The following is a 144,179-nucleotide window of genomic DNA, read 5'->3' on the forward strand; positions in this document are numbered from 1 at the left end:
ACACAAGTTAAGTTCCCAAATCAGAGATGGAGCTAGAACCCAGCTCAAATCTCCTGACTTGAATGTGTTTCTTATTATAAATTAGCAAGTCCTGCTAATAAGATGAGAAGAAAAGGAAATTTAAAATATAGATTTATATCTTCAAATAGGCTTTAAAGAAATAAATAAAAAGGATCTGGGTTGGTCCTAGTAATTAGGAGCTCCACCCTTCCCTTGTCGCTTACAAAGCAGGAGCTTCCCTGGGCTGGTCTCCAGGTGGACCCACATTCTCTACTCGATCGTCATTTTCATTGAGAAATCAATTGCTCAATACTTATTGAGGTCTCTGTACTATTTCAGCACAAAGATGAAACAGCAATCCTTCTTCAAGATGTCTTCATAAAAGCAGTTACTTATCTGGAACATTTTCCTTTGTGTCTCTCTCTGCTTCTGGGTTCCCTGGACTCAGGGTGGACTGGGGGTAGGTGTGCAGTGCTGAGGGGTGGAGAGGTGTTCGCCTGGCTGCCCTCTAGGGAAGGAGAGAATCCTCGGCCTGTTTGATGGATTGAACCAGAGAGAGATGGAATTTATGAAATTTCTCAGGAGAAGAGTGAAGGAGTTTATTCCTTACATGCAGGCAGAAGTGGGGGGAAGTTATGGGAATTTACAGCGATAAAGAGAGGACTTGCTTGAGAAAGTCACTGCGGGGACTCCAATGTCAACGTCCCTTCACAGCCTTGGGTCTCACTTGCTAAGGATTTGGGGACAGTCCTCAAGGGCTGAGCTCTTGGTTTAAACTCTGCTATTCAGAGCAGTGGGCAGAGGTAATGTCCTTCCAGAAAGCAGAAGGACTGTGGGCCTGGGGGGCTCCCAGGCTGGATTTCTGTTCTTAGGGCTGACTCTTTGTAAACCCACAAGCTAGGCCAAGTTAGTAGCTTCAGCCACTTCTTTCTACATCCTTCTATCCTCAGCGTCTTCAGGGCCACCCAGTGCTCGCCAGTCTCCCCGAGCTCTCGGGCAAGACTGTCTGTGAATGTAAACGAACCCCCACTGTTTCCTCAATGTCTGCACAGACAGCCTTGAGCTTAACCATAGAACGGATTCCGAGGAACCATGGAGCTGGAGGAGAAGTATTCTGCAGGGCAGGAAGCCTGCTGCTCACCTCTGAAGCCACGCTTCGAACACTCATTTAATAAACAATTCTCAGCACCACGCGTGTGGCAGGTTCTGAATGCACCAGGCTCCTAGCTTTCTCAAAGCTAAAGGCAGCCAGCTGCAGCCTCCATTTGCTGATCTGTTGTTGGCCCTGCACTGAGAATCTGATGATGCCCCCGGTCCCACCATGGTGGAATTCCTCTCAATTCTACCACCATCTGCCCCCCAGCAGCCCTGCCCTGCCAGGCAAGAGCTGGCCAGCAGCCCCAAGAGAGAGGACAGGAACACCGGACACAGCTCTCCCACAACTCCGGGCCTGCCGTGTCTGCTGAGAGAGGCTTCCTTCCTTTTTCAGCCTCAGGCTCTGGGAATTCGGGAAGCTGTCTTGAACCCCTGGTTTGGCCAGGATCTCTGTGACAGTTACATGGGCAAAAAGCTTCTGGAGTGGCATGGTCTGTCGTGGGGGCCCGGAGAGGCTGGCTGGCTTCGACAGCCCCCACGCTGGTTCCCTCCAGGCTCTCCTGGGTGAGCCCTGCCACTCCAATTCCTGCATTTCTTGTCTGCAGCTGGTCTGTCCCTCCCTGGGCGGAGGATTTCGCCTGAGGACGTGGGGAGGGCGGGGAGACTTCCTCCTCCCTTTGCTCGGTTGTAGAAAAGGAGGGGTTCCCATCCATGGCAAGGCTGCCACTGGAGCTCTGCCCTCACACAAACACAGCCTCACATCCCACCGCCGGTCCCCAGCTCTGACGTGAGTCCTTTGAACAGGTTGGCAGTAAGCAACATGGCTGAGAAGCTGTCTGAAGAGCAGGTGGCCGAGTTCAAGGAGGCCTTCTCCAGTGTTGACAAGAATGGGGATGGCACCATCAACACCCAGGAGCTGGGCGCCGTGATGCAGGCCTTGGGCCACAGTCTGTCGGAGGCCGAGTTGAATGAGCTCATCACCAGGGTGGACTCTGATGGCGATGGCGTCATCAACTTCCAAGAGTTCCTGGCGGAGATGGTCAAGAGGAGGAAGGCCTGGGGCAGTGAACAGGACCTGCAGGGGGTCTTCCGTGCCTTTGACCTGGACGGTGACGGCCACATCAACGTGGATGAGCTCAAGCAGGCCATAGGCAAGCTAGGGGATGAGGTTTCCGAGGAGGCGCTGGAAGTCATGATCCGCCAGGCTGACTTGGACCAGGACGGGAAGGTGAGCTACGAGGAGTTCGTGCGCATCCTCACCCAGAAGTGACGCCCTGCCCTGGCCCGGCTCCTGCCTGACTCTTGTTCCTGTGCCTTTCTGGGGTCCACCTTTGGTGGTAGGGATGTGAAGGGAACGTCTGGGTGGTGGACGGGAAGTTACCTGATCGGTGGGAAAGCCTTCTCTCTCTTGGGCCCGGGTTCTGTGCTGTTGGGGGCCTCCCTGGGAGCCCCTCTTTGCCGCTGAGACCTGGGCTGGCTCCTGTGGCTTCTCCCCCCAGTGAAATGGGGTGCTCCCTACCTCACAGGGCTGTTGTGAGAAACCCCAAAGTGATGTGGTGGTTGAAATAAAAGAACATGAGCTTGAAGGGTGATGTGCACTGGTTCTTGAATGTTTGCTGGGAAGTGGAAAAAGCATCTGGGATTCTCAGAGCCTCTACCCCTTTACTCAGCCTAGCGGGAGAACCAAGCTGAGTAGGCTGGTCCCCCACCTCCTCCCCCGTGACTCCTGCGGAAGAGGGAAGGTGCAGGAGTGGGGTGGGGTTGGGAAGGGCAGGCAAGATGCATGTTTCTCTCACTCAGGGTCTGCCTGAGCTTCTGGGTCAGGACCAGAAGGCAGAGCTGGACCCTAGGACTGGGACCCCGCCTATGCCACCAACAATAAAGTTTATCACCCTTTGCATATAGGTGACTGTTCTTTAGGCTCAAATTAAAAAGAAAAAGTCTGTGTGTGTGTCCCATATTTGAGGTGCAAGGTCTTGTAGATGTGAAACTATAAAGGTGGGGGCCCTGGAGAGCCAAGCCTACCTCACTCGGATGCAGGCAGCACAGTGGGGAGTGGGAAGACCAGGGGGGCGTGATGGGCAAAGACAGGGAGGACGGCACTTGAGGCAGGGGCCGCTGGCCTGTCAGATTTGAGAGACACTGCTTGGGGTGGAAGGTGCTTCCAGGCTGAGCGAGGGTCACCTGTGAGAAGATTCTTTCCTCTGCTGACCCCGAAGCCAGGCACCCCGCTGCTGCCCAGCCCCTCTGTGAGCTGGGGGCTCTGAGGTTGTCCCCGCAGAGAAAGACGAAGATGGGAGGTGAGGGTCTGCCTATGGCCGCCCTGCCCACCCTGATGTTAAGCAGATCCACCATTTGAACTTGGGTTTGTGGTATTCTGTTTGGTTTTAAAGATTAGACCCATTTGAGGTTGCTTGTCACAACCCTGATTCTCCAAGGCTCCCTTGTCCTGGTTCTCAGAGATGATTTAACCTGAGCTCCTCATCTTGCAGGTGAACAAATAGAGGCCCAGGATGGTCAAGGGACCAGTCAGACTTATAAGTAAGAAACAGACTCATTGGTGCCATCAGGCTGAAATCAGAGGCAGCAGGGAGACAGAATGAGCACCTGGACTCTGGATTCAGAAAACATGCATTATTTTTGCAGCACTGTCTGCAGCCAACTGTGCGACTTTGGGTGGCATTTAACGACGGGCTTCTGCTTCCTCCTTCGTGAAACGAGTTCTTCTTTTTGTTTTGGTTGGAACGAAACTGTAGCTCAACCTCTCAGTGACTTTATCTTGTCCTAGCTTGTGCCACGTCAGTGGTTCTCAGCTCAGGGTGGGGAGAGGCAGATCCAGCTTTCCTGGGCGGTTATTGCAAAATACCAGTGCCCGGCCCTTACCACTCGCCCCCTCATTCCAACACGTGTGGTGGGTGAGTGACAGAGCCCATCCCAGTTTATCCCCAGAGGTGTGGGAGTGGGCTACTGAGATGGGGCTCCTCATTGATCACTTTTTTATTTTTCCCCATTTGACGTTTTCAGTGGGTCACTCCAGTCTCCTGGGCCCCTCACACCCTGCTGCCTTGTTCATCCTAGCCCTGTCCTCAGAGCCTGGCTGCAGTCCCCTCCAGGGTATGGCCTGTGGCCAGACATGGTAAGGGAAGGTCCTGAGCTTCAGGGCTGGGTGGTGGCCACTGGGCTGGGGGGAGACTGTGAGAGAAGAAGGAAGGGATTCCAAGGTCCCCAAGGGTCTTGAGGGAGGGCGGGGGACGTGTGGGGCAGAAAGATGACTCAGGCACAGGATCTAGTGCAGATGAAGACTGGAGATAGGGAAATGGGGCAGAGGCGCTTCCAGACCTGGTGCGGGGACCTGAGGAGGGGTGAGGTGGGAGAAGCACTCCCTACCTCCAGGATGGGGGTGGATCCCTCCAGAAAGTCCCCATCCTCCTAGGGACACGGGTCACAGAAGTCTGAGTTTCTAAATTAGTTTCTAATTGACTGAGTTTCTAAATGCCAAGCTGGTCCAAGATGGAGTTTTCCAGGCTCTGTGCGGAAATGAGAAAAATAAAGACTTTTTTGACTAACCTAATTGTGTTCAGTTTTTTAAACTCCAAGAAGGTGCTCACTCTGTATTTTCTGTGTTAGATGTCCTTTCTTTCCCGAAGCTACTGTGATGGCAGATGATGCTTTTGTGGGTCGCTTTTTTTTTTCCTTTTTTTCATGTTCTTACTGTGAAAAATGGAGAGTCCTACGTGTGCCCCAAGTTAATTTCGACTGTCCCCTGAGGTCCACACATCTGACAACAGCTGCTCGAGCCTGTGGAGCCTAAGAGCAATTTTCTTTTTTTTTCTTTTCTTTTTTTTTTTGCTGAGGAAGCCTGGCCCTGAGCTAACACGCATGCCCATCTTCCTGTACTTTTTATATGTGGGATGCCTACCACAGCATGGCGTGCCAAGTGGTGCCATGTCTGCACCCGGGATCCGAACCAGCGAACCCGGGCCACTGAGAAGTGGAGCGTGTGAACTTAACCGCTGCGCCACCAGGCCGGCCCCAAGAGCAATTTTCTTTAAAAAAACAAAAAACAAAAAAACTTTTTTCTTGACTTCGAAGAAATACGTGGCTCATATGCGGAATTAGGAAGCTCCTTTGGAGAGGAAGGAAGGGATGAGGGAGCACATGGGGCCCTCCACTGATCCCTTAATATTTTGTTTCTTAAGTTGGCTGGTAGCTACATGGACGCTACATATTTCATCCTTCATATTTTTGTGTCTATAATACGTTATATTCAGAACAATGCATGCAATACCTGGAAGATGAGGACTTACAGAGGGTGGGAGATGGAGCCCCTGGCAGCTGGGGAGGTGGGCGATCTGGCTGGTACTAGAGATGGTGCCTTGGAGGCTTATCACTGGGGAACTGTTCCTGCAAAGGGCTTGGTGGGGCCGCAATGCAAGAAAGCAGCAGAAACTTCTTTTCATCTGTGGTGCCAGCAGCACAAAAAGGGAATCTGAGGGTCTGGGAGAGGAAGTGACTCACTCCAGGTCTGGAATGAAAGAAGGACCTGGAACAGAACTTGAGTGTTCAGAGGGCGCCTGCCCAGCAGTGCCTCGTATCACCTTCAGAGCTTCTTTCAAGCAGAGATTCATGGGCGGCCGGCTCCGCCCCAGGAGGAACAGCTCTGGGAGGGGTCTGGTGGAGAGGGTTGGTCAGGACCCACAGTGGGGACTGTCTTCTGGAGGCTGGAAACTCTGAGTTGCAGTGACATTCTCCTTACACCTGATGCTCTGCAGGAGATACACAGAAATGGCTTCAGCATTGACTCCATCATCTTGAAGACCTTTGTGGGTGGAGCCCAGGTGACACTCTCCCGGCAGGGTCCATGAGGCGGCCCTACCCTAATCTAGGACACTGAGGAGACCTGGCGAGCGCACGAGAGGTGGCCAAGTTGCCAAGGCGTCTTAAGGTCACATCAGGCAAGCTCAGTTCTCTGAAAGCCACTTCTCTGAAAATCAATTTGCCAAGACTAGTTCCGCGAATGGTCAATTTGCTGGTATTTCCCAATGTACAAAAAAGTTACTTTTTAAAACACTTTGTAAGATTACAGAGATGCATATTGGATGAGATGTTTTAGGGGTTTTTGAGTATTTCTCTGAAGTTTTCTCTGTCCAGTGTAAGATTTTAGTTTCATGCAGTTCGACCTGCGACTTGGTAAATCATTTTAGTTGCAGTTGCATGACCTCAACACTGCTCCGTAACCCGACAAAGATGAAAGTGCTCTATTTCCTTTTAGTACGTTGGGTCTATGATTTTGGGGAAGGAGCGCTGATTCACTTCAAGATTAAGCGGTTGTACAGGTTTTGGATATCAAGAATTTTATGAGTTATAGGTACGGCAGGTTTCTCTCTTCCAACAGATTTTCAATATAGACTGTTGCTTTAGGACTTCTTTCAATTCACGGATTTATTAAGTGGCTCAATCAAATGAACATTTCGAGTGTGTTTCAAGTATTTGTTAAGTGCTCAGCGTCTGCAACATGAATCACACGCAAAACTGACCCTCAGCGGAGCAGAACTGAACTGATAAATCTACTGGAATGGGTTGAGGGGGAACAGCTCTGATGGAAACAAAACTGATCCACACTACAGCGAAATTTCCCCCAAATCCTTCAAGAAGATATTAAGTAGCACCTTGATTTTAGATGAATTATTCTACTTCTGGTCAAAACAGATGTTTCAAATCCCATACACTAAATAATACATTTTCTTCACTGAATTGCCCCTGGATCTTTTAAATCCTAATTTATATGTATTCCTGACGGGCCTTTTAAGGTCCATGTCAAACATCGCCCACTCCAGGAAGCTTTCCAGAACAGGAACTGGCACGTCATAAATCCTCAATACATACTCCCAGAGCGAACGACTAGATCTCTCCCTCTTTGTTCAATTCTCCTCAAGGTGCAGCTTGCATTATATTTCCTTGTGAACAAGGCCTAGTCTCCTTCCTCAGAATCTGAAATAATAAAATAAAACCCATCAACATTTACACGAGATCATGAACTCCTTGAGCGCAGGGCATGTAGACTCTTGGAGTGTGGTTGATGTCGTACAAACCGTCCCACCATCCACACTAAGATGCCAGCGGGTGACGAGGTGGGCTCCCTCCCCCATGAGGCATCACCTCTACCCAGGTAGAGGTGGCTTCTTTAGTGCCGACAGGATTAAAAGGAATCTTTATAATGTCATACTCAGCAGGAAGAGAGAAGACCTGAGGTGTGACTGAAGAGAGAAGGTGCCTCTCTTTTGTCCTACCTTCTAAGAACCATGGAAACAGTCCATGTGTGATCATAAAATTCCAAAAGTTCTGTATTAGTCAGGGTTCTCCAGAGAAACAGAACCAATAGAATGTACAGGGATATAGAAGAGGAGATTTGTTATAGGAATTGGCTCGCATGATTTATGGAGGCTGAGAAGTCCCGAGATCTGCCGTCTGTGAGCTGGAGACCCAGGAGAGCCTGAGGTGTAGTTCAGTCTGAGTCCAAAGATCTGAGGACCAAGGGCTGATGGGGTGAGCTCTGATCTGAGTCTGAAAGCCCCAGAACCAGGACCCCCAATGTCTGAGGGCAGGAGAAGATGGCTGTCTTATCTCAATGAGAGAGAATTCGCCCTTCCTCTGTCTTTTTGTTCTGTTTGGGCCCAGAATGGATTGGACGATGCCCATTCATATTGGTGAGGACCATCTGCTTTTTTTTTTTTTTTGAGGAAGATTAGCCCTGAGCTAACATCTGCTACCAATCTTCCTCTTTTTGCTGAGGAAGACTGGCCCTGAGCTAACATCCATGCCCATCTTCCTCTACTTTATATGTGGGATGCCTGCCACGGCATGGTTTGACAAGTGGTGCGTAGGTCCATGCCTGGGATCAGAGCCAGAGAACCCTGGGTTGGGGAAGCAGAACTTGTGCGCTTAACTGCTGTGCCACTGGGCCCACCCTGGCCATCTGCTTTACTCAGTCCACCAGTTCACACGTTAATCTCTCCTGGAAAATCCTCCTCACAGATACACCTAGAAATAATGTTTCACCTGCTCTCTGGACATCCCTTAGCCCAGCCAAGTTGACTCATAAGATTAACCATCACAATTTTTTTCCCTCTTGGTGTAGAAATACGGGGATTCCAGGGCATGTAACTCGTAGGACAAAGACTTAGATGTCGGGCCACTTGTACCAGTTTATAAGATTTCAGATCAGTGCTTCTCTCTTCACAGTGCACCCCACTCCTCCCACCCTGAAAAGTCATAGAGAGCAGATTCTCAATAGATACGGAGACTGTATATTCCAGATTCTCAGGAACAATCTAGATCAATTATCCTGTCCTATTTTCTCTGTAAACTAGTCCAGGTTCTGAGTTTCGCGGCCATCAAATATGGCTGCCCTCCCCCTTGTTCACAAGGACTGCCCTCTAGAGGGTGCAGGGGCGGCCTTTCCTAGCACCACACCTGTGAAGTCAGGGCCTGCCCTTACCTCAGCCCACAGATGACCTCACCTGCCCCTCCCTGCCCTTCTCTCTGGCTTCACTATAATCTGGGAAAAGGCCCAGACACCTCATCCTGCAAGCTCTTTCTTGCTTATTTGCAGTTGTTTACCATCTCGGGCGCTCTCATCTCTTTCCCCACTGCAGATGGTCCTTACCCCCCAGGGTGTTGGCATGCGTTTTCCGTTTCCCCTCTGCCTTTCCAGCCTGCACCCACCGTTTGCTACAATCCAGTGATTACTGGTCCTGGTTGCACAACTAAAGCACTAGAAAGCTTTTGAAAAAGGCCAGATATGGGCCTTCCAATATTCTGATCCCCCGAGTTGGTGTGGGAGCCCCCGATGTTCTGATTCCCTAATTGGTCTGGGGTCCCAGGCTTAGCCATCCGGTTTATGCTCCCTGGTACTTGTGCAGCCAAGGTTGAGAAGCCGAGTAAGAAGCACTTCTCCAACCTGTCCCTGGAAACAATGACTCTACCAGATGTCCCCATGTTCAGCCCCTCCTTTGCCCCATGGACAGATGGGCACAGCATGCGGGGAGGAACTGGGGAGAAAGCACTTGGCTTTACAGATCTCCACCGTGGGAGACTGCTGGTTGCACAAGTCAAATCTGAATCACTGTTTGGGAACAGATGGTGCTCTGCTTGGTGACCTGCCAGCCCCAATACCCACTCTGCCACCCAGAGACAGTTAGTGCCAGGAACTTCAACAATCTGGGAGCTCCCTCCTTTCTGCCTGGTTGACCTCTGACCCAGATGGAAGTCAAATCTTGGGGAAGGGGATGTCAGTGCTCTCGAGGAATCATATTTTCCTGCATCCAGAGCCTTGTGATCGTGACAGCATGGGGAGGTGCTAGTGCTTGTGATAGTGACATTAACTCATTCATTCATTCATTGCACAAATATTTTCTTGAGTGACCCACCTTATTATGGGTCTACAAGGACACAGAGGGAGGTGTCACAGCAGCCTCTGCCTTCTATGGGAGATGAGACTTAGGTATAAATGACCAAATGCAAAGACTGTGGGTGGCACGTGCCTCATCAGTGGGTTCCAACATCACAAGCGTGCACAGCAAAGGGCAGGGACTCTGGGGAGGTGGCCCTGGGCTGTGTATTGGGATTGGGGGAAGTTTTCCACAGGTGAGAGGACGTTCTTGGCAGAGGGAACCACGGAAGTGAAAGTATGGATATGGAGACATACACTGCCTTTGGGGGCATCTGCACTGTCTGGGAGATGAGGGAGACGTGGGAGCCCCATTACAGACAGCTTATGGCCTGACTGTCAGGAGGGTGGATTTTTTTCAAATCCTGTCCGAGCCATTTACTAGCTGTGTGACCTTGGGCAAGTCAGTTACAATCTCTGTGACTTGGTCCTCACCTGTAAAGTGGGGGAAAATAATAATATCTCCCTCAATATTATTGTGAGGACTAAGTGAGTCATATGCATGAAGTGCTAAGAGTATTCCCAGGACAGCAGGAGTGTTTTAGGGAAGTTTCACCAATTTTAGTGCTTTATTTTTTTTCCAGAAGATGAAATGGAGACTCGCTGAAAGTTTGAAGTGAGAGGAGGTATATGGTCACACCTGTGCTTTGGGAAGATTGTTTTGACAGTGGAGTGCAGGACGAGCTGGAGCAGGGAGACAGGGCCTGGAGAGGCTAATCTGATGACCTGAGGCTGGGCTGGTAAATGATGGGACAGGCAGGACAGAGCAAGACGAGGGGAAGGCAGCTGCTCGCGGGAACAGCTGTGGGCTGAGTAGGCCCAGGGCTTGGGGATGGGGCTGACTGGCATCCAGCAGTGCCTGTGGGAGGTCTCCAGGAGGGCTCAGGGAGAAGGCTCCTGTGCTCACCAGACCACACCCTTGTCGCCCTGCTGAAGGGGTTGCCCATGTTCTTGTCACGATCGGAGGACCGGCTACCCTTGGACACTTCTGGCCTCTTGCCATGTCAAATGGTGACAACATGTCCAGTTCTCAGAATCCTGGAGCCACAGGGAGCCCGAGGGGCCTCAGCCTCTGGTAGGAACAGGGCAGAGTGTGCTGTCCAGAGGCCCGTGGCCAGGCTCCAGAAATGGAGGGGAGAAAAGCCCAGGGCTGCCCTCTGGCCAGGGCCGTGCTGGCCAAAACGCAGAAGCTCCTGGGGGGAGTGACTCGGGCCTTCCTGCCCTGCCTTCACCCTACAACCCGTTCCGGGGAGACGGTCTGAACCCTGCACCCTACCACAACTCCAGCATCTTCAAGTGGAAGGAAGTCGGGGTTCTGAGCTCCTTCAGGCATGCGCACATGGGAGACAAGGAGGAGGAGACCAGAGCTGTCCCAAGTGTGCAAACAGGAGCCAACACCCACTTCTGAGAGCTGGCCTGTGATGGGAGGGCTGAGGATGCAGCTCAGAGTTCCTTTCTTCTCTCGCCCCTCCCTTCCTCCCTTCTTTCTTCCTTCAACAAATGTGTGTGTAGACCAGATTCTTTCCAGGCACAGAGCTGGGCGCTGGTGATGCAGGAAAGCGCCTCCTTGACAGCGCTCTCCGTGGGGTCATGGACACAGCACAGATGATTGCGTTGGAGGGCGGGTGCCCGCTGGAGAGCTGTCACCACGTGGGCTTTGGGATTGATCCCACCAGAGGGCAGAGGCTGCTGGATGTTTCAGCTGAGTCTGACAGCATCCGGGTATCTTTGAAGACCACCTGGGTAGTGGGTATTGTGGGCTCAGTGGAGAGGTTGGGGTTTGCTGAAGACCAGTCTGCAGGGCACCCCCATTTCAGGCACCCTTTCTACCTGTCTTTTGGATCCTGGTTCCTTCTGCTCAGAAGCAGACCTTTGAGAAGGGCACCCAATAGCCTGGACCCCACACTGGTGGGGAGAGGGCTGGGCGGCTTGAACTACACCTAACCCTCTTTTCTCTTCTCCATGTCATTGAATTCAATCCTGGAATTTCAGTGTGATTACCTTGGGCGGCCCCCAGAGTGGCTGAGCTGCCCCAGGGCCCACCCTTCTGGCGCTGGCCCTGCTTGGGGAATGCCTGTGATTTGGAGAGAGATAGGAGCCAGCGTGGGGCGGGAGGATGGGAGGGTGGTGGGGCCTTAGGGAAAGGGGGGTGAAGGAGGGGGTCTGTGGTGCATTAGGGACTTTGCTTTAGCTGTTCTTGTCATTCGGACCTGGCCATAAACACCAGTCCCACAAAGAGGCTACCTGACCACTGGTCATGCTTTATGGTAGACCCCTGCTACAGCTCTCAGAAGAGCCTCTCTCACTCTCTGATATGTTCCTTATTTGTTTCTCTCCATCCCCCACCCCCTCAGCTGGAACAGGAGCTTCAGGACAGCTGGACCCTGTCTGTCTTGCTCCCCGCTGTTATCCCAGCACTGGATTCTGTGTTGCAGGATGAACAGCATGCAGATGGCCATTGTTTGCATTTCTGGGCACCCCACTTCTAAATGAAGGGGTAGAGACAAACTAGGACCTGTTCAGAGAAGGATGACCAGGAAGACCCCACCGTGTTTGCAACGGTGGGCTGGGGGCAGTGTTCACCCTGGAGCTGGGCAGACCAGAACAGTGGTTGCTAAATATCTGAAGAGCTGTCCCATGGAGAAGAGATGTGGACCTGCTCCACATGGCCCCAGGGCTAAAACTGGGGCTGAGAATGGGAGCTGCAGGTTCTGGACTGTAACTCAGCAGGACAATGTTCCTCCATGGTAGGGCGACCCAAGGACTCTGTGGCTGCCTCCGGACATGGTGGATGGAGGTGTTCAGGTGGACACTAGGAAATCATTTGAGAGGGGCTTGTGGAGGAGATTCATCTATACCATGGGGGCTCAGCTGGATGGACACTGATGTTCTCTCCTTTTCTGATGTTCAATGGTTCTCTAACTTGAGAATCATTTTCAAAGATGAGTCTAAAGATCCTTGTCTTATTGGAAATAACGAGCGTGATGGACTTCACATTTGTGTCCCCTCAAAATTCATTTGTTGAAATCTAACAACATATGAATGTTTCTCTGGGAAACAGACCGTGAGACAGAGCAGGGGAGGCCACGTGAAATGGAGGCAGAGACTAGAGTGATGCTCCTACAAGCCAAGGATTGCTGACTGCCACTGGAGGCTAGAGAGGCATGGACAAGCTTCTCCCTCAGAGCATCCGGCAGGAACCAACCCTGCCAACACCTTCGGTCCAGACTTCTGGCCTCAAGAACTGTGAGAGGATAAATGTCTATTGTTTCAAACCAAGTTTGTGGTGATTTGTTACAGCAGTCATAGGAAAGGAATATGAGTGGGTAAGAATGTCAAACAATGACTTACAAAGGAGTGTCGAGAAAGGGGACGGACGTGCAGGCTCGTGTGGGAGTCTGCAGTGCAGAACATGGCATGGGTTGTCCCCACTGTCCAGGGGTCTGATGGCTCTCACAGCCTTGGTCAGCACAAACTGAGAAAATGAAGGAAGCGTTACACAGCAATTGTGGTTTGTATGGTAAAAACACAGTTTCGGGATTAAAGGGGTCCTTGGTAGGGAAGGTGGGAGAGAAAGCCCCCTCCATGGTGAGGCCAGCACAGAAGTGAGGACAGAGGTTTCCCAGGCTGCAGAGGCAGCTAGAAGCGAGGCCCCAGGCATCTTGGCCAACCCCAGGGTTCCATCCTGAGCCTAGCTCTACCTACTGAAGTAAGACAGGGCAAGGCTTGGGGCAGGGCCTCCTGGTTTCACCTGGTCTCTCAGAAGGCCTAGGAAGGCCCCACAGCAGAAGACGGCTGCTCGAGTCATCACTCGGCATCCTTCAGGCCTCCACGCACGACCTGCTGCCCCCAGGCAGGACCCGTTCACCCCAACAGGGAGGGGGTGGGATGGGTTGGGAGGTGGCCCGGCTCAGGGTGTGCTTGGCGTGAGTGTCCGACTCTGTCACTGGGACTCAGCTGCGCTCTGGGGCTGTGGCAGAGGCAAGGACTGGAGTCATGGTCCTTGAGGATAGCGAAGGCAGGACAGGGTGTGCCACCCACGTCAGGAGAGGAAGCCCTGGGAGGACTGTGTGTGGGGCAGGGGAGGGGCAGGACGGGCTGGGAGCACCAAGGCAGAGGCAGACAGGCCTTTAACATGGCCAGGTTCTCCTCCTCCTTCCCACTGCAGGCGCTCAGGCCAACCTTACTAGTGGCCTTAGAGGGCTTATGAGTTCCAGAAGGAATCAGGCAATAAATTCGGTGAGGCCTTATTCATGCCAACTGTGGAGGAGGAGCGGAGTCGGGGGGGGGGGGGGTGGGGGGGGTGGGGAGGGGAGCGAAGTTGACCTTGGTCCTGACCTTGAGTTAGATCTCCGGCAGAGCCTCTTGGCTGTGGTTTTCTCATTTGCCAAACGGAGGGAGCGATACCTGTTCCTCTGCAGACTTCATCAAGTTGATGTAAGAGTCAAAACCACTGTGGACCTGGTAAGCTATGGTGCCGATGCCACGGTAAGAGGCCTGGTGTTCTGTGTGTGTCTCCTCACAGGCTGCAGTGTCCTTGTAAGTGTGGTCAGAGCCCAGGGGCTTCCAGACCCCGGCCTGAGATGATGGACCTTTTTTTACTTCTACAACGCTGGGTGGAGCCTGAACAGTCCATGGGGGCTGCTCTGCTTCCTTGTCTGGGTTTTCCATGAGGCAGAAGGGGATTTCCTGTCAGGAACCACCGAGGTATCTGTCAGGGCCAGTGGGGAGGGACATTGGAAACAGAGCCTGTTATCTCTCCCGAAACAATGCTGGTCCCTTGTTCTGTGGGCTGGTGGGAGCCAAAAAAAAAAAAGTCTTTTTAAGTGCAGAGGATTGTATTTGTGTGTATGTTATGATCATTATAGGGGGTTATAAAAAGCAGCTGGGAAGGAGGGGGGAGAAAGAAACATCAGTAATTGAACTGGATCCCAGAGATCTTGAATCCATGGTTGGACAAAGTTTGGGGTCTGCTCCACCAATGGCACCCGAGGTGATTTTAGGACGTAGACTGGGAACGTGACAGAGGAGAGGACAGACCTCCCTTTCGGAGGCAAAAGTGTCTCAGTGGGACTTAGGAACACTATTTTGTTTTCCGATTGTTCTTGTTTCCTTCTATTTCTAACAAGGGAAGTTGGTTTTCCACTTATAATTGTGACATAAAGTGGTCATTTAAAATACATTTACCAAACACAGAATGCGTAGATTAAAAAATATCAAGTAGAGGACAGTACAAAAAATGCAAAATTGTGATGGGGCTTTCAAGTGACGGGACCTTTGGAAACCCGGATGTAACCCAAACCTGCCATTATACTGAGGAAGGACCGAGGCCACAGAAGGCATGGGCTTGACCAGAGTCTCCAGAGAATAAAAGGGTGTGATGGGCAACGGGGTGTGAGTCGGGGAACGGGAGAGACAGAGAATAGAAATCGTGAGGGACGAAGGGAGACAACTTACCACCAAACTCTCCCAGGGAGAGGCCGAGGCCCCGGGCCAGGAGGTGGAGTGAGAGGGGCCCTCTCTTCCCTACGGTGGCTCTCCAACCTCGAACCTCAGGAAGGGCCCAGCACCAGTTTCCTCTTGTCCCTTTCTCAAGCCCTGGGGGAGCTCAGGACTCAAGCCTGAGGCCAAAATCTGGCAGCAGCCACAGAGGGAACCTTTTAAAGATACAGCTTCCAGATCTTCTGATTCGTTTCACCAAAGGTTTTCAAAAATTCCTGGAGGCCTCGAAACTTCTGTTCTTGCTCATCAAAAAGCACCAGGTGCCCCTTTTTGTCTGGTGACCTGTGAATTTCCATCTAACCCAGAGGGACGCAGAGAAGCAGGGGACTCTGACGAGGATGGGAACTATCTGGCCTGAAGTAGGGAGAGAAGAGAGAGCGCTTATTGTCCTTTGGGACCAGGAAAGTGGAGGAGGAAGGCCCAGTTCGATGACTTCAGGAGGGATTTGGGGCAGACATTCAGGAAGCGTCCTCAGCATGGACAGATGACAGCAGACAGGCCATCTGGTAAACCTGCGGAGGCTGTGAAGCCAGGGGCTCGGGCTAAGTCAGTCCCTTCCGGACGTGTAGTTCACCGCCCAGGCTGGATGCGTAGCTTCCACTGTAGACAGACGTCCAGATGGAAGTCTAGTGTGGAGGCGCGGAGAGAGAGTGCTCCTCCCAAGTTCTCTGCAGGGCAGCCCCTCTGCACCTTGTCAGAGGCTGGCAGACAACACTGGTTCTGAGGAAGCCCTCTTTCTAGAGACCGGAGCAGGAGAAAGGGACATCTCCAAGGACTGGGTGGTGGGAGTCCTGCCCAGGCCTGGGGGTTGGGTGGGAAGGTGCATAGTTGAGTTTAGGGGTCCCGTGCGGACCACCAGGTAAAACCTGGGGAAGATTACAAGGCTGCCCAGGCTGTGAGGCTGGTGTCACCCAGCCTGGACCTTGAGTTGGCTCCTCCATGAAATGCAAGAGCCACCAGAAGGAAGGGAGCTAAGGACAGGCCCTTGGGGGAGTGACAAGGATCCTCTGTCCCCAAGGTGGGGGTCGAAGAGGGTAGGAAGAAGCTGAGGGTGAGGGAGTCAGTCAGCCTGGAAGCCAGTCTGAGGCATCAAGGTAATTAGTGTGCACGAAAGGGAGTCTTGATTAAAATATTTTCAGGCCCACAGCCTATGCGTTCTCACGCTGTTTTAGCTGAGTTGCTGGGGAACTTTCTTTAAATTAAGCTCATGGAAATTCCCTTAGTTTTGGTTGTACAGCTTGCTACTTCAGCCTCCTTCAAACATTTTTCAGTGAAACACTTTAAAAATAAAATCCCGAGTGGATGTCCGCAGAGAGAAGAGGTTCTTAGATCATGGAAATTTACCTCCTCAGTTCAGATTTACAAGATGAGCTGAGGAAGAGCTGGCCGCCCCAGCATTGCCCTGGAGAATCCTTCAACGCAGTTCAGTAAGTCGATCCCACACCCTCTACCCTGCAGAAGCAGGCTGCCTGTGCCACAGGGCTCTGTCACAGACCTGCTCCTGCCACTCTGAGCGGAGCATCCAGGATCATGACTTCCGATCTGAGGCTAATGTTTAGAGGCCCCATTTGTTATCTCTGTCCGTGGCATCTTGACATGCACAGCACATGTGTCCCCTCACAGTCCCTTTGGCAAGGGGCTCAGCTGCTGAGAGTCACTGTCAGTCTCTTTGAGATCTCTACAAATGCCTGCCATGCTCCCTGAAGTTAATTTCAAGAATACTTAGCCTGTGAGTTTAGGGCAGGCCATTTCAACCCCCACCCGAAAAGTCAGTGAAAAGACCTCTCTGGGTGCCTTCTTGTGATTCGGTAACAGACAGAAACTTAATTACATTTATGAGAGTAAAGCACATAAATGGGAGAAATGAGGCATTTGGGGGCATGCACGGGGTTAAAATTGGGAGCAATTCAGGATGACCTCAGGCTCCCACATTCCTGGCTATTCATGAGTCCTCCAGAGCATAGGCCTCGTGAAGCCCCTCCCCTACAGCGGCCTTCTGTGTGTGACCTCGCTCCTGTGTCCCATGACTATGGGAAGAGGAGGATGTCTCGGCAGATGGAGGCCTCCATTAGGGACCCCGTGCAGAATCGAGAGATCCAGTTCCAGTTGGGTGACTCAGTGTCCTTGGTCTTGGTTACTGTGGGTGGTGACTGTCTCTGGGCCTTCCATGCCAAGGCCAGCAGCAAGCAGTACTCAGGACAGCCCAAGGTGACGCCCTTCAATTACTTCCAGGAAGCCCACTTCTAACTTCAGCAAACACAGGTGGAGACAGGTGGTCTGGAGAGGAAGCCAGAGGAAGGACTCAGTGGGAGGCGGCCTTGCTGTCTTCCCAGAGAGCCAGGACGGCTCTCCTTGCACCCTGAGCCACAAGCTACAGGGCACTGGATGGGTAGCAAGGCTGGGTGGGGCGCCAAGCAGGGCACTGTCTGGTCCTTCCTGGGCTTCCCCTGCCCTAGCTCAGCCCTGCCTTGGGACCCTACATCCTGACCCTTGCGGGGACTCTGGCCTTAGGCTTGGTTCAGTGCTCGATGCTCGTTAGTTCTCCACCAGCGGTGCCACCATAGTCACCCGGCTTCTCCTCACCCTCCCACCCCGTGCACTGGCCAGGTCACCACAATACTGCTAGCCTGAGCTCCCAGAAGCTCAGGATGGGGTCTGCGGGCGAGCACCCTGAGGCTTCCTGCGTGATCAGACCGAGTGGTGAGCGAGTCCTGGCTCTGCCACTGGGCAAACTTGAGCAAACCTCCACATTCTATCAGTCATGAGCATTAAATCAATGAGTCATGCTTCAAGGGCCTGGAAAAGCACTGTCCTCAGGCCTGGGAGATCAGGCTGCTGCTCTGGGCTGCTGGCTTCGGGGGCTGCTGGGGCCTCTCCCACCCACTCTATGCCTGAGGCCAGGGGCTGGCCAGGCCAAGGGGGTCATGCCCGCCAGAGCTCCTGTAGCTCACTTCCAGACCACATTCCTGTGGAGAACCCTGGCATTCCTTCCCAAATGGCCCCACACTTGCTTCCAGGGCCCGTGCTTGCTTCTGACTGGGGCCTGGACCCATGCCATTGGCATACCTAGTCCCATAGGCTCAGGGACAGGCTGTTGTGGGGGTGAAGGGATGGGTAGGGTGTGGGGGGGATGTGGACAGAATGCGGACGTGTGGGCTGGGCACATGGAGGCCCCTCCCAGTGTAAGACAGAGTCGCGGTAGGAAGCAAAGGGCACAGACTTTTCTTTTTCGACCTAGAGGCCTCAGTTTATAGTGTTTTTCCAAATAGTCAGGCTGGGCTGTATGTAGATGGTGGGTACCTAATAAATAGCAGTTCTTATTGGTTGTGTTGTACCAGGATGGTCCTGTGTCTGACCAATCTTGCATTGTTGTTATGCATCCAGGATTAAGGTGATCAGGAATATTCTGTGTGGGAGAGAGAGGTGCGGGGAAGGAGGAAAGAAGGTGGGAGGAGAAGAGAGAAGAGGAGGTGGGGAGCAAGAGGGAGAGAGGAGACAGTGAGAGAGAGCCCTGTTCTTTCGTCTGCCTGGGGCAGCGCAGCCAGGGGCAGAGAGCTGGAGCCAGAGGACTGGGCCCAGGTCTCAACTCTATGGCCACACATCAGCTGTACCACCGCCACCAAGGCACTTCCCCGCTGTCAAATCAAGAGGGATTGAGTAAGACTGAGGCATTCAAGGTCAGCTTAGTTGCTTTGTCCACTGGTGCGTAGGATCCCTGGACAAAGGGCAGCAGGCCTCAGACCACAGCCACGCCTGGCCAATGTTTGTGTGACCTACTCTGCTTTGGGCCCTGGGGGATGAGCCTTGGTTTCTCTTCCTGAAATTGACTTTTTATTTGTTCCTGCTGGTTTGGTCCAAATCCCAGATCCCAGGGCACTGATGACCTCCTGCTGGCCAGGCTCTCCCTTGATTCTCCCCACAATAGCTACAACCCAGGCTGAGCTTTTAGGACTTGCATTAGTTATCTATTGCTGCTTAACAAATGGTATAGAAATCTTGTGGCTTAAAACAATGATAAACACACATTAACTCACAGATCCTCTGGAAGCAGCTTAGCTCGTAGTTCTGGTTCAGCATCTTTCTTGAGGCTGCAGTCAAGAAGACAGTGGGTGGGGCTGCCGCACCTGAGGGCTTGACCTAGGCCTGAAGAGTCTGCTCGCCAGGAGGCTCCCTCCCATGGTGGGCAAGCTGATGCTGGCTGTGGGCAGCAAGCCTCAGTTCCTCCTCCCATGGACCTCTCTATAGGCCAGCTTGAGTGTCCTTATAACATGGCGTCTGGCTTCCTTCAGAACGAGTGACTCAAGGCAGAGCAAGGCAGAAGTGGCGTGGAAGTCACACATTGTTACATCCATCTCGTTCTATTGGTTACGCAGACCAACCCTGACACATTGTGGGAAGGGACTGAAGAAGGTATGAATTCCAGGAGGAGGGGATCATTGGAGGTCATCTGGAGGTCTGGCTGCCACAAGCCCCGTGCAGGTCTGAAAGTCTGTGAGTGTTTGATCAGCTAGTTCCCTGTGGCATTGACTCTTGCTAATGCAGAGCTGAAATAATTTAGACTTTCTAGTTCATTCGGCAAACACGTTTGAGCACATTCTCTGTGTCAGGAGAAGTGGTAGGTACTGGGGACACAAAGGCCAATAAACTTCCAGACTAGTAGAGAAGGTGCCACTCAAACTGGAAAGTGTTTAGTGTCACAGAGGCAGCAATAGACATCTGGGCAGGGCAGGTGGGGACCCAGAAGGGGAGGGGTCTCCAGGGAGTCAGAGAAGGCTACCTAGAACAGGTGAGGCCTGGCTGGGTCTTGAAGGTTGAGTAGGAGGTGACCAGGCAAAGGGAGAGGAGAGGAGAGAGGAATAGCATTCCAGGTGGGGAATCGTGAGGGCAAAAATGCAGAGCTGGGTCCAGCGTGGCTCCTCAGGGCAGACTCAAGGCGCTGGGCATTGCCGGGAAAGGATGTCACTTCTCCCCTGTGCTCTGATTTCAGAACCTCCCGGAAGCAATGGAAAGTTTCGCATCCTTTGAACGTGTGCTGTTAAGCAGGCAGATGCCAATGGCTGCTTGTTTATCTGTTACTGTAACAAAGAATCTCATTGGAAAAGTCTCCGGAGCTTTAGCCCTGCAGGTCCCGGCTGTAAGTTAGAACAGTGGAGAATGACAGAAATATTTTCCATTTGTGGAAAAGATGGTTTCATGCTCCTTCCCCATAGGCAAACATAATCTCATGGTTTCAGGGGCCCCTCCCCAGATGCTCTCAGATACGGTGTGCAGGAGTGTGTATTTATACGCCTGTGTTATTTTCCTTTGTTTTGGAAAAGTGTGCTACCCACTGGGATCAGCCCGCACGTGTAGGTCTGAAAGGCCACACGTGACTCACAGGTCTGCCGGTACCTGGAGAGTTTTCAGCCATGTCTGCCACCCCGTAAAAGGCACTATACCTTTGATGCTGTGGAACAGTGAGATGCTGGCTATTTCTATATGTGTAGTTGTGAGGTTTGCCCTGTGGTTGGCTTCACTGCTTCTGTCTTAGATTACATATTCCTTTGGGGCCCTTCCCTCCTGTCTGGGGCATACAGAGGTGCTGCAAATGAGCATTTGAAACGTGATAGAAAACAGGGGGAGAAAGTGGGGGTTACAGTTCCACCCCAAGCCTTGTTTCCCCATATCCACGGAGTCGACCTGGGGTACTTCCTGCCTTTCCCTCCTCTCCCTCTCCACAGCCCTCATGGTGTGTTCCCTCCCTCCCCCCCTCCCCTCCCAACCCCTTCTCCCTTCGCCCTCCCCTCCCCTCCCCTCCTGTCCTCTCCCTACCCCTCCATTCCTCTCCTCTGCCTTCCCCTCCCCTTCCCTTCCCCCAATCATCACAGATTCCGTGTGGTTTCTTGTACAGTTGGGTGGGGAGCTGGGGGCTGAGCTCACACCTGGAAATCACCCAAGATGAAGAGAACCCACACAGGCTGGGTGGGCAGGGTTGTGTTGGGGGCCGGGGAGGAGTCTGCCAGGGAGAAGACAGGCAAGGGCTATGCTTCATGGTTGGCAAAGGTCAGCGATGTCAGATAACAACCTCTTTTCCAGCCCTGGAGCAGTTTCCAGGAATGGAGGGAGGCCTGACGCCAAGCTCTCAAGACATGTTCCACTGACAGCTGTGGTTTGAACTGCAGAGAACTGGGCCTGCAGGGGAGACAGAAGTCATGGAACCTGAGGGGTGCAGCCTGATCCTTCGTGAGCTCAGCACTCAGCCCTGACAGGGAGGTGGGCCTGAGCCGCGGCCCTGCCACCTTCATGCTGGATCGGGGAGAGGGCCCTGCTTCTGACTCCAGGGAGGCGGCCTGCCTCCCTCGCCCACCAGAAGGCAGAGAAGAGAAGTGAGAGCCCCAAAGACAGTGGGGCTCTGCCTCCAGGTTGGTCCACCCCAGGTTAGCTGAAAGCAGAGTCCAGTCTGAGTCCCACACTCAATGGAGGAAGGACGGAAAGAAGTCAGGGGTCCCTCCCACCCAGACTGGGGGTGTTGCTGCCGACACTGTCGCCCTCGTCCCCTGCTTTGTCTCAGCTTGTGAAGGACAGGCCCACAGTCACGTTCACGCCTTAGAGCCTGACCCCTCAGGAGCTGGAGGTGCGGGCTGCTCTGGATGGGGGCCTGGAGTCAGAGCCTGAGATCCCGGCTTCAGGACGAAGCTTCCTTGAGCACCTGTGCTCTGAGAGCAAGGGTTCGTGGCCCACATCCAGACAGACAGGGCTGGGCCACTTTGCTAAGCATTTATGTGCATGCAGCGTTTGTCTGTAGATTATCTACAGAATTATTCCAGTTTGGTATCTATAGATATGACTTAAAGGATGTGTACTCCTAATATCACATTTTTGTCTGGGTCTGAGTAATTTCTTACTTTTTCAAAATAGATTTTATTTTTTTTAGCAGTTTTAGGTTCACAGCTAAATTGGGTAGAAAGTTTAGAGATTTCCCATCCACCTCCTGCCTCCACATACCCACAGCGTCCCTGACAATGAACACCCCCCACCAGATGGTACATTTGTTACAGCTGATGAACCTGCAGTGACACGTCATCATCAACCGGAGTCTGTAGTTGACATCAGGGTTCACTCTTGGTGTTGTACCGTGTATGGGTTTGGACAAGTGTATAATGACATGTTTCCATCATTATAGTGTCATACGTAGTATTTTCAGTGCCCTAAAAATCCTCTGTGCTCTATTCATCCTTCCCTCTTCCCAAACCACTGATCATTTTACTGTCTGCCTTTTCTAAAATGTTATATAGTTGGATTCATACAGTATGTGACCTTTTCAGATTGGCTTCTTTTTCACCTAGTAATATGTATTTAAGTTTCCTCCATGGCTTTTCATGGCTTGATGGCTCATTTCTTTTTAGCACTGAATAAAATTCCGTTGTCTGGATGTAGTACAGTTTATTTATCCATTCGTTTACTAAAGGACATCTTGGTTGCTTCCAAGTTTTGGCAGTTATGAATAAAACTGCTATAAACATTCTGTGCAGGTTTTTGGGTGGACATAAGTTTTGAGCTCCTTTGAGTAAATACCAAGGAGCATGATTACTGGATTGTATGGTAGGTTTTTTAGTTCGTAGTTTGTTAAGAGTCTGCCAAACTGTCTTCCAGAGTGGCTGAACCATTTTGCATTCCCACCAGCAACGAACGAGAGTTCCTCTTGCTCCACATTCTCACAGTAATTAGTGTTGTCAGTTTTCTGGATTTTGACCATTCTAATATGTGTGTAGTGGTATCTCATTCCTGTTTCAATTTATTATTCCCTAATGACATATGACATGGAGTATCTTTCTATATGCTTATTTGCCATCTGTATATCTTCTTTGGTGAGGTGTCTGTTCAGATCTTTTGCCCATTTTTTAACTGGTTTGTTCATTTTCTTATTGTTGAGTTTTAAGAGTTTTTGTATATTTTGAATAATAGTCCTTTATCAGATGTATCTTTTACAAACATTTTCTCTGACTCTGTAGAGTCTGGGTTGAGGGTCTTCCCATTCTCTCAAGTGGATTTCTTTTTTATACTTTCCTGAATTTTCCAAATTTTCCATGATTTATTTTTCTTTTTTTTTGCAGGGAAAGATTCACCCTGAGCTAACATTTGTTACCAATCTTCCACTTTTTTTTTTCTCCCCAAAACCCCAGTGCATGGTTGTATGTGCTAGTTGTAAGTCCTTCTAGTTCTTCTATATGCGCCATGGCCACAGCATGGCAACTGACAGACAGGTGGTGTGGTTCCACGACCGGGAAGCAAACCCGGGCCACGGAAGTGGTGAGAGCACCAAATGTTAACGAGTAGACCATCAGGGCTGGCTCCAGCATTTTCCAAGATTTTTAGCATCAGAAAAAAATTATTTTTAAAGCTCTAATGTTTCACTTCGACATTTTATCATGGTCTAATTTTTGCTTTGGAAAGATCATCTGGATGCCATATGGAGGGCGGAGTGGTAAGAGGGGACGCTTTTGCTGTTCTTCAGACCAGAGGTTACTGCAGCTAATACTATGATGGAACAATGAAGGTGGTGGGCAGTGGTAGGCTCTGAATATATTGTGGAAGTGACATGGCTTATAGACGAAGTGGTCATGGAGTTTGAGTGAATTAGAGGTATCAAGGATGGACAGATGGTGGTGTCATTTACTGAGATGGGGGAAAGTTAGGGGTGGACAGGATTAGGGATGGACAAGCAGGAGTTCTCTTGGGTCAGGTCAAGTGTGAGATATATCAGGCATCCAAATGGGCATGTCAGATAGGCTGCTGGGTAGTGAGTCTACAGCTCAGGGAAGGGGTGAAAACTGGAGATGTAAATTTGGGATTTGTTGGGCATTGGTGATATTAAGGTCATGAGAATGGATCAGATTTCCCAGGAGCATAAAAGAAGTCTGGGGACTGAGCCCTGTGACTTTCCAACATTTAGAGGTCTGGAAGAGGAGAAGGGGCCAAAAGAGGGAAGATGCTGAGGAGGTAGGAAGAGGACAAGGAGAATAGGCTGGACAGGAGCTGGAGCAGAAGGTGTGTCAAGAAGGAAGGAGGCATATGCTGCTGGGAGATTGAATCTGGTGAATTAACCTCGGCAGGCATAGGCCACTGGAGATGGGAGGCATGGTGGGTTTGGTTAAATTTTCTTAGAGGGAGCTGATGAGTTATGATGCAGAATGAGCTGGGACAACTGGGCAATAGTGCGGTAGTAGTGCAGTAGTGTAAGCTCAAGACGCTCGCGGCCAGGGAGACAGACAGTCTTTTCCACCAGAGGAGCATCCCTGAATGGTGGCAGCTTGCAGGGGGTATGCTAGGGTGACAAGCAAGCTTGGTCAAAGGGCTGGGGCCAGCTGGCCTGCCCCTGGGTGTGGGGCTGATTTTTCAGAGCATTTGGAGCACAGCAAGAATGAAGAGAGTCTTGAGTCTCCTATTTGGGATAAGTCAGGGTGGGGTGGGAGAGGCAAGGAAGTCGCCCCTCCAACAGGAGCAGCTGGTGTCCCGGAGGGAAACCTGGAGGAGGCTCCATACACTAGGGTTGAGGGAGGGCAGGTTGGTTGGGAGTGTAGAGGCTTGTCCGAGCAGGGAGGGGTTGGCGTGGAGACCAGGCAGCAGAATCATTTGGCCAGAATCTCGAGAGACGAAGTTGGGCCTCAGTGTTCAGTGGCTGGTTGTGTCATGGAATTAGGGAGCCACCTCATCACACAGGCTGAGTGTCACTGAGAGTGAATGACACTAGGCAGTAGCCAAATCTGAGGGTCCCCCTGAAAGTCCCAGAGAAGCCAGGAGTTTGAGGAGAAAGAAAGGGCAAGCAACAGGATGTCCAGGTAAGCCTTTGCTTTCTAGTTTAGGAGGGCTAGTGCCCTGGTTTGAGGGCCGGGACCTGCTGGTCATTAACGTCAGTGCAAGCTGGAGAGCTCCTTTCAGCAGTAGATTGCAGAGCCCAGGTCAAATCTCCTCTTATCTAAACCAGGGGAAATGGGGGTCCAAATATTTTCCCGTTCACTCCTGCTGCTTCTGCCAACCCTGTGCCCCTCTCCTCCACTTCACATTGAAAGAGCACCTACCTCCAGCCACTCTGGGAGGGGCAGTGCCAGTCAGCAACACTGCAGGGTACACTGAGGCTGCCTTCTGCCCACTCCCCCAATCAGGGCAGCAGAGATCCAGCTTTAAAACATTCCCCTTCCCCACTTAGACCTCCTGGGACTGGAACTTGTGAATACCCTGAGTGGAGAAATAGGACCAGGAGTCTGACCTGGTTTCTAGTTCCATCTCTGTCACTTGTTAGCTATGTGGCCTTGGGTGAGGGCTTAAACTCTGAGCCTGCATTTGTGTAACAGGGAAGATGGCACCCGTTCTGCCCTTCTCAGAGTCCTTGTAAATGAGATACTTGCTTTGGGAAACATAAGGCATCAGGAGGATGGAAAGGGCTCTGAGTTTTGGTTTCCAATTTGAGAATAGTGTTTAGCTCCTGGAAACAGAATGAAATCATTTCCTGTAGAGCTGTCGAAAGAAGTAAATTGATCAGGGTAGTACGGGCTGCCTATTCAATGGAAACCAGACATGAACTTCCCCATATTCTCCATTCATCATATACTCATTTCCAAGTCTGTCTGCAGAAGTCCAATAACAGGCGGGTGAACTAAGCCCAGCTTTACGGTGGGCTGGTAGCAGAGGGAGTGTCTTCAGTGGAACGAACACAAGCCTGGCATGTAGCTGCCTTTAATCTCAGCTTTGTCACCCACCGGCTGTGTGATCCTGGGGAAGTCACCTGATGCTTTTAGATTTCAGACACCTCAGCTGGTAAAGAGGGGATCAGACTAAAAACTCTGCATGGGTTTCCAGGCCTAACGTGATCAATCTGTCCGTGATTGCCCTGCCCACTAAGGGAGGGAAACAAAAACTCTTCTCCCTGCCCCCAGCAGCCGCTCTGGAGAAATCTGAATTCTACTGGAGATTATCTGAATTCTTGGAATGTGGCTAATTTTGTTTTACTTCCTGGTGTACTCAACAGGACAAACATTACCAGAAATTATAATGCTCTCTCCTTTCTAAAAAGGCAGGACCGTGGTTAACAAAGTGGCCCTTGCTGGAAATTCTCAGGGTCGAGCTGCATAGAGTTGCTTCACTGGGGGAGCTGGAAACACGTTTTTCATCACCTCAGCTCACAGAGCCTCGTATACATGTTTCCCTGTCAGAGAAAAAGGGTGGGTGAAGGAAGCAGACAATGGTAGAGGGAGAGAGAGATAGGGACAAGGAGAGTAGAGGGGGAAAAGGGCTGTATGAACTAAGCCAGAATCCAGATTAGCCTGACACTACTGCTGAGCTGTCATGGAGAGCGCACGGGTGTCGAATGGCAAGAGGTTTGAGTTTCTGTGAGGGCAGACAGCAAAGGCAGCTGTATTTGATGAACATCGGCCTTTATTTTGAAAAGTGAAGGCGGAGGGTTCAGAGGGGGTTAAGAGGTTGAGAAGTTGGAAACTTACCAGATACCTGGAATTCCCTAAGTTCTTTTTCTTTTTAACTTTTGCTCTTTTCAGTGGAAAATTTCAAACATATAAAAAAAGACATGCAAGGAGTATAATGAATTCTATCATTCATCCTCAGCAATTCTCAGTTTAGGACTCGTTTCATTTTTATTCCCAACCATGCTCCTGCCCATAATTTTGAAGGAAATCCCAGACATCATACATTTTTATCCATAAATATTTCAGTATGTGTCTCTAAAGGGACTGTAATCATAGTACCACCGTCAAACATGAAAACATAATAACTACTGGACTTCAAATATTCAGTCAATACTGGATAGTTTGGATTGTCTTATTTAAAAAGTTTCTTTGATTTAGGATCCAAATAAGTCCATATATTGTGGTTGTTTGATATGTCTCATAGATTCCTCCATCTTTCTCTTTTTCTCAATTTTATTTTGTTGAAGAAACTATGCCATTTGTCTTATGGTTTCCTGCAGATCCAATTCAGGCTGATTTTCTTGGTGAGACACCTTAGGTTGTGGGATGCACTTCCATCACGAGGCACGCTGTGTCGGAGGTCTTTATTAACGATTGACATCTAGATGCATCAATTCATGAGGGCCTACAAAATGGTGATACTCTATCGTTCCTTCTTCATTGATTAGCTGGGCTACTGCTATAAAGAAAATCTTCCCTTCTTCAGCTATTTGGTTACCCTGAGGTATAGTTTGTAAAGGAAAGGGTGGAATAAATGCTTGATTCTTTTCCTTTATTTATCAGTTTTCAAAGTAGTAAGTTGGTTTCCTGAGATACTCCAAAGGGGATTAAAAGCTTTTTTTTTTTTTTTTTTTTTTTTTTTTTTTACAGAATCATTACGAAGCTATGGATTTAAATACATTTGTTCATTATCCTAACTGATGCTCCCACTGTCTCAGGCACTTCTAGGTCAACGCTCCACTATGAGACACCTGCGGATCTGCAGTTACTTGACAGTGTCCCTTCACGCTGGGAAAGAACTGGTTTTATCCAAGTCCATATTCCTACATCTCACGGGTAACCCATCTTCTGGGAAAGCAGAGCAGAATATTTCTGGAGAGAAAAGGGCTGAGAACAGGGAAGCAATTTATAGTACTAAGTGACACCAAATTGAAAGTACTTACAAAAAGCATACTCAACATTTATATATTATCTCAAAGAAAATTATACTCAGATCAGTCAAATGTGTCACAAGTGTGAGAATAGTGGTTAAAAGTGTGGAATATGATAGTTTTCAACTATTATTTATAAAAGTCTTTGAGAATCCATAGAAAAAAGTGAATCCTTGCTTTCCAGCATGTTTCCCTAAAAAAATCCTAGTCAGGACAGACTTGAGTGAATATTGATGTGGAGTCCACAGACAGGCTTGGGGAACATCCCTGAACCCCCTAATTTGTGTGGATGTGTATATATGCATACACATTTTTCTGGGGAGCAGGTCCATAGTTTTTACTGGAGTCTCAAAGTACCCATGCTGTAAATAAGATCACATACAACCAGACCTGAGGAACTACCCACATCTGAGACATCTCAGACTTGTGGTTTGTTCTGGAGTTGCTCAAATGTGCAGGCAAAACCCCAAACTCCCCTGGATCTAGGAAGTCCCAGACTCCTGTGGACTGAGGGAGATTTTCTTGGTTATGACATTCCTCTCATGAGATTTAGGTTCAATGGACAAAGGGATAGTATTCTTTCAGAGGTGTTCTCTAACATCAATTAAGAAAAGCCCAAGTTTGCAGTTGAGATATTATCTACTTCGAATCTCTACAACTTCTAAACATAATGAAGACAACAGTACTAGCCAGTTTCAACCCTAGGGACAGGCAGGTTGAATTGAGAAGTATGATGAAGACAAACTGTAAGATATCTACTTTATGTCTTTCTGCATTTCAGTCATCAAGATTGACAGACAGAAGCCTTCACTAGGCATTTGCTGATATTTGTAAAATTAACTTAGTAACATTATAGTTAGCCATATATATTTAAAAATATATATAGACACACATATATAAAAAGTAGTATGCTACATCTGCATATTCAGAAAGCATTAAACATACAGTAGACCTAGCTGGCACAAGAGTAGCTAGGCACCTCCTGGGTCAGTCGAGGAAACGTCAGTCTTACTAGATTCAAGGGTGACTTAGTGACACTGGCATCCCCCTGACGTTGCACTGACTGCTTGAGTTAATTCTGCCTTAGCTTCCCTTACCACTTGTGTGCACACACCCTGAGACTAAGCACTCAGTTTGAAAAGACTTCCTAGGTAGAGGCTATCCCATGCTCAAAATATACAAGCACACTCACTGAAAGAAGTTGAAAAAGAGAAGAAGAGCCAGCCCCTATGGCCTAGTGGTTAAGTTTGGTGCGCTCTGCTTCGGTGGCCGGGGTTTGGTTCCTGGGTGTGGGCTTACACCACTCATCAGGCCATGCTGTGGCGATGGCCCACATACAAATTACAGAAAGACTGGCAACAGACGTTAGCTCAGGGTGAATCCTTCTCAGCAAAAACAAAGGAAAAGAAAGAAAAATCAGACTAACTTCAACTCAGACTGCCTAGTTTAAGGCAAACTGAGAAGATAGTAGATATGTGTCAATACTTACTATATGTCATTTACATAATGGCTATTGGCTAGATCAATGATTACTAAGTGCTGTGTCATAATTACTAGGAGGGAGTGTCTACAAATCTAAATTATCAGCCCTCTACTCCCACCCCCTACTCCCCCCATATTGATTCAGTGACATGGGTGTGTGTGTGGGGGGGAAGAGAGGGGGTGAGGCCCAGTTACCCTTATTTTTTTAAAGCACCTCTGGTGATTCTGATGCCCAAATGGGTTTGAGAACTACTGGGCTAGATCATCAAATTCTCTCAAATACGGACGGTATTTCTGAAGAGTGTTCATTCTATATAATTACTCAGTTTCTGGGTCTTATTTTCTCCCTTGAAGGAACCAAAGGAAGATACAGTTTTTGATAAAAGATCATTCCATTAACAACATTTGAACTACCACTGGTTTCTATAACTTCAGAAGCTGATTAAGGTAACTCTGGAAGGAAGGATATTCTACATAACATCTTCAGAAATGATTAGAAATCTTGTTTTCTGATTTTTCAGACCACAACCATCAGTGTTATCTATACTTTCGACTTTAAATTTCCTAAGTTAGAAAACTGAGATACCTAAATGAAAATCTGAAGTTAATCAGGATGCTTTGCTATTACCTTTACTATCATAACCAGAAAGTGGCCAGATGTTTAGCTGTCTTCAATCCAATTGCTATTTCTGATTATACTGCATTCTAAATGGTTTTAACAAGATTCATAAAACTTGACGTAACTGATTCTTTCTCTTACTCATCAATGAATTTCAAAGGTTTAAGTATTTATGATTTTCTAAAACTTTTGTGAGGCTTGCTGTTACCTCCTTTGCCATACCAACATATTCTGGCAAATGTCCCCAAATATCCACAGGCAAGAAACCTTTAAGGGTGATTATGTGTGTGCTTGTTTTAATTGTATAATTCATTTATACAGAGAAATCACTTGGATTGATCTATTTACAGTCTTTTCCAATTTTCATTTCCACTGGCCAAATATGGTTCACAGAAGAGTCAATGTTTACGGAACTGATCACCACTATAAATCTGCCACGACACAGGGCTTGTTGTCCTCCCTTAGAGACATGATCTCATTCGGACAGGAACATTTTACAGGAAAAGATTCATCAGTCTTTTTCTCTCTTAAGAATAAATCCACCACAATTGATCTAATATGGTCAAATTTTCAATACATTTCATTGTTTCTTTTCAAACCCATTATTCGCAGGTTATTATAAACCAAGGCAAATAAAGCTCACATCCCCCAACCTTCTACAACTTACTACACGCCCTCAGGTTTAGCTCTTGCTATCTCTTTCACGTTCTGGCACAGCCAGACATTTTTACTTTAAGACAAACCTACTTTCTTGTTCCCTCTTTTTTTCTTTTACTTATTACCAGTCAATTGCCTTCCCTTTTGCTTTTCAGACAACACTAAAACTGTCAACAAAATCCTTAAGGTGGTTTTCTTGCAGTAGTCCAGAACATACTGAGTCATTTCATGTGTGTTCACCACCCTGAAATGCTACACGTTAAAAATTGTAATTTTCTTAATTGGCTCAAAAACAGTATGGCTTGGTTTCACTTGGTAAAGTTAATATGATCAAAAAAATTTTATATATATACACACACACACACACACATACACACACATTTTTAATCAAGAAAGAAAAATACTTTAAAGACATGCCAATTTGAAAAGGCATCAAAGTAAAAAAATAAAAGCAAATACTAAAAACTACTTTACAATAAAAAAATTAAATATTGGCCGGTTAAATGAATGAAAAAATGAGGAATGTGCAGTGAAAAAAAAACTAATATAAAGCATTCCAGTTGATAAAATGGAAAACCTATTAAGTTTTATGGTTCGTTTTCCAAGGAAGGTCTGTTTCAATGTAAATTCCGAAATATTACAAACACATATTCCATGTAGATTTTAGGTGCCAATGTTAAAATTTCAAATTCTGCATGCAAAGTTTATCAAATAAAGACTGGTAAAATCCCAGTATCTGCAAAATTTTAAGTTTTGGCAAAAACTGTATCACTACTGGTTGATACTGGAAAGTCATGATGAATTTGAATGAGGAGAAATTTCATAAATATTTCATTTGATTAAAAATACCAGGTTTGCATGTTCTAAATAATCTGAGGAAATACCTAAAAAAAAAGGATTTTAACAATAATCTGTATATATATCTTTAGCTGCCATTAAAAAAAAAATGGAACAACCCAAACCAACTAAAAACATAGCAAATGTTAAGACTACTATTAAGTAACCCTGCAATGCTCCCATGCTCACATAACAAGAAACAACAAACTGTACACATTTATAAATAAACAGTCTCTCCACCAGTTAACACACAGAGCTTCCTTTACACCAGAGTCTCTTTCCGTTTGCCACTCAGCTGGGCTTTGTCCCTTGCTTTACGGAAGCTGGACTGTGTTCGGGGTGCTTTTACACTCTTAATGTCATCTGCTGTGTGTACTGGGGAGCCACATTCTGAAGCATCTCCATCAACTTCGACCTGAGTCACACTAGATGCTGTGGACACCCTTCTCTGGGCTCTGACGTTCCCGGCTGAGGGGTTGTTCTCTGTGTACTCCTCGTGGAGCTCTGGCAGACCCTGAAGCTCGGAGGGACTGGCGGCCTGCTGGAAAGGGGCAATGGCGGTTCGAATACAATTGAACCACTGCTGCTTGTGGAACACATCATTGGCTTGCAGAGTGTGAGACTGGCCTGGAGAGGGGTCTTGGAAGCGAACTCTAAAGATATTTTTAGCTAGAAAAATAAAAATGGAAAAGAAGGAAATCAGACGTAAGAAAAAAGTTTATTCTAGATAAAGTGGTCATAGAATCTTAGGACGGGGGCTGGTATTTACGCAATGTGCATTCTGTTAGGTCGATACATTAAATAAAGGCTACACGTTACTTATTAGACACACCTGCTGGTGTTACAGCAGTGAACCACCTGACAACTTAATGGGCATAACAGGTAGAGGACAACGGAACCCATTTCATTCATCTTTTATGTAGGGACAGAATTCTTAAAGATCAAAACAAAACTCATTTAGGTTCTGAGTTCATGTTTACTTAAACTATTTTAAAGCTCGTAGTTTTACCTTTATCTGAGTTGCTGAAAGCCCCTCGAAAGGACCCTCCCATTCTCACATCTCCATCCTGCAGGTCTTCTAAGACCAGCTCTTGGACTGGGATTGGTTGGCGGTAAACTTGGTAAGAGTGACGCTCATTTCGTGTAACAGGCCGAGTCAAAACCAAGATGTCTTGAAACAGGAAAATGTAAAGTTTCTGGAGAAACAGGAAACAAATCCTTCCTAAATATGAAACTTTGTAATTTTAAGTGATTGAAATCCATTGTTTAAATAGCTTGATTTGACATTAATTTCATCAAATTTATTTACTAAGGTCCCCCTTACAAATGATCCCATAAAGATGTGATTTCAAGGCTGTGCGTGCTATACTTGGAGAGCTTTTCTAATTTCAGACCATATAACACTTTTTTATGGGTGTGTAACATTAGATTAAGCAGTAGCTGAGTAAACGCTAAGCACCACAAAGACCTGACTATCAGTAGTAACATGAACGGAAACACCCGTATTGTATACCACAGTTTCCTAACAAAGCAAGGATTAAAAAATGCAAGCTGGTAAAAATGTTAATGATGCTATTTTGTCCCACACAAATTTAAGCTTTTAAAGAATAATTAGGCCTCATGATAGAAATCAGATTTCAGCTTTTTCCAAAAAAACCCTCAACTTATAAATTGGGCTTCTGAAAAGCACATAATGAAACAAAAACACCATTCCATGATTATACTTAGTTCTAGCCAGTACTTTTGTGATTAAGATTTTAAACATAGGTTTGCTTTCATTCAGTCCGCTGCAGAAATTTGTTCAGTAGTGCTAAAAACTACTTCCATCACTATAAAGTTAACTCTTCAAACTTTCTAAAGGATATGCTGTTTTATTAAACATTATGGAACTAACAATTTATTTAGAAAGGAATCTCTAGCTAAATAAGTTGATTTATGCTTCAAAACTAAGAAAGAAAGTATTACTGATTCTCCACTGAGACATTTAAGTCCTTCTGTAACAACAGCAACCAAATGTTTGCTTTATCAAAGCTGCTAACATAAAAAGAAAACCAGTAACCTTCCTTCATCATGTGATGAATTTATTTTACAAACCTGCTTCATAATTTATGTGGAAAAATTTAAACAGGATGGGAAGGGGAAAGTAAAAGCTCACTTCACATCAGTATCCAAATAAACAAACTTACATGTCCATTTTTATTCTTCAGTTCCCCGTGGCAAAGCAGCACCTTGCTCGCTTCAATTCTAGGATCCTTCTGCTTTTCATCCAGATACTCCAGTTTGTCAATGTAATACTGGCATTCTGATTCGCCTTTCTTCAAGTTGATATCAGAGAGAACTCCTTGTATTATCAGTATCTAAAAATTATCAAAAAATTGATAGAGCATTTTCAGCAGATTAACTTATCCTGTTTCGTACAGGGCTAAAACTTCACATTAAAATGATAGAATTTTAAAGCTTGAAGGGACTCTAGAATCAGTTAATTCAGTTAGTCCCTTCGTTTCACAGAAGAAGAAACAGCCTCAGCCAAATTGAGAGACTTTCCCAAAGTCACACTTCTAGCTAGCGGAAGTGATCAGATTAGAATCGAGCCTTTTGATTAAGATATAAATATAAAATGCGTTACATCTCTGTATTGCTTAGTGCACAGTGCACTAACGTATGGGGAACTTAAAATGACAACAGAACACTTCACTATGCAGATTCAATAGGCATAAGATTTGAGAGTATGACTGTATACCTTCCACGGCAAGCTAATAGATAAACTTGAAAAACGTAAGAATCATTTATTGGACTACTTACAGCTTCCTCCAGAAGCTGAACATCAGGGTGGTCTTTTGGAGTATGTCTAAGAATTTCTTTCAACAGTAAAGGGTATTTGACTAGGCGACTTCGAGGAATATCCAGGAAGCTCCAAAGATCTAGTTTCCGACTGAAGGGAGACTCCAGACACCGCTGGAGGAAGTCTTGGACTCTTGGATCCTGTTTCTTTTGATCGAGAAGAGCTTTGGCTGCCAGCTGGTTACTACAGTAGCCTTTGTAGGCATTCAAGCCTGGCAACTGGAGAGTCATAAGAGAAAACAAAGTACAATAAGGTCCTCTTACAATTGAGTCCATTAGTAAGCCCATGATCTCAAAAATAAAACGTACAGCTATTCTTGAACATTTTAACAAGGTGTGGAAATTTTCCTGCAGGTGATAATGGGAGTAGGAGAGTATTCTGGGCCAACATCAGGATGCCCTTTTCCAATTTCCCCAATTCAGCCAAAGATTCATAACTTCCACTTCCCCCAAGCTCAGTCAGATGCTAGTCTTCTGTATTGCCAGGACCCCCGAGCATTTCTCTATCATGGTCACCACCGACCTTGAGACTGTTTATTTACTAGACTATTCTCTCACTAGATTATAAATGTAGAGACTGTCTTTCATCAGTGAATCCCTGAGTGATCCCTCCTAGAACAGTGCCTCGCATCTGGCAGGCACTCAAATGTTAACTGAAAGAGTGAAACAGACAATTAATGGAATATAATATGAGAAGGCTGTCTAGGGAGGAACATATTTTTATAACAAATAAAACTGTATCATTCATGAAGTATTTTTTAAAACAGCCTGTAACTTCTTATAGCTATGTAAATTTAATGCCCTGGTTATTTGTTTTTAGAATCCAGTTACTGGATCAAATGGATATGATATTCATCACAAATGACAAGTGTGGCATATCTGTAAGAAAGTGTCTGGAGTAAACAACCCGCTACATACCCAGCTCACAAGGATGTGACCAATATGCTCCACTGTTCCACCAGGCTTAGTTGCTTCTCCTATTCTTGCCAACAAATCTGAAGTGTGAAAAAGCAGAAATACTAATAATAGGTTTACTTAAAAAATAATTCAGCACTAAATTAGAAGTTTAGATTTAAAATTACTTGTGTTACTGCTGTTCAGATACTAATGAAAATTATGTAGCATATCTTACCTTCATGCAGAGGTATGTAAGCATCCAAATCACCAAATATATGTGTGAGTTCCTCCTCTGACATAATAGACAACTTTAACATGGGGTCATGGTAGGCCTGTCAGAGAGGGAGAAATGTGTCACACAAAGAGATCAAGCAAATAAAACATGATGACGGATCTTTGAATGCAAGCATGACTAACTACATAAAAGCTATAGTGGGTTCTATTTGTGACACATAAAGGAAATTAAAGCAATGTTAATCCCCAAATAGACTCTCTTACTGATATTCATATTTGAAGAGATGTCTCTAATAAACCTAATCTAAAAAAAGGATTCGCCAATAGATATCTTCTACTTTTCTACTTCTAAAGGTAAGAAAACTATCCTTTAGGATTTGTAAAATATAATTTTTAAAAACTAGAATATATGATAAAAAGTTATTTACTGACCTTTCTTGCAAGCTTGAGATCCTCGATTAAATCCTGTTCACCTCGGGACATTTCATATATTGCCTAAAAGAAATTCAGCAAACATCATTGGCCATTTCTTCCTTTGAGAAAAGAAAATTATATACAACAGATATTTACCATCACTTATGTTCTAAATGGCACTTTTTTAAAGTGACTGAGTCTGTAAATTATAATTCAGAATGGAATCTCAAATAAAAGGTTGCCGTATGTTTTATAATTTTACCCCATTTGAGTTGTTAAATTTGATGATTACCACCTATCACAAAGTGTTGCTCAGCATGCGTTATGAATTAATGCTCAAATACAAAAACGCAAGTTGATTTTGACATAGCCATTAGTTTGCTATTCTTCTGGTAAAACATATGTTTAAAAAAGGGGACTACTTTTTTTTTAATATAAGCTAATAAATACGGTCTTGCTATTGAATGCCAGCATACCTCCTGACGTTTGATTTCTTTGGTAGTTAAAGACTCCTTCATACTGACGTCTAACATCTCTGACCACAGTACACTACTTCTCCTTTTGGCAGGCGTTGGGATTGTTGATCTGCTCGATGACTTCTGGGCAGAAGCTGGGGATCTGTTGTCACCACGAAGGGTAAATGACTTAAAAGAAAAAGCAAAGAGGTGAATAAAAGAGAAAAGATTTGGAGGCTACAGTAATTATTCTCTTTTTTTCCTTAAAAATATTAGAAAGACAAATTAAGAACAAAGTTCTGAGGATTTCTCAATGCATTAAACAATCATTTATCCAAGCTTCAATCTATCATTCTAAAATATTTATTAGGGTTGGCCCAGTGGCATAGTGGTTAAGTTCATGTGCTCTGCTTCAGCGGCCCAGGGTTTGTGGGTTTGGATCCTGGGCACGGCCCTACACACTGCTCATCAAGCCATGCTGTGGCAGTGTCCCACATACAAAATAGAGGAAGACTGGCACAGATGTTAGCTCAGCAACAATCTTCCTCAAGCAAAAAGAGGAAGATTGGCAACAGGATGTTAGCTCAGGGCCAATTTTTCTCACACACACAGAGTATATACATATTTATCAGCCAAAATTACTTTTTGGGAATAAAAACTATCCAAGACCATGCTTTGATATAAGATGGAAACTAACATAATGAGGCTATATAAATATTATTCTGGTAACAGTATTTCTTACCAGCATATTCCAAAAGGGAAAGTTATGTTTAAGTATAATAGCACAAACCTGTTTGTACAACTCAAAGAAAAATACAAATTTTAGGTTTCTATAAAAAACCCCCTGGGGCTGGCCCTGTGGCCGAGTGGTTAAGTTTGCGTGCTCCGCTTTGGTGTCCCAGGGTTTTGCTGGTTTGGTCCTGGGGGCGGACATGGCACTGCTCGTCAGGCCATGCTGAGGCGGCGTCCCACATGCCACATCTAGAAGGACCCACAACTAAAAAAAATATACAACTGTGTACTGGGGTGCTTTGGGGAGAAAAGGGAAAAATAAAATCTTTAGGGGAAAAAAAAACCCCTCACTACATTCCCTCCGACCCCCCTTACCTGTATTGTTTGACCAAAGCGTCTGACTGCTCCATTTCTTACAGGAGAGATTAAATTTGCTAAGGATGTGACCCGAGCTAGAGGTCGAACTCTTTTATTGCTTGGCTCCTATAAAAACAAAAACAGGTTATACTAAATGTGTGTTTAGGTGTAATAATTTCAAACAAGTTTGGACAAAGTTGAGCCCTCTCAAAAACCAATATTTGTACATTATGAAATACAGAAACATGGAACTCTGAAAATGAATGTTGTTCTTCATTGTTAAAACACTAAGAACACTGCTGAGTTGCAGTAATTTATTAAAAAATAAATGGTATAGAAAAGACCAGTTGAATAGCTGAATAGCACTCTGAGAATATAACAAATATTATCATTAAACAGAAGAAAAACTAAAATTAAAACAAAGAAATTAGATTCTAAAATCCTATAGAACTTTTAAGTTTAATATAGAGAGTAACTTTAAAAAAATTATTATTATGAAAAATTTCAAACATACACAAAAGTGGAGAATAGCATAATGGATTCTATGTCCTTATGTCACTCAGCTTCAATAGGTTTTGGTGTAACAATCTGTTTCATCTCTGCCCCAACTGGAATATTTTAAAGCAAATCCCAGACATTATATCATTTCATTCTTAAATACTTTAGTTAGAGAAGTGCTTTTAAAGAACATGTTTGACACTGGAATGGATTAACTTTTAAGGCAGTGAGGTCCCTGTCAGGTGAGGTGTTCAAGCAGAGGCAAGACAATGGTTAAAAGAGCACTCAGGCTCTGGAATCAGACTGACTGGGCCCAAATCCTGGTTCTAGCACTTGCTAGGGAACACCTGGGGTCTCAGTTTCCTCATCTGTAAAATGGGATTAATATTAGAATGTCTCTATAAAGTTGTTAGGAAGATTAAGATATGTTTAAAAGGCTCAGAACAGTGCTTGGAACATATTAAGCTTTAGCTATTACTAACATTCTTTCTTAGGAATATTCCCACTTTACATAAATATTTGTATTTATAAATAATTGGATCCTCTCTCATACATTTAATGTATTAACTTAAAGGAAAAGTATATATAAATTTAGAAGAAATAGTTATTACTCTACACATATTGTTTTTAAAATAACAGTACAGCAAACATATCAATCATTCAAGGATCTCGAAACTTCAAAAATTGCATTATTCAAATTTTATTGCTAGGAAAATGGAGGCATACCATTAGGTGACTCATACAGCTATTGAAATAAAGAAGGCTAGATCACAAACCAGGCCTATCCCTTATAATGTCCATGGAGTATAACTGTTGGTTTGTATTTAGTGCCTTTGATAATTGTAGCATACTTGATAAAATAATTTTGCTAAGAATTCAGAAGGACATATAATTAAAAATTATACTAAAATTACCACTTAAAAATAAAAATTATTTTAAAGTGACAGATGAAACATTTTTTCTAAAAATCCTTTGATATGACTAAAGTTATATAAACAAGGGGTGAGGAAATTGAATAAAAATAATCCCCTTAGAATAATTTAAGAATATAGCGACAGAAAGAGTTAAAATTCTCTGGAAAGAAACTTAAATGATTCAAATAGCCAAAGAAGCAACAAGACGCCTTCGTGCCCTAAAGGTCTACATACATGTCAGAAAGGAGCATGACCCACTAAGCAGACTTCAGATGGCCAAGGAGAATTCAGGCCTTTGAAAGCCTTAAGAGGTGGAGTTGTAGATCAACCCTCCCCTGCCAAAATAATTAACTCCAAAGTCAAACTTTGAATATAAAGCCACTAATGTGAAAACGTTAAGTGAACTGAAAAAGAAACCTTCAAGATATGTAGTTAAATGACACACTGTGTGGTCAAGGACATGTGTGAATGCCTCTACAATATACATCTGTGCAAGACTGAAGTGACACATGCATGGCAGAAGGTCCAGCATAAGGCATTCCTTTCTATTTAGCAAAGACAGCACAAAGAGTCTTCTGTTTGAAGAGAGATATAATTACCTCACAAAGTAAGATATGGTAACGTTAACTAGAAACAAAGCAGTTGTCAGAAAATTCTGTTTCACTTTTTGGAAACAGAGGTTAATTCTGCTTCTTTGTTTAAAGCATAACAAACTTGACTTCCTAGTAAATCACAAAATATTTAATTTCAATTTAAAAGTCTTTGGAAAGGTGCTCTTCCCAGTGAATTTGAAAGGAAAGGTTAGTTTAGCTGGGAGGAAAGGAATTTTTGATTCCTATTTTATTACATAATATCAAATTAATAATAAAAAATTCTTGTCTTTGTAGGATCAGTTACAGTACAACTACTAATTTCCTGGTGACTCAAAATTATGTGTTTAAAATTAAAACTACAGAATTTAGATTTAGATAACAAAATGTAAATATATCTAAAACATCTTTAATGTGGATTTTGTTTATGGAGTCTCTTTAGGGTGGCCGGATATTATGCTAAGCAGTATCTGGTGGTTACATATGTCCCACAGTCTTTTAGAAACCCATCTATAGCCTCACTTCTTCACAAAGAACATGTTAGTCTTAAGAGTTTATCTAATCTAAGATGTCTTGTTAAGAATGCCTCTAGCTCAGTCAGTACAGCACGAGAGTCTTAAAATGTCTTGGTAAGAGAGTATGGTACTAAATCTGGAAATATGGGTGGTGGGGGGAAAGGGAGGGTGGGAGGACAACTTCGTATTTTTCACACATGCTTTTGGGGATTCAATAAAACTTTGCTGCCTTACTAAAAGGATATATGTGAAGAATGTTTGGCAGACAACACAAACTTTTAGCATATATATTCAAAAGTATAAAAAATTTTAATGAATAAAATCACTTAAATGTGATTGAAATGTAAAGGTGTAATATCGAATATGGTTCATCACTAATTTCAGGATACATACACTATTTGAAAAAAATGTCATACAGAAAACCTTTGTGGAAAAGTGATATAGAGTAGGCATTCATGGGTCACGTATAAGCGTGGGACAAAAATTTGTCTCTTAAAATACAGGTTAGGATTTGGTCCACATGAGCTACAACCAAAAGCAGTTTTTCGTTAGAGGTCTAGATGAACCATTTTAGTTATCTTGGTTTGGCTACTAAGAACCTAAAAATGTGCACTGTCAGAAACATAGTCCTAAGACAAAATTTTTCGAGAACTGGTATTACACCCATATCTGTCCCTCCACGCACACAGGACACAGGACACAGGTACAGCGTCTGGAGATGAAGGAAGAGAGGGCTAGGCGTCTACCTATCTTACATAATGGTTTTGTTGCTGTTGTTGCTTATTTCTGTTTTGGAGGGTTATTAAGAGTGTTATGGTGAATACAAGACACTTAAAGAATGGGTACAGATATTCAAATTATACACTCTCTTCAAAAGACAACCTGAAAATCTATGGGAATAAACAAATACCAACAAGTTTTACATGCTTGAGGAACTTTCCACTGTAGGCAACCTTTCACCAGGGCTAAAGTTCACTTAGATGGGAAAAAAACCCCAACACCCTTTAACATAAATTTATGTTGTTTATTTACATTACCTTTTAACCAGACTATCTAGTTTAGCTAGGTAATCACATGTATTATTACAGGGAATCTGCCTTGAGACCAAGTTTTTAATCAATCTCTGTTTTGCTAATCCACTTGCAGTCAAATTTTATGCCTTAAAATATTCTATAAAGAGAAAATTATTAAGATCAATTTAAAGTCTTTCATTGGGATGTACCCTGCACATAAAAGCAACAACATGGAACAACTCTGTTGTAAACTCTGTTTTTTTTGTAAGAAGTTTTTTCCTACTAATGATGTCACGTAAGAGGATATAATTTAGGATGGTCACTTCTATAGTCAACCAAATCAAGACACTTAAAAAAACAAACCAGTACATGTCTAGGTTTATTCGTTTCGGTTACTGGATAAACAATTTTCTCTATCTGGCAAAAACTTTAAGAAGAATAAAAAGAAAAAGTTATTTATAAAAAGGTAGAACTGAGTTATGATCACATAGTATTTCTTCCTTTTCTACTTAGCAACAGAAATAGTCAAATTTAGTTATTTACTTAAGGCTTTGTTGCTACTACTAAAAACCCGACAACATTCCTGGTGTTTTTAATCTTTCGAATAAAGGTATGCCAGAAACACGGCTAACGCTTGATATCAAGCAAAAAAGACTAGTTCTTGATGGTCCAAAAGAGGATCAATTTCAATATTTACACTGACGACCACATATGACTTGCAACTCAAAGGAAGTGCTTATACATTTTGAGAAAACTGAAACATATGAGCAAAACCCAAAACCAAACAAACATAAAATAAAAACCAAAGCCAAACCACACCAAATGAAAGCATACCTCCTAAAGATGGCAGCTATTTTAACTACCAAAAGGTGTATGTATGATACAAAGCTTTACTGAGGTATACAATAAACTGCACATATCTAAAATATATAATTAGATACATTTTGATATATGTATATAGCCACAAAACCATCACCACAATCAAGATAAGTATATAGTTAATTGAATACAGGAACACTATTTCTATCATGTGATAACATAGTATCTATCATAGAGTATATTTTTTGTATTATGCAGTATAAATACAATACCCATATAGTATTAAATTAACTGTCAAAATTAAATAAAATGGCATAAAAATCACTTATTTTGATAAATGTTCATAAAGACTTTTAAAAATCACAATGACTTCTGACAATTAAGGCAAGGAGGATAGAAGTACCTAAATAATGATTCATTGGTTTAAATATTTTTACATGTTTTTCTTTCTGAAGAAACAAACTTGCAAACAATGGACTTAGATGTGGAAAGAAAGATAAAAATGAGCACTAGGTCAGAGAGCACTTTAGCTGCAACGCGTTCACCAGCATTCACTTACAAGGAAGGGATTCTTATTTTCCTCTTATTCTCTAAGGCAATTCCTAAGACTAGGAAATATAAACGCAAGTTACAAAAAAACAACTGTGTGAAGCATCAGAAACACGACCTATTTAACCAAATTGAGAAGCATATACATTTAAAATCTTTTTCTTTTTGTATAAAAGTTTGTGTACACTCAGGCTATGCTATGTAAAAACCTTATCACAGTTCCTAAACTTATACCATAGTTCCTACACACATTTCAAACTTGCATATAAATCAAAGGCATACATTTTAACACTCAGTAAGATCAAAAGTTGAGTTTAAAATTACACTGTTAATAAATTGTTAAAAATCTGAAAAGTTCCATGGAATTAGAAAACATTCCTTTAGCTTAATTTTCTCTTAAAGTCTTACCTCTTGTTCTCTGAAGGACTGATTATTAACATCTAGGACTCGTATAGTCCTTTTAATAGGTAGAAGACCTCCAATCTCATCATGCGCCACCATGCTTTACCAAGAATCCCTCAAAAGTCTTTAGAATTAATCCACATCCGAGTCAGCCCTATAAGGAAGCTCTAAACCAGCACACAAGCTTCTCCTCGGAGCGCTCGGCCACCCTGGGCAGCCATTTGCCCATGCCTCTTCCCTGTGGTGGAGCGGCTTCTACAAGCAGCAGTGAAAAAGCACAGACCTCAAGGCTCTGTGGGAGGGACCAACTGCGGACCCGGCTCTAGTGGGCGGGCACCTAAGGGACACATGACTCCAGTTAACTGACAGCTGGGCACACCTAAGTTCTCAGTTTTCGCTCTGCAAGAGAAAGCTCTTTATCAAGAGGTTTGGAATTTCTCTAGTAAGACAAGAAGGGAAAAGGAAACTGGGTTAAAGTTAGGCTGTTCCTGATTTAAAAGACATTCCCAAAGGGAAACTAATTGCTTATCTAGGGTACCTACGCTAGTACTTAGTCACAGACAGGACACTTTTCCTATAAAGCCCTATTACCTAGAAAGGAACTTAGTATGGACAACGTGACAACTTTAAGTAAAACAGTCGTAATTCAGTGTCAGGTAAGTGTGTATACTAAAGAAAAGCCCAATTATCCAGGGACCTTGCTCTTGTTTCGCATCAGTGCAAGAATACTCACAATTGTAAAATCATCTGAGTCTTTACATACTGGTTCCCGTCATTTTTTCTTAAGACTAACAGAGTGAGGACAGGAGGCACACTTCAGGTCACTCTTCCTAAAGTAACCCTCCCAAAGGGCTATGGGTAAAGTATAATTGGGCTACCTCAGATTTTAAAGTTCAGAATTTCTTAGACTTAAATGTAGATATTTTTTCTACATGTTTTAAAAACTTGCTATCTGTGTAATAGATGTTTTATAACAAATACACAAAAGGTGATTTCTGTTCTGAAAGGTCCTTCTCTGTTCTGAATTAAACAATTTTGATGTAGTCCTAATAGGGTCAAAAGACCTACTTAAAAAGTCTTCCATTTCACAGATGAAGAAATGAGGTTCAGAGAGGTGAAGTCACCTGCCCAAAGTCATGTACTAGTGACAGTCTCTAAATTTCTAGTCTAAATTCCTTTCCTCAATGGAAAAGCACTACTATGTCCTTTCATTTGGTAGGCCTGCTATGAAGCAGATTTTCTTCTTTAACAGAAAGTACTGTATTCTATTTTGAAAGGTAGGATTTTATCTTAACTGTATACTACTATGAATAATATGATGCTGGTAATTTGCAAAAAAAAGTTTCTATTCTTAGGATTTATTAGGATCAGAGAAATCTACTACATGGAAGGCATTATTCTAGATACTATGGGTGATACAAAAAAACAGGTTTCATATCTGCTGCTAAAGTGCTAATAGACCATTGTGTAAAGGTAGGCCACACAAAGAGATAACTAATACAAGGCAGCTTTTGAAAATTCCAAAATAAGTTGTATAGCTAGTAAATGCTACAGGAGTTTAGGAGGAGAAACCTTCTGAGATGGGGCTTGGAAAGACGCTAGGGAAGAGGCTGTAAGATGTTATTTCAGTGGTGCCTTGAAGGCCGTGTTATGTTTTCTGTAGGTCTGAGCAAGGAAAAAGTGTGAGGCTTTACGAAAGGAGCATGAGGGAGTAAAGAGTAAACTTGCAGTGTGTAGTCACAGGCTGTGGGTAAAGACAGAGAGGCAGATGGTTTTATTGAGCAGGTAAGAGAGATAATGAATGTTATGTTGTAAGCTGGTGTTTGAGATGATCTGAAAGATGACTGGAAATTTAATGCAAAAATCACAATCAGGTATCAAGAACTTTGCCTAAAGTAAGGACAGTAGGAAAGGAAAAGGACATATTCGAGAGACAAAATATGCAAGAAGTCAAAGATGCCTACGATTTTAAAGCTAGGATGGGTAACTATTAATGCAAATAAAGAAATAAGGAAGAAAAAGCTTTGAAAGAAACTTCTGAGTTTCACTTCAGATATACTGAGTCTGAAGTGGTAGAAGAAAATGCAAATGAAAATACTGAGCTAGTGCTTGGAAATGTTGAACAAGGATTTAGAAGATGCCAGAGGGTAGATTTAGATTAGGGAGTCAGATACACAGAAATCAGAGTTTAAGTTTTGGGAGTGAATGACATGCCTGAGAGAGAAAAAAGAACAGGGCTCCAAGGATCTAACTTAGGAGAAATGCCAAGGAAAAAGAATTTTGCAAAAGGAACAGTCAGAAGGAAAGAAACAAAGCAAGATGCCAAGGGAAGAAAAGGTGTTAAATAGGCAAAAAGGTTAGGAAGGGTAAGAAAAGATTCGTGGATTTAGCGATTACAAGTTTAATGACCTCAAGTGTGCTAATTCAGTGAAATAAAGACAGAAGAGAAATGACAGAGGCTGAAGAGTGAATAGAGCAGAATAAACAGTGGGTACAGATTATTTATAATGACAATCTATAAAAAAACAGTTTACTAAGATTTGTAGCACAGTGTTACTTCTTGCAGGAAGGACCAACATTACCCTTCTGTAAACACCAGTGTGTTTTGTATTCACACTGATGTTAATAATTCATTTTTCTGCTTTGAGATCTTTTAAAAAATAATGGTTGTTGGTTAGTTACATTTCCTCTATCTACCCTTTATTACTCACTCACATCTGGGCAATGTGTGTAGTGTGGTTGGCCTTAAGAGTGGCTAACTATTTGTGGAAGATAGTTCTACAAAGCGTTAAAGGAGAGGCACCTCAGAGACCATGGAATCTAGTTTCCTAATTTTACAGCTAAGAACACTGATCTGCCTAAGCCCTCAGAGATAATAAGAGGCTAGGCTAGAACTCAGCAGTCTGGTTCAGTTACTTTTGTCAGATAAAAAATGGTGCAAGGTCAACAATTTATGGCCACTAGTTTCATAAGGGAATAAAGGATTTATGCCCAGCGAGAGTTAGGAAAGAAGCTGCTAGGGCATTCTCATGGGTCTCTTATCTGACGTCTTTCTCCAAATTATGTTTTTCCATTTAGTTCTGATAGAGTTGTAAAGTCAGGATAATGAGTGGAGGGGAGATCTCTCATTTCTCTCCTTTAGCTGAGGACCCAAGAGGTAAAGGTAGAAGTCTTTATATGTAAAATCAGAAAGTGTACAGGAGCCAAAGAAGGTCTAAAGGTGATAGTCACAGCACAAAAATCCTAGCTCACCAACCCTAAAAATCTTAGTTTCATTTTGAATGTTCAGGTTTGTGGTCTAAATATAATTTAGACAACTGTAGATAGCATCTAAAAAGGCAACAATGAAGATGGGGTGTTCAATTAGCACTCTGAGTGATGAGCCTGAGAGACTCTTGAGTCTTAGCAACACTCCATAAAATCAGACAGCTGAAAAGGTCCTTTGAGATCAATAACTCATCCTCGCCAGTTTTCTTAGGAGGAAACTGAAGGACAGCAGTGAAAAGAAAAGAGAAATTTGAGTCCTTATTCTGTGCTAGGAGTTTTATGTATGTAATCTATTTAACTAACTTTAAGAAGTATGTACTATTACCTCCATTTTACAGATGGAGGAAACCAGGACTCAGAACGTTTAAGAAACTTGTCCAAAATCGCATGGTTAATCAATGGCTGGACAGGTTTGAATCTGGGCTGCTCAACTCCTATTACAATATACCTTCCAGGTAAGACAAGACATGTCACACCTTTAGCACATGTTCAGTACATCCTCAGTGCTCAAACAGAGCTAGTTGTCATTCTGTGAGTTGGGAGCAGAGCTAGGTTTAAAAGTCTCCTTAGAGCTTTTAAGATGTTTTAAATTTATAAATTAAAAAACTTAACCGAATTATCTAAAAGTAATAATGTAGCTTTGTAAAAGATATCCAATTTTTTGGGTAAATTATTGGTTTCCAAAGACCAAAGGTGTAGTTATAACCTCTGTTCTTTGGCTTGTATGGAGTCTTCAATGCTTTCTTTCCTAAAACATGAATAAAGTAAAGAGAAAGATAACCTTGCTTCCTTTCTCTATAGAAAAAGGACTGTTAGGCTATTTCCCTTTTTTTCTTTTAATGTGAAATTAGAATTCTGGAATTTAGAAATAAATTAGAGCTGGAGAAAAATTACTTTGGTCTAGATACTATTTGTTTTTATTTACTTTTGTCTGGAACAATAACAAGCAATTGGAAATTAGGCTAGGAAAGCCATATAATGGGTAAAGAGAAAACAAAATTTAAGTTCTCTGCTGCCCTCTACATGGGATATTGTGAAATGCAATCGCTAACCTGCTTTGCTTTTTTCAACTTTGTAAGGACGTTATATAGATGACTACATAAACAACATTTTAACCTGTAGAGAAATATGGATGACAGTAAAATTTGTATCTTCAGCCCTTGTGGAGCGCTGTTTTATATATTAAATTAAACATATATTTAAAAATCATACAAGTGTATGAAAAGATTCCACAGTTCCTAAGAAGTATTTTAAGGACTTTTTCTAAAAAAAGAAAACTATGTTCCACTTTAAAACTCTAGAGTTCAAAATTACAAATAACTTCCATGAATCTCACTAAAAGTAGGTTAGTTAAAAACAAAATTTCAAATTTTACTAAAAAAGGAAGCATTGATTGAAACAGTAACAAAATAGAACTTCTGAGAAACCAGAGTTCCAAAGTATCTAGTAATGAGTTAAAAAGACAACAAAAAAACGCAGTTACAGTTGGACTAGATGAGTATGAAAGAAGTTAGTCATAAAGTTACACGTGGATTTGAGTTTTTAAATATCATTTGGATTAAAACTTGAGTGTCTCAGGGCCAGCCCAGTGAGGTAGTGGTTAAGTTCATGTGCTCTGCGTCAGTGGCCCAGGGTTTGGAGGTTCGGATCCCAGATGCAGACCTAGCACCACTCGTCAAGCTGTGCTGTGGCAGTGTCCCACACGAAAAATAGAGGAAGATTGGCATGGATGTTAGCTTAGGACCAATCTTACACACACACACATACAAATTTGAGTGTCTCCAAGCTTTAGTAAATTTGGTTTGGGAAAAGATCAATTCAGATCAATTAAACACTACTAGAAAGACAGTATACAGAATAGCTGACAGGCTAAGAAGTTTGGTATTATCAAAACCATGGTTCTTTTTGCAATGACAATACAAATAGCGAAAAAAACAGGGTATTGGTGCTGTTAGTGGTGACTTTCAATCTCAAGTACACAGGATAACAAATAATTTCCAGTATAATGTAGGATTACTTATGCTTATGTAACAGGAAGTTGATTGGGATTTTTCCCGGCAACTCGGCTAAGGCCAAAACCTGAAGACAAACGATACAGTGCCTTGTGCCCAGCCTATTTTCTCAGCCCACTTTTTACTTCAGTCATTGCTGCAGTAGCCAGCTCCAGGACAGCACCTTGCCTCAGGTGCACCGTGTCTCTCTTGCTTTTCACCCTGGGCTTCTTGGATGCCAGAGTGTGGGATTTACATGTAGGTAGTGAGGGAATAATACCCTACAGGGCAATGGCTGACTAATGGAGCACAGGAGCCGGTGGATAGAAGTTCCCTCTTCAGTCCCTTGAGAAGACAATTCAGCAGTGTATTTTACACAGCTCTTCAGAAGGTCCCAGTGAGATCAAGACTCCGTTGCTCACAGTGACCAGCCTAATTACAGACACTTGCATTACTGCCTCCTTCTATTTTGCTTCCCTATTCCTGTTTCCTGGGACCAAACCTCAAAATAGACTACCTGTCAATAAGCTCATGTTTCAGGCTCTGATTTCTGGAGGGAACCTGGGCTAAGACATTGACACTGAGACTGGCCCTGGAGATTAGATACACAGGATGAGATTCTGGGACTGGGTCACTCATTGGTAAAATGGTGATAAGGACTATAGGTATGTATTGGATAAAGATGGAGCAGTGGCAATGGTGGCAAATGAGCAACATAGGAGGCAATGGTAACTGTAAGGATAGTAGAGTTGGCTGGCTTTTGTTAATTGCCTTAAAAGCCTTGACAAAGCAGCAGGTAACCTTTATAATGTTCTTAGAGTCATTATGACGGGAAGGGACAAGTGGCAGCCCCTGAAATTTCACCTCCTACACTTGAGCCAAAATAAGAAATAGAAGCAAGATTGTACACCAAGAAAAAATACAGAGATAACCATCAAAGTTACAGCAGGGAGAAGTGGAAGTCTCGACCATATCTCCATTCAAATAATCTGTCTGCTTCCTACCATGAGATGGACTGTGATGGGTAACAGTGGACTATTGTAAACTTAACTCAAGTGGTAGCTTTAAATCTCAGCTGTTGTGCAAGATGTAGAATCTTTACTGGAATAGATCGACACATCCTCTAGCATTTGGTATATGGCTACTGATCTGGCTCTTGTGTTCTTTTCAATTCCCATTAGTAAGGGGGATCAAAAGTAGTTAGCTTTTACATGGAAAGGACAGCAGTCTGTATTTCATGTCCTGAGGCTGTTAACTTTTCTGATCTCTTTCACAGAGAATCCACAAGGACCTCGATATCCACAGAATATTATGCTAGTCCAGTATACTAATGACGTTATACTAACAGGACCTGGTGAACGGGAAATGGCAAGATGCTGGACACCCCAGGAAGTCAAATGCGTGCCATGAAAATTCAGGGGCTGCCGTAGTAGAAAAGTTCTAATAGGTCAAACGGTCTGAGGCTTTCTGGGATCTCCCCTCCAAGGTAAAGGACAAGTTGTTGCACCTTGCATCCACTAGCACTAAGGAAGTGGCACGGCACTATGTAGGACTCTTTACCTGTTGAAGGGAGCATATGTTGCACTTGTAAATTCTGCTCTGACTCACTAATGGAATAATCTGAAATGCTCACAGTTTTGAGTGGGATTCAGAGCCAGAGAAATCTCTGCAGCAGTTTCAGGCTGTGGTGCAAGCTGCGCTGCTGCTCAGGCCATGTGACCCAACATACCTGATCCAGCTTGAGGTATCTATGCACAAGGATGCTGCATGATGTCTCTGGTAAGGCCAGGAAGAGAACTGCAATGAAGATTCCTAGGGTTATGAAGCCAGGCTACATCTTTCATGGCAGGAGACTACTTGCTGTTTGAACAGCAGCTCCTGGTGTGCTAATGGCCCTAGTAAAGACTGAGGACCTGCTCACAGGACACCATGTGACTAATGCAAGCAGAGCTGCCCAAAATGAACAAGGTCAGGTCTATGGAGTTATAAGGTTAGGCAGGTATAGTGGCAATCTATTATATGATGGAAATAGTCTATCTGGAATCAGGCCTGAGCAAGACCAAAGGGCATAAGTAAATTACACATGAACAGATGTCCCAGAATGCCACTTACCCAGTATATTACACTGATATTTCCCCTTCAGTTCTTCATTTGGTGATTGAGGTAGACATGGTTCTAGATAACCAATTGACAGAGGAGAAAAACTTGGTCCTAGTTCCTGGGTGGATTAGCTTCATCTGTTGTTATGAGCACTACTATGGACCACTACTGCACTGCAATCATTTAGGGATAATTCTGAAGGACAGTGGTAACGGGAAACACTTCTAATGGGCAGAGCTGTAAGCAGTACACTTGGTTGTTCACTTTGTATGGAGGGAGAAAGGGCCTGAAGTACAGATATATATAGGCTTCTGAGATGTGGTGAATGACTTGGCTGACTGGCCAAGGGGCTGGAAGAAGCAAGATTGGAAATGTTGAGACATCAAATTTTGGAAAAGAGGTATATAGATGAACCTATGGAGTGTGCACAAAGTGGGAGGATCTTTGTCTTGTGTTAATGCTTATCAAGAGTACAAAGCTACTAGTGTCTTAGAGTCACTAACTAAACAGAATGATTTATCCTGTGCCTATCAGCACATCTCTCTCCTGGATCATTCCAGTGCTTATGCAATAGGCCCGGGGAAAGAATAGCTATGATGGTAGGTATGGAGGTTATGTTTGGGTCCACCAGCAGGGCTCTCTCTTACCAAGGCTGATCTAGCCATTGCTACTGATGAATACCCAATCTGCCAGCAGTTAAGAAATGATGCTGAAGCCTGGACACATAGACTTGAGTAGACCCGGTGGCTAGGTGATTACCTCAGACCCCCTGCTTCTACAGTGGGCAGTGATTCATCCTTGCTGGAACAGACATCTCTCCTGGATGTTGAATTTCCTTCTCTATCTTCAGGGCCTCTGGTAGCACCATCATGTGATGGGCTTGTATAGTGCCTGCTTTACTTGCCTGACATCCCCCACAACCTTGCCTCAGTCTTAGGGACCCATTTTATAACAAAGGAGTTACAACAATGGAAAGATAATCACTTGGTCTACTGGTTCTTCCATACACTCCCTTATCCAGAAGCAGATAGCTTGATGGAATGATAGATTTGTTTATTTAAGGTTTAGCTATTGGACCAGCTCAGGGACAAAATTCTGAAGGGTTGGAGCACTGTCCTTCAGAATGCAATACACATGAAACAGCCTATATATGGTGCTATGTTCTCAACAGCTATAACTCTTGGTACCAGGAATCAAGGGGTGGAAGCAGAATTGGTCCTTCTCATCATGATTCCCAGATGTGGTGTTTCCATTGCTATAACCTGGCTCTGTTGCAAAGAGGCAACTGTAGTTATCACAGCTAAACAAAGATAAAGAAACTAAGAGCTCAGATCCCTCAAGGATGAAGGTGGAGCAAGCATCTTAGATCCCACTGAATTGCTGGCCATTGGTGAGGGAAATCTATTATAGAGGTAGAGGAGTGAGATGTTTATCAATTATGGCTTCATGCAGGAGCAGAGATTGTAGCTTGTTTCCTGTATTAAAATGTTTGCAGAGATTGTGGCTGACCACTACCTGAAAGCCTCTGTGCAGACTGGATTTAATGGAGCATAAGAGCACATGTGAATAGTGCAAGGAGTGTACAGTATCAAACATCACTTGTATTCTCCTCCTCACATACCCTCACCTTATCTTTTAATCAGTTGCACTACAAATCACTCATTTTCTGTTCTAGGGCTTCTTTAATGTTTCATGAATGTACAACTTGCAAATACTAGGGAGTATATACGCACCCTATGGGGCAACTCTGAACTCAAAGGGGATGGAAACCGCTCCTCCTTCACCTGTGAGGACATTCTATATGCCTCCTCAGAGGGCCCAACCTGCCAAGTCAACAACACATCCTGGCATTGGTTTTTCCTTCTTCCTTGTTTCATTCTCCTCAGTCCTCTATTTCCTCAAATAAACTACCTGAATGCAAGCCTTGCCTCAGGTTCTACCTTCTGGGGGAAACCTAGGCTAAGACATCCACATGTTTAATTCAAAGGAGTCTTTAGCAAGTGGCACCAGCTGAGAGTAAGAGAAATCTATTATGGGTGGTAGAGGAGTAAGATAAAGTGTTTTAATTATGGCTTCCCTATAGGATTTACTCATAAGAGCCTGATCAGGGAATGAACCATTCATACCTGCTATAGACATCTCCACTTCATCCCTCCAAGCAAAAGAAGAAAAGGCAGAGAAATAAAGTTGGTGTTTGGCGGCCTGTGGTTTTCATGGAAAGAGGGCCCAGGTGGCACTGACCTCACATGAGTTTCTGATTGTACAAGGAATAGAGAAAAGATTGGGGATATGATCTTGCTGGGATAGTTGTACCAGTGTAGGCAAAGAGTATGATGTACTGGAAGGGTACATGGTAGGCTACCTGCTAGAGGTCATTCAAGAGACGTAGCTAAATCTTACAAGAGACTACCAATACCTAGGGGAGTTTCAGAGAAATGGATTCCTCATTAGCAGGGTAAGATGGAGTCATCACTCATTCTCATTGATCCTAGAGAGGACAAGTTAGAACAGAAGTTACAGCCAACAATGAAAAGGATTGTAATCTCATCCAATAAGGTAAAGAGACTCTATTCTAGTTTTATTCCTTTCTTCCCAGCTAACATGCTGGAGGAGCCTGGGTCTCAAGGATGTGGGAAGAAGAGGTATGCAAAGAGTAGAATACATATCTTCCCTACTTCTAGAGTCCCAGGCAGATGTAATCTATGTCCCCACTAGAATGTAAGCTCCATGAGGGCAAAGACTTTCTTTTGTTCTCGGTGTCTGGCACATAGCAGGAACTCAGTGATACAGGATTGAATGAATGAATGAATGAAGACCAAATGTACTAAGGAGTGGAGAAGAAGAGCGATAAATCAAGTTTGACATTAAAATTTTATCGTTAAATACAGAAATCAGAGGTTTAGAATGGTTATATAATTTACACAAAGCTACGCAATGAGTAACACACAACTGACAAATCCAAAAGTTAGAGTTCGTAACCCTGAAGCAATCTTTACTGGCCCTAGCATAAGTTCATTTGATTTATGGCTTATTTTATATTAGTTAACAGAAAAAACAGAAGGAAATGTTAAAAGGAACATAATTAGTATCCCCAGAATGGTAATAGAGGATAATATGTTAATGAAAATAAAGACTACTGTAGTAATACAGAACAAAGACCTACAGATCCTGGGAAAAAAAATTGTCAAAATAAAAATATCAATGGTTAGGCTAAATAGCAGAACAGACACTTATGAGAAATTGGCAAGCTAGAAGATGAAGTTGAGGAATTCTCTCAGAAAACAGCACAGGAGACTAAAGAGATAGAAAGAATAAAAGAGAGTTAATAAACACATCAAATAATTCCAGATGTTCCAACATCTTCCTAATAGGAGTTCTAGAAGCAAAGACTAGAGACTAAGAGGGTAAAAATAATCTAAAAAACAAGAAAATTTCACAAGGCTAAAATAAATACGAATCTTTAGCTTAAGAAGGTCCAAAGAACATGAAACAGGATGAACAAAAAATCTAACAAAAAACCTCAAACTATGAAAAATATTAGATAAATGATCTCACAAAGAGACAAGACAAACAAAATCTACAACATATATAGTAGACCTATTATTTAAAGAACTCTACTTTTTTCCTGTGTTTAAAAAATTGGGGTGAAATATAGAACATAAAAGTTACCATTTTAACAGTGCAGTACAGTAAGGTTCAGAGACATTAAGTACATTCACATTGCTGTGCAACCATCACCACCATCCATCTCTAGAACTTCTGTCATCTTTCCAAACTGAAACTTTGTACCCATCAAACAGTAACTCCCTAGTGCCCCTCTCCACAGCTCCTGGTAACCATTCTTCTACCTTTCGTCTCTATGAATTTGACTATTCTAGGTACCTCATATAAGCAACATCATACATTTATCCTTCTGTGTCCGGCTTATTTCACTTGGCATGTTTGCAAGGTTCATCCACGTTGTAGCATGTATCAGAATTTCTTTCCTTTTTAAGGCTGAATAATATTCCATTGTGCGTATATACCACATCTTGTTTATCATCAGGAAGTTTCTTTCTATTCCTAGGTTTCTTGGGTGGTTTTATTTTTTTAATCATGAAAGGGTGTTGGATTTTGTCTAATGCTTTTTCTGTGTCAATTGAGATGATCATATGGTTTTCCCCCTTATTTCTGTTAATATGGTGTTATTAAATTGACTGATTTCCATTTGTTGAACCATCCTTACATTCCAGGAATAAACCTCACTTAGTCATAGTGTATGATCCTATTAATATGCTGCTGAATCCATTTTGCTAGTATTTTCTTGAGGATTTTTGCATCAATATTCATAAGGGATACTGGTCTATACCTTTCTTTTCTTGTTGTATCTTTGTCTGGCTTTGGTATCAGGGTAATGTTGGCCTCACAGAATGAGTTAGGAAGTGTTCCCTCCTCTTCAACTTTCTGGAAGAATTTGAGAAGAATTTGTGTTAATTCTTCTTTAAATGTTTGGTAGAATTCACCAGTGAAGCCATCTGGTCCAAGGTTTTTCTTTGTTGGGAGGTTTTTGATTACTTATTCAATCCCTTTGCTATAGCTATTCAGATTCTCTCCATGATTCAGTCTTGGTAGATTGTGTGCTTCTAGAAAGTTGTCCATTTTATCTAGGTTATCCAATCTGTTAGTGTATGACAGTTCACAGTATTCTCATAATCCTTTTTACTTCTGTAAATTAGTAGTAATGTCTCCACTTTTATTTCTGATTTTAGTAATTTGAGTCTTCTCTTTTTTTTTTTTAGTCAATTTACCTAAAGGCTTGTCAATTTTGTTGATCTTTTCAAAGAACCACATTTTGGTTTATGTCTACTCTAATCTAATCTCTATGACTGCCTTACTTCTGCTAGTTTTTGAGTTTAGTTTGCTTGTCTTTTTCTAGTTCTTTAAAGTCTGAAATTAGGTTGTTGATTTCAGACCTTTCTTCCTTTTTTAATGTAAGCATTTAAAGTTATAAATTTTCCTCTTAGCACTGCTTTTGCCACATCCTATTAGTTTTGGGTATGTTGCATTTTCATTTTCATTTGTCTCAAGGTATTTTCTAATTTCCCTTGTGATTTCTTCTTTGACCCACTGGTTGTTTAATAGTGTGTTTTTTAATTCCTACATACTTGTGAATTTTCCAGTTTTCCTTCTGTTAGCGATTTCTAGTTTCATTTCAATGTGATCAAAAAAATCTGTATTTGTTGGTATTGTATAATTTCAATCTTTTCAAATTTATTAAGATTTGTTTTGTGGCCTAATGTATGGTCTATCCTGGAGAATGTTCTATGTGCACTTGAGAAAAATGTATACTCTGCTGTTGTTGGGTAGAGCGCTCTATGTTTGTCTGTTAGGTTCAGTTGGTTTATAATGTTCAAGTCCTCTGTTTCCTTATTAATTTTATGTCTGGTTGTCTATCACAACAATTGGCAAAATTTTAAAAGATTAATAAAATCCAAGATTGACAAGAGAGTAGGGATACGTTTATTATCATAAACTGATGGAGAAGTATAAATTTATCAAACTTTTTGTAAGGCAAATTAACAATATTATCAAAACTGAAACTTTCAACCCAGCAATTCCACTTCCAGCTATCTATATTAGAGATATAAAAATGGTCCCTCCTTGTGCACAAGGAGGAGGTAGACTGAAGCATTATTTCTAACACTGAGGAAAAGGGAAAATAGACTAAAGAGCCATTCTTAAAGGACTGGTTGGTTAGATAATGGTACTTTAATATTATGGAATACTATATGGCAACCAAAAACAATGAGGTAGCTCTATATGTATTGATAAGATATAAACAGAAAAAAGCAAGCTATAGCACAAATATAGTATGATCATATATAGGTCATCATTATGCACAGTGTATGAATGTATGTAAATAAACAGAAATGGACCTGGAACATATCAAATAATAACTCGTTACTTCAGAGGATGGAAGCAGTAAAAGGGGACTTAAAAAATTTAATTTTGTACAAAGACAATAATTTGTGTATTACTTTTACAATTAAGCTGACATAAGTATTTAAATGCAATAGCAGTCTAGGAGTGATTAAGCTTAAGGACAAATAGCTCTGGATACTTCAATGGCTTCTCAGAGCACTATCCGGAATAATTCTTTTATATTTAACTTTTATACTTTTGGTAAGAAGAACTATTTTCTTATACCTATCTTTGGTTTCTCTTAACTTTCATCACCTGTACCAGTAGTTGGTTTTATTTCCTGGACGTCTGTCACAGAGAAACAATGTTTTATTATTTTACATCATAAGTTACATCAAAATGTAAGATGAAGGGCAGTAAGCTAGCCTTATAAGTTAAGTCACTAGCTTTAGTACGCCTGCTAGTTTCAAACTATTCAAATCTGTGTCTCAGGAAAATTACCAGTTACCTGTCACAGTTCTAAAGAGGTGGTTTCTCAAAAGTGGTATTTTGAATGTTAAATCAGGAACTGCCAAAGGACTATTATAATTCAAAACAATCACAAATGCGTTTAAAATCATTTTTATTTTATTGAGAATAAAATACACAATTCATTATTACATTTAATCTAAAATTTCAGAGTACATCAATACTCAAAATATAACCTTAAACATACTATTTAGCTTTTAAGAAAATGAGATTCCCCAATCTGAACATTTGGAAAAGGAACCAACCATTTATATATTTAAAAACATTTATTTTGAAGTGTTCTGGTTTGTTTTTTGATCATTGACTATCAGAGTTAAAGAACTTCAGTCATAAAAATATGACTCAGTATTACTCATCCCAGTATTATTTCACATTAATAAAGTAAACAGTCACTTTTGACTCTTCCTATCAGAAGAAAAAGGCAAGCTTATAGTTGCTAAAAGAGCCGAGAAACACCTTTGGAAAACAAATATTGTGTTCTTTTTAAAATGAATAATTTTATACATAATATAGTAGTAAGGCAACCAGATAAAAGATAGTGCTGAAATTTTATTTAGAGACAAATTTGATAATTACAGCTTCAAGACTAAATAGCCAATGATCCATTACATGACAATTCAATGAACATCAATAGTAAATTCTTAATATAAGATATCCAAAGTCAAAATACATAACACAATGTTCATGTTACAGGCTTACCTAAGTCCAAGGTCTTATTTCATTCATTTGACCTATATTACTTCACCTGTTCACTCACCAAATATTTACTGAGTACCTATTATGTGGCCATGTAGCTAGGGGATTGAAATAGAGGTAAAAAAAGGAGAACAGTTCCTAGCAACAGTCATCAAATGATCATACAAACCGATTATATTTAATTATATACTAACTGTTGTACTTAGATGAAGGTCCATGCAAAAAACGGGTGGGGGAGTTGGCAAAGTGTCTGTTTTCAGGGTGTGTTTTTTTGTGGGGGAGGGATACCTTTAAGAATGCCACATTCTAACCCAGTGTTTTTCAACTCTGACTTTACATAATAATCACTTGGACATCTTAAAACCAGGTCCCAGTGTTAACCATCCTAATTCCCCACTCCATCTCCCCACATTCATATAGTCTGGGATAGGGCCCAGCAGCACATTTCCTCTCCCAAAAGCTCCCCAGGTGACCTACAGCCAGGGTTGAATGACCTGTTTTAACCAGTCATTATTTTCAAGGTATAAATACGGCTTAATGTTAATGTGATTATCAGAGCTTCACTGCTGACTTTTTTCCTTCTCATGAAACCCTAATTTGCTACTTCTCCATGCAATTCTCCTTACCTAGAGGGCATATAGGAGGCCTAATCAGCCCAGGTTGGTGGGGGTGGGATACAGGAAGCGGGGTGAGATCCTGGGAAGGGTTCCTGGAGATAATGCCTGAGTGGAGGACAAGGAGGCATTAGCCAGGTAAACAAAAGGGACAAGGATGTACAAGGCAAAGAGAACAGGAAGTATGATAAGAGAGAAATTTGAGAGACGGAGTAGTGGAGCTCATTACAAAGGGGTTTATATGTTAACTGAAAGATATTTTGAATTTTATTCTTTAAAGCAATTAGTAGCTATTGAGAGAACTTAAGCAAGGAAGTGAAAAGACCAAATTATGAAGAAAGATCAATATGGCATCAAAAAGAGGCTACGGGCGGGGAGGCCAGTTACAGGGCTATATCTCTAGAAGCAAGTGGTTAAAAGGATCTGAAAATCAGGACTGTCATCTGGCTTAAGGATTCAGATTAGGGAGTCATCAGTTATAGACAGTTGAATCCATTGAGTGAATAGTTCTCCAAAGAAAGACAATAAGTAAGAAGAAAAGATTGATGCAGATGGAACCTTAAGAATGCTCTTTTCATTTCCACAGCCATTATTCATTATTCTAACTCAAGGCCACTAGACTGTATACTAGGCCCTCACTAACCAATACTTTCTACATAGATGGAAGGACTATACTTCACAAATGCAGTTCACAAATGCAGAATGTTATTTCTGATGATTTTCATAGGAGATCAATAAATTCTAGAGTCTGTCATTTATAGCCTTCAACTAAGAGGCCAATTAACACCCTACACTACTTCATTTCTTAGTTCTTCCTCATATATTTCTTTAACTCTTTCCAAATAGTTTTCTTATCATTCCTTACACATAACTGATTGTAATTCTTGGTATTCATAGATGTCCCTTCTCTATCTGGGTTGGTTTTCCCCAGTTCATGTTCACTTTCATAAAAACTCAACTCCAAATGAAGACCTCCAAAAAATCTTCTATTACTCTCATTTCTCATTTTAATACCAATTGGTACTTTTGCATAGTCTATTGTAATCTATGCAGGTATGATTTTGTCAGAGGTTCTTGTTTCCTGTTTGTATATAGTCTTGTCTCTAAAGTCTAGTATAGTACCTGGAACATTGTGGGTACTCCATAAATGTTTGTGGAATTTAAATTAAAAAAAAAAAAGAATAAAAGGAAGAATTTAGACCAGACGCTAGTGAAGTTTTGAGTATACAAAGATGATACTCAATAAATAATTATTTCAAATTCATTCTTTTCTTATCATAGTTGTAGGATTCTTTAGCTTTGGAAGAAATGGAGACTATATATATATAATGTTATATATATCGTAGCATTATGCTCTTTGTAGTTGTACGTGTTTAATGTAACGAAAATTTTATAAGGACTTACTTTTTTTTTTTTAAAGATTTTATTTTTTTTCCTTTTTCTCCCCAAAGCCCCCCGGTACATAGTTGTGTATTCTTCGTTGTGGGTTCTTCTAGTTGTGGCATGTGGGACGCTGCCTCAGCGTGGACTTATGAGCAGTGCCATGTCCGCACCCAGGATTCGAACTAACGAAACACTGGGCTGCCTGCAGCGGAGCGCGCGAACTTAACCACTCGGCCATGGGGCCAGCCCCGTATAAGGACTTACTTTTTAATATAATTCCTCAATTTCAAGAACTTAACAATAGTATATGCAAATGTATGACTACTGCCCCAAGCTTACTAAATTCTAAAAGACAATAGAAGCCTATCTTTGGATAGTTCATAATATAGTATCCACCTTAAAGGTTATAGTAATTCAAATAATTCCAGTAAATCCAATGTCAATAAAATGCGATAAAATGACTTTAGGTTTAGAAGAAAGCTGAATTTGCCTTTTACCACATTGGGAATAAAATAACATGAGGCAGAATTCTGGGAATAAGGCGGTGACAGTGGCATAGTTTCACACCTTTTCCAAATCTTTCCATAAAAACATACAGAACAAGAACAGCAAAATTAAAAACCCAAAGTCAATATGTACATTACTATGTAACAAGGTACACAACCCCATGAATCCAAAAATACAAGTTAATATGGATAAACTACCAACAACTGTAAGACCTACTATATGGTATTGGAAGAGAAAGCAGAGAAAAACAACAAAGCACCTGCCAGATTTGCAAAGAGAAGAATCCCAAAACTATCAACAGCTATTCACTGCTGTTGTGAGGCAGGCCATTTTGATAATAGTAATTGAAACTAGGAAGAGTTTTATATACTTAAAGGTGACAGTAAGGGGTTTGTGGCTGGAACACCTGAGCCGTAGGAACTTTCAAAGCTGACACCAGGACAAAGCCCTATACTATGGAGAAAGTTCTGGGAACAGATTTCAAATAGAGTAGAATAGAAGTGACAGATACACAGGAAAGAGAAAGTTTAGATAAAAGCTGAGGAGGTAAACAGATCCTGCAGAACTCAGAAAGTATATCTATATCATTTCTTAAAGGCAACAGAAGAGGGAGCTTTAGAATCATGAAGGTAAAAAAGCTCTCCTGATTCATTTCTCCCTTCTAAAACTACTGTCATATAATAATGACCAATAGAAAAGAACCACAGTCAAATCCCATACAAAGTTTTCATAAGAAAAAAAGGTGTAAGGTAAAAAAATAACATCTCTACAAAAATAAAAGCATGGTAGAAAAACATGCTCACAAAACACTATAATATCCCCAAATTAGCTATGAAAGAACATAAATCAGAATTAGAAACATGATAAAATTAAGGAAAGAATCAGAAATAAAGAAAATATCCAAAACTTGAAATCATACAAAAAGGATGGCTGAATTCCCTTTCAATGGATATCTCCTTTTCTAGGGTCACATACCTTTTGTATGATTCACTATTTGTTACTGATTAGGTCTTTTTTACAACTCCATGAGGGTAGATGTTATCTGTGCAGAAAACTGAAAGCAATGCAAATACATTTCATAGGCAGAGATGTAGATGAGGATATTAATTTGTTTTGCATCTAATTTAGCAATCTTATTCCACATTCTTTCAGTGATTAGACTACTTCAGTGTTTCCTATAGTTCTTTTAACAACTTTACCATTCTGTTGGTCTACTCATCACGTTAATTAAATCTTTGACAGGTCTTCACTCTTTAAAGAAAAAAAAAGCAGACAGAGCAACCAGCATAGCCAAACAGAAAATACAGTCTACAGCAAAACGAAGAGACAACATTTCCTCCAAAACCTTTTGTTTGTCAGATAGTGACAAACCAGACAGCTATGAGACCCACATGGTGTCAGTAATTGTTCATGACGAAGCAGAGGGAAGGCAACTGGGCTTCTCTGATGGCCCTGAGAATAAGGGCACCGCCCCCCCAGTGGCATACCTAACTTGAGAAGGACTGCGAGGATTAAATTCTTAGGATGAGGGCAAGAACACTGCTAAGCAATAAGGTTTGTTGGTGCTAAAGCCGTCTGGGCCAGATAAACTCTCTAAACTAACACTGCTCTGAGAAAAACTGTCAGGAGTAGGATCCAAATTGAGCAGAATAGGGCAATAGAAGTAAAGATAAGAAAAAGTCTAGCTAGAAAGGGATCAGAAAAGAAAGATCTCAGAAAGCATGAGGCCGTATTTTTTTTTTTTGCAGTAACATTGGTTTATAAAATTATATAACTTTCAGGTGTACATCATAATTCTATTTCGAATTCTGTGTAGATTACATCACATTCACCACCCAAGACTAATTACTACCCAAGAGGCCATTATTTTTTAAAATGACTTTGTGAAAGCAACAGAAGAGGAAGCGCTAGAGTCATGAAGCTGCAGACAGGCTGTCTTAGCCCACTCCTCTCACCTGAGACAGGAAAACCTATAGCACTTACAAAAGGAGCAACAAAAAGAATGGTGAATCCCATTTACAACTGTTATAAGAAAACAGAAAATGTGTAGAATAATGTCTCCATAGCATAATATTAATTAAGAAAATTATAGAAGCTATGTAAGAACATAAAATTCAGAAATTAGGTGAGTGGAGAAAGGAAGATTTGAAATGAGGTGACAGAACCACAGAAAGAATTAAAAATAAAAGAAAAATTATTTCAAAATGAAAAAAAATGACTAATGCATTAAGAGGAAAAGAAGACAAAAAGGAAGATGAGTTTAAAAATAAAAAAGACAGATAAAAAAATGATCTGAGAGAAAGTGATAAATATTAAAGATAAACAGAGAAGATCCAACCTAAGTATCAACGGCAAGGAGGGGAGACAAAACAACAGAATAGCCAAAACACCAACAACTATTGTTCAAGAAAAAATGTTCCTAAAATAAAAGATGACTCAAAACTATGTATTTATTATAATTTTTCAACAGTGGCGCTTTTATGCCAGAACACAATGGAGTAAAATATTTAATATAGTCAAGGAAAGAAAATGGAAGCCATGGATTTCGTATCCATCCAAACTAATCTTCAAGTATAAAGGTTGCAATTAAACTGATATGAACATTCAATAACTCAGAGAATATTGTTCCCATGAACACTTCCTCTGAATTTACACAACTCTAGAGAAGGGGTCAGCAAACTTTTTCTGTAAAAGGTCAAATAGTAAATATTTTAGTCTTTGCAGGTCATATGGTCTCTGTCATAACTACTCAACTTCTGCCACACTGTAGTATTTATAAAAGCAGCCATAAACACTATGGGAGGGTCAGATATGGCTTGTGGGCCACAGTTTGATCCCTGTGCTAGAGAATGAAAAAAAAATTGCTGGGAAAAAAAATATTAAATCTTAAAAATTGAAAATATAAACAAGTGAGTTGGCATAATTACTCATAGAAAAGAACTAGTTCAACAATTTAAAAACATAGTAATTTGCACGTCCTTACTATAACCCTTATGTAAAAACAAAACAAAAATCCTAAAAAATAAATCATAAAATGTTTTTGGTAATAGTATCATTTGTAGTAATTTGTAGTAATGTAGACTGTTGTCTTTGAACCTTGGGTAAATCAAGTGAGTAATGATGTCAATGTCCTCGAGAACCCAGATTTTTGGTGTGGTTGAAAGAGATCCAGATAGTAAGATTGAAGAGATTAAGTAAAAAAATCCTTTAGGCTTGAATTCGAAATAATTTATTGTATCTTTAAAAAAACTATATATATTTCCTAGCTCTGTCCATTAAAAAGGCCTAGAAACAGTGATCAATCCAGTAGCCATAATGCCCAGATTTTAGCCTCTACCATTTCCTAAGGAAACCAGGGCTTTTGAGAAATGACTGATTCCATGTGGGGAGCAGGAAAAAAAAAGTGCAAGTGGGCCTGGAATAAGTTGTCATCCTGGAAGAAAAGGTGGCTATTAAGCCTGCAGATATGAGGTGAGAGTCATGTCAAAAGGACACAGAAAATCAACAAGTTGTATACCTTAAACTTACTCTATCTTATATGTCAATTATATCTTTGTAAAGCTAGGGGGAAAAAAAGACATAAGAGCCATCCTGAAATAGCATCCACTAGCCAGAGATAGGATAATTTGAGCACAGTAAGAGTAATAACTGAAATGGATCAAAACACAACAAATGTGTTCATATCCATGAGTTTATCATAATGTTAAAAAACGAAAAATATCATTAGTTACTTTTAGAAAATTTTAATGAAGAAAACTTATTATTCTTGAAAACTGATAAAGGAAAGGAATCAAGCACTTGACCTGCCTTCATTATAAATCAGTACCTCGGAGTAACCAAATGGTTGACGACGGGAATTTTCTCTTTATAGAAGAAGTATTCCAGTTAATAAACAGAGGACTGATAAAGGTACAATATCACCATTATGCAACTTCCAATGAATAAATGGATGTAGGCAATGATAATTAATTTTGAGAAATCATAAAAAGACATTATATACCTCCTGCAGGAAGTACATAGCCCCAAACAACCTCTAGATCTAGCTACCAATTTATCAGAAATACAGAGAATAGAGGAACATAGAAAATGATACCATGGGGATACAATCATGAATAGTCAGGCTGTGTAAAGATCTACAGGAAAAAAGACGTGGTTTATTCAACAACAAAAAACTTGCAAGGAAAAAAGAGCTAGAGAGGAAACTCATAGATTAAAAGATACTTCAGAGATATAATCAATCACAATGTTTGCATCTTGTATGAGTTCCAATTCAAACAGACAAAACGCACAAAAACAAAGATAAAAAAACATATAAGACAATCAAGAAAAGTGTAAACATTAAATCTGATGACATAGATGAAATGATATAATGTCTAGGATTTGCTCAAAATAATCCAGGGGAGGGTAGGTGAATGGATAGATGAAGTGAGACTTATCTGATCATATACTGATAATTGCTGAAACTGGGGTGAAGAAAAGGAGGATTATCTTTAAGTAGATTTGACCATGGATTGTATTGTGGCAAACTATAAATATTGCCTTATTTCTGAATATGATTTGATTTGAAGCATACCTAACAATACTCAGGGTTGCTATTTCATATTTCATCCTTTCTTTGAATACAACATTTTTAAAATGTAACTAAAATTGTTTTTCAAAAAGTCTAACACTTAAAATATGATTCTTCTATAAAGACATTATGTACACACACACACATACAACCTGGCTTGCTGGATTTGCCAAAATGCTGATGGGCACATCATATAAAAATTAATTTTTAGAAAATACCTTGTCTTTAAAAAGAAGCAGCAGCTGCCATCATTAAACACAATGTCAAACATTTTTTAAAATCTCCCTTAAAAACTGTATAACTTTTTCATGACAATTTAAAAAAGATTCCTGAAAACCAAGATAGTTCTCTAAAATCTGCCAACTGACAAAAATGGAATAAGTAATTCCAAAGATACCAGGTTTTTGGACTTAATTATAATTTTACATAAAAGGATATATAATTATTTTTACGTGTGCATTGAGTTTTAGTTTATCATAGATCACACATTGGAATCCATGGGCCATAGTTGATTTGTAGACGAGCTGTTTGGCTTGCACGGTTTTTTAGAAAAAATTTGATCTGACATTTAAAATTCAGGAGATTTTATGTAAAATTCCAGATTTCCACAGTCCTACACACAGCAATGGGCTATAGCACAGTAGCAGCTGCCTTTTACGGGAGGGGCTTGGTTCTTTCCTTTTCCCCACAGTCCCCATCCTACCTCCCTTCTTTGCACATATTATTAGGCTTGGTCTCCTTAGGCATTTCAGTTTGTAATCACTAGTTATAGCCTAACAATGTTTTGAGGGAGGTTTTCTCCTCATTCTTAAAGTAGTAGAACAGAAAAGAGGATATCTATAAGAGCCAATACTATTCAGTTTTGCACTAAAAAAATTAGCATTCATTATTTGTATAGTACAGAAATAAAAATGCTATCTGCATATTTTTAAATGACTTCCTTCGACAGAGTTAAAAGTAAGGCTTACCTTCAGATCAAGGCTGCTAAGGCTTATGACATCATCATCTTTCTCTCTTCGTTTTCTTTTCTATAAGAAAAAAGATTTCATTCTTATATAGAAGGAATGCATGTTACTCCATTAAACAAAGACTCCACACAACTAGAAAAATCACTTTAAAGAAGCGAAGCCTTTGGCTGTATTCATAAGAAAATTATTTTTATGAGGGATGCTCATAAATTATCCCTAGCATATATATTATCTAAATAGTACCTGCTGACTAAATCATCTCTTGTTGTGAAGTGATTCCACCTTACTAAAAAATTAATTATGTAAGTTTTTTAGAAGAGAACTCTTATGTAAGTCAAGGGCTGTCTGTAGCTGTTAGAGAAAAATTAAAAATATTCATACATAAAGGCAACAAGTTTATTTTTAGAAAAGCAACACATAATTTACCCTATGGCAGAGAGGGGTCCTCACTAGATAAAAAATATCCTTCTCTCAGGGTCCAATGTAATTAAGATTTGTTGCTTAAAGCAGGATTTATCAGCTGGAAGATGAACACACACCTCCCTGGAGTACCTTCCAGTAATGGCGCATCACCTTCATTTAGCCCTAGTGGCGCCAACAGTGGCAAAACTGTGTAAATAGCTTTAATTTCTGGTCCTTAATCAATACTGAAGAATCCTTAAGTGACACTTCATTCTCCCACATCTCAAAATAACTTTTCAGATTACTTGTGATGCAGTCTAGTTCTTGTGAACTCTCAAAATAGACTAGCCAGGGCTCCTTTCCAGGATCTGGCCCCACACCCCAAAGAGAAACTGGTGGGAATAGAATAAAAGTTAAGCAGCATAGGGACAACAGACAAAAGGAAAGATAAAGTCCAGAAAGAAGTGGGGAAAATATATGGAGCCTGAATGTCTCAAAAGCAAGCTACCGTGAAAACAACAAAAGAGGGGGCTCTGTGAAGTTAGAAGAGGTATCTGAACCAAGCCTCTTTGGAAACGTTCAGGAAAACTAAATTCATATAAAAATGAACAGAAAACTTTCCAAGTCAAATCCTACACAAAATAACTCTAAGAAAAAAGAGAATAAGGGGCAGAACAAAATCGCTACAGGGAATGAAGTCATCTCAGAAGGAAATGCTCAAAGAAGCAGAGCAAAACTAAAACATACTATTTCAAATTTAGCTAAAAGACATTAAGAAAATAATACAAGACATGAAAGAACAATATAAATCAGAATTGGAAAAAACTAAAAAATGAGGTGATGGAACTCAAGAAATCTTTATTGATCCTAAGGTCCTATCTAGAAGATGCAGAAAATATGAATAATATGATCCTAATTTTGAAAAGGAAACTAAGCAAAACTCCTGCATATGTGTATCTTATCTGTGAGGCTGTGTGTGTATTTATAAATAATTATACAAGCAAAATGTAGAGGGATACATACAACAGTGTTGTTGACATGCGTTAGAGTGGAGGTTGGGGGATAAAAGGACTTACATGGGGTGAAAACTGCCAAGCAAAAAGAAGACTGTACTGAGGGAAAAAGGCATGTATATGATCATTCTCAGGCATTTATATAAAATCGTATATGTGCGGGCATATGCATAAAGAAATTTAACAGATTTTAAAACATTCTACTATTTTTTTCTTTTAAATATTTTAGAGTTTTGCTTTTCACATTTATCTATTCAATCCATCTAGTATTTATTTTTGTATGTATGTGGTATGAGGTAACACAGCCAATTGCTCCCATCCCTGACAACATTTGTTGAGAGCACCAGTTCTTCACAATGCCTGTGATACAGTAAGTTCATACATATGTGGGTCAGTTTCTGAGTTCTTTATTTTATTCCATTTGTCTATTTATCTATAGCTGTACGCATATTATGCTGTGTAATTACTGTGCGTTTTGATAAGTCATCTTAGCCAATACAGTAAGCCACATGCTTCCCGACTTGTACACTACTTTTCCTGTTCTGGGTCTTCTACTTTTACACATGAATCATAGAAGAAGAGCTATTAAAACTTAACGGGAGTTCTATCAAAACTGCACTGAATTTATGAATTAATTTGGAGAGAACTGACATTTTTAACTATTGAGTCTTTCCTTGCACGAATATGGTATATTTCTCCATTTAATTAGGTGTCTTATGTTCTTTATTAATGCTTTCCAATTTTTCCCATAAACGTCTCACAGATCTTTTCATAGATTTATTCAGTTTTTAAAATTGTTTTTATTTCAATAAAAGCATCTTTAATAATTACATTTAATTGTTTATTGCTAGTATACATACATTCTGTTGATTTCTTTTTATAACTTTCATAGCCAGCAAACTTGCGTGAACTCTTATTACTTCTAATAGCTATTACAATTCTCTCAGGTATTCTATGTAGACAATCATGTCTCTAAGTAATTAAGTCATTCTGTCTCTTCCTTTCTAATCTATATACCACTTGTTTTCCTGTCTTACTGTGTTGACTAGGAACACTATAGTACAATGCTGAAACACTTGGTGACAGTGGGCTTTTTTCTAAATTTAAAGGGAATGTTTCTAACATGTTATCATTATATATGTTGTTTGCAGTAGGTCTCGGGCTAAAGAAGTTCTAGTCTATTCCTGGTTTGCCAAGAATTTTATAATGACTGGGTACTGATTTTATTTTTTTCCACTCTTACCTTTCCTTCTACTTTCTTTGGTTTACTCTATTGCTTTTTCTATCCTCTTGAGTTAGATGCGTAAGTTTTGTTCTTTTCCTTTCTTAAACTATGTATTTAAAAGCTATAAATCTCCCCCTTAGTACTCCTTAATTAAGGCCTTCCAAAAGTTTTAATACATGAACCATGAGGTATTTCTTTTGTACGGGAGACCTCTACAAAAGAGCTTTCTCAAGTGGGATGCACCAATCCCAGAGGATACAAAAGATACCTTCTCTGGAGTGCAGAAGGAAAATGTTAGAACTTTTATTTTTATGTACTTTTTAATCCTTAAAAATAAGCTTTACTAATATTTAATATACAGCTGATGAGCTCACCATTACGCACATTATAAGGTTAAAGACAATGGTAATCTAATCAGATCCAATGGGAAGTCAGCCCCAAACTGTGAAATTATCATGATTATTTGAAATACAGATTTACATCCACTATCATTAACCTCAGTATAACTGAGTTTTGTGCTTTGAGATATTAGCTAATAACAGTGGTACATGCATAAAAATTATAAATAAATATATCAGGAGTACATGATCAAAATATTTTTGCTCAGGCCTGCCCTGTGGCCGAGTGGTTGTTTGCACACTCCGCTCTGGCAGCCCAGGGTTTCACCTGGGCATGGACAAGGCACCACTCATCAGGCCATGTTGAGGCGGGGTCCCACATGCCACAACTAGAAGGGCCCACAACTAAAATATACAACTATGTACTGGGGGGAATTGGGGAAAAAAAGAAAAATATATATATTTTTGTTGATAGGCTTGGAAAAATCAATTTTGGTGACACTTCCCTACCCAAGTTCCTCTGTTTAAGTTTAGGCTTGTCAACTAGTAAGGGAAAGGGACCAAGATGAAAAAGGCTTCAAAGGGAAATGCAGAATTGCATTAAAATTAGGAGACTCTTGCTATGAAGGCTTTATTGACCAATTAACACATGCAATAAATAAAGAAGACAGAAATCTTAAACAGAAGTCCTCAACAGAAATATACATTAAATACAAAAGAACAGAATACAAATTAAATAAGTTTTGTTAAACCCATCAGCACATCAATACATGCACACAAACTTGGCAAACTAGAAACAGAATCATTTTTGCTATTTCCCTCAAATAAGAAAAACATTAAGAATCATGCTCTATTGTGCATACTTTATTTATATGAGTTTTATAAGGTAATAAGTTTTTAATCTTTTTTTTTTTAATTTGAGGAAGATCAGCTCTGAGCTAACTACTGCCAATCCTCCTCTTTTTGCTGAGGAAGACTGGCCCTGAGCTAACAACCGTGCCCATCTTCCTCCACTTTATATGTGGGGCGCCTGCCACAGCACAGCTTGCCAAGTGGTGCCACGTCCTCACCCAGGATCCAAACCTCGAACCCCGGGCTTCCAAGAAGCAGAATGTTCAAACTTAACTGCTGCACCACGGGGCCGGCCCCAGGTAATGAGTTTTTAATTACAAAAAGAATCAATTTTCTGGTGTCACTTTGCACAAAGTTAGAGGCTTCTGTAAAGTTTCATTCTAAAAATAATGAAATAGTCCCTCTACACTAGGATGATTAATAATAGAAAATAATTCATTCGTTAAATAGTTATCTGCAATCATTTTAATATTTTTCAATCAGAAAAAAAGCTGTTAAAGTATGTACATAAAATTAACTTCATGTTTCATAATATATTCTGAATTTTAACACTGGTAGGAATATGAGAAAGGATTGCATAGAGTTAAAGATGAATAGATCTGATACTTTTCAAAACATGTTTTATATTTAATTAAAATAAAAACTTCTTTCAGCTTGTTAGCAGAAAAGAAAATAATTAAATTAAGCTGCCAAAGATAGCAATAGAAATTCTGTACCTCAAGATTTTCAGAGAAGTACAGAGAACTGAGCTGTATACCAGACTGAAAGACAACCCAGGAAGTAACTATATCTAATGTCTTGAAATAAAAAACTCAAATATCTACTCACCAAAGTGAAGTCCCAATGGGGGCCAGGTGTTAAAAATGTGAAGGAGCTACCTCTCCGAAGGGAATATCTGTTAAGAGAAAATTCAAACATTAAACAAATTGAGAGTAACTTCAGTAAAATAAAGCACTAGACAGATTAAAAGCTACCTTTTTCAGTTTCAAAACTGTTTAAAGTAGCTTTATTTAAGTGCAGAACTAAGGAGAGGGTATGGAAAACAAAAAATCAGGGTATTTAGGTTCTGGTCACTTTCAGAATCTTTACAAAAGTTAAAGGGCCTTTATAAAATTAGTGAAAAGAGTTAGAAGATTAAAAAAAAAATAATTCATCAACCCAAGCCGAGTTTATTTTAGAAACATACATGATTCAATAATATGAAAGGTATTTATTTAATACATTGTTCTAATAGCTTAAATAAAAAACAGCAAATGATGAAAAAAATTATTTGATAAAACTCAACATTCATGCCTAATATTTTAAAAACAAGAATAAAAGGAGGGCCCAGCCCAGTACATAGTGGTTAAGTTTGCAAACTCCAGGGTTCGCAGGTTCAGATTGCCAGTGCAGACCCAGCACCACTCGGTGAGCCACACTGTGGCGGCATCCCACATAAAATAGAGGAAGATTGGAACAGATGTTAGCTCAGTGACAATCTTCTTCAAGCAAAAAGAGGAAGATTGGCAACAGATGTTAGCTCAGGGCCAATATTCTTCAAAATAAAAGAATAAAAGGATACTCAACGTAAAAAGCAAAACCTAAAAGCATTTAATTTGCATTTCATGTTTACATATCTTCCATGTACTGATTTTTTAAAAAAATTATGACTTAAACCAAATAAAAAGCTTTAAATAACTACATATGAGACAAAGGTCTCAAGTAAGATTAAATTTGACAAGGATTTTGTTCTTTACTATCGACAGATTTTTCTTCTGTGTCACCTTTCCATTCAATGTAAAGAAATAAAGGAAGAGAATTCTTGTGACAAAAATCTATCTTCACCTTTATAAAACACAAACTCTATGTTTATAAAACAAGTAGAAAATCACAAAACAAAGCTAGCACAGGAAATAAAGACAGCTTATAAACTATACTTATTGTTAATTGCTTCAGATGTAAATAAATAGGTTTTTCCCCCTTGTGGAAATAAATGAAGACCAACCAAACAAAAAAAAGCAAAGGCCATTTGTTCAGAGCTTGCTATAGCAAAGGGAGTCAGCCACCATCACTTGTGTTTAGGCAAACTCAAAGGCAGGCTGAGGAGTGGGAAAGCTTTAGAGGGGAAAAAACGGTGTGCCCTGACTGGAGGATGTTGGCAAAGAGGAAGCTGCAGGCAGAACTAGGAGCAGGGCATCCTATGTGATTGATTAGGGTGCATATTTGGCTTTTTGTGGTTGGTTCTAAGTTGGAATAAAGGACAAAAATTAGGGAAGCTGGCAGTTGTTCAAGTCCTGGCCATTTTGGGCTGACTGTTACAGAAGTTGTTTAGTTTCCTGGATTGTAAGGCCATCATCCATTTGTATATCTGTCTCTCACTCTGACTGTCCAAGTATGATCTTCTTTTCATTCTAAGTTACAGAAACACCACAGATAGCTGCTATTCCTACAAAAATTTACAAGCTTCAATCAAACAGAAGGGTTTCTGTAGTTTTCTAAGCTATTTAAATATAAAGCAGAAGTCTGTTTGTATTTTGACAAGGAACACAAGGGAAAATGGCTACAAGGAGAAAGAGGGGATGAAACCAACTTCATGGAAGAATTAATTCTTAAGTAATTCTAAAGCTGAATGAAAGAGAAATAGCAATTAGCAAAGTGTGCAAGAGCCAGGAAGGCTCTCTGGGCAAAGGGAATAGCACATGTTAAGGGGTTGTGAAATGAATTACATTCAGGAAACTGCAAGTAGTTCCTTATGTTTGAGTACCAAAATAAATAAGGAAGGGCTAGATCATGATAAAAGGCCTTCTGCACAACCTTTAAAGAGTATGGACTTGATCTTGAATATGTATGGCAGCTATCAGCTATTGAATTCTGTCACGAGGATGGATTGGAAGAAGGTAAGACTGGTTAGGAAGACTAGTTAGGAGGCAGCTCCAGTTTTGCTTACAATAGACAGATGGTAACCGGCTGAGGCAATAGCAGCAAGGTTAGAGATTAGAAAGAGGGCTCAGGGCCCGGCCCCATGGCTGAGTGGTTAAGTTCGTACCCTCCGCTCCGGCGACCCAGGGTGTCGCTGGTTGGGATCCTGAGCGTGGACATGGCACCGCTCGTCAAGTGATACTGAGGCAGTGTCCCACATAGCACAACCAGAGGCACTCACAACTAGAATACACAACTATGTTCTGGGGGGCTTTGGGGAGAAAAAGAGGAAAAAAAAAAAAAAAGATTGGCAACAGTTGTTAGCTCAGGTGTCAATCTTTAAAAAAAAAAAGACGGAGACTTAATGACAAAATTGGTAGATTTTTCCTTTTCCTCCCTATGCCTGTTCAGTTACCACCAAGGTTCCTGGCCTAGTGAAGTATGATGTCACTAATAGTAATTAGAAACAGAGAAAGATCTTTAGGTATTTAAAGCAAACATTTCCTAAATAATTATTTGGGAAAGATTAAAACACAGTAAGCCTTTTATTACTCCTAGAGCTCAAATTTTTTTTTGAGAGCCTCTTTAGTGGAACAAGATAACTTAAGGAATTGATTTTTCTTGCCACTGCAGAAAAGTCAAGCAACAATAAAGAAAACAGTATGATTTCTTGATAGAACACTAGGACAAAAAGACATCTGAAATAAATCATAATTCATATGACTAAACAATACATATATATATAATAAACAAATGCTTAAAGATTATAGGGAAAACGGACCTTCAGACCATGAGTCCATAGACCACACTCTTTAAAAACACTGCTCTAGGTAAGTGCTATCATATACTACATGATTAAAAAGAGCCATCAGTGGGGACTGGGTAGAGAAGCAGCAATTATAATTTCTCAGAAGATTATTTTTAATCTAATATAAAAATTCATTGCAAAGTAGGAATCACAGTGGCATTTAAAGTAGTCAATAAACACTTCCTTTCAGGTATAAGACAAGTGTTAAGGAGAACACAAAACCAAAGCTATTCATTTCTTTATTCCCTGGAATCGACCATACTGACACTCAGAATGAACTTGATGTCTGAAAGCTAGACAGAAAAATAGCTCTCAGGAATTTTAAATAGGGCAACAAATTGAAAAAGTATTTCCAATTGGATGGCAAGATTCTTTCCAGCACGAGCTGAAATCAGCTTTACACTAATGCTATTTTTTCCCATTTCAATAACAAGTACCTATTTATTTTGATTACTCATGGAAAAAAGGAACCCAAAAAACAAACTGTGCCCAGAACACATGTGAGACAGTGCCAACTTTCAAAAATCTTGGAAAGACATACAGTCATTTTTCACAGAGGTCTGACTCAAAATGGAATAGCTATTTTAAATCCTTGTGGGAAAAAATTTTTGATTTCACAAAACATTAAGATTATAAGTGGCCTTACTAGAAGGTACCCAGTATAATCTATTTAAAGGGGGTTTAAAGGCTAAAATAAGTGACGGTCCTTCATTTTTTCAAGAATTTTTGTCCAATCCCCTTTTCTCATATACCCAAATAATTATAACATTTAAGGCATAAAATAAACTAATACCTGAAGGAACTAGCTTGGTATATTAAATTACATTTCCTATCAACTCCATTGTGATTATTCCTTGGCCTCCAAAATACTTCCTTTCGTATCATTTGATGCGTTTTCAAACAACGTAAATTATTTTTACACTAAACTAGTTTTAGTCTAAACAAAGCATAATTACAATGGTAAAGTTGATGTTCAAAAACCTAATCCTTCTGTTGATTCATTCTTTAACTAAATTATATTTGCAGCGATTATGATTTGTGTCACTGCCCTCCTCCATCACAGCAGATAATTAAGAGCTGAACTGGAATTATAAATGGCAGAAAGGTAGCTCAATGAACATTTTCATAAGGTGTACCAGACAATATAAGTGAGATAACTCTTCCAATTCAAAAGGAAAATAAATCACAAAGATATAAAGATACAGGCTTATAATAAGGTAGATATTTAGAGGCTTACAATGAAAAACAACCAAAATGAGTGAGCAAAGTAATATTTTTAAAAAGCAAGTGAAACAGAAAGACTAATGATAGGAATATAGCAGAGGAGGTCATTGACATTAGCAAGAAAGATGACTTGAGGCATAGGGACACCTGAAATATGACAAAGTATAATTTAAAATTGTTTGGAATTCCTCTGGATCTTTTAACAATGACTTCCTGTGTGAAAACAAGAAAAGAATACAATAGCACTGAAAAACTAGCTGCTGGGCTAAGGAAGTTGCTCCCACACATCAGCAGTGCACCTCAAATAAACGCCTCAGCCTAATTACAAACTACTACACGTAACTCACAAATAGCAAAAATTAAAAATGTTAATCTGTAAATGCCAAGGGTACCATGAATGTAGGAAAAATGATGTAAACTATTCTCTGTAGTTAACATTTGTTGATATTTGGAGTGTTGAACTACTCAGATTCCCAATTTCTTTGCAAATTAGGCAAAAAACAATGAATATTATTACAGAAATAATCCATTTATGTACGTCAAATATCTGATGTAGTAGACATCTACTGTTTTGACTGCTCAGTGTCTTTGCTATAATTGCCTCCTCTTCTAGTTCATAAAGATTCTGGAGGAGCTGATAATCAAGTAGACTATTTCCCCTACCATACCGGGGTTTTCTCACTTGTATCTGAGAGTCCCAAATAATAGATACATTTTGAAACATCTCTAGTCTAGAATACAGCTGAACATCTAGAAACCAGCAGATACACACCATTCCAGACAATATCCTACACTAATACTCAGACCAACCTTTAATGCCTTTGTATTATGCAATTCGAATACATGTATCAGGGTGCCTTGCCCACAGCATCAAATTCAGGGGGAAGGATAAAGGGCAAAACAGCAGCAGCAAGTTAACAGTGAGCGAAGAGAAAAATATCCAAAAGCATACATCATTAAAAATGTAGTAGCATAAGCTTACCATATTACCCAGCAATTCTACTCCTATAAATCTACCCAAGAGAAATGAAAACATATGTTCACACAAAGACTTGTGTCTAAATGGTCATAGCAGCATTATCCATAATAGCTCCAAACTGGAAACAATTCAAATCTTCAACAGCTGGTAAATGGCAAACCAAAACATGGAATATTCATTCCATATAATGGAATACTATTCAGCAATAAAAAGGAACAAAATATTGATGCATGCTATAATACGAATGAACTGCAAAAACATGCAGAATCAAAAGATTACATATTGTATGATTCCATTTATATGAGATGTCCAGAAATAGAAATTTATAAAGGTGGAGAGGAGATCAGTGGCTGCCCAGCCCTAGGGGGTGGGAGCGGAGACTGAGGTAATATTTTGGGTGATGAAATGTTCTAAAAGTAGACTGTGGTGATGGTTGTATAACTCTATAAATTTGCTAATAATCATTGAATTGCACATGTACAATGGGTGAATGTTATGATATAAAAATTGTATCTCAATAACACTGTTAAAAAGTGTGGGAGCCAACAGCCTTAGGAGCTGACATGCGCATCCCCTTATTTTTAGCAACTATTAATATAAATGGCAATAACAAAGACAATTCTTGAGTTACCAAGAATGGACTCAATTACTTATGTTTATACGCTCTAATTTAGTTTAAAATACGTTCTGAAAAATATCCCATCTAAAAAGTTAAATTCCCTTAAAGGGAATAGGAATCTTCAGATCTGAGTGTACAACAGCTAGCCTGGCTTAAGACTGTACCTTTAACCCTGGATATCCATTCTACGAATTCATCAATTTTACTGGAAAAAAGAACTTCAAAGAGTATATTATAAAATACTTAAAAAGATCAGTATGTATTTATATTCCCACCATACAGGTAATGTGTAATGTTCTTAAATGTGGCTATGTGAGTGATAGTAATTGTTTCACTGATTAATATTGATATATCTCTTTAGAGACATTAAGTGGAGGAAGCATGGCAAATGGAGATACAGGACAAAATTCTTCGAGTATCTAGCTGTGAGATTTCATCGAGCTTTAAGGGTTTCATATATAAAAGAGACTATACTAGGGGGCTGGCCCCGTGGCCGAGTGGTTAGGTTCGCGTGCTCCGCTGCAGGCGGCCCAGTGTTTTGTTGGTTCGAATCCTGGGCGTGGACATGGCACTGCTCATCAGACCACGCTGAGGCAGCGTCCCACATGCCACAACTAGAAGGACCCACAACGAAGAATATACAACTATGTACCGGGGGGCTTTGGGGAGAAAAAGGAAAAAAATAAAATCTTAAAAAAAAAAAAAAAAAAAAAGGCTATACTAATTTTGAAGGCCTTCTCTTTCAGTCCTAAAATGCATGTCAATGGTTATTTATAATAACAGCAACAAAAAAATTTATTGAATGTTTATTATGTACCAGGCACTACTTATTCTAAGCATTTTAGATGCTTATATGAGTTATATGCATTAATTCATAATCCTCATGGCAACTCCATAAGGTAGGTACTATTATTATTCCCACTTTATAAAAGAAGAAGCTGGGGGCATGCGGCGGGCGGAGGGGGCCCCTTCTTTAACTAACTTGGTCTAAGTCCTGAAGCTGGGTACTTAAGGGTTACTGTAAATACTCAATTAAGAACATGATTACCCTTCAACCTTGTTCCCCACACAGACACAGATGAAAAGAAGTTAATCTTGTTAATTTGCTGTTTTCTTGTTTAACCTGAGGGATGATGCAACTGTCACAAGGATTTATGAGCTTGCTTTGCAGAAGAAAAAGAATGCCTTTAAAGAAGTTACAACCATCAAATAACCAGCCCCCAGTTGCTGCTGACCCCAGAAGTCTCATTGCCCAAGGGCTTATCTGGAATGCAAGAAATACCGATTTCCCCTTCGTTTCGCCGAAACTCCTCCTCCCAAGCCCCTTAGCTCTATAAAGAACCCCTGCTTTCTTCTTTGTTAAGGCGTATTTGAGAGAACCTATCCTCTTGCCTTCTCACTTTGGCCAACTTGAACAAACCTTTCTCCATCTCCAAGCACCAGCGTCTTAGTGTTTGGCTTACTGTGCATCAGGTACACAATTTAAGATTAAGAGGTTTGGTATCAGTCTCAAAGTAGCCAATCAGTAATCAGGATTCACATCCAAGCAGCCTGGCTCCAGCATTGTGCTGTTAACAATTACATTACACCACCTCAACAAGAGCTGGTAATAGAGCTAATTGCTAAATATTCTTTGATAGAAGGTAAGTAAGAGATAACTCTAGTGTTTCCTGCAGAAAGTAAAAATAATGATACCTAAAATTTATGGAGTATATGCTATGTTTAGGTAGTGTTCTAATGCTTTACAAGAATTATCTCACATAATTTTCACAACCTTATGAGATAGATATTACGACATGAGATTTAAAGAGATTAAGTCCTCAGCAGCCAGAGTTTGAACCCAGGAAGTCCGACTGTAAAGACTAAGCTCTTTAAACACTACAGTTTTATTTGGCTGTGAGTCTCAGTCTAAAGGAATGTACATTCCCAGAGAAAATAATTAGGTGAATCAAAGCTCAGGCCATTCAGTGTCCGGAAAACGAGGCCAGAAATGCAGGCCTTCTGAGCTCTGAATCATGTCGTGGGGCCCAGGGCTGTCTATGGACAAGACCCTTGCCTACTACCCAGAACAAAAAGGGAGAAAAGGGGAGAAAAGAGTTAAGAGGCCTATCGTATAACATGAAGCACCTACTTTGAAAGCTTACATCCCACTGGATATCAGATGTTTCTACTCTTTTCTCTCCCTAATATCTTTCCTCTGTCATACCCTTTAGCAGTCAGCGCACATATATTATGGACAAAAACTTTTTTTACCTCAGTGTGAAACAATCCCAAGTATCAACATTTAGCAGAGACCAATCAGCTTCATAATCCTTCTTTTAACTTGGTACAGATTGACAAGAGATTTTCACATATTGATGTATATGGGGTAGCTATTCTGGTTCAAAACTGATTCGGCTTGAACTAAAGAAACCTGACTTATGGCCAATCAAACATACATTGTACATCTGCTTTAACCATTAGAGTAAAGAATGCACTCTCTTCAGATAAGAATGCATACTTCCCCTCCTACAAGCCAGTACTGGTAATGCCCTATGGGTACAGTGTATTAGTACTCTTGAAGATAAGTTCCCTTTCCTGGACATCAGGGTCATGTTGACCTGCTAATTTGCAACTGAATACCTCTTTGAAACTTTGATGAGTATGTATCCTGGGTGTGTTTAATGTATGTTCTTTGTTCTAAAAAGGTATAAAACTGTACTGAAAACCATGCTTCTCTGGAATGCTTTCTTCCTTTGTGGAAACTGCCTTCGTAGGTTATAATCCTTACCCTGAGTCAGGTAAAACTCACCTTATCTCTCTTACCTATAGAACGGTCATTGGTTATTTTGCGTTGACATTTCTTGGCACAGTGTGGCAAGATTTCAGAGAAACCCACTGGAGACCATGTGAAATCTACATTTGATTGGTGCTTGGTTCAGCATGGGCCCATTGAGCACCCTCCCCTCCCTCTAGCTTCACTGCACTCTTTGGGTGCCCTGATGAATTCCTCCTGAAACCCCGACCTCCTTATTAAAGTTGTAGGTCCTGACTTTTACTTGAGCTGTTTCAAGTCTTAACACTAGGTGTCTTAAGCGGGTACTGGTACATATCCTAGGTAAGAGGAACCTAGGGGGAATTTACTAGGTAAGAGGAACTTAAGGAGAATTTCCTAGGCCAGGAGAGCCTAAGGGGAACTTTGGAGTGTATGGGGCAGGCTGACCTTTTAATTTGGCTTTAAACTGGAAAGAACTGTGTCTATATAAAGTCTGAGCAAATTGTTTAATAGCAAAATGAGAGACTGAAAACTCCAACTCTGGAGAGATGGGACACCTGTCACATGCTATTTTAGGATGTGACATTCACAAACAGCACATCTCTCACCTACCACACTGTCCTTAGAAATTGCTCAGACTTTATAGTAAAGTGAAATGAAACTAAAATGAGAAATTGCACTTCTAAAAGCCAACCAGTTCTGGAATAGGCAGCTTCCCTCTGGGAACTGTGGCTGGCTTCATGTACAATATGTACAGAGCCAATACTTGCAAGTGCTTAACAAAATGGAGGTAACTGTAAATGGCTGGATCTTTGGAAGAGGATAGCCCAGGATAATTTAAAATTACAGTGGCCACTTGGGGGCTCTTTTGAGCTCCCAAAACTTGTCTTTTTTGTGTACTAAATTTAAGAGCTGCAGAGTGGAGATTAAATACAATCTTTAATCTCCAAAGAGCCAAGTGCGCCACCTTCTGGCACAAGTGATCAAAAACTAAAGGTTCCAGAACCTGTAAATATTTATAAAGAACAGCAAAATCTTCCCGAGCTTGTTTTGTGTCCTGAGAGCTTAGACGATAATCCTCAGGTTGGGGGCCCCAAAACACAGTCAGACAAACATTGGGTTGCCCTCAACTGCGGTCTGAGATGGTTGGACAGAAATGTGCATTGCACTCCATTTGCAGCTAGAGTTCCACCAAACTGATGCCAGCCTCAGGGAAATGACATTGGCCATTAGAAGGAATGTTCCAATTAGATAAGATCATTTTAAGAAGTGCACTTAAAAGCAACGCCTTTAAGTTTCCGAAATAGCCTTATTGGAAGTTTTGTTGCAAAAAGCTAACAAAAAATTAGGTTATAAGGGGTACCTAAAAGAAGTCTACTACGTCAAAGCTTTACAGATGCGCTCTACCTTAGAAGGAGGGCCCACTATGAACCCCTCCCAGAGTTAACAAGACTGATTTTCTGGGAAAGTGCTACCCTTAAATAGTCAAAGGAAAACCAAAATTAAAAATCAATAGAGTTGTTTAATGCTGCCAAGTATAGTTACTGTTTGTCCTGGTTGAAACCTGACAAGATATTTGAAAGAATTTAGCAATTTATGATCAGAAATTTGGCCAAATTGGAAGCTGATATTCAAAGCCCAGTAGGAACTTTTTAGGCCTTCTTTCCTAAATTAAGATAAAACTAAGTATCTAGAAAGAATGAAGAAAATTAAGGGTAATATAATTGGGTAGACATGTCAGTCCTTTGATAACTAACTAACGTCCACTGTTTATCTCTCTGGGAGCTATTATCTAGACAATCCCAGATTCCCAAGACTGAAAGAAAAAAAAAAGGGGAGGAAAGCAGCTTTGGACATGCAGACTGCTACGAAAGCAGCACTGCCCAAAAATCTCAGGAAAAATTTAAAAATGGAGGCTATAAAATCTTTCTTGCATCTGTGTATTTATGTGTTTGTCTATATATGTATATTATAAATATGTGATATTTTTCTACCACCAAATGGTATTATTAAAGACCAGTTTATAAGAGAGTGCTATCCAATCGGCTTAAATATGTGCTTACATATATTATTTCTAAATCTAATAGAAACTAACCCAAAGATTTTTCAAGTTAACATGATATAAAATAATCCTTGGTAAACAAAAACTTATTTAAGCTTGTTGGTTTGGTTGAAATAAACATGCTTCCACGGTTATCAGCATTGGATATGATACAGACACGTTACCTCTGTTACAAAATTTGCCAGCAGAAATAATAGCTTAGAATGATAGGTGATTTTCTCTAATGTCTCATGAAGTTTTTCTAGGCAATCTAAACATAATAATTGGAAACAAACTAAATGGATGTAAGTAAGAGGAAAGTTTTTGGGTAAACTTTCTAAGAATAATGATTCTTATGGTATATGTATTTAAAATAACTTCAAGATCTTTTGATAAATCTTAAGAGTTTTGTTAAAGGAAGTTAAATGATAGAAATTTATTGAGTATCTAGGTCATTTCCACATAAGACAAAATTTAGACATTAATTACTAAACATAGGTTTATCTACCTTTGCCTTATTATAGAGAAACTAGAAAAATGCTTGGGTTTATTAATAAATATGCTTTGTGCCACACTGAGAAATTTTCTATGAAGACGCACATGTTTCTAGACAGTATTTGTGGGTCTACCAATCCACAGGGTGATAATGTAAAATATAGGGAAAATGTCTTTGTATACAAGAAAAGTAAATGTATGTTCCCAGTAAAGCAGACAAGTATAAGGAATGGAGATATTTCTGTTCTAGAGTACTAAGAAGGAGGGCAGGCATGGGACAAATTCTGGACGTGAAAAGAAAGTTATAGAAAGATTGTGGAAGAGGAACCCTGAGGAAGGAATTCTGTGCATGATCAAGTTGGCTAAGACTAAAATGAATTTAAGTTTTAATATCAAAAGCAAGCTGATACAAAAATCAGAACTTGGTTTTTCTTTCCTTTAAAAGGATAATTTTCTTGGACTTTAAGTCTGCTCTTGATAAAGAGATGATGAAGTATCTTTTGAGTAGTCTACCAGAAGGGTAGGGATTTTATCTTTTATCAAAATAAGTTTCCTGTATTGTCTTTATCAGGTCTTTAATCATAGGAGCTAAGGTTTTCTTTACAGCTATTTAATTTTCTGCATTTGCCTGAAAATCTTTAATAGTCATCACGGTTAAACAGATAACTAAGCACTTTTTCACAGTGACTTAGGATCTTGTTTAAGGGTTTAAGACCTTTTGAGGGGCTGGCCCTGTGGCCGAGTGGTTAAATTTGCACACTCTGCTTTGGATCCTGGGCGCAGACCTACATACTGCTCATCAAGCCATGCTGTGGTGACATCCCACACCTACTGCTAAAGCTGTTGCCCTTCTGCAAGGAAAGGCCTCAACCCAATGTGAGAACACACAGATCATTACTAAGATATACTCATATCCTTGAGACAGTGGCATTTGAACAAAGTTGAGTTAGCCATACCTCAAAGGATCCTTTAGGAAGGGGTAAGTGACCTTGCAGTAGGATAATTCCTGTTAGGAGAATTCCTACCAAGTTAACCAGTGACTGGGGAACTCATTTCCCTGGACCAGTAGTTAAACCCATCTGTGACATTTGGCCAATAATGCAGACTTTCTCAGGTCTTATTAGGCCCAGTCCTTGGGATTAATGGAAAGAACTAGTGGCACTACCAAAACTCAATTCGCAAAACTTTCAAGAAGCATTTACTCTCTCATGCTCAAAAGTTCTTCCACTAGTACTTCTCAATCTTAGATCTACACCTTTTGGTAAACATTGGCTGTCGCCTTTTGAAAGAATTAACAGGAGAGCCTATGCAATTAGATGAGGGACCATATGAACCAACTTTGCTTAAGAGATATATATTACATTGTTGTCAGGGTCTCACTGAGGTGCTTAACAGAAATGAAAGCTTGGTAGCTGATTCCTTTCACAAAGAGCTCCCGGGAGATGAAGATCTTAAGGATCATGGACTACAACCTGGAGAATTTGCTTACTGGAAGAAGCATCAAATAAAAGACTCTCTGAAGCCCTGTTGGAAAGAACCACAACAGGCACTTTTAACCAATCCATGTGCTGCAAAATTAAAGGGCAAAGACTCACAATTCACATTTCTCATTTAAAAAGGCCCCTCGCCAAAGTGGATTTTTCTTTTTTTAATGTCTCTCTCTTTTTATTTTTGGTGAGGAAGATTGGCCCTGAGCTAACATCTGTGCCAGTCTTCTTCTACTTCGTATGTGGGATGGTGCCACAGCATGGCTAAGATGAGTGGTGTGTAGGTCTGCACCTGGGATCTGAACTCGCAAACCCCTGGCTGAAGAGGTGGAGTGCACGAACTTAACCACTACGCCACCAGGCCAGCCCATAGAGTGGATTTCAACTCCTGTTTCTGACACCTGACTTTGACTGACCAAGACAAATACTTCCAAACCAGGATGAGAAGATAGCACCTGTTGTAGACAGTTGTCCCAAGACTCTGGACCAGGCCTGTATTTTCAACCTTCTATCTCCTCATTTAAACCCTTTGGTATAAGACTGGAATGCAGCCTAGAGTGATGGTAACTCTGTAAGAATTTCTTTTCCTGATAAAGACCATACCCAAAACTCATCCTTCTAACCTAATCATTTCAAATATTAAGTTTATTACCATTGTTATAAACAATGTAACCATAAGTTATGTAAAAGCACACATACAATGTTTGTGCAATAACCTAAGGATAATTGATAAATTACATAACCTATGAAATGCTTCCCCTGTCAATATATACCTCTATGCTTGTCCACTATATCCAACTATTTCCCTTCAATGTGGATAACCAGGCAATCAAAGAAAAGCCTAGCACCAATGGACATGATGGACCTAGGGCAGGCAGCAACCACCCTGGCACTGATGGACAATATCTTGATCATCAGTGCTTGTTATCAAAAGATTATTGATCAAAAGGGAAAATGACAAGAGATTTTCACATATTGATGTATATGGGGTAGCTATTCTGGTTCAAAACTGATTCGGCTTGAACTAAAGAAGCCTGACTTATGGCCAATCAAACATGCATTGTACATCTGCTTTAACCATTAGAGTAAAGAATGCACTCTCTTCAGATAAGAATGCATACTTCCCCTCCTACAAGCCAGTACTGGTAATGCCCTATGGGTACAGTGTATTAGTACTCTTGAAGATAAGTTCCCTTTCCTGGACATCAGGGTCATGTTGACCTGCTAATTTGCAACTGAATACCTCTTTGAAACTTTGATGAGTATGTATCCTGGGTGTGTTTAATGTATGTTCTTTGTTCTAAAAAGGTATAAAACTGTACTGAAAACCATGCTTCTCTGGAATGCTTTCTTCCTTTGTGGAAACTGCCTTTGTAGGTTATAATCTTTACCCTGGCTCAAGCAAAACTCACCTTCTCTCTCTTATCTACAGAATGGTTATTAGTTATTTTGCATTGACAATATTTAAAACAGTAAGCCATCTCTCCTAGGTTCTGCACATCCTAGCCACTTCTATTTCCTAGCTTATACTCTAGTCTAGCTCCTGCTTCTTGCTTGGATGGTCAGGATTAACAATTAGCAATGAGTGTGGCTGGAAATGAGGTCCAATCATGTGGGTCAAGTTGATTAAAGGGCAGGCCCAGTAAACAGCAGCACGTGAACACACAAACCCATGCTGACTAGCTTCATTTTAAATTCCTGACCACAAATTTCAAGAGGGTCTCCAGTTCTACCCAGCAACGCCATTACATTCCCCTTGTCATTTCCTCTCCTATCCTCTAAAATAACTATTTCAAGTCTTTCTCTCATTACTCTTCCAATACTCCCTCCCTACCCCCACCTCACTTTTAGCTTATGACTTTGCATCTCATTATATAATATCCCACATACTTATACTGTCCAATCTACCAATATACCTTAAACTTTTCCTTCTCTTTTGTTATAATGGATAAGCTGTATTTTCTAAGGCCAAACTCTCCATTTGTACACTGGGTCATATACTCTCTTCCCTAACTCTTTAAAAGCAGCCAGAGACAAAACTCATTAACTCTAAAGTAATGAGAATTAAGAAGTGTAAATGTATGAAACGTAACAATTTAGTGACACAAATTGCCAAGGGAAGATCCTTTCCGAGCAAGGAAACATGGGCAGTGAAACGAGGTTTTCATAAGGAAAAGTAATTGTGCAATCAATCTAGTGAGCTGAAATTAGCTGTTTATTTTCATAGAACAATATTTTTATTTGAGAGAAAGATAAAGAAATCATTATTATTTGGACTTACGTATTTTGCAGACATTTATTCTATAATGAAGCATTGCTGCCAAAGATAAAATCTGAGCTTTCAAATGAAAATTCAAATTTTTGAAAACTGGTATCCATCACTGTGGGCGTGACATCTTCCTAAGACTCAACAAGCTTGTCACATGAGATTGGTGGTGATATTAATGATGGTGATTTTTGATAGCTTTTTTGATATGCAACAAAGTGTTTCAAATTTTGGAAGATCTGCATAACTCAGTGCATCAATATTTTCCAAATGACAAATGTCACAAAATCATGAATGGGTAAAAAAAAAAGAAATCTATTCACAAGTTATGCAGACCAGGGGCTGACCCTGTGGCCGAATGGTCAAGTTCACGTGTTCTGCTTCAGCAGCCCAGGGTTTCACCAGTTTGGATCCTGGGCGCAGACATGGCACCGCTCATCAGGCCATGCTGAGGTAGCATCCCATATAGCACAACCAGAGGCATTCACAATTAGAATATACAACTATGTACTGCGGGGCTTTGGGAAGAAGAATTAAAAAAAAAAGAAGATTGCCAACAGTTGTTAGCTCAGGTACCAATCTTCAAAAAAAAAGTTAAGCAGACCAAAGCATTTTAACATAACAGAGAAGGAAAAGTTCACTGATATGGTTTCAGATTACAAACTGCAGCCAATCATTAAGAAACTACCACATGTCAAGTTCTAGTGTATTATCAAAGATTACCCACAATTATCTGAAAAGACTCTTAAAGTATTCATGCCTTTTTGAACTAAAAATACACATCAGGGCAGATTTTCTTTATATACTCATATTTCATTCTCTACATACTTCAACTTTATGTACTGCAACACATTAAATGCAGAGGGGAGACATAAGAATCCAGCTCTCTTCTGTTAAGCTAGATATTCGACATTTGTGAAACTTAGAAAACAATGCCTCTCTTCTAATTTTGATTTTGAAAATCACTGTTTCAAAAAATATGCTGTTTATGCTAAAATGTAATGGGTCTTTTCAAAGTAAATATTTAAAAAATTAATCAGTTTTAATTCCTAATATGATAACTAGAATTCACATAAACAAAAGCTCTTTGGTGTCCTCAACAATTTTAAAGAGTGTAAAGAGGTCCTGAAGCCACAAAAAATAAGAACTGCTGCCCTAGAGAAAACCTGCACAGGCGCACAGAGGAAATGTACCCTCCACCTCACAAAAGAAATGAACTTAAAAACCAAATATACCTTAAATACCAAATAAACTCCATCTGAATTATGAAAAGAGATTTTAAAAACTATTATAGCTAATGATATTTCACTGTATAAAAGTACCATGGAGTTTAATTTTCTCCCACTGTTTTTCTAAGCTTTTTACTATAAAAATATATTGTCATATACTTCTTTGTACAACCACCCACATATGCTTATGCAATTACTTTCTGAAGATAAATTTCTATAAGTAAAGCTGCTTGGTTTAAATATATGCATTATTATTTTTTTTTTCCTTAAAGATTGACCCTGAGCTAACATCTGTTGCCAATCTCTTTTTTCCCCTTCTTCTTCCCAAAGCCCCTCAGTACATAGTTGTATATGAGAGTTGTATGTCCCTCTAGTTCTGCTATGTGTGGCATTGCCTTAGCAGGGCTTGATTAGTGGTACTAGGTCCATGCCCAGGATCCAAACTGGCAAAACCCTGGGCCACCAAAGTGGAGTGCGTGAACTTAACCACTCGGCTGTGGGGCCAGCCCCAATGTATGCCTTATTAAAATCTTGTTTTATCCAACAGATTTCCCTCCTACATATGCGTAATGGGAGTACCAAAAGGAGAAAAAGAATATGCCAATAAATAATGGCTGAAAACTTCTCAAATTCACTGAAAAACAATAACCTACACATCCAGAAAGTGCAATGAACTCCAAGTAGGATAAACACAGAGATCTCAGGCATTTCACAGTAAAAATGGCCAAAGATAGGAGGAAACCTTAAAAGCAGCAAGAGACACATGACTTGCTACTTACAAGGGAATCCCAACAAGATTAACGCCTGAGGGGCTGGCCTGGTGGTGTAGTGGTTAAGTTTGCCTGCTCTGCTTCTACGGCCCAGGATTTGTGGGTTGAGATCCCAGGCGCAGACCTACACACTGCTCATCAAGCCATGCTGTGGCAGCATCCTACATACGAAATGAAGGAAGATTGGCACAGATGTTAGCTCAGGGCCAATCTTTTTCACACACACAAAAATAAATAAAAATAAAAATTAATGGCTGACTTATCAGCAGAAACAATGGAAACCAGAAAGTAGTGGGATAACACTTCCAAAGTGCTCAAAGAAAAAAAGACTATCAACAAAGAATCCTAAATCAAGCAAAACTATCTTTCAAATATGAAGACATTCCCAGATAAACAAAAACTGAGAAAATGTGTTGCTAGTAGACCTATCTTGCAAGAAGTACTAAAGGAAGTACTTCAGGCTAAAAGCAAGTGAGGCCAGATGATAATCTGAATCCACACACACACAAAAAAGAGCACCAACAAAATCAGTTTAAATGAAGAAGAAAAGTAGAGAAATTAAATGCTATAAATTAGAAATGTTCATTTAATGCAAAAGAAAGCAATAAAGGAGGAATAGAGAAACAAAAGACATATAAAACAAAAGGTAAAACAGCAGACAAATAAAACTATATCAATAAATAACATTAAATATGGAGTAAAGAAAACAATCAAAAGATAGACTGTTAGAATAGATTAAAAAAACAAAGAAATATGATCCAGCTATGTGCTGTCTATAGGAGATGTATGTTAGCTTCAAAGATACAAATAGCTTGAAAGTAAAAGGATAGAGAAATATATCATGCAAACAGCAAGCTGGAAGAAAGCTACAGTGGCTATATTAATATCAGACAAATAGATTTTAAAACAAAAAAAAGTTACCAAAGATAAATAGGGACATTTTATATTGATAAAAAGCTCAATCCATCAGGAAAATATAATAATTATAAACATATAAGCACCTAACAACAAAACAAAATACATGAAGCAAAAATTGACAGAAATGAAGGGAAAAATAGACAATTCAATAAAACCAGCTTTAACACCTCATATTCAATAACGGCAGAATAACTAGACAGAAGATCAACGAGGAAATACAAGACATGGACAACCCTATAAACCAACCAGATCTAACAGACATCTAGAGAACACTACATCCAACAACAGAATATAAATTCAAGTGTACACGCAGCATTCTCCTTGATAGACCATATTCTAGGGCATAAAACAAAACTCAATATATTTAAAAGGATATAAATAATAAAAAATATCTTCTCCAACCATAATGGAATGAAATTGGAAGTCAACAGCAGGAAAAAAATTGGGAAACTCACAAATATGTGGAAATTAAATAACACACTCCTAAATAATCAATGGGTCAAAGCAGAAATCAAAGGGAAATCAGAAAATAATTTGAGATTAATGATAACCAAGACACAAAATATCAAAACTTACAGGATGCAGCTAAAGCAGAGCTTAAAGGGAAATTTATAGCTATAAATGCCTATATTGAGAAAGAAAAAGATTTCAAATAAGTAACAACCTTCTATCTTAAGATGCTGGAAAAAGAAGGGCAAACTAGAGCAAGCAGAAGGATGGAAATAATAAAGGCTAAAGTAGAAATTAATTAAACACAGGTGAGAAAAACAGTAGAGAAAAATTAGTGAAGCCAAAAGATCAAGATTGACAGTAGTTTAGATAGACTGACCAAGACAAAAAGAAAGACGACTCAAATTACTATAATCAGAAATAAGAGGGGATACTACTTACCTTACAAAGTTAAAAAGCATTATAAAGAAATACTATGAATAACTGTATACCAACAAATGAAATAACTTAGATGAAATGAACAAATTCCGAAAAAGACACAAACTACTGAAACTCACTTGAGAAGAAATAGATCTGTAACAAAGGAAGAGACTGAATGAGTAATCAACAAACTACCCACAAAAATAAGCCCAGGCCCAGATTGCTTTACCCCTGAATCCTACTAAACATTTAAAAAATTAATTCCAATTTTTCTCTAATTTTTCCAAAAAATAAAATACCTAAAAAATTAAACAATTCCCAAATTTTTATCTGGTTACACAGATGGGTTCACTTTATGAACTCTCCTTGAGCTAAACACTGGTGATTCATGCACTCTTCCATTTGAGAGTTATACTTCAATAAAAGCTTTAAAAAAAGAAAAAAGCAAAAAAGAGAAAAGAAAAATCGTTGTGATGAACTTGTTAACAGGACTCTCATTAATACATCCCAAGGCAAACTTCTACCCTAGTCTTTCGTTTCGGAGAACATGGAGACGTATCTTTTGGTGCTTAGGCCAATCTCTTGGGGTTATCCTTCATTCCACTTTTTCTCTTAACTCCACATTTAACCCATCTGCAAATCCTATCAGCTCTAGTTTCAAAATACATCCCCAAATAGGAACATTTTTCACCACAACTACCACTCTCATAAGATGTCACAACTGCAATAATAACTTCCTAATTGGTCTCCCTGATTCTATCCTTGCCACATAACAGACTGATCCCTTTAAACTATAGATCACATCATTTCCTCTTGTTTCTCAACTCATTCATTCACACTTAGTCTTTTCAACGGTCTACGAGGTACTACATGATCTGGCCCCAGCCATTTCTCTGACTTCATCTTCTACCATTCTCCCTTTTGTTTCACTCCACTCCAGTCATCTTGGCTTCTTTGCAGTTCCTTAAACACAGCAAATAGGATTCTACTTCAAAACCTTTGCACTTGCTGCCCCTCTCTCCAAATATTCACATGACTTACTTCCTTAATTTCTTCAGATCTCTGCTCAAATGTCATCATTATCAACAGAGGCTTTTCCTTCTGAATTTTCCTAAAATAGCAACATCACTCTCTCCTTACTTCTATCCCCTGTACCATGCCTTAATCCTCTTCACAGCATGACCACCTGCTATTTTATATATTTATTTGATTACTGTCCTCTTCCCCCAACCAGAATTTAAGCTTCAGGAGAGCAGGGACTTCATCTTCATTTGTAAGGCAGAATTCCCAGTATTTGCAACAAGGCCTGGCATTAGGCAGGTGCTCAATAGTATTACCGAATGAACGTAGAATGAATGTAACATTACCTTTGTCTGATTTTTTTTTCTTGAGAAGATTAGCCCTGAGCTAACTACTGCCAATCCTCCTCTTTTTGAGGAGGAAGACTGGCCCCGAGCTAACATCCATGCCCATCTTCCTCTACTTTATACGTGGGATGCCTACCACAGCATGGCGTGCCAAGTGGTGCCATGTCCGCACCCGGGATCAGAACCCGTGAACCCCAGGCCACCGAAGCAGAATATGCGCACTTAACTGCTGCGCCACCGAGCCGGCCCCCCTTTGTCTGATGTTTTTGAAATCCATTTTCCTTTTCTCTTAACCTGTCTTTCCTGGTTCTCCTATTTCTCATTCTCAGAGATGAAGACTTCCTTCTCTCTGCTCTTTGATCTACCTCTTAAATATAGGGTGTGATCTGTACAAAGGCATCACAAAGGTATATTCAGGCAAAGATTACCCTAAACTTCAAAATAATAAAAACCAGTATCTAACAAAAAAGTCTAGCTTTATAAATGCCTTGTTGATGAAAGCAAGGTGTTTTCCTATCTCTTAAAAAAAGATTGGCACATCTAGGCATGACTGGAAAGTAGTTTATCTAAAGTAATAATGTGAAACAGATTACAGGGACTTTGGAAAAGATAAAGCAGATGTGGAATTATTCTTATAAAAATCAACAAATAACAGTTTAACATTTATTGAGCGCTCTCTGTATACAAGTACTGTGTATGCAGCTTACACGCATTATCACGGAATTTCACAACAACTTATAGGAAGTGAGTCTATTATGATGCCCATGGTACAGATGAAGACATAGCCTTAGAGATGTAAGGTCCAACAACCAGTGATTGGAACCTACCACCTCCAACACCGTGATGGGAAAGCAATGTCTTCAGTACTTTCTTACACCACTCCTCTTCCAGAAACAGCCTCCTGAACCCTCATCTAGCGTCCACCGGTTCCGGACACACGAGACGGAAGGTGAAATGTGTCAACAGTTAACGTCAGCGACTGTCCTCTTCCGTCTCTTCACTTCGGAGGCTGGACTCTCCCGAGCTGTGCTCTGTTCACCGACTTGGCCAGTTCTCAACAAGAAAGATTCTGGCCTCGGCCAAACATTTCGTTTTAAAGCTCTCTTTTAGGCTAAAAGTCTAGCGTCTGTTAGAAGTTATCGTGGCCCGGGTGACAGTTCCTCTCCCTCTACCCTGGAAGGTTCCAGCAGTTTCTGTGTGTCCTTTGCGTTTAGGAACCGCCCACACTCCAGCCGGTACCCCAGGGTGTGGAGAGCTCACCTCTACTGGTGAACCCGTGTAGCGCCCCCCACCAAGGGTTTGAGGAGGACGAGGGGGAGCAGCCCGCGCCCCAACAGTAGGAAGGTCTGGAGGAGGGTGAAATCCCAGCACTCCTACCAAGGAAAGGTGGGGAGGAGAGGGAGGAGGGCGTCCATCCCGCACCCCAGCCCGAGGAAGGGCCAGAGGAGGAGGGAGAGGAGGATGACCTCCCGCGCCCCCCCTGAGGAAGGGCCGGAGGAGGAGGAGGAGGGGGAGGAGGATGACCTCCCGCGGCCCCCTGAGGAAGGGCCAGAGGAGGAGGGGGAGGGTGACCTCCCACGACCCCCTGAGGAAGGGCCAGAGGACAAGGAGGAGGGGGAGGAGGATGACCTCCCGCGCCCCCCCTGAGGAAGGGCCAGAGGAGGAGGAGGAGGGGGAGGAGGATGACCTCCCGCGCCCCCCCTGAGGAAGGGCCGGAGGAGGAGGAGGAGGAGGAGGGGGAGGGGGAGGGGGAGGAGGGTGACCTCCCGCGCCCCCGCCTGAGGAAAGGCTGGAGGAGGAGAAGGAGGAGGGGGAGGAGGGGGAGGGGGGAGGAGGAGGAGGGTGACCTCCCGCGCCCCCGCCTGAGGAAAGGCCGGAGGAGGAGGAGGAGGAGCAGCCTGCGCCTCACCCCTCCCCTCCATCTGCCCCGCCCCCTTCTATCCCCCATTCTCGCTTCCCCCACCCCCGAGCCTCGGACCGGACGCCCAGGGCCCCGCCGCTGCAGCCCCCCGCGCTCACCTCCCGTCCGGCCCCGGCCCAGGGGTGGCGGCCGAAGGCCCTGCGGTGCCGTCCGCGCTGAGCTGGGAGGCCCGGCGGCTTCGCCTCCGCGGCCGGGGCTGCTTCGGGGCCGCCAGCTCGGGCTCCATGGCGCGGAGGGGGCTGGGGCGGTGGCCCGGTGCCCGGGAGGCCCGCAGGGACGGGCACGGCGCCCGACCGCTTCTGCCCGCAGAGGAGTTTCTGTCAGGAAGGCGCCGCCACCGCCGCCATCTTCCGGGGTTTGAAAATGGCGGCCGCGCGGCGACCAGCCAATCAGGGGACAGCGGGAGGTTGCTAGGAAACGTGAGTCCCGCCCCTTTCCCCCGGCGTGCCCCTCCAGGCTCTTAAATGAGGGCAGGAAAAGGAGCTTGGAGCTTGGTGGGAGGGGGTGGTCCTGCAGATAAGTGGGTGGCCTCCGACTGAATTCTGACTCCGTTCCTAAATTTCCAAGCCCTGGTACCTACCACACTGTTTAGTAGGACTTTCACCGAATGCCAAGAAAATTGGAAGCATTGTAGGTCTTAGCATTTGGGGAGAAAAGAGGCTGAAAGTAATGACCTAAATGAGGTTTGGTTTTTGGCCCCTTACGTGCTAAATTATTCATGTGCGATAAATCCCAGTTACCAGAGGGAGTGGAAATCTGTTATCAGGGCTGTCTTTAGGAAACCAGTGATATCTAATTATGAGCCCTCCTGTCTCCCAGTGCTGAAGACAGTCTCTCCTTAGCAAAAGAGAGTGAAAGTGCCTTCATCCTCTGATTATAATAAGGCAGCAAAAGGCACAGCGTCACATAAAGGACCTTATTAAATAAAAAGACAGTTAAATGAGCACATTCTTTGATTTTAAATATTTCGTATGTGTCAAAGGCTTTAAAAAAATCTCTCGTTTGACACTATGATTCCATTTCTGGGAATCTATCCTAAGAAATAAAATTATATTTGCATTGAAGGGTGGCAGAATATACCACTTTGGCATGAGGATTATTTTGAGCTACAGGCCCTTGAAAAACAGCAGGTGCGAGAAGGACGTTCTGACCCCCGCTTTGCTTCCTGAGAGCAAGAGATGAAACAGTTGTGAGAGATGCCCTCCCTGTACCGGGAGGAAAGAAAGTTCTTATCACCAGAGATGGGGAGTCAAGGCATAGAGAATTCTGTACGAACAGACCTTACTAAAATAATTCTTGTCCTTCTTTGGTCTCCTTATATGATTTAGTTACTTTTCCACAATTACCTCTCTTTATTTGACCTAGTATATCAGCACTTAGGTTTTGACACTTCTTTGGGTCTTCATTTTCCTGTCATCTACATGCGAAAATCTGTATGCTTTTCTCCTGTTAATCTGGCTTCTGCTATTTTCATTCTTATGACCTGCCAATGACCCCTAAGAGAGTCAAAGTAAAGTTTTCTCTCCTCTACAACATGAAGATATTAATGACGTTTATAATATCAGAAAAAGTAAAGATAATCTAAATAAACAGTAATAGTGAAATGGTTAACTATGGTTGGTTCACTGGAAAGAATATTTTTTTTATTGAGTTCATAATAGTTTGTATCAGTGTGAGATTTCACTTGTACATTATTTCTTGACTGTCACCACATAAGTGCTCCCTTTCACCCCCTGTGTCCCCCCACTACCCCTTCTCCTTCCCCTGGTAACCACTGAACTGTTTTCTTTGTCCGAGTACTTGTTTATACTCCACATATGAGTGAAATCATCTGGTGTTTGTCTTTCTCAGACTGGCTTATTTCGCTTAGCATAATTCTCTCTAGGTCCTTCCATATTATTGAAAATGGGATGAATTTGTCTTTTTTCTGGCTGAGTAGTATTCTATTGTATATATATACCACATCTTCTTTATCCAATCATTGGTCACTGGGCACATGGGTTGTTTCCATGTCTTGGCTATTGTAAACAGTGCTGCAACGAACATAGGGGTGCATATGATACTGTGGATTGTTGCTTCCAAATTGTTTGGGTAGATACCCAGTAGTGGGATAGCTAGGTCATATGGTAGTTCTATTTTTAGTTTTTTGAGGAATCTCCATACTGTTTTCCATCGTGGTTGCACCAGTTTGCATTCCCACCAGCAGTGTGTGAGGGTTCCCTTCTCTCCAACATTTGTTATTTTTGTCTTAGTGATTATAGCCATTTTAACAGGTGTAAGGTGGTATCTCAGTGTAGTTTTGATTTGCATTTCCCTGATGATTAGTGATGTTGAACATCTTTTCATGTGTTTATTGGCTAACTATATATATCTTCTTTGGAAAAATGTCTGTTCATTTCCTCTGCCCACCTTTTGACCAGGTTGTTTGCTTTCTTATTGTTCATTTGTGTGAGTTCCTTATATATTATAGAGATTAAACCCTTGTCAGATATATGATTTGCAAATATTTTCTCCCAATTGGTGGGTTGTTGGAAAGAATATTTCCAGCCAGTAAAAATTAACTATGAAGTGTGTAATAAAATAGCATATTGTAATTTTTAAATAAAAACATGGAATTTAGAGATATATTCAGAGTTATGAATTATAAGAGATTTAATAGAGAAAAAAGATGAAATGTATGAAAATGTCTCTAAATGATCAGATTTCCAGTATTTAAAATTTTTTCTTTACTCTCTTGTATTTTATATATATATTTAATAGAGAGGTACTGAGCTTACATTACCTTTATGACACAAAGGAGAAAATATTTTAGTTTTAAAAAGATAAGGAGTTAGGGAGTAAGATGCCCTTAGTTAAGAAGCACCTCTATTCCACCTTATCCTACCCCTCCCAAAAAAGTAAGAAAGTAACTGCTTTGTAGCAGTTAGAGTGAAATAATACAGAAATGTCATCTGGGGAGCTGATCTCCACCCAGACAGAGCTTCATAGGATGCACATATTTAGTTCGAACCATATGAAATCACTGACATTTAATATTTTCCCTCACAGACACAGCAATTTCGTGGTGTCAACCTAATATTTTGGTACAGTTAGAGTCTTTCTGCAGCTCTGCAGGCCCTGAGACTGGTTTTGATGGTGTAATTAGAGGTGGTCAGTCCTTTGGAAATTTGTCATAATCAGTTCCCAAAGTAATAGGTAATCCAGGTGGTTGATGTGGGGATTCTCAGTGGGGAGGGATTTCTTTCCAGTGATCAGGATACTGTCATTTTTTGCAGATGTCAACAAACGAGAGGGATAAATTGCAAGAGAAGCAAAAAGTTTATTTGGGGTTTCAAGAACTGCAATTCAGGAGACACAAATTGAAGTAGAAACTCAAATGTGCTCCAGTTCCAGGAGATGGCTCTGGATTTTTGTGGGAAAAAAAGGAGGAAGATGAGGTAAGTCTTATTAAGGAAGAGTTCATTGGTGGTAGATGAGCTAAGGCTAGGTTTGTACTTCATAGATTGGCTTGAGATTCAGTCATCAGGCAAAAAGCTAGACTTGTACTTCATTGATTGGTTGGCAATTCAGTGATCAGCAAAGTGCAATTTTATCATTCCTTACAAACAAGATATTCTTGTCCTTACTGACTTCTTGGAATGTTGATGGTTTGGTCCAGTTTGGAAGATAAAGAAAACAAGAAATGCAAGGCAATTCCTCTGAAATGGCTACCCCAGCTCTATTTTAATTGACTCCACTCATGTCATCTTGCACACAGAGCACCCTTTTCTAATTTTCAGATACTTGGGAACTTATTATTTTTTTCAATTATTCACAAGTATTTATTGAATTCCTACTATAATATGCCAGTCCCTGTGCTAGATACTAGGGAACAATGAATAGAAGACAAATTTTTAATCAGAAAATTGCTGGTACCATAGAAGCAGAGCAAAGGGATGTGGACCATTTTGAGGGTTGGTCATTCAGGACATGGAGAAGTCTGGGGAAGTGTCTTGACCCTATAAGAGCTAAACTTTCTGGTGTCGATACCAAGCAATGGACTCACTCTAGTCACCGTGATCTCAGCCAGTCAATCACAATAAGTTAGGAATTGAGAAACGAAGTTTTAATTTGATTATCCAGCACAATCGGGAAGATGACAGACTAATGTCTCAAAAAAACCATCTGCAAAAATTACAGAATCTTGAGGCAGTTGTATAGGAAAAATGGGCATTAAGGAGGGGGTCCAGGGATGTTGGTTTCCAGGCATGATGGGCTCCAGGCATCACATTGTTCCGTTCGTTCTTCTGTCAGCTGTGATGGATAAGTTGTAGGTGTGTTTCCCACCTGTGGTCAGCGTGTTCCTGGAGAGAAACTCATAGAACAAAGTTTTAATTTATCAAGCTATTAGGGAGTACATACGTAAGTGGAGGCCATAAATCAAGAGAGCATGTAACTGTTTTTAGAGTATGTGCAGAGCAGCAAGTAGTCATGCAGAGGAGGGGCTGGGGCCTTTTAGTGTAACAAGATAGCCTTGCTTATGCTCACTTACAAATTGCCCCCCTGTCAGTAGTAACCTATAATCTTATGGTCAAGGGGGAGACAGGGCGTCATACTTTCTCTAGCTACTTCCTGCTGAATCAGGATGTTGTAGGGGGACCATAGCATGGAAAAGTTACTTTCCTTTTGAATTTATAGAAGAAAGTTTTCTTTTAAAGACATATTTTAGTTTTCCAAGGGGTTCTGCGACCCACTTTCCCCTCAAAACCGGTGGGATACTTTCCTGTGATTTGGGGGCTGCCTTGATCCAGGAGTGACGTATCCAGGGTTTCATGCCTTTAAGTGTTACAGACGAGTGAGTGGTGAGAAGAATCTCAAAGGGGCCCGTCCATTTGGGTGACAACTGTTTTCCGGGTCCCTGGTCTGTCCAAGTTTTTAGCAAAACAAGATCACCAGGTGGAAAGGCGTGTAGAGAGATGTCAGACAGATATGCAGACCTATGAGAAGCAAGCTCATGGACAGAAGTTAATACAGAGCTTGATGATTTAACATAATTAGCAAACCTGACATTCCTGAAAATGTCCAAAGATTCAGTCCCCGGGGGCGATGCCTGAAAAGGTCTCTCATGTAGAATTTTGAAAGGACTCAACGCCACTTTGGAGAGCTACTCTAACCTGTAGCAGAGAAGGGACAGTGCCTTATCCCGAGGTAGTTGTGTTTCCTGACAAATTTTGGCAGTAGTCTTCTTTAAGGTGTGATTCATTTTCTTCATCTTTCCAGCTGATTGAGGTCTCCAAGCTGGGTGTAGTATCCAGCAGACGCCTAAGCTTTTGGACACTGGTTGGGTTATTTGGGAGACAAAAGCTGGTCCCTTATCACTTTGCAAGGTATTAGGCAGATCAAACCTAGGGATGATTTTTTAGTAACATGTGAGTGACTTCTGATGCTTTTTCAGTCTGATTGGGGAAGGCTTGTACCCACCCAGTGAAGGTGTCCACAAACCCTAACACATCCCTGAAATTTCCAGTTGCCCGGGGCATCTGGTAAAGTCTATTTGTCAGTGCTTAGTACGCCAATGTTTTTATGTTGGGTGCCCAGATGTGGGGGGACCGGATGCAGTCTTGGGGTTGTTCTTTGCACGGATTATGCAATTTTTAGACACCTGTTGTATAGTCTTTTGTAGGTGGCACCCTATGATGTACTTCTGGACCCATTAGATTCTCCCTCGGGTGGCCAGGACAATGCACCATAGCTACCTGAGCAGGCTTATTAATAGCACCAAGCAGTTTTAAGATTTTAGGGCCATGTCCGATTTCCTTTTTTGCTGCTGTTAAGAATCCCCTTTCTTTCCAGGTTGTCCGATGAGCACGAACCACAGCAAAGGCATATCAGGAATCTGTATAGATAGTTACTCTCTTCCCTCGGGCTAGATGTAAAGCCTGAGTGAGGACGATGATTTCTGCCTTTTGAGCCGATGTCCCTGCGGGTAGATCTTTAGCCTCTAAAGCCTCCTGTAAAGTTGTGACTGCATATCCTGCATGTCTCTTACCTTGATCCATGAAGCTACTGCCATCTGGGAAGAGTTCCAAGTCCGGTTCTTCCAATGGACAGTCCAACAAATCAGCTCAGCTAGAATACACCATCTCGATAACTTGTAAGCAGTCATGTCCTAAGGCTTCTGATATCTCAGTAGGGAGCAAGGAGGCTGGGTCTAGGGAGGATGATGCTTGCATCCGTATGTTTGGATTGTCCAAAAAGATGGTCTAGTATTTGTCCATCTGTCCTCCACTGCGCCAGGATCCCCCTTTTCATTTCAATAGTGTACTTGATATGGCACATATACTGTGGTGGGTTGGCCCAGGGTAAATCTTTCAGCTTCCTGAGGATGTCGCACGTAGCAGCCACTGCCCTGAGGCAGCAGGGCTAGCCCTTGACCGTCTGATCCAATTACTTGGAAAAATAAGCCACTGGCCAGGGGGTCATGCCCAGTTTTTGGGTTAAAAGCCTCAAACTTATTTCTTGCCTTTCATGTACATATAGGCTGAAGGGCTTGTCCAAGTTAGGAAGCCCCAAGGCTGGAGCTGAAATTCACTTTCTCTTGACGGTATCAAAGGCCACCTGAGATTCCTTTGTCCATTCTAGTGGTTCTTGGTCTAGCCCTTTTAGAGCCTCACAGAGGGGCTTTACTATGAGACCATAGTTAGGAATCCAGATCCGACAGAAACAAGCCCTGCCCAAGAATCCTCGCAGTTGTTGCGGGCTGGTGGGAGGACTTAGGCATGCTATAGCTTTCTTTTGGTCTGGCAGTAGTTCCCTCAGGCCTTTTGTTTGTTTGTTTCATTTTGTTTTTGATGAGGAAGACTGGCCCTAAGCTAACATTTGTGCCAATCTTCCTGTATTTTGTATGTGAGATGCCACCTCAGCATGGCTCGATGAGCCGTGCGTAGGTCTGCACCTGGGATCAGAACCTGCAAACCCCAGGTGTGTGAACTTAACCACTACACCATGGGGCTGGCCCCCTCTCTGGCCTTATGATAAGGTAAATCCTAAGTATGTAACTTTCTTTTGGCAGATCTGTGCTTTCTTTTGTGAGACCTTATACCCACATTCAGCCAAATGATTCAGGGTCTTTATCGTGTTGGCCAGGTACTGCTCGTAAGTGGGGCTCACTATCAACAAGTCATCCACGTGTTGTAACAGCAATCCTTCTTGTAATTGTAAGTGGCACAGGTCTTTAGCTAGGGCCGTCCCAAATAGCATAGGGAAGTTTTTGAAGCCCTGGGGGAGCACTGTCCAACAACAGTGTTGAGTGGTCTGAATATCTGGGTCATGCCATTCAAAGTCAAAAAGTTGTGATTCTTCTGCAAGCAGTATGCAGAACAATGCATCCTGTAAGTCCAAAACTGAAAACCAGCCGTATTCACCTGGAATGTTGGTTATCAAAGTATAAGGGCTGGGCACCACAGGGTGCAAGTCCTGAACCCCCTCATTTATGGCACGAAGGTCCTGAACAAACTGATATTTCTCTGAATTGGGTTTTTTGACCAGGAGAATAGGAGTATTATATGGTGACTGGCAAGGTCTGGTTAATCCTGCCACCAGGAATTTCTGCAACACTGGCTGAATGTCTTTCTGAGCCTCCTGTATTAGCAGATATTGTTTCAGGCTGTATGTATTGGATGGACGTTCTTTGCTTTCCCAGGCTTCCCATCTGCCCACACATCCGGTCTTATCTCCTGGAGAATCTCCAGTGGCAGCAGGTCCGGTGGTGGTGTTTGAACATCTAGCAGGGCCATCTGGAACCATAAGGATTGTTCTGGCAGCACTTGCACCTCTGGCTGGCCTGGAGCAAAAGTCACATGAGCATTCAGGCATATAAAATTTTTCCAGTTAAAAGATCTGAGGTAGAGAAAGGAGAGTGCATCCAAACAAAGCCAGCCAGTTGCCCTTGTCCTTTTAAGGCTGTGGGATATTGTTGCAGTGAACATTGCCCCACTCCAGGAAGGGCCCCCCTGACCAAATTGTGTCCCTTGCTGGGTTCGAGAAGGAGAGAGTCCCTCTCTCAGACTTGGCAATCCCTCAGGCATTTCCCCTTGGGCGAGTGGTGGGCCTAGAAAAGGGAGAGGAGGGGGAGGAGCCAGGAGACTCCTCCATCCATTTTCCTCTCTTCCCTGATCTAGATATAGCAGCATAAACGCTTGACCATAGGGGATTTTATCTTCCTTTCCTCCCTTCAGAATAATTCTGGCTGCAAGATGGTATCATAATTAAGTGACCCATTTCGGGGCCACTTTTCTGCTAAGCCCAGTGTATACTGGGGCCAGGCTACATTACTGTAAAAGATCATCCTTTTCTTTGTCATGGGCTCATAAGTGAAATCAGCCCAATTGGCCAGCATGCAACATGTACCCTAGTGGGCCTTTTTTGGGGAACAGACAGAGTGGGGCACATAGATAAAGTTTGTGTCCGACAATTAATGGACCTGGAGAAGGGTGCTGGGCTTGACTCCAGGCGTCCAAATAACTATGGGACTTATCCAAATCCCACTCTGCATGGGCACACAGTTCTCACACCAGTGCTAAACAAGCCAGAGAGACAGGCAGTAGCGGCTCAAGGCGGGGTAAAGATCTAACTTCCCAGCGCCAGTGTAGGGGGTCAGGTGCCTGGAGGAAAGTTTTAAAATCTTCTATTTTGCAGGAAGTCCAAGTCTGGCTTACTTTAAATCCAAACCTAACTTCCACACAATGACGGCAAAGAAGATGCCGGACAAGACAGATGAAGAGGGGGAGAAGATGGTCAGACTGGGGTCTCATGGTTTCCTCCCAAGGGTTAGCACACAAACAGCAGCACCCACATGGAGGCATACAATTCCGGCTTGACCCTTGACAGAAAAGTTCGAAAATTTCACATCCCCACAGATGATGTATATTGGAAGTATGCTGTGGGATTCTGACATAAAATAAAACTGGCACACAGACTGTTGGAACGACACACACACTCAGGAGAACAAACCATACAGGTGTGCATGCCACAAGCAAAACCAGACTAGTCTTCTAGATAATATGCTAGGTAGTCTGTACTTTCCTTTATTCCTAAGCAACGGTGCCTAAACCAGGTGGACCTTGACCTGACCAAGGCCCCCAGACAAGGAAAAAGGAATGTAGTGCCCAGGAGTGCACTCCCAATGACTCACCTAGCTGCACGCTCGTCAGCTCAGGATCCAGTCCTTCATTTCCTGATCACTGAAGCATTAGAGGCAGTCACAAGTGAGGAAGCCACAAGGGAATTCCCTAGGCAGAATAAAAGAAAAAGGAAAAGAAAAAGCTCCTGGCAGCTGTGGGGAAAAATCCCAAACAGCTTCCTCCAAGTTCACTAGCCGTGGGCAGAAGCTATGGTCCTATCTGGGTGCCAGAATTGATAGCAAGCAATGGGCCTACTCTGCTCGCCACGATCTGAGCCAATCAATCACAAGGAGTTAGGGATTTAGAAAGGAAGTTTTAATTTGATTAGCTGGCACAATTGGGAAGATGGCAGACTAATGTTTCAAAAAAGCCATCTGCATAAATTGCAGAATCTTGAGGCAGTTATATAGGGAAAATGGGCAGTGAGGAGGGGATCCAGGGATGTTGGTCCCCAGGCGTGATGGGTTCCAGGCATCACATTGTTCCATTCTTCTGTCAGCTGTGATGGATACCTTGTAGGTGTGTTTCCCACCTGTGGTCAGCCTGTTCCTGGAGAGAAACTTAATTTATTAAGCTATTGGGGAGTACATATATAGTAGAGGCCATAAATCAGGAGAGCATGTGACTGTTTTTAGAGTATGTGCAGAGGAGCAAGCAGTCACACAGAGGAGGGGCTGGGGCCATTTAGCGTAATGAGATGGCCTCCCTTATGCACCCTTACGGTGTCTGAATGCCCTGCCCCTAAATGCAATGTCTTACTCTGCCTGAGACAGTACCACATACATGACAAACGTTCCCTGAATCCTCTTTTACCCAGGTCCATGCAAACTGTACCCTCCATTAACATATTCCTCAGGACAGGGTTTGAGGAAATTGATTTATATATATGTACATAAAAGCAGACTAGATCTCCCTTGCTGAGAAGATATTCCTGTTATTTGTTTGGACCTAAATGTTAGTTACCCAAATTTCTTCAACCATAGATTTACAACTATTCTCTTTATGGGGTCTCCCTCAAAGATTCTTTTCAAAATTGTCAGCCATATACAATGACGTCAATCAATATGCAAGTTGATATTAAATACATTGACAACCAGTATACTAATATAAATTAATATGTAAATCAGTAATTCTAAAATCTATTCTCTTACATTATCCAAATAAATCAAATTCTATGTTTGTAAAAGTGCTTACCAGTGATACGTATCATGCTGGTTTTAGCACCCCATAAGGTCACACTGGTATGTACCAGATGTGTATAACTCAGGTTCTGGAGGAAAAATGCTAGGAATGCACAGTTCCTCTTGCCAGCTCTGCGTTCTTTTTCTTCTGCCACTTCCAACCATCTGGTTTCCCACTCTGCATCATAGGTACTTCGGTTCTTTCATCAAGCCCTCAGACTCATGTTATGCAGAAAAATCAGAAATAGGAGAATGCCTTAAAGTTACTGAAGCTCTGATTTCTTAAGCTGCCGATGGGAAGGTTCCTCTTTTGGTAAACTTATTTTATGAAGAAAAATTTCAGTAATCTTATCTGACAAGCAGAAGAGTGTTTATAGGCACAATGGGGCAGAATATTTGAAATCAGGTTTGTTGTTCCTTAAAATCTATTATGTGTGTGTATGAGGGGAGGGGAAGTTGTTTCATTCTTTTGCATCTATCTATCTAGCTGTCAATCATCTATTTCCTATACTGGTTTGCTGTCTGATATTCCAATGAGAAAAACAGAAAAATTAGAAACTGGAGTGTTAGCTGTAGGGTTTAAGAAGGAGAATAAAACTTGAGAAGAAAAATGTGTGGCCAGAAAAAGCACTATTAATTAGAAGTAGATTGAGACTAATTTCTTGTATGCTTAGACTATCTTTCGAAGAGGCCAGTGAAGCTTTGCAATACTGACTCATGTTAGTCGTGGGAGAGGAGGCTGGAGGAGGAGAAGGGAGGGATGAGGGAATTGTAGGGGCGGGAATGACAATGGAAAGTGATTTTGGTTATGGCAGTGATTGCTGCCAACAGAGAATGAACGAAGATAACTTCAGAAATGTCAGAACATCAATCAGAATCATTTCTTAGAACTGAAATATTTTTGATATAAGAATTCCCTGCTTAGAAGTTTTTCTTTTTTCCATTACTTAGGCAGTGAATTGACTGGCCTATATGAAAAAGTACTTAAGAAAGGAACTTTGAAAAGAAAGGAAATCCTGAGTGTAAACACGGCGCTTTTATACTTGCACATTTTTTCACTCTCAGGACCTAAGGACAGCCACTCCATGTGTCAGTGAGGGTTCCACCAGAGAAACAGAGTCACTAATATATACACACACACACATATATGCATACATACATATAATATACATATATATGGAGACTTATTTATACATTTATTTGTGTATACATGATGTAATGGAATAGTATATTTATATATATATATATGGAGATTTATTTCAAGGAATTGGTTTATGTGATTGTGGGTGCTGTAAAGTCTGACATTGTAAGGGCAGACTGGAAACTCAGGTAGGAATTGAAGCTGAAGGTGCTATTTTGCTCTTAAAGCCTTTCAACTGATTAGATGAGGCCCACCCACAATAGCTAGGGTAGGCTTTACTTAAAGTCAACTGACTGTCATTGTTAACCACATCTACAAAATACCTTCACAGCAACACCTAGATTAGTGTTTGATTGAATAACAGCACTGTAGGCTAGCCAAGTTGACACATAAAACTAGCCATCTCACAAGAAGACTTCTCTAGACTTGAAATCCCAATTATTATTACCTGAGGAAACTTTTTTCCTTTAAGACTTAGTTTTTCAAGGAAAAAAGGAATTACTAAAAAAAAGATGCATTTCTTATATTACAAAAGAGACTTTTCTAATTTTCTTCTAATTCCTTTGCAATAAGTTAATCATACCTCTAAGTGAGGTTGAGAACTTTAAAAAATTAATGAAAAATATGGAACATGTCAGTAGACCAGAATTGAGATACTCAAATCATCTGATTTTTCCTTATCTTGTTTCAAATTAAAAATACCAAAGGTTGGGGCCAGCCCGGTGGCGCAGTGGTTAAGTTTTCACGTTCTGCTTTGGCGGCCTGGGGTTTGCTGGTTTGGATCCTGGGTGTGGACGTGGCACCGCTTGGCAAGCCATGCTGTGGCAGGCATCTCACATATGAAGTGGAGGAAGATGGGCACAGATGTTAGTTCAGGGCCAGTCTTCCTCAGCAAAAAAGAGGAAGATTGGCAGCAGATGTTAGCTCAGAGCTACTCTTCCTCAAAAAAAAAAAGAAAAAAAAATTATACCAAAGGCCAATGGGAGAAATTTGATACAGCTAGAAATAAATAGATTCTAATTTCATAAAATGGAGCTAGCTTACCCATTCTCTTTATTATACAGAACTACCAGAACCCTAAAAATTGGGGGCATTATTGGCAGTCAGAGACAGACAGGATTGACTTTATGAAGATCAAGTTCAGAGAGACAAGTAGAACTCATAATAAGTTCAGGAGAAAATTGCCAAAGAACAGTATGATTGAGGCAGCTCCCCAAGCAGAATCAACAGATAGAAGATGCAGAAGGAGTTCGGGGGGCATGATTAAACTCGGGTTAATTCATCTATAGTTGTGCACAAATCTTATCTCAGGGTGTTCAGGCCCACCTCAGCTTCTTTGAGAATAGAGAACTGAGCAACTGAAAAGAGGCTGTGCTGCTTTAAGTGGAGAAGCGTCTCAGCCCTCAGGTGGAGTCGTTTCCTGCCCTGTGATAAGGCTTACCTGGGCGTGCTCCACCCTCACTACCACAGGCCGACGGGCACCTTCAGATCAGCATGGTGAGTGGCTACGGTGCTTGTATATTGTTGACAGTGTTGCTTCGGTGTCATAGCAAATTTTACTCATCATCTTTGACCCTTTTCCCCACCAAAGTCTTAATAGATTCTTAATACGAGAGAAGAAATTTTAAGGCACCTTTGTTTCTTTCAATATCCATGTTTGAAGTGGGTTTGGATGAGCTCTCCTGTGTTCATCTGTGGTTTGGCTGCTTTTAGGAAAAGCTCAGTTGATTGGCAGTTGTCCCTGCCTTTACTTGCAGCCCTGAGGCAAACACCTCTCCCTCCTTTAGTCTTACGTTTGTTTTAGACCTGCTGTGCTGATTTTTCTGTAGAACTCAGTTGCTTCGGTTTCAGTTGTGCTTTCAGAGTTTCTGGGGACTTCAGACCCAGGTTCCATTGCTAAACTCATAAATGCATGGCTGGGTAAAGTCCACAGACTTCTTCTTAGTCCTGTCTTGAGTTTAGTTCTTTGGGGGTGATAAGGAATATGGTTATTTACAATGATTCTGTTTGGGGTCAACCTTTTAAGATCCACTTTCCCTTTAATCTCTTATGTGCCACTCACGGTAAGTTTTAGTATCTTAGAATTTTTAATTCTTAAATGGAAACAGCCTCTCCAACTGCTTTTTCATCTTTGATCTCTCCCCATTGGAGTCTCTCTCCAACATTTTAAGGATGTACAAATGGTTTTGCTCTTTTTGTTTGTTTGTTTTGAGGAAGATCAGCCCTGAGCTAACTGCTGCCAATCCTCCTCTTTTTGTGGAGGAAGACTGGCCCTGAGCTAACATCCATGCCCATCTTCCTCTGCTTTATATGTGGGACGCCTACCACAGCATGGCGTGACAAGCGGTGCCATGTCCACACCCGGGAACCGGGCTGGCGAACCCCAGGCCGCTGAAGCGGAGTGTGCGCACTTAACCGCTGTGCCACCGGGCCGGCCCCTGGTTTTGCTCTTGAAAATTATGCCTCCCTACATGGAGGATCCTTGTGGTATGGAAAGGTTCTATGTCTTGACTGTATATATTTTGGTATTCTGGCTGTGATATTGTACTAGAGTCTTGAAAGATATTTCCATTGGGGAAAATGGGTAAAGAGTACATGAGATCTTTATTATTTCTTACGACTGCATGTGAATCTACAATTCATATTTATCTCAAAATAAAAAGTTAATTAGAAAATTATGCCTTCCTAGTAATTCAAATAAGCTTTGTAGCAGCATTTATTAACATGCTGTGACTTACCATTATTGATATTCAGTGGGTATTTTACAATCTTATTTTATAGTGGGACTAATATTTTAACGGATAGTTTGGGGAGTAAGGAAAGGCTAAGAGATAAATAAGGTGAAGGTAGCCTTCTGTACCCTGGAACACAGTCATGTTACAAACTAACTCAGCTGTTTCTCAAACCAGGAAGGGCAAGATTGGTCCTTCTTGAGCCAAGTATTCCTGACAAGTTCCAAAAGGATAGTATCAATCACTCTTACGTCTGAACCACTTGGGTAACAGACCACATGAAGAGCAGCAATTGTTTTTATGTTGGTGATTATTATTGCCGTGATTATTGTGAGCAAATGCCACGTGTGCATCCCACACGGACTGGGTGGTAAATAGCTGAGGAAGGATGTTGTGAGGGAAATCTACATGTAAGTGATTTTAATGATGTAAAAACAGTGAATTTCCCATCTCTTTTAAATTTTTCCATAAATCTAGGGATTTAGGTAAGTTTTGATCTGATCATGGTAGCTAATGTCCTGAGACCATTTTAAGTCCAGCAGGAGGGGAGAGGGATGAAACTGCTTTGCAGATAAGGGTGTTAGAAGGCTATTTATGATGGAATACGTTGACTTGATTTTTATGTGCGTGATAGAGGTTGGAATATTTGTTGGACTGAGTGAAGGGCTTTCTAAATTGAGCTCACAGCCTTTGTCATGAGAGACCGATAGTTGCACAGAGAAGAAACAAGAGGGAAGTTCTACTCAAGTGGTGAACTTGAATTCCCCGTCAAGTAAAGAGGGCTGTGTCATGCTTTGCGAATCAAGGAGACAAAGTAGAATGGTTTGATGCTACTGAGCAGGAACAGAGTCCAAGTCAGATTGGAGGGGTGTGACCAGCCGGAGCTCCCTCCCCAACACCCTCTGACAGCGGTCTTTTTGTAATTGAATCTCAGAGCCTGGGAAAGTGCAGCCATGGACAAGGACGGGGTTGCCTATTACCTTATCAGGCAATGAGCTTGAAGGGCCCTGATAATGCAGAAAGCAGGCTTCTCACCCTGTAAGACACCCAGCACAGACTTGTATGACCATTGGCGATCAAAACTCAACAATATTAATATCAGCGGTTGTGGCCCCTTTAGATTTTTAGGATTTAACTTTTTCTTTCCCTCTCTTAGATGAGTAGATATTGTGTCTGTCTAAATTACCAAAAAAGTTGTTTCCCTTTTGGAAAAAAAATGTGAATGGTGATTTAAAAATGGGATAGTGGAGCGGAGGCTGATGAGGGTGAGGGAAAACAGGAAAGTTGAAACGAGAAAAACATCGCTTACTGTCCAGATGTAACTAGAGGTAATATTTTGATGCATTTTTAAAGGCTGTTTTCTATGCTTATTTTTAAATATATTTGACATCATACTTTATATGCAATTATACAAATTATATACACTTTACTTAATATTTTATCATAAGCACTTCCCGTGTCGTAAATTATTTTTGGTAAATATTTAAAAGTTGTATAATATGCCGTTGTATTGATGTACCTTTCTTTAAATGCCCAACAAAAGGTAAATAGTTAAGTAGACTGGTTTTTGGTTTTCACTATTATAAATTTTTAATACTGTGAGTGCTATTCTGCCTAAATCTTTGCGTTTTAGATTATTTCTTTCCTTTGTGATTCACTTGTTTATGTAATTTGCCTTTTTATCTAGCAGATGTCTCGAAGTCTTTTTTTTTAATTGGTGTATATAAAATTTCTTATATATAGTCCTTACATATGAAAGGCTATATATACAGTAATTCTTATATACATCAGTATTTTTGTTTGTTGTGGTATAGAGTTTTTACATTTTGGGGTTGTTAAATCTATTGTATGTTTCCTTGGTAAATTTCCCACACTTTTAAGCTTAGAACATCTTTCCTTATTTAGAGCACATATGAATAGTAAATGTAAAATCTCAAGATATGAAAAGGTGACATCTTTATCAGCAGTGGGTTTTAATATATGTCAAGGCTATACATTGATTTTGGTTTTATTTCTTTCCAATAGCTAGCTAATTTTTTTCTGGGTGAGACAACTTGATTCATTCTTATCCTGTCACTTAATGGGTGCTTAATTTACATTGTTGAAAGAAACCTTTTGATGGAATTGGAGTCCTTGGTTCAGTTGTTCCTAAAGCTTGGCTGTACCCTTGTTTTTGCTTTCCGTGAGACACTTGTAATTAGCCTTATAATAGATTTCTCTTGTTGGTTTAAGCTAGCTTGGTTTCTGTCAGTTGGTAGCAGAAGTGCTGAGTGACATAGCTCATGGTACCTAAGAAGGCCTGCTCAGTTCTAACTTACCGTGGCTTATTTCAGAGGGAGTGCCTTTCCATTCACATTGGCCAAGCTGGCATCCAGATTGGGGATGCTTGTTGGGAACTCTATTGCCTGGAACATGGAATCCAGCCAGATGGTGGTGTTCTCGACAGTAAAAAGGATCAGTTGGATGATGCTAACGTGGAGCACATGGATGCATCTTTCGATACCTTCTTTTGTGAGACCAGAGCTGGGAAGTATGTGCCCAGAGCACTCTTCGTGGACCTGGAGCCAACCGTTGTAGGTAATGTAAGTTTTCCATTCTGCTTAACCAGGTCCATAATCAAAACAGATAAATTAAGTATCAGTGCGTGGGATTTATCAGATCATATGAATCTCTCTGAACAGGATCATGTGGACCTTTTCCACATAGACAAGGTCACTCAATGGCCACTTAGGGTGGTGATCAGTGTGACATATGTACCCAAAGGGAAGAGGAGCCTAGCCTTCTTTTTCTATATGATAAAACGAAGTAAAACCTTGCTGATTTCTCCACACACATCTGTTGTAACAGAACATTAAATCTCTTCCTGGATTTGAAAGCCAGTTGCTAGAAGCTTCTGACAAAAAATCTGAAATTTGGCATTACCTGCTTATAAAGAGTAGAATATTTGAAAATGATTCCAAAGAAGCAAGGAGCCAAATAAATCTTCAAATTATGGGGAAAATCAGTACAATGTTATGATTATTAATGGCAAACTTTGTAGTATCTTGTGCAAAAACACTTGAAATGGAGCTAGAGAAATGCTGGGGAGAGAAGGGGTCTTACTTAAGAGAAAAGCGGGGGGGGGGGTGCAGAATTTGGGTTTGATACTATGTATCAGTTATTTATTGCTGTGTAATAAACTACCTCCAAATTTAGTGGTTTAAAACAATAGCAGTCATTACTTTGTCCAGTAATCTGCAATTTGTACAGGGTTCAGAGGGAAGAGCTCCTCTCTGCCTCACAGGATGTCAGCTAAGAAGGCTCAAGTGACAGCTGGAGGGTCCACTTTCAAAGTGGCTCACTTGCATGGCTGGCAAGTTGATGCTGGCCGTTAGGGGATATGGGCCTCTCTATGGGCTGCTTGTGCTTCCTCACAGCGCGGTGGCTGAGTTCCAAGAGCAAGCATCTCATGAGAACAAGGCAGAAGCCCATGGCATTTTTATAACCAAGCCTTGAAAGTCACATAGTGTCACTTCAGCTGTTCTCAGTGGGTCAAGGCAGTTACAAGGATCCACTCAGGGAGGGGACATAGACCCAACATCTTGATATGGAAATAGTGAGATGGGAAATATCGTTGTGGCCATCTTTGGAAAATACAATCTGTACATACTGGATTCGGGTTCATTTCCTTATCAGAACAAAGTCAGAACCAAGTAAGAAACTGATGGGGAAAATAGATTGATGTCAATATGAAGGAAAAGATAGAAAGTTTTATTAAAAGGGGGAAGCTAAGAATTGTGGAAGCCATGATGCCTATATATAGATTCAGCATTACTCTGCTAGATGTTGTGAAAGAATTAAAAATAAGGAGGTATTGATGGCTTCAAGAACAGGTAAGACTAGTATGGAGGCTAAAAGAGGCAAATACCTTGTATTCTGACTTGAGTTATAATGGTGCGAAGAGAATATCTGAATTTTTGTTGCAGATAAATAGGAGTTTGCAAGTGTGAGCCCTGGCTGGAGTCTGGTGTCTCAGGAACCTGGGTGGGGTGGAATATGTCCCCAGATGACATTGGTAGCAGAAGGAGCATCATAAGAGGCCATAGCCCAGTACCATGGATATTTGTAGCAGATATTTTAACTCATGCCAAACCAAAGATGCTAGGCAAATAGGAGGTTTAAGGCCCAAGATCAATGGTAAGCAAGTCAGAGGAGAGATAGATAGCAGGCAAAGACCAGAAGAAATGTCCCAATCCTCTAGAGCACAGCTTGGATGGAGGGCAATTTTAGGGTCCTGAGCTGGTCAAAACAAAGAGACATAAGCTCCAGGATTTAGGTAGAAGGCACTGATTTTCCTTGTTTTATTCAACAAATAAGAGAGCCTCACATATGCTAGGCACTCTTCTTGACAGTAGTCTTCACGGAGCCTACTTTCTCGTGGGGTGCAGACCTATAAAAACCAAATAGTGTGCCTGATGGCAATCTGCAGTATGGAGAAGAATAAGGAAAGGCCATTGGGGTAGGGAATGTTGTGTGTGGGTGGAGGGGGTTCTTTTTCTAAAGGCATGTCAAGGAAGGCCTTACTGAGAAGGGGACGTGTAGGGATGTGAAAGAAGTGGGGACGTGAGACTTACCTCTCTGGAAGAGATCAGAAAAGACTTTATGGACAAGGTGATATTCCTTCTAAGTCTTGAAGACTGAGTGGGAGGATTTTAAGAGTTCACAGTTGAGGGAGAATGGAAAACATGGACAAAGACACATTCGGACACTTGTGAATACTGTATCAGCTTGAAAATGGGGAGGATGTTGATTTAGGGGAGTCATAGAAGGCTTAAACTGGAATGGAGGCAGACCATGGAACTGCCTTGAATAAGATGCTTGGTGTGAATTTGATAGGAAATAGGGGGCCAGTAATGATTTTAGAGCAGAGGAAAGGCAGATTTAGAGCTATACTTGAGTAATTAATCACAGAGATTTATTCATTAATTTATTCAACATTTATTTAGCACCTGCTGTGTGCTAAGTACTGATCTAGAAAGAGAGAATGGATTGGAGAAAGTTATGAGATTGTTGTAATGTGTGGGCTTCATCTAGGGTTGTGACACTGAGAACGGAAAAGAGAACATTGGCTGATTTGAGAGATGTCTGTTTAAAATAGACAGAGCAACTGATTACAAGTCAGTGAGTATTCCAGAGATAAGTCAGAGATGCCACCCAGATTTTACTGGTTCACTAATGAGATTGATAAATGAAATAGGAATTCCAGAGGGGGACTCAGTTCTGTAAGAGTAAAGATAAGTTCAGTTTTGGGCATGAGGAATTTCAAGTGTTAGCAAGTCGGTCCCAGAAGAAATTGTGGAACCAGAGGTCTTAAGTGAGAAGTTAGAGGTGCAGAATTATCCAATAGAGATGATGCTGAAAGCTGGGAAAGTGGATGATCTTCCTGACCAAAGTCAGCCTGAGTGGTTTTAGAATAAAGGAAAGGTAGGTTTGGGTTACATTTTTCAAGTAGAATTCTATTGATGATATTTGTAGCCAGAAACAAAGGAGAGAGAGTGAGTGAGAGGCGGAGGTTTCGGAGAGGGAGGGAGGGATCAGAGGCACTCAGGGAGGGTGAGTTGCTTTGTACATCTCCCTTCTTTCTCTATTTTCTGCGAGGTAGAGGACAGAGAGATTTCGTGGCAAGGAGGGAGGTGTTCATTCAGGCATCCTACGATTGGAATAATGAGGGTGATAGTGTGTGAGAATTTAAAGAGGTTTAGAACACTCATTTTGAGAAATAGAATAGAGGGTCAAAGTGCAGAGTGAAGGGTCTGCTGAATGTGGGTTCGAAGGGGACCCAGAAAGCAAAGTTCCTGCCTGTCTGCAGCTGCACGGGAGTGGATGGTGGTGCTTAGTCAGGCTTGCATATGAGGTAGGGACAGGGCGAAGAGGGTTCTGCGCTGCCAGTGCCCCTGTGGCTTTGATCACAGAACCAGGCTGTGTGAGGAGTCAAATGAAAATAATGTGAAGGGAGGTGGAAAAAAGAAAAGGCTGAGAGATTCAAGGTCATGATGAGCAAGAATTTAACATACTCCAATAAGCATCTACTTCAGCAAGGTGATGGGAGTATAAAGATGAATAAACACTGATCCCTTCCCTCCTACTGTCTTAGTCAATTCAGGCTGTTTTAACAAAATATTGTAGACTGAGTGGCTTAAACAGAAATTTATGTCTCCCAGTTATGGAAGCTGGAAGTCCAAGATTAGGGTGGCATCATGGTCGGTTTCTGGTGAGAGCCTTCTTCCTGCTTTGCAGATGGGACCTTCTTGCTGTGTCTGCACATGAGAGAGGGAGGGGGAGGGGGAGAGGGAGAGAGGGGGAGGTCATCTCTCTGGCCTCTTCTTATGAGGGCTCTAATCCCATTCATAAAGGCACCACTTTCATGTCCTAAGGCCTCACCTCCAAATACCATCATATTGGAGATTAGGGCTTCAACATTTCAACATGTGAATTTGGAGGAGACACAAACTTCCAGTCCATAGCGGCTACTATTTATTAGTTGAGGAACTGCACAGATAATTCCCTTTAATCTTTTCAGCAACTCTATTATCCTTAATTTGTAGACGAGGAAACTGAGTCTTGGGGATGTTAAGGATCCTTAGATCCTTAGAAGGTTGCCTTAGATCATCGAGTTATTGAGGGTAGAACTGGTTTTGATCCCAGATTTGCCTTCTCATAAAAGCCATTCTCTTAAAAAGAGAAAATCAGGATAATTTAGTGGAGAAGAAAATGTAAATAATTATCACAACACTAATAAATGTATTAAGTTGAGCCATATAAAATTGCCACATAAAGTTGCCAATAGATGACCATTTTTCATCTAAAAAGGTCAATTTCATATAATGCAACTTAATAATAACAGAAATTTCTGCAAGGTGCAAGGGTATTACTGAGGAAGGAATGATTGACTGGGGGTCATCAAACGACTCCTGTGAGGGAGCAGCATTAGTAAATTCACAGAGGGAGGAGGGACCTTTAACAGGAGCTCAGTGAGGCTGGAACTTAGGGTGTGAGTAGGAGAGCAATGGGAGAGGAGGCTGGAAAGATCATCAGGGCTGGTCATGGGCCCAGGTTGGGGGAAGTAAGGAAGTGTGGACGGAGAAGGGATTTTGCAAGTGTGAGATTTTGGGGCGGAGAGTTGTGAGTGATGGTGACTCAAGTGGAGTGGAGCTGAATGGCATTGAAGGCAAGCAAGCTAAGGAACCATCAAATAATTGTGTTTAAAAACCATGGAAATCCCTGAGGATGCTGGTTAAGGATGCTGTGCCAGGTGCTGAAGTCAGAGAAAAGTGGAAAAGTGTCAGGAAGTTAGAGTGGATGGTTTGGGCATGCTTATGAATGGTGGTGCTATAATCACTGATCCCTGAGAAAGTGGATTTTACTGAAAGAATTTATGGACCTAACTACACTCAAGGTCTCAACTGGACATTGTCATGAAGAAGCAGGTTTCCATAAATTCCAGAAATTCCTTCCTTACCCTGAACTCAGCCTTACAGCTTCAGGTGAGAAGCATAGTCTACCCAGAATTATATGCCCTCTTATATCCTGTTTATATATTTATCTTTTAAAAATCCCAACTTTTCTTTTTTTTTTTTTTGGTGTGTATATGTTAGTTAAAAATAATTTAAACTCAATTTTAGTAAATTTAAACATTGTGGTTTAGAAATTCATTGTCATATACAGGAGAGCAAGGTGAATTGAGAGAACCATCTTGCTTTTAGAAAATTAGTGCATTTTTCCTTAGGTAGTGAACTTCTAGGACTAACTATAGGTATCTGGTGCCAATGAAGTAAATCTGCATACATACATGTCATGAGGCCAATTTTATCAGTATTATTTATAACTGTTGTTATCTGGGGCCTGCATCATGCCCTATGACCTCATTTAATCCTCATGATAACTCAGTGGGGTAGGTCTTCTTATCATCCTTACTGGTGAGATGAAGTAACTGAGGCTTAGAGAACTAGGCAACTGCTCTATGGCTAAGAGGGGAAGGCAAGATGTGAGCCCAGGAAATTGATTCTTGAACACATGCTCTTTACTATGCAGTGTAACCGGGACAACATTCCACAGCTTGCTTAGCCCTCAAACACCACTGCATAATTCTTCAGGAATCGTGCTATCTGGGTAATTCTGAGGTCGGGGTAGTGGGGCATGGGCCTCAGACATGCTGTGTGTTGATGTTTTCTCGTGCTGCCCAGGGTTTTAAAAGCCAGTGAAACCAGGCAAGGCTTACACTTGGTTGTATTGAACACTGCCGACATCTACACACCGATTTCCCTGCTTCACACGTTTGTAGGTTTGAATCGTCTGGGCCTTTGAGTTGGCCACGCCTTCTTTGTTAAAGCCTCTTTTAAAACACATTACTAATAATTTACGTTGGCATGCTTTTCCAGCACACAGTTGGCTATTTGTAGATAGAAATACTTGTCCTAAAATGTCAAAGTGCCACAGGGTGTGTGGTAGGTTGAATAGTGTCTCCCAAAAATCTGTGTCCGCCTAGAACCCCAGAATATGATTTATTTGGAAATAGGGTCTTTGCAGATGTACTTAGTTAAGATGAGGTCATACTGGATTAGGGTAGGCCCTAAATCCAATGATCTGTGTCCTTAGAAGAAGAAGAGAGGACACATAGACAGGGGAAAAGGGCATGTATGATGGAGGCAGAGACTGGAATGATGCAGCTATAAGCCAAGGAGCTCTAAGAAGTGTCAGCAGTCACCAGAAGCAGTCACGAGAGACAGGCGTGGAGCAGTTTCTCCCTCGGAGCTTCCACAAGGAACCAACCCTGCCAACACCTTGATTTTGGCCTTTTAAACTTTTAGAGAATAAATTTCTCTCATTTTAAACCACCAGGTTTGTTGTAATTTGTTACAGCAGCCCTAAAAAACTAACAAAGAGTGTTTGATGGAAAAACCTACTTTTAATTTATATGAAAATAATAATACCTCTTTCTAGAGTAAGGAAGGCCAATTCAGCACAATTCCTTTACCACAACACCGGGGAAACTATGGGGATCGGAGCACAGGGCTGTGCGAGAATTAGCCGAGGGTTAGCAGTTGAATGCAGTGGAGCACACTGACCTCCTTTCCCCTCTGCAGATGGGATCCGTACAGGCAAGTACCGCTCACTCTTCCACCCAGAGCAGCTTGTTAGTGGAAAGGAAGATGCTGCAAACAACTACGCCCGAGGTCACTACTCTGTGGGGTCGGAGATCATCGACCTTGTGCTAGAGAGGATCCGAAAGCTGGCAAGTGGCTCACTTCTCCTTAGACGGGGCCAGGCCTGTGTGCCTGGGATCCTGCGGGACACCTCCCAAGCATCACCAGCATTGTCTACCACCAACATCATCACCACCCAGCCTCTCACCTGGGGACCTCCTGTGGATGCTCAGACCTGGGAAGTGTCCTGATGTTGGCTTTGATTACGCTTTCCATAGGAAGGGCAAAAGAAGCTTTCATAGTTACTGTATAGCCCTTGTCTACTCTTTGTTTTTTTTAGATTTATAAGGAAATGTTTTATTTTTCCCCTGCTTTGTTGAGATATAATTGACATATAATATTGTGTAAATTTAAGGTATACAGTGTGATGATTTGATACATGTATATATTGCAAAATGATTACCGCAATAAGGTTAGTTAACACATCTACCCCCTCACATAATTACATTTTTTTGGTAGTGACAACATTTCAGGCCTACTTTCTTAGCAGCTTTCAAATATGCAATACAGTATTGTTAACTATAGTCACCATGCTGTACATTAGATCCCCAGAACTTACTAATTTTCTAACTGAAAGTTTCTGCCCTTTGACCAACATCTCTCCATTTACTCCACCACCCAGCCCCTGGCAACTACTGTTCTACTCTCTGTTTCTATGAATTTGGCTTTTTTAGATTCCACGTTTAAGAGAGATCATACAGTATTTGTCCTTCTCTAACTTATTTCACTTAACATAATTCCCTCAAGTTTCATCTATGTTGTCAAAAATGGCGGGATTTCCTCCCTTTAATAATTAGCCTCCATCTACTCTTGCTTCGGCTAACTCATGGTTTGTCTTATCAGAGACTTCCAAAGCATTCTACACTTGTCATTTTTGATAGTACCACTATTTGTGAAGTTAACAGGAAGTACATCCTACCTGGAGATTAGTTACTCTATTTACTGACAGTTAATTCTTCTTTAAGGACTTGTGTCTGGAGAATCCTTTGTTTAGCCAATGTTTTGGTGTTTGGCATAATCATTAGGTAATACACTACCTTTAGACCCCCCATAGTAGATTGGATGCTTCATCTGTTGTGGGGGGGGGCGGATTATATTGCTTCAATATTTTGCTAGTCATTTTGTTATTGATAAAGACCTTGCTTTAGATCACATACAAATAAATTCAGGGGGGCAGTGAAAAACAATTGAATGTTTGTGCTTTCCTTATAGTAAAATTCTATAGTGCTTCCCACACTCCAGAAGTAACCATTCAAGTATGTTTCAAAGTAGATAGGTTTGTTGCAGAGTTAATAATGGTAAACCAGTCCTGTCTGAAAGTTTTTGCTTGTTTTTGCGAACTCGATCCCACCATGACCACTGCTTCTGGGTTTGTTTGGCTGAGTTCTCCCTTATCATTTATTCTCCCCAGGCAGAACAGTGCAGTGGACTTCAAGGATTTTTGATTTTCCGAAGCTTTGGAGGAGGCACTGGCTCAGGATTTACATCTCTGTTAATGGAGCAGCTCTCGATAGAATATAGCAGGAAGACTAAATTGGAGTTCTCTGTCTATCCAGCCCCTAGGATCTCCACTGCTGTCGTAGAGCCTTACAACTCCATCCTCACCACCCATTCCACCATAGAGCACTCAGACTGTTCCTTCATGGTGGACAATGAAGCCATCTTTGACATATGCCATCGTAAACTTGGTGTGGAACGCCCCTCTTACGCCAGCATTAATAGGCTGATAGGTCAAGCTGTATCTTCCATTACTGCATCCCTCCGGTTTAAAGGGCCCTTGAATGTGGACCTAATTGAATTCCAGACCAACCTGGTACCTTATCCGAGAATACATTTCCCCATGACCACCTTTGCCCCCATCATCTCTGCTGACAAAGCCTACCACGAGGAGCTCTCCGTGTCAGACATCACTGCGGCTTGCTTTGAGTTCTCCAACCAGCTGGTCAAGTGTGATCCTCGACTGGGGAAGTACATGGCCTGCTGCCTACTCTACAGAGGGGATGTGGTCCCTAAGGATGTGAATGCAGCGATTGCAGCCATGAAGTCAAGGAACTCTGTTCGGTTTGTAGATTGGTGTCCAACTGGTTTCAAGGTAGGCATCAACAATCAACCCCCCGTGGCGATGCCAGGAGGGGACCTGGCCAAGGTCCAGAGGGCTGTCTGCATGCTGAGCAACACCACAGCAATTGTGGAGGCCTGGGCCCGCCTGGACCACAAGTTTGACCTCATGTATGCCAAGAGGGCATTTCTACATTGGTACATCAGAGAAGGCATGGAAGAAGGTGAGTTCTCAGAAGCCAGGGAAGATTTGGCAGCCCTGGAGAAGGATTATGAAGAAGTGGGGCAAAGTTTCTGATGCAAATATGACTGGTGAAAATGACTGTTAAGTTGAGGTGTCATGCTTTCTTTTCAAGATGTTATACACTTAGTGGGTAGAGTTCCCTTGATGAGAAGAAAAAGGAAATCAAATCAAGCAAGACCTGAAGTCCCAAACTGAATCAAACGGGTCAATATTAGCAATGATCACATGCTTCCTTGTCCATTATGTAATTCAGCCTGCTACCTGGGAACCTTCTCAGGCTCGCAGTCCTTTGAACTTCTGGATCATGTCTATGTTGGGTTTTTTTTTTGTCAGATGGCAACTTGGATTTATTCTTTGCTTTCTAAACCGAGAGACTGTGAAATGCTAACGTTAATGCTTTCTCCTTCCTGTACCTGAGGTGGAAGCACATATTGATTATTGTTATGTCTCCATGTTTATATTTTTTACATTGATCAAATAATAAATATTTTCAGTATGACTCTTTTGCTTCTTCCAAATATGGGCCTTAAGGTCTCAGTTTGCTTTTTATACAGACAAACAAACAAACAAACGAAAAACAAGAATATTCTTTGGTCTTTCAAAAATTTGAATCTATGTGTCCTGCAGCTCAGAAGATGAAAGTGGTCTCTTTCAGCTCCCCTGTGCTTGAGGAGGTGTTCTCAAAGTGTGGTCAGCAGAACCCTGCATCAGAACCGTTTAAGAGGTTTAGAAAACTCGCAGATTCTTGAACTTCACTACGGTCTTGCTAAATGAGAAGCCCTGGGGATTGCAGGAGGTGTGACCTGAGGATTTGAAAGTCTAAAAAACACTTAAAGGAACTAATTTTTGGTATTAAACTGTCCCATTTTCAAACAAGTTAATAATTTAAAATGGACAAAACAGCTATAAATATGTTAAAACCACTAGCCAGATTTTTAAAATCCATGATGTCTAGATTGACTAATAGTTGGAATTAAGGTGAACTAGCTACTGCAAAGATGCTCACGTAGGCTTAGGTTGCTCTTAAGTTGATGGTAGATAGTTTTCAGATGCCTCATTCATCTATAGTGTTGACCTTTCAGCCTTAGTCCTCCACTTATACTCTCTTTTGGCCCAGCATGGTCAGTGCTTTTGGTCCAGCTAGACGTCTAAAGGCAGTGGGCTCTAAAGTCTTGACAGGAGGCAAAAAGTTGTGTGTCCTCTTGTGAAATATACCAGACTACAACACTACCACCTTCTTCTTGCATGGGCAACCTGGACCCCAGAACTGGCACTCCATCTTTAAAGTTCCTTTGTAGATGCTTTTTTTGTACTAGAATCACTGCCCTGAGAAGTGGCCTTCAAGAGCTCAACTCAAGCAATATATTTTTTTTGCCTGTTTTCAATTCAAACCGTTGTCACCATGGAGGTCAATGATCACAGTTTGGTGGAAATGATATTTAGATACCCTTCAATGCCTGTGAAGGTTTGGTTTTCTAGCCCACTCACCTATCAGTGAGTTTTTGCTCAGTCCTCAAGTCTCTAAGTATTTGGCTGGATCCCCTTTATAATCTACTTCCAAGGCCTCTGCCAAGGGCTTTGTCTATGCCGACACTAAAACAGCTTCGTATCGGAGTTCCATTTGGAATCCGAGACCTGTTTTTCCTAAGATATGCCAGGACTTCCAGTATGGTAACAGGGAAAGGAATATGATTCTCATTCTCATGTGTCTGACTTGCCATGATCAAACATTTGGAAGAAAGTAAAAAAAAAAAAAAAAAAAAAAATTTTTTTTTCTTCAAATAAAAGGAGTGATTTAGTGAGCTTCACTGCCACTTGACCAGATCCAACATAGACCAATAGTGGACTGTCTGGCTCTTTAAATGTGGAAAAAAATCTCTTCAATGATTGAAGGAGCCTATGCTAGTGTCCAAATTACTAGGGGGCTCTATTTTTAAATTAACCAATGTCTCTCAGATTTGCATTTCAAAATCATATCTGTCTTATTGAGTAGTAAATAAAGCTATTTGGTGAACTAAATACTATGGACGTTTCCCATACTTGTGAACTTTAGGATTAGGTCTCCTAAAGAGTAGTCATCAAGACTCGAATAGCTTTCTTTAGGCTGTTTTCTTTTAATCAAATTTATCACCATAAAATGGTAATGAATAACAAGGAAGAAATATTTAACTAGATATTAGGAATGATGGATCCAAGTCATGGCACTGTTACAATTATGTGATCTTGTACCTAGCTTCTCCATATCTTAAATTCCTCATCCTGGACAAGGTTATTTCTAGGGCCCTTTCTAGTTCCAAGATTTTGTGAGTCTAAGAATTGATTAACTTGCGATGCTATTTGCCTCTACATACCATACATAAATATTAGATTTACCAAGTATTTTTCTTTATAATTTATGTATTCTCTCAATTAGCTCATTAAACAGTCACTATTTTTAAAAAATTCTTTTAGTGGATACCCTAGAAATTACAATATTCGAACTTGACTTATTAGCATCTACCATGCCTTCGTGGTTTTACCGCTTCCTGAACAATGAAAAGACCATAGAACACTTCAACTTCATTTACTGTCCTCCTGCCTTTGGTGTATTGTTACTCTGTATTTCAATGACACAAACATTTTAATCCCACAAGATGCTGGTTATTGTTTTAAACAGTAGGTGTTTGCTTAGATTTACCCTCATGGTCATCCTTTCTGGTACTCTTCATCCCTTCTTGTATTATCATACTTCCATCTGGGATCATTTTCATTCTGACAAAATAACTCCCTTTACTATTCTTTTAATGTAGATCTGGGGTTGAGAGGGAATGATATTTTCCTATTTTTTCTCAAAGAGTGAGGTCGTGATTGAACTAACTCTGAGGACTCTAAGTGCTAATTAAATGTGATCTTGAGGCAAGGACTATCTTATTCATCTGTGCATCTGCAGTGTCAGGCCTAGAGTAGGTACTCAAATATTTATTAAATTGAAAGGCTCCAGGAAATGACCTGATTTCCTACTTTATTGAAATCACATCCATCTGACTAACTTCTTAAATTCCTCTTCAATCTCCCCCTTAAAATTACTCTGAATCTTGATACATCCTCTACTATCCCAGAGGAAAAATGCTCTCCTTTCCAAGCCCGTTTATTATTTTTGCAGCTTCTCCCCTTGACACTTATTTTCTAGAAGACTTTGCTCCTTCAATCTCCCTTGCATATTCTGTCTCTCTTTCTCCATTGTTTTTTTTTCTTTTCTTTTTTCCTACTTACAAGTCCAGGTCTCCTCCTCCAAAAAATCAACACCCTTTTCTGGATTCTGCTACCCCCATAATGTACGGTCCCATCTTTCCACTCTCCAACTTGTCAAAAGAATATTCACTGGTGCCTTCACCTCATCTTCTGCTCACTCCTCAACCTTTGTAATTTTGTGTCCTCCCCACCATCCTATGAAATGATTGTCTCAAAGATCACTGATTATACCTTATTTATCAAAACAACGACTTTATTGACCTTAAGCATTTGGTAATTCTTTTTTCTTGAAACTTTCCCGTTGATTCCTGTAGCACTACTTGATTCTCCTACATCTGACATTTCTTCTTCTCCATCATCTGTCCATAATGGAGATACCCTGGGTCGTCTTCTCTGGCTGTTGTTTATCTTATTCACAACCACATTAGCTCTACATAAGTAACTATGGAAACTTTTAAGTTTCCCTTCTCTTTGAGTTTTACTTTCGAATTTCCACCTACTTGCTCGAGCTGTCTTCTCAGATGTATTGCCTACACTTAAATTTAACTTCTTTGAAGAACTACCTCATTTTCCTCAAAAGAAATCTGCTCTTCCTTTGGTGCTTTCTATCTTGTTTATTTATGTCATCATCTTCCCACTTAGGCAGATTCTAAACAACGCCATCATTTTTGACTTCTCTCTCTTTCTTGCTGTCTACATAGAATCAAGTCCTACCAATTCTACTACTGTAATGTTTCCAGAATCCATTCCCTTCCTTTTCTTCCCACTGAAGCCATCCTATCTCAGGTCATCAAATCCTCTCCCCGTAACCAGCACCCTAGCATCTAAATGCGTTTCTGCCTTTCACTTTGTCGTGCTGATCCCTCCTGCGTGCTACGCTGTGACTGAGCATTCTGAAGCACAGCTTCGATCATTGCCCCCGACACACAGCTCCAGTGACTCCCCACCGTCTTCACCGAAAGGGTGAACTCCTGCACACGACATGCAGAGCCCGTCCCAACCAGTTCCAACTGAAATTTCCAGTCCTGTCCTTCACTGTGCTGTCAGGCAGTCCATTCGGGCTAGGCTGCTCACCATTCCCAGCGCATATTTCTCTCTCTGCTCTGCCTTCGTTCCTCTCACTGCTTTTCTCTCTCCTCTCTCTCTGTGACCGTGTGATGTAATTCCCACTCCGAACCCAGTTCAAATGTCACCTGTTCCCTGTAGCCTTTTGGGATTCTTCCTTGTGCTCTCCATGAGTTACCAGAGCCATCTATATCATCCCGTTTACTCCCACCCCAGGATTTATGGATAGTTGAGATACTACGAAATCTCTCACTATATTGAAAGCATTGTAGTAAATACTCATTGATGAGAATTTTTTTTCTGTGCGTATCTTACATAGTGCTTTGAACTTTTATTAGGCTTTTACTAAATATTTAAAAATTTTCTTTAGTGTACATGTGCTGTTTCTCTCTTCAGACACTGGAGGGCACTAATGAAATGCTTAAATAACTGCTCAGTTCATGAGTTTTTGGTGTTCGGAAGGGCATTGTGTGTTTGTGTGTATGTGTCTGTGCATGTGTGTGCATTCACACATCCAGAAAAGGCTATTTAGAGGTTTTCTTTTGTTTTTAAAAGTTAACAATCTACTAAAATGAAGATAAACAGCGTAGTTACTCTTAAACATTTAAGTTCAGATTGTGAATCTTATTATTTCTAAGTTTAGCAAATTTAAATAGTCACTTTGAAAGAGAATACACATGAATTTTTGGTCCCCTTTGCCATCTTAGATAAGTACTCTTAAACATTTTAGATCGCATTTATAAATTTAATATATTTTATTTTCTTTTAAGAACTATAATTGTCTGAAAAATTTTCTCAAGTATCCTGAGTAAATCTTTTAAAATCTAATAAATTAAATTATAAATGTGACTAAGTACTCTTGTGTTCCAAAACTGTCTATAAACTAGTACGATTTTTACTTATTATCACAAGTATAAATTATGTACTCAATTTATATATTTTAAAATTGGAATTATAAAGCTGAGTATGATTCCATTAGGCCAAATTCTCTTAAGTATTATAAAAACTGTACTTAAAATGCTAAGTTTGGACAGATTCCTTATCACCAAAACTTTAATACCCTCTTATTTAATTTATGTTTTCCCCAATTACTTACTGAGCACCTATCATGTGCTGCTCATTATTCTGATCACTACACAGAACATGAATGATCCCTGCCATCGTGGAGTTTGTGTGGGAGTGAAGGCGGGGGTGAGAGACAATAAACATAATAATTAAGTTATATTTCATGTTGAAAGGTGATAGGGAATATTGGAACAACAGGGAGCATGGTAAGGGGAAAAGGGGGCCACAGATTTAAATAGGGTGGTCCCTTGAGGCCTCCATGAGAAAGAGGCATTCGACATAGACTTGAAGGAAGTAACAGAGGGAGAATGCAGCTATCTGGTGGAAGAATGTACCTGGCAAAAGGGGCCAGAAAAAGAGATTTAGAAAGAGTGGCCGTTAAGACAGAAGGAAAACAGAGTATGGTGTCCTGAAAGGCAGACTGGAAAATGTGTATCAAGGGGGAGGTGGTGGTCCACTGTGCCAAATGATGATATAGGTCAAGAAAGATGAAGGCTGTGGTTTGACCGTTGAATTTAGCAATGTAGAGGTTTTGGTGGACCTTGGTGAGCAGTTTCAGTGGAACATAGGGATGGAAGCCTGACTAAAGTGGACTTCATGGAGAATGAAAGAAGGGTAAGTACAGGGAGATTCATCAAAGAGAGTTGCTGTAAAAGGAAACAGAGTAAAGGGCACTATCTGGAAGAGGTGGCTGGTCAAGAGTCTGTGTGCTCTCGTGTAGATTTGTATGTGATGTGAATGATGCAGTGGGGGGCAGTGTTGATGACGTGGGGGAAAGAAGGAAAGGTTGTTGGATCAATGTCTTTAAGTAGGCAGGAAGGGATGGGAACTTAGTGCATAATACAGGGTTGTCCTTAATGAGGCGCATGGATCGTTCATCTAACTCAGAAAGGAAGGCAGAGTGTATGAGTACAGATGCTTTTAGGTAGGTGGGCGTGGTGGTGGAATTTTGTGAAATTTTGCTTCTGAAGCATCCAATTTCCTTAGAGAAATAGGCAGTAAGATCACCAGCTGAGATTGGATAGGGAGGATATGCTAAGAAAATGAGTGAAAGTCTAGGCTGGTAGGAGTGTGAATGGTGTGTGGAAACGTGATGTAATTGCTGCACGGTGTAAAGCGCCCACTTAAAGAGTCTTGTCAGGATTTTAAAGTGAGATCAATCAGCATGTGCACGTATGTGTGTGAATGTGCGTGCGTGTGTGTGTTTTAAGGTGTGTTCGGCTTCGGGTTGCAGGGGCAGAATAGTGGAGTGTTTGAAGTGATCAGGGCTTAGTCAACAAGGCAAAAGTGGAACAAGGGGATTAGAGACGTATAGAAGAGAACAATGCTAATGATTGACCACGCATTTTCATTGGCAAGGAGTGAGGAGAAGTTATAAGTGGGGGTGAGGGACAGTGAAAAGGCAGCAGGATCAACCCATTACTTGTCTCTGTGGGGTTGAATGATTGTTGGAGTTGCATCCTAGAAAGAGCCTGCTGGAAAGATAGGCGGGGGTAATGAGACAGTTTATGATTTGTAACAACAAATCTTGGGTGTGGCCATGGGAGTGACTGGCTTGGGGAGGGAGAGCATGGGCAGGGAGTAGAAATGAGACCGAGGGTGTTGGCCAGGTCATCTGTGTGTATGTCGAAATCCCAAAACTTTAAGCAGGAGTGATGTCAGAAAGATTGATGAGCCAAGGACTGAAATGATCAGGAAATGAGGTAGACGGACCCAGGTGTTGGTAAGTGACAGCAACAATGGGACAGTGAGGATGATTCAATATGATGACAAGAGGTTCAAACTAGGAGGTGATGGCTTAGGGGGAAGGAGGGAGAACTATCTCCTGGGACTAAATATGCTTACCCTTTAAGAGAGCACTGTGTCATCCCATATGTTTGGGGTTACCTTCCCAAGATAATTTATTTTGTCTTTTGCTTTCCCAGCTTGCTGAGGCTTTTTAGTGATGTTGACCAGGCTGTGCCAGGTTCTTCGTGACTCTAGTGGAACATGCTGCACCCTAGCAATAGTTTGTAATGGGAACTTCCTTAATTAAAGAATGAGGTGCCCCATAGCCCGTGCTTGGATTTGAGTCACGTGATTATCTAAGTTCAAGTCAGATCACATCTGTAATTCTTACTAAGGTAGCTAGCCACTCCATTTGATTAGATTTTGTATTTCTTTGGCTGATATATGTAAATGTCTTTTTAGTTTAATACTATGTACTTTTGAACTTGTGTACCTCCCTTTTCTTAGAATTATATAAAATATCTAATTGAATTCTGGATATCACTCAGCTTTCCCTGATTATTTGGTTAAACTTTCCAAAATTATCCTTCTGTCATGAAGGAGGCACCTTTGTCTGCTGTTGGCATTTGTTTTCAGGATTTCTTGTTAGGTAGAACATTTAGAGATCATATTTTCCATGCACGTGTCTTATCTCCTGGGAGGAGGTTCAGCTTGGCTTTTGAGCCTTATTTTATTATTATTATTATTATTTTGGTGAGGAAGATTGGCCCTGAGCTAACATCTGTTGTCAATCTTTCTCTTTTTGGCTTGAGGAAGATTGTCTCCGAGCTAACATCTGTGCCAATCTTCCTCCATTTTATATGTGAGACGCCACCACAGCATGGCCTGATGACTGGTGTGTAGGTTCATGCCCGGGTTCTGAACCCGTGAACCCTGGGCTGCCAAAGTGGAGCATGTGAACCTAACCACTATGCCACTGGGCCAGCCCCCAGCCTTATTTTATTTTTAAAAGAGAGCTTAAACTAGATTTTCCAAGGAGGCTCAAACCAACACAAATAATCTGACAGAGATTGTGATGAGAATTTTCATTCACATGAACTCATTTTTATCTCCCCAAAAAATCCCTTCCAAAATTTTGTATTATCTTTCTTTATGCTATTTTTATTACATCTTTTTCTCTTTTTGATGGTGTGATTTCCTTTCCTGACTGTAAGGAATTGATACTTTAGTGTTTTCTGTGGCCCCACCATTCTTACTGATCCTTGACAAGGAAAGATAGCCATCCCCTTTGTTATCATTCATTCCAGGGTCTCTATGCTGACCCAGCCAAAGCATTATTATTATTATTATTATTATTTAAATTTGCTTCAGAGAAGGGTCCTCAGTGCTAACATAGCATAATCCTTCATAAACTCTTCTGATTGTTAGGAAACCCATTAACCTTTATAGGATAACTTAACCTCTTTATTTTTTTATTTTTAAAAATATATTTATTATACCATATATGTGAATCCTATTATCCTTTCCTCTTTGAGTGTTCCCTCCTTGACTATTTCTAACGTGTCTGTGCATTACAGTTGTAGGACATAGGGTCATGTGTGGCTCTCTGATGTGTTCCTAAAACAGAATCAGAGAGAGTCTATGCTGAAGACCTTTGAGCATAGCCACATTCATCAGTAATCTCCTCCACAAAATGCCGTATTGCATAACTCAAGGCACCTGGGCAGCCTTCTTCAGGCCTTTAATAATACAGGGCATCCGCGATAATTAGTGGAGAGCACCGCCGTCTGCCTGGAGATGCAAATGCTAGGTAATTGACGGGGCTCATAACCACACAAGCAACCTGTTCGTGCACATCTGCCTTGCAGAATAATTCAGAATTGCATCTCAGGAAAGTGACAAATTATTGCATATCAAGGAGTCGCAGATGTCCCAATCACAGTGATAAATCCTTGTGTTCCAAGGGCCTGATGTGTCACCCAGGGATTACCAGGGGCTTGCCATATTCTAGTAAAATACTCTGGCCACAGCTCCTTGCATTAAAGTGGAATGTTAGATCCCTGGGGCTGGCGAGGCTGTGCCTTCTCCATGTATCTATTCTTCCCTGAAGAGAAGGCCGGGGGCCTGGGGATTTTCTTGCTTTTAAGACAATAAAGATTGACAGCAGTTCTCCTTTATTTCCCCCCAAAATGTTCCAAAGCGAAATCAAGGGTGGCAGACAGAAGTGGAGGTGATCTCTAAAGTGGCCGTCTCTGCCTCCCATGCATTGTGGACGTGACTGTGGACACGTGCTTGGAGGTGCTGCTTGCACTCAAATCGGGGCCTGATTCTGGGTGCTCGAGCTCAGACTGTGGGGCGCTGGACTTGATCTGTGCTTTCTGCTGTTGTCGGTGGGTCTGGTTTTGGCAAACTTCTCCTGGTTCATTAACTGTATGCTTATACTCACATTTAAATCATTGGTGAAACTGTAAAAGCCTTCTAAACACCAGACTCACCTGCTGGAGACATAATAAGCATAAGTCCGAATGCCTGTGGTGCTTTTCCTGCTTCTTCCTCCTCCTCCTCCTCCCCCTCCTCCTCCTCCTCCCCCTCCCCCTCCCCCTCCCCCTCCTCCTCCTCCTCCTCCTCTCCCCCCCCCCAAAGCCCCCTGGTAGGTAGTTGTATATTCTAGTTGTGAGTGCCTCTGCTTGTGCTGCGTGGGACGCCGCCTCAGCATGGCCTGATGAGTGCTGCCATGTCGGCACCCGGGATCTGAACCAGCGAAACCCTGGGCCACTGAAGTGGAGCCCGCGAACTTAACCACTTGGCAACGGGGCCGGCCCCATGGCTGGTTTTTTATGTCCTTTGTACACAGGAAGGGTCGGCTGTGCGTGGAGGGGTGAGCAGGGGCTTTGTGGCCAGACAGACCTGACTCTGTCGCTAACAGCCGGGAGAACTTGGACGTGTTCCCTCACTTCTCTGGGCCTCTCTCTCTTCTTTTGCTTCAGGTGGAAAGCTGCCTCACTTGGTGTCCCGTCTAGGATTCTACCCCATGTGCAATTTTAGGTCCAAAATTTAGGCTGGGCGTGTTTTGTGGTGCCAGCTGCAACTTTTAAATTCTCCTAGTTTTAGGTTGTTTGTGAAACTAGAAATGTCACCCCTGCTTGATTTTTCCTCAGCCAAGTTCATGCCCTGCTTCCTGCCCTTTGTACCTTTAGTGTGAACAGAATATGCATTATTAAAGCAAAAATAAATAAAGGTAAAATGCAAATAAAAAAATCTTCAAAATGGAAAAAATAGTAGCTACCTTAGAATATTCTTGTGAGAACTCAATGAGATAATGTTCGTAAAGCAGGGATCCTGGCACATCAGCATTCTGGGAAATAAAGGATTTGCTCAGAGACACGTAAGAAAAAGAAGAACCTAGACTCACACGTAGGTATCCTGAGTCTCAGGCCAGGATTCTTCCTGCTCTACCATGTGGCTTTTCCCAGGATGGAAATGACAGTTACAATTTGAGCATTGGTCCTGTCAAGAGATGGGTATTTTTCATTTCAAGTTTAACTTAACATTTTTTAAAACATAAAGTTTCACTTTTTCCAATCATGCCTGCCAGAAGCAGGATTGCTGAGTTAAAGGCAAAATGAATTTGTAATTTTGATGAATATTTCCAAGTTGCCTCTCTAGAGTTGATACTCCCACCTGCCAGTAATGAATGAGGGTGGCTATTCAGCTCATCGACGGAGTGTGGACTGATTGTCAAACTTATGAACTTTTGCCGTTCTAATAGATGAGAAATTGTATGTGAGTTCAGTTTCTGTTTGTTTCCTTAGGAATGAAGTTTAGCATCTTTTCATACATTTAAGGGTCATTGGTATTTGTGTGTGTGTGAGATCTATGCATATCCTTGCTTATGTTTCTCTTGGGTTTCTTCTTTTCCTTCTCAATTTTTAGTGGCCCTTTATACATTTGATCAATAAGCCATCTGTCTTTTATATGAGCAGCAAACACTTTTCTGGATTTGTCCCTCTTTTGTCTTTGATTTTGCTTCTGGTGGTGGTAGTAGTTGCCGGTGTGTGTGTGTATTGTACCGTGCAGAAGTTTATTTTATGTGTTTACAACTCATCACCATGCAGAAGTGAGTGGAACCATGGGCCATCTTCTGGGAATCTGGCCCTCAGGCTTTGCTGCCAGAAAGCCATCAGAGTTCTTGCTGATGTCCATCTTTAGTGAACTTTTACTCATATTAAACATTCTCATTTCTGAATTCCTCATGTATACTTTTTACACTAATTGCTATCACTTCACAGTGCATCACTTACACACTCCCTGGTGGTATCTTCTTTTCAGATTTTGGTTTTGTCTATTCACTTAGGTTGTTGACTCATGGAGATCAGAGGCCTTGCCTCACACGTCAGTATCTCTCACCATGCCCAGCATGTGCTGGGTAGTTACCGTGGGTTCAACAGGCACTTGTTAAAGAATTAGCAGCCCCATGCCCTAGAGAGCCATGGAGGAGCTCGGGATATGACAAAGGGGATAATTGAAATCTCCATCTCCCTCCTAGCCCAGGTGCCCATTCTGCAGCAGATCCCAGGCTGTGCCACTTGGGTGGGATGGCCAGGGGGATGGCGCTAGATCAAGTGACAGCTGACAGAATCCTGCCAGCTTGGCCTTTCTCAGGCTCATCTGTACTCATCCCAAGACCTCCCGTCCTGGGAGAGATCAGGAATCCACTCATCAGTAACATCCCTCCTTCATCTTAGCTCAGAGGTTTGAAGGCAGCTAATTGAAGGAGGAAGAATGAGACAGGCCAGGAATTCAAAAGCCATTGGTTTTAATGGGGGCGAGAGGGCAGGGAAGGCATCTGGTGGGAGGATGGTGAGCAATGAGTCACCTTGTCTTCCAGCCTTGGCAGGAGTTGATGTGCGGAGAGAAGAGGAGCCCTGTGCTTCCTCTTCTCAGACATGGTGTCGTCAGGGAGAAGCGTGGAGGACAGGAATGCATGACCTTTGCCTCTCATCCTGGGGAAGGAGAAAGGAGACACAGAACATAAGGAGAGACATTAACAGCCTCGTACCTGTGAAAGTGGGACAGTACTGCCGTTCTGTGTATATGTACAGAGGAGGAGGGAGCTGGGCTGGAGGCAGGAAAGGATCAGAGGGGATGAGCAGTGAAGCAGCCTTTAACCCTCAAAATACAAACCAGCTGGATGGGCAAACCCTTGGTCTCCCCTCACCCTCCACTGTGACCTCTGGCCTTGATGGGTGGCCCTCCTGCTGACCTCTGCTTCTACTTCTTCCGCCCAATCTGTGCCATCAGGTGGGCGTTGGCAGCTGCCTTAGCTCGCAAGTTCTTGGCCTTGGCGATGTTGAAAAGGATGTTCATGATGTTAGTGGGGACGTCGAGGGACAGAGTGAGCTTGGTGCGCCTGTCACTCTTGGCCTTGTCCTGGTACAGCTTCCCCCTGAGCTGTGCTTGGGACAGGTATTTGTACCTAGCGCTTCCAGCTCCACCGCCACCCCCAGAGGCAGGGAAGGTCCTTTTCTCCTTGTCCTCTTCCTCCTCCTCTTTCTCCTCATCCTCCCCTGAGGAGGGGTCTTGGCTGGGCAGGTAGGGGAAGCTTCTCTTGCTCAGCAGGGGTGCATCCTCCAGCTGGCTCTTCCTGGCCTCAGACAGGGCTGTGTTGATGCAGCTGAAGAGGGACTCAGCTTTGTAGAACTTATGGGAGAGACCTGTCCGGGGGGCCCCGAGGAGCAGCAGCAGTAGCAGCAGGAAGTGGGCTGGCAGCAGCATCTCTCCCTGCAGTAGAGAAGAAGAATATGGGGAGGGGTGTGAGAAGGGCTTAAGGCTCAGACTAAAATCCAGTAGGGCCTTGTTAATATTCTACTACAACAGTTCTTAAAGTGTGGCCCCTGGACCAGCAGCAGCAGCAGCATGTGGAAATTTGTTAGAAATGCAAGTAATTCTCAGATCTTGCCCCAGAACTAGTAAATTAAAAATTCTGGGGCCAGCAATCTCTGTTTTAACAAATGGTTCAGATGATTCTGATGATCACTAAAGTTTGAGAATCATTACTCTACTAGTATTGATTAGTTTTATCTAATTCAGCTTGCAGGTAACCACTGGCCCTGAAAAATGAACAACAAATATTCTAAGTAAGCATTTAGTAGCCTAATTTGGTTGATTTTAGTGGCCAAGTGACTTTTAATTCTCTCATCACTGATGAGGCTGATTCATTGCACCCCTATCGCTTCAAGACCTTTGTTGGTGGTGCAGTCAGTGTTTCTGAGGCAGATCTTCAAGTCTTGTCCCCTCCTAGGCTGTCAGAGTTTCTTAAGAGCAATGGAGTTGGTTAATTTGGTTGGTTTTCCTATAGAATTTATGAAGTGGAAGTCAGTTTGGTCTCTATGCGAGACTCTAAGTATCTTGCAAAGAACACCTATCGTCTCCCGTGCTTAGGATTGATGGGACCTCAATCCTAAAACTATCAGTTACTTCTAATATCTGTGTGTTCTTGGTTATCAGTTGGACTGAATGAGAGCGATTGTCTGGGACTCAATCCAAGGACACTGATGTTCAAGGACATGCTTTATTGGGAGTGACTCAATGTCTTCTTTAGGTGCCTATTCATTGGCATTTCTAAATGAAAGGTAGGTTGTGCAATGTCCAGGGCTAGCATGAGATACTAGAGGCATGAAAGGATCATAGTCTATAGTGACCTTTTGAATCTACTCTTTTATTTAAAAAAAGAAAATGAAAAAAATCTAAGCCTTACTGTATAAAGTATGTTGTGGCGTCAAAAACATCTGGATCAGTGGCCTTCCCATAACTGGGACTGTTCAAGCTTTAAGCCATCATAGTTATCAGCCCACTGATCAATAGGGCACAAGAAGACTTTAAATTGCTTTTCAGCGGGGGCGAAGAGCTCTGCCTAGTCTCCGTTGTAGGAACAATTCACAATTGTGTCAGAAGATAATCAGAATTGGGGTATCTGTGGTCACTGGGCCTTAGGAAAATTGTGAGTGAGCAGAATTTACCTCTTGTGTCCTTGAACTCAACCCACCTCGCACCCCGGTCCCCTTTGCCTATTCTGTGGGCACATTCTCTTTCCAGCTCTGAAATAAGGACATAAAGTTCATTTACATCCCTTCATTATGCATGAGAAAAAATGTGAGGTCCAAATGTCTGGGATTTCATCTCATCTTCTCCTGGCATAAGCACAGCTGTCTGTTCTGTCTGCCCCTACATCCTGATACCCCGACATACTCTTGTTCTTGAGTTGCGTCATCAGAATGAACAGTCCTCGGACTATCCTAAGAGACACAGAGAGTGAAAGCTGAACTGCTCCCATTTGGGTGCTTTATCTGAACTTGGAGTTTATGTCATTATCTGTATGAGACATCCTTGGCCTCCACAAAAGAAAACAAGAGAGATGTGATTAGCTATGGAACTTTGGAGAATTCTTTTATTAAGGTAGATTTTCAGTAAACAAGAAAAATTGGACAAGTAAATCAGCATGGGATTCTTCTGGGCTTTAAGCAGTGCTAGGCTAGCTTAGGATCACTTTGTTTTCTGTGGTGACAGTGTGGAGTAGAGGCAAGGAGGGGCTGGCAGTCAGAGGCTGAGTTCTAGCCTCAGCTCTGTAGCTTATTGTCAACAAGACCTTGAGCAGGTCATTTCCCAAGAAACGAGTGGGAATGAACTCAAGCCTGCTTCCAAATTGTTTATACTGAATGGATGGGACTAGAATCAACCCTTTATAAAAATCTTAGCCTAGTTCTCTTTCTAAAGGAGAATCATATAAATCCTTGCGCTTTCACTTACCCTGGACACACACATATACACACACCCCAACTTGGCAAGTTTTCTGTAGAAACTTGTGTTTTCCTAGGTGCACTCTACATTGCAGCTACTGCCTTCCTTTTCTTTCTTTCTTATTTTTTTTAAGAAACCAGGTTGTTTTGTTGGCTTGCTCATTTGTCTCGTATTAAAAAATTTTGGAGTTTATTTTATCTAAACTATCTATGTGATCCAAGTGTATGAACTAGCTACATGTGGGCCTGTTGTGTTGTGCAGTGAAAGCAATGCAGACTTGTGTTAGATAGACGTAGCTTCTGATTCCATCTTCGTCCTTATTCACCTGACAGCCTTGGGCAGATTACTTAACTTCTGTGAATTTCAACTTCCTCATCTGTTAAATGGGGACACCAATAACTCCCTCATAAAGGTTAAGTGAAAAATTAAATTAAAAAGGAAAAGCTTTTGGTCTAACCAGATACTTAATAAAGAAGGCTGGTTCATATCAGTTTATACATAAATAATCCCCAGGTCCTAATAGGATGAGACTCAGTTCACACAAAATCATTTCAGAAGTGATATATCTCCATCTCCATCTCGATCTCCATCGCCATCATCTCCATCTCTATCTCTATCTCTATCTCCATCTCTATCTCCATCTCCATCTCTCTCTCTATCTCCATCTCCATCATCTCCATCTCTATCTCTATCTATCTAAATCAGCTATATCTACATCTAAAGCTACATCTACGTCTTCATCTATATTTGCCAGGTAATTTGATCCAGTAATTTGATCCTGCAGACCAATATCCTTCTTGTGTTGTACTTCTGGCTTTTATTTTTGGCTATACATTACCCTCTCCACCCTAATCCAGGCAGGTTCTTCTTGCCTTGAACTCAGTCTAAGTAAAGGTTCTCCAGCCTCAGAGTGATTCAGAATCATGTGAAGGGATTGTTCAAACACAGACTGCTGGGTCCCATCCCAAGAGTTTCCGAATCAGTAGGTTTGGGACGAGGGCTGAGAATTTGCATTTCTAACACGTTCCTAGAGGATGCTGATGCTGGGGGTCCACGGACACACTTTGAGTACCACCTTTCTCACTATTCCATTCCTTGTCTGAGCTCCTTAGAATCGTGTGCCAAATTCCAGAGGACATTTTACAGGGCTGTATGTACTGTCTCTGTGGCAAAACAGACTTATTCTTTCTTTAAACATTGTGTTCAATAACCAGACTTGCGACTTTTTCACTTTTGGAGGATTCAGTTAGTTGTTTCTGTGTAAATATAGTATGAATCACAGTTTTAGCTGCCTTATACCTTGGGGGCATCTTAAAGCTTGGCAGGAATTTCAAAGCATTTGTTAAGCCTGAAAGGATTTAAAAAACCACAAACCAATTCACAGAGAAAGGGTTAATACTGATGGGAGAGTTGTGTAGAAACCTCCTCTCCATCACTCCACCCATTTGTCCCCGGCTCCTTTCACAGACCGGACCCAGTCCTCACTCAGCACTAAATGCTCTGGGTCCCAATATTTCCATCTGTGAGATCAAGGGGTTGAATTTGAGATTCTCTCTTTCTTTTGTTTAGCTTTGTTCGGGGTTTGCATGGTAAAGGAAAACTCTCCACAAAGATAAGGGTCCTTTGCTCCTCACTAAGGCTAATTCCTAAGCAAGTTTCTCCTCTGACATTCTTTGGGTTCTTCTGCCATGATCCTAGTGAAACAACCGAAAGGTTTAGGAAGTCCCCGCTCCCTGCTGTGAAAATGATTGACGCCCATCTAGTTGGAATGAGGGGTAAAGCTCTAGTCTTTTCTCCTTAGGCTACCTGAAACTCCGCTATTCTTTTTGGGTTGTAAGGGCAGTATTTCTCCAGGGGCTTTAAAGAAACACAGTCCCTCCAAGATCTGTGAGAGTCACGCCCTAGGATGGAGGCAGTGAGCGACCTGGGCCGGCCTCACATTCAGAGCACCCGCAAGGGAGAGAACTCAAAGGGAGGGAGTGCCGGCGGTGACGCCAGAAGGCAAACGTGCTGACTCCACAGCTCTGCCCACTGCCCGCCCCGCTTTCCAGCAGCGAGGAAGGCATCATTCTCCATTTTACCCTGTCTGTCTGCACACACCAGTAAGAAGTTGTGTAAAAAGACATTTTCTAAACCGCGGCTGCAGAAACTGGGGAACCTTTAAGCATTTCAAAGGTATTATAGTAAGGAGCTCTTCTTGTTGACTCATGCAAGTGTTGCGTGTAACACGTGCACACACAGACCTCTGAACAATTCACCCTCAAAGTGAGCAGTCAGCGTTTACACAGGAAAGGCTTTTCCCCTGAAGAGAGAGGAACAGCCAGGAGAAAGTTGACATGTTAAAGATAACACTGGTCATTGGCAGTATTTATATTCATTTTCTTATTTCACCCATTCTCAGAAGTGGGGGGTGTGTGTGCGTTTGATAGATTGCTATGTTTGAGGAGAAAACTGCAAACAGAATTTCTCAGGAAACTTGGAAATCAAATGGAGACATCAAATGTCCATCTTTACAGTCCCTCCTCTTCTCGAGCGGCACCTAAACGTTGCAGGTGTCTGTCCCCTTCCTCCAGTGTCCCCAGTGTAGCAAGTGGGAAAGGACTCTGGGCTTTGAGGCCAGAGGACCTTGTTTAAAACCTCGTTCATCCTCTTACTTTCCTTGAGTGACTCAGTTAACCTCTCAGTTGCCGTATCCTAAAAAGGAGACATTACCTGCCTCAGAGGTGTATCAAGAGAATGTAAGGAGATGATAAGGGTGAAAGATCTGGCACTTGGTAAGCAGTAAATGCAAGCATCCTCCTCCCACCGCATGCAGTGGGGAATAATATCCTGTAGTTTCTATTTCCTCCTCCTCGTCCCCAATTATCAACTATTACCAAGGACTGCTTTTCGTGTTCACATCTGAACTCTTTTGAGAAAAATAGGTTGTAAGAACCAATCTAACACCTTTTGCAAAGCAGGACTCTCGTACCAACAAGAGGAGGATCATTTTGCCCCTTAAGAAATTTCCCCATGGTCTCTTTGGGGCCAATTTCTCCTTATTTAAAACACAGCCTGTGGTGTCCAGCAGTGTGTTCCCTTGGGCTGGCACCCAGGGTGCTTGCAACTCTCATCTCTCACCCCTATCCAGTCCCCAGCACCTCCTGCCTAATTTAGGGCAAATAAATATATCCTTCATGAAGAAGTCCCCAGTCAAAGTCTTACCCGAGAGTGGACTTCCCTCCGGTGGATGCTCAGTGAGGTGGGCGGCAGCTTCAGGACCAGGAGGTCTGCCCCAGGAACATCCCCCTGAACTTCTGTGTCCACTGGGGTCACCGGCTCCTTCTTTTCTTGTATTAGTGGTCAGTGGGCTGAGATATTTCCTCTCTATGGAAACTGCTCTGCTCCCTCATGTATATATATAAAAGTGACAGATCACAGGGTGGATCGTAATTCCAGACGTGGTGTCTACACTAGGATGAGATTTTGTTTAAAATACAACCAGAAGCAGCTGTCAACGTCAGAGCTGACAGGCACTCTGTACCCTTGACCCCTCCTCCCGCCCAGCCCTCCCATTACCTCCCACTTCTCCTCCACCCTGGCAACTTGCTTCATTGATAAAAAGAAAAAACATTCGGTTAAACTGAGAAGCAGTTTCTTTGAGTAGTTTTGTTACTGATCTTAGTTCTTATTAATTTCAGCCTTCCTGCTTCTCCATCACTCTACCCCTTCCTTTAGAAATCTGGAGCCAGGACCCATATTGAAAGTAGAGAAGGCAGCTTGGAGTTCATCTCTTGTCTTGTAATTCACGTGGGTTCTGATGCACAGTTTTTATCTCTGGCTACTCACAAAGCTTTATATGCTTGTGTTTATCAGAGGGCTCGCAAAGGGGCAGGCACAATAAACCAAGATTTTTGATGGGAAGTCACTTGAATTTTACCTATTTTTATTCATCCATTCATCCAATATCTTTTGAGCACCTGTTGCGTGCCAGGTGTTGCCAGAGCCCTCAGGAATTCAAAGAAGTTGAGACCTGTGTTCTGATAGGGCATTCACAGCCTAATTTTAGCACAGCAAATGCCATATTTAGAGGGCGGAGATTCCCTGTCCTGGAGACTCAAGACAGGTAATGTGCGTGCCTGGAGAGCAGGGCAGAGGGATTTCAGACAGAAAGGAGGTTTGGGGTGGAGAGAACCACTGCAGAGAAGGACTAGTGGGAAGGAAGATGGGTGGGCAGTGGGGCTTAGTAGGCTGGATTCACACTGGAAAGTTTGGATTTTCTTCCAAATGTAATGGTGTACATGTTGGGGAATTAGTCAAGTGACCCCCTTATTTCACAGATGAGGGTGCTGAGCCTGTGGGAGAAGTCACTCACCAGGGATCACGCAGGTACTTGGAGGCAGAGTCAGGGCGAGACTCCAGGTATAACGTGGGCCCAGAGCTCTTTTCACATCTACCTTGAACCTCAGGCTTAGCTGTTATGAAGGGCCAGGCAAGACCCATGCTCTCTCCAGGCTTTCGTCCTGGACCTTGACTCCTCATCCTGAACAGGCACTCTTCCTTCTTGGAATTCCTCTAGATGAAGAGGTAGGTGGACTTCCGGATTTCTTGAAACTCTTTAATGCTCACAAGTATTCCGTGGACCAAACGGAAAACCTTCGTTGAGAAGGACTCCAAGCCGCCCACAGTTTCAATCTTCATCAGGAGACATGGCATTGGACCTCACCCCTGCTCCTTCTTCCTCAGCGGCCTGGCTGGGATTCTTTTGAGATTAGTTGCCACATGAAACTAGGAGATCTAATCCAGGTTCATTCATTCATTTGTTCATTCATTCATATATTCTAGTCTTTGGGAGAAGGTTTTTTTCCTTTCCCCCATTTCAGATGATTAGGCAGTAATGGGATTTGTGTAGGTTGAGGGGTAGATAGCTGGAAACCCAAGTTTAACTCCCTTCTCTGCCTTTATGAGCTCCAGGACACCAGGGAGGCGGTCTTGTGAAGTCACCAAACATCCCGAGAGTGGGGATTCTCCACCTTGGCGCTATTGGCATTGTGGGACAGATAATGTTGTCAAGGGGGCTGTCCTGAGCATTGTAGGATGTTTAGCAGCATCCCTCTACCTAGTGGATGCCAGCAGCACACCATCCCCTGCCCAGTTGCGACAACAAAAAATGTTTCCAATGTGTCCCCTGGGGGCAAAATTGCCCCCAATTGAGAACTACTGCCCCAGAGTATGGAATTTAGAAAGAGAGACAATAAACATTGGTTTCTTTTCTTGCTGATCTGCCCTGTCTCCTCTCAGTTTCCTAGAAAACCTCCCCACCTGAGTCCAAAGCTCCACAGTATTGACCATCTTGGTGTCAGTGGCTGGTGGCTGTCCCCTGAGCCCACTGTCCCCTCTTCCGACAGAGGCAGGCTCCTCGGTTCCCACTGGCCCATCCTGGGGTGGCTGTGGGACTGGCCAATGGCTCCCACGAGCTCTCAGCATGTGAGTAGCTAGCTCGATCCCCAGTAGGATCACCAGTAGGTGAGTAGTAGGACGATCCCCAAAGGAGCATCACAGACCTGGGTGGTGGTTAAGGATGCAGCCTTAAAGGTACTTTTCTTAGAGATTGAAACCTCAAGAAACAGTCTATTTGCTTTACAGCTTAAAAACTGCTTCTGGCTGCATCTGATGGAAGATTGGAAAGTCTTGGACAGAAAGAGGATGATTGGTGAGCAAAATCCCCAGGGTGTCCTTTCCGGTAAATGCTGCTTTCCTCCCCACCCATTGCTGAAGTGCGCATGTGGCCTTCTGCTACGCTTGAACTTTTCTCTGGCTCTGTTGAGCCATTGGTGTCTTCTATGAATTCAGCTTTAGAATGTTGTCGAGGGATGTAAATACTCTGTAGAGAGTATGTGGAGGGCCAAGGTGGGAAGAAAAGGATGATTGGCTTCATATATGAGTAGAAATGGCTCATCTCTCCAAAGTGCTCAAAGCACTTACATGCAATAACCTACTTATTTTCTCAACATCTGAGCTAGGAAGAAAGCAAAGAAAAAGATAGGGAGAAGGAAGTAGGGAATTGTAAGAATTCATGATTTATAGGAGAGAAGTCGTACCTTGGTGTCAGGAAAGAGAGTTGTCATCTCTGCCTCTGTTGCTGGCTTGGCTGTTTGATTGGGACAGTCACTTACATCCTCTGCTCCTCTGTTTCCAGCTTTATGAAAGTGGATTAGTGTACCTTCCCTATTTTTCTAACAAGGTTGATGTCCAAACAGTATTTGTAAGAACTTGGTAAAGTTTTCCATGAATGCAGGATGTTATTGACATCCTTATTTTTTAATTCTTCTCTTATTTTCCCTTACTGATTTTTCGCGTCCTTGACCCCTCGGTTTTCGAAGGGTGTATGCCCATCTCCCACTGTGTTTGTGGATTTGTCAGTTTCTTCTTGTAAGTCTGCCCTTTTTTGCGTTGTATATTTGGAGTGCTGGGTACATACGAATGGTTCCTTTTATCATTTTACTGTAAAGTCCTTTATGCCAAATAGCACTTTTTGTCTTAAAGTCTGCTTTGCTTAATATCAAAACAGCTATCCCAGTTTTCCGTTGGTTAACATTTGTTTGGTGCATATTTTCCAGTCTTTTCTGTGTCAGAATTCTTTTGTATGTGGTACATATTTAAATTTTAAAATACCTAATCTAACAATTTCTGTTTTAACCAAGGACTTTAGCACGTTTATGTGAATAGTGATGACTGACAGACTTGGATGATTTTCTGCTGTCTTACGTTATGCTTTCCATTTGCCTTATTTTCTTCCTTCTATTTATTCCTATTTCTCCTTCTATTTATTCCTATTTCTCCTTTTCTGTCTTCTGCTGGATTGATTAGTTCTTCATTTTAATCTTTCCCTCTATTAATTTATAATATGAACCATTTAAAGCCTCAATTTTTTCTCTTAGCACTGCTTTTGCTGCACCCCACAGAAAATGAACAGGGCTCACTTTTATTTATTTTTTTGGTGAGGAAGGTTGGCCCTGAGCTAACGTCTGTTGCCAGTCTTCCTCTATTTCGTATGTGGGATGCTGCCACGGCATGGGTTGATGAGCAGTGTGTAGGTCTGCACCTGGGATCTGAACCCGTGATCCCGGGCTGCCTAAGTGGAGCACACGAATTTAACCACTATGCCACTGGGCCAGCCCCCAGAGGCCACTTTTAACCTGGTAATTGTTCAAGTCTGTTGGTCAGGGGAGCCTCTTGCTTTGACTCATGTTTCTCCCAACATGCAGGATTATTTAGTCCTAACTAAGACTTAGTCCTTCTGCCAGCATAGCATTCCCATTACACTGCAGTCATTTCCATCCTTTCTGATACTGGTTCTCCAATACTTCCTCCCAGGGGCCTATCGGAAATTGTTTTCTTTGGACTTTGCATCCACCTTGAAACCAGCAGCAGTGGAAACAGGTGGGGAAGGTTCCAGCCTGTCTCCATGTCCAGGTGCACTGGTGATTTATCAGACATTTCATAGTCCTCTCTATTGGACTTTGGTGGCTGATTGATTCATGGAACAAAGCTCCGGGGGGCCACCAGCAAGATGCAGCTGGCTCTATTAGGGTCACTTGAAACAGAGAATCAAAAGCTTTCTGTCTCTCTCCAGGGAAGGGAGGACATACTCCCTCTTGGATAGCCTTGCATGGCTGTACCACTGCCACCTTCCCAAACTTGGGCCCAATCACCGTGGTCTGTTTACATGATGTGTAGACAAGTGATCAATAACAACAGATCCGCTTAGAGGATGTAAATAAGTTTTCTCTAGTGACAGGAAACTATGGAATCTGTGAATAATGAAGATCAACTGCATGTGATGAATGAAAAACAGGAAACCTGAAGCTATGACTGAAAGTTTTTCATTTGTAACACCAAGTTCCCTTAAGCTTTTTGCCTTTCTTGTGATGTAATAGAAAGAACACAAGAGAAATAAGAACTTTCTGTTTGGGCAAGATGGCAAACTGCAATAACCTAAAACCTCCAACTATGAACACATAGCCATTCTGGTTAAAAATACATCATTTTAAAATGCATTCTGAGCTCGTGAGGAAAAAGGGAGGTGGCGGGTATCCTTTGGTGCCAGGACAGGAGGGACTGAAAATCAAAGTAATAAATACCTAAGCTCCTGCCACATTTGCTCTTGGGGAAGATTCCTGGTCCTAGTATTCAGGGACATTGGTTTTAATGTCTGTGTGGGACCAGGGACAAGGGTCTTGGAGCCATGCAAGGTTAGTTGTTAGAACTGAGACCCTTGCAAAAAGCTCTCTGTAGGAGCACAACTTCCATAGATAAATTAACATGGAAATGAAAAGAACTTCAAAATGCCTTAAATGCAAAATTAGCTCCTTGTGAGAACTGAATGAATTTGTGAAATTAAAATATTTGGTTAGAATGGTAGAATTTTTTTCCCCTATGATTTGGAAGGCCGTGCTAAATAGTCAGCACTTCTGGGGTTGTACAATGGAAGTGCCTTATCACAATTTTTCTAAGAAAAGTTTGCTCTCTCTAGCTCTGTGCTGTCCTGTATGGTAACCACTTGCTACATGTGGCTGTCAAACACTTAAAGTGTGATTAATCTAAATTCAGATGGGCTCTGAGTAAAAAACACACTGAATTTCAAAGATTTAGTACAAAAAAATGTAAATATCTCATTAACAAATTTTTATATCCTTGTATGTTGAAATGATAATATTTTGGATATATTGGGTTAAATATATTATTCAAATTAACTTCACTTATTTCTTTTACTTTTTAAAATTTGACTGAACAAATTAAAATTACTTAGGCCATTATCACATTACATTCCACTTGGACATGCTCTCCCAGGTAAATAATGTATTTGTGGAGGTCGAAACTGTGCCGTGAAATGATCTTGCACTTTGAAATTACACAAGTTTGTTTTTACAATCTGATTCTGCCACACTTTAATGTGGATGATATTTTGGCAGTTTTTTAAACAATCTGGGCCTCAGATTCCTCATTAGCAAAAGTGAGGATAATCATACACACTGTGTTGGTTTGTTGTGAGAATTAAGTGAGATAATCTGTGTTACTACCTAGCATAGTACCCAGCCTCAGAAAGGTGCTTACAAGATGTGAATTTTCTCCCTTTCTTCTTGGCAACTGAAATAAAAAGCCCACTAACTTAAGCCAATAATGTCACAGTGTGTGAGAGAAACTTTCTCTTCATACCCGTGTCACCTTTGAATATTAGTATTATAAAAATGTTTGCTTGTTTGTTTTAATTTGCTTTTCTTTGTATTAATGAGGCTGAACATCTTTCAGACACTGTTGGTGGTGGTGTAAAAGTTTTCTGAAATGATTTTATCAAGAATCTCTAAGAAGTTTATTTACTCTTTTATCCAATAATTTCTATTCTCCAAATCTTTTAAAAAAAATAGAGATAAGGATCAAGATACATGTTTAAGAATCTAGGGTATGTCCAGGAATCTTCATTTTTAAGGTCAAGTTAAAATGGTTAAGCCCAAGTTAAATTGGGATGCTATTTCTACCAGCCAGGAGATGAGAGCTGGGAGGGACAGCTGTGTGAACCGGGGGTGGGAGATGTCTGGAGTCACTTGAGTTGAGGTGGGCTGCTGGTGGCTCTTCGCCGCAGTGATGTCCCTCTTTCACATTGGGTGCCCCTAACCTATCTATTCCATTCCCATCCCCTCTAGATCCCCTCCCTCCCACCCACTGCCCACTTTTAACTTGGTGAAATTTTTATGGGGGAGACCGTTGCTTTGACTCTTTCTGATTCTCCCAAACATCTGCTTTATGCCAGGAGTCCCTTCTGCTGTCTTTTTTGCTTGAGTCTTTGGAAACCCAAGTCAAGAAGACTTCTCATGTATCTGCCTGTCCCATCTCTCCCTTGACTAACTGACAAGAGGCTAGCCCAACTGATTAAACAGGAGATGGGGAGAGAAAAATGGGCCATCATGAGAAATAAAAAGACTTTAATACATCAAAATATTATCCCTCTGCGTATACTACATAGATGTGTAGGAGCAAGACCTTTGCTCAGTAAACTCTCTCCCTCATTTCCTTAGAAATCCCATTTAGCTGCAGAAGTAATTAATTTCCTTATTGTCATAACTGCGGTAAATACTATGTACTGTAATCCATACAAGGAATATTGATTGTTTGGACAACAGAGTGGAAATAATATGGAGAAAATTCCCTGTCATAGATGGAGGCTCTTTTTTTTTTATTGAGTTCATAATAGTTTACATCATTATGAAATTTCAGTTGTATGTTATTTCTCGTCTGTCACCACGTAAGTGCTCCCCTTCACCCCCTGTGCCCAACCCCCAACCCCCTTCTCCTGGTAATCACTTAACTGTTTTCTTTGTCCATGTGTTTATATGCCACATAAGAGTGAAATCATATGGTATTTGTCTTTCTCAGTCTGGCTTATTTCGCTTAGTATAATTCCCTTCAGGTCCATCCATGTTGTTGCAAATGGGATGATTTTGTCATTTTAACAGGTATAAGGTGGTATCTTAGTGTAGTTTGATTTGCATTTCCCTGATGATTAGTAATGTTGAACATCTTTTCATATGTTTATTGGCCATCTGTATATCTTCTTTGGGAAAATGTCTGTTCATATCCTCTGCTGATTTTTTGATTGGGCTGTTTGTTTTTTGTTGTTCAGTTGTGTGAGTTCCTTATGTATTATGGAGATTAACCACTTATTGGATATATGATTTGCAAATGTTTTCTCCCAATTGTCTCTTTGTTTTGATTCTAGTTTCTTTTGCCTTGCAGAAGCTCTTTAGTATGATGAACTCCCACTTGTTTATTTTTTCTTTTGTTTCCCTTGTCTGAGAAGACATGGTATTTGAAAAGATCCTTTTTACTTTGGTGTCAAAGAGTGTACTACCAATATTATCTTCTAGGAGTATTATAGTTTCAGGATGTATCTTCATATCTTTCATCCATTTTGGGTTTATTTTTGTGTATGGCGTGAGACAGTGGTCTACCTTCATTCTTTTGCATGTGGCTGTCCAGTTTTCCTAACACCATTTATTGAAGAGACTATCTTTTCTCCATTGTATGCTCTTGGCACCTTTGTCAAAGATTAGCTATCTGTAGATGCGTGGTTTTATTTCTAGGCTTTCAGTTCTGTTCCAATTGATCTGTATGCCTGTTTTTGTACCAGTATCACGCCGTTTTGATCACTATGGCTTTGTAGTACATTTTGAAGTCAGGGATTGTGATACCTCCAGCTTTGTTCTTTTTTCTCAGGATTGCCTTAACAATTCAGGGTCTTTGGTCATCTCATATGAATTTTAGGATTCTTTGCTCTATTTCCGTGAAGAACGTGATTGGGATTCTGATTGGGATTGCATTGAATCTGTAAATTGCTTTGGGTTGTATGGACATTTTAACTATGTTTATTCTCCCAATCCGTGAGCAAGGAATCTCTTTCCATTTCTTTATGTCATTATCAATTTCTTGCAGTAATGTCTTATAGTTTTCATTATATAAGTCCTTCACTTCCTTGGTTAAATTTATTTCTAGGTATTTATTCTTTTAGTTGCGATTGCAAATGGAATTGTATTCTTGAGTTCGCTTTCTATAAGTTTGTTACTAGAGTATAGAAAAGGAACTGATTTTTGTAAGTTGATTCTGTACCCTGCAACTTTACTGTAGTTGTTAATTATTTCTATTAGTTTTCCGATAGATTTCTGGGTTTTTTCTATATATAAGATCATGTCATCTGCAAGTAGAGAGAGTTTCACTTCTTCACTCTCTATTTGAATTCCTTTTATTCCTTTCTCTTGCCTAATTGCTCTGGCCAAAACCTCCATTACTATGTTGAATAAGAGTGGTGAGCGTGGGCATCCTTGTCTTGTGCCTGTTCTCAGAGGGATGACTTTCAGTTTTTCCCCATTGAGTATGATGTAGTCAGTGGGTTTGTCATATATGGCCTTTATTATGTTGAGGTAACTTCCTTCTATCCCCATTTTATTGAGAGTTTTTATCATAAATGACTGTTGGATCTTGTCAAATGCTTTCTCTGCATCTATTGAGATGATCATG

At 41.6% G+C, this 144,179-nt stretch overlaps 4 protein-coding genes and 1 long non-coding RNA gene across 6 annotated transcripts; 3 read left to right on the forward strand and 2 right to left on the reverse strand.

The window, feature by feature from the left end:
* The first annotated feature begins 1,676 nt into the window (after positions 1-1,676).
* Positions 1,677-2,681, forward strand: CALML5 (calmodulin like 5). The gene has a single exon (XM_014845119.2). It carries the CDS (start codon positions 1,916-1,918, stop codon positions 2,363-2,365), a length of 450 nt encoding a protein of 149 aa, XP_014700605.1. The 5' UTR covers positions 1,677-1,915; the 3' UTR covers positions 2,366-2,681.
* A 10,907-nt stretch (positions 2,682-13,588) lies between these two features.
* LOC139042487 (uncharacterized) lies at positions 13,589-22,460 on the forward strand. Its single transcript, XR_011499234.1, has 4 exons — positions 13,589-13,783; positions 13,904-14,032; positions 20,034-20,180; positions 21,122-22,460. It is a non-coding gene; the product is annotated as an uncharacterized lncRNA (long non-coding RNA).
* Positions 22,461-30,025: 7,565 nt separating this feature from the next.
* Positions 30,026-91,857, reverse strand: NET1 (neuroepithelial cell transforming 1). 2 transcript variants are annotated; one of them, XM_014845117.3, is made up of 12 exons: positions 91,582-91,857; positions 69,665-69,731; positions 65,007-65,066; positions 37,200-37,307; positions 36,114-36,281; positions 35,656-35,718; positions 35,225-35,321; positions 35,011-35,087; positions 34,054-34,311; positions 33,438-33,608; positions 32,261-32,447; positions 30,026-31,920 (listed from the first exon to the last, which is right to left on the reverse strand). In XM_014845117.3, exons 1-12 carry the CDS (start codon positions 91,707-91,709, stop codon positions 31,514-31,516), a joined length of 1,791 nt encoding a protein of 596 aa, XP_014700603.1. In that variant the 5' UTR covers positions 91,710-91,857; the 3' UTR covers positions 30,026-31,513. The 2 variants fall into 2 exon arrangements, with proteins under 2 accessions (XP_014700603.1, XP_014700604.1); XM_014845118.2 differs by lacking the exons at positions 65,007-65,066; positions 69,665-69,731; positions 91,582-91,857 and adding an exon at positions 42,488-42,820.
* A 12,504-nt stretch (positions 91,858-104,361) lies between these two features.
* TUBAL3 (tubulin alpha like 3) lies at positions 104,362-119,267 on the forward strand. The gene is made up of 4 exons (XM_070500957.1): positions 104,362-104,463; positions 108,032-108,275; positions 114,821-114,973; positions 116,356-119,267. Exons 1-4 carry the CDS (start codon positions 104,461-104,463, stop codon positions 117,294-117,296), a joined length of 1,341 nt encoding a protein of 446 aa, XP_070357058.1. The 5' UTR covers positions 104,362-104,460; the 3' UTR covers positions 117,297-119,267.
* A 9,876-nt stretch (positions 119,268-129,143) lies between these two features.
* UCN3 (urocortin 3) lies at positions 129,144-135,581 on the reverse strand. Its single transcript, XM_014845202.3, has 3 exons — positions 135,333-135,581; positions 129,595-130,112; positions 129,144-129,334 (listed from the first exon to the last, which is right to left on the reverse strand). The coding sequence occupies exon 2, from the start codon at positions 130,104-130,106 to the stop codon at positions 129,603-129,605; it is 504 nt and encodes a 167-aa protein (XP_014700688.1). The 5' UTR covers positions 130,107-130,112; positions 135,333-135,581; the 3' UTR covers positions 129,144-129,334; positions 129,595-129,602.
* Positions 135,582-144,179: the final 8,598 nt, after the last annotated feature.

Source organism: Equus asinus, chromosome 29 (assembly GCF_041296235.1).
Source record: "Equus asinus isolate D_3611 breed Donkey chromosome 29, EquAss-T2T_v2, whole genome shotgun sequence".
NCBI classification, from domain to species: Eukaryota; Metazoa; Chordata; class Mammalia; order Perissodactyla; family Equidae; genus Equus; species Equus asinus.

Bases quoted from the DNA above. Each gene is read 5' to 3' on its own strand.
- NET1 (XM_014845117.3), bottom strand. From the start codon at position 91,709: ATGGAGCCCGAGCTGGCGGCCCCGAAGCAGCCCCGGCCGCGGAGGCGA. The intron at 35,088-35,224 runs GTAAGATATGCT...TTCACACTTCAG, and splicing joins TTACATACCTCTGCATGAAG to ATTTGTTGGCAAGAATAGGA. The intron at 34,312-35,010 runs GTATGTAGCGGG...ATGACTCTCCAG, and splicing joins GTCACATCCTTGTGAGCTGG to TTGCCAGGCTTGAATGCCTA.
- TUBAL3 (XM_070500957.1), top strand. The intron at 108,276-114,820 runs GTAATGTAAGTT...TCCCCTCTGCAG, and splicing joins CCTGGAGCCAACCGTTGTAG to ATGGGATCCGTACAGGCAAG. The intron at 114,974-116,355 runs GTGGCTCACTTC...CTCCCCAGGCAG, and splicing joins GAGGATCCGAAAGCTGGCAA to AACAGTGCAGTGGACTTCAA.
- CALML5 (XM_014845119.2), top strand. From the start codon at position 1,916: ATGGCTGAGAAGCTGTCTGAAGAGCAGGTGGCCGAGTTCAAGGAGGCC.
- UCN3 (XM_014845202.3), bottom strand. From the start codon at position 130,106: ATGCTGCTGCCAGCCCACTTCCTGCTGCTACTGCTGCTGCTCCTCGGG.